Genomic DNA, 121,007 nt, shown 5'->3' on the forward strand with positions numbered 1-121,007 from the left:
CAGGAGTGCAGCACATAGTGATTGGACATTTGTGCCCTAGGGTAAGTGAGTAGAACCATGTGCCCTTTAAAGCCGTTGTTCACCTTTAAATTACCGTATATACTCGAGTATAAGCCGTCCCGAGTATAAGCCGAGGTACCTAATTTTACCTCCAAAAACTGGAAAAGCTTATTGACTCGAGTATAAGACGAGGGTGAGAAATGCAGCAGCTTCTGGTAAGTTTCAATCAAAAAATTGAGGCTTTCTGCTCCTATCAAAGGTGCCAGCGTCTCGTTTTTGGATGCCGGCGACCATTCTTGGACGCCGGCGAATATTCTTGGAGACTATTCTTGGACGCCGGCGACTATTCTTGGACGCTGGCGACTATTCTTAGGCGCCGGCGACTATTCTTAGACGCCGGTGACCGTTTTTGCGCTTGACCCAAGTATAAGCCGAGGTAGAATTTTTCAGCATATTTTGGGGGTGAAAAACTCGGCTTATACTCGAGTATATACGGTAACTTTTAATATGAGATAGATATTCTGAGACAATTGGTTTTTATTTTTTTTTTTTAATACAACCTCTCTACCTACTACAGGTATGGGACCTGTTATCCAGAATGCTCAGGACCTGGGGTTTTCCGGCTAACGGATCTTTCCGTAATTTGGATCTTCATACCTTAAGTCTACTAGAAAATCATGTAAACATTAAATAAACCCAATAGGCTGGTTTTGCTGCCAATAAGGATTAATTATATGTTATTTGGGATTTAAGTACAAGGTAGAGGTATGGGACTTGTTATCCAGAATGCTCAGGACTTTGGATTTTCCGGCTAACGGATCTTTCCGTAATTTGGATCTTCATAACTTAAGTCTACTAGTAAATCATGTAAACATTAAATAAACCCAATAGGCTGGTTTTGCAGCCAATAAGGATTAATTATATCTTAGTTGGGAATTAAATACAAGGTAGAGGTATGGGACCTGTTATCCAGAATGCTCAGGACTTGGGCCTTTCTGTATAATGGATCTTTCTGTAATTTGGATGTTTATACCTTGTCTACTAGAAAATCATGTAAACATTAAATAAACCCAATAGGCTGGTTTTGCTTCCAATAAGGATTAATTATATCTTAGTTGGGATCAAGTACAAGCGACTGTTTAATTATTACACAGAAAAAGGAAATCATTTTTAAATTTGGGTTATTTGGATATAATGGAGTGGATGGGAGATGGCCTTTCCGTAATTTGGAACCTTCTGGATAATGGGTTTCCAGAAACCGAGATCAGCTCACTCCTAGGGTTGACATCTTACCCCGTTAAAACTAAACATATATAGAATCCACAGCCTGCATGGCTAATTAGCAATTCATTTAGATGCATGGCTGCACATAAGGGCCCTTACTCACGGGCGTTTGAAGCTGCGCTCCCCTGCATTCTGGTTTTATGTGTTCAGCCGCAGGGGAGCGCAGGAGTAGACGCAATGAATTCTTTTCAATGGAGCTGTACTCACACAGACGCATGTAAGTGACGAACGCAGAAAAAATGCAACATGCTGTGTCCCAACCTGCGTTCGGCGCTTACATGCGTCTGTGTGAGTACAGCCCCATTGAAAAGAATTCAGTGCATCTACTCCTGCGCTACTGCTTTAAATGCATCAAAGTTGTACCATAATGAGATATTTCATTTAAAGGGGTGGTTCACCTTTAAGTTAGCTTTAATTATTTTATAGAACATCTCTAAGCAACTTTTCAGTTGGCCTAGTGTTTTCTTTTTTATAGTTTTTGAATTATTTGTCTCTTCAGTTTTCAAATGGGGGGTCACTGACCCCTCTAAAAAAAAACAATTGTTCTGTAAAGTTATTGTTACTTTTTATTACTCATCTTTCTATTCAGGCCTCTCCTATTCATAGTCCAATCTCTTATTCAAATCAATGCATGGTTACTAGGGGAATTTGGACCCTAGCAACCAGATGGCTAAAATTGAAAACTGGAGAGCTGCTGAATAAAAAGCTCAATAACTCAAAAAACACAAATGCATGAATGGGACCTGTTTGGGACCTCAGGAGCTGGGGTTTTCCTGGGGTTTTTCCATTATTTGGATCTTTATACCTTAAGTCTACTAGAAAATCATATAAACATTGAATAAACCCAATAGGCTGTTGTTGCCTCCAATAAGGATTAATTATATCTTAGTTGGGATCAAGTACAAGGTAGAGGTATACTACCCGTTATACAGAATGCTCGGGACTTGGGCATCTCTGGATAATGGATCTTTCTGTAATTGGGATCTTTATACCTTAAGCCTACTAGAAAATCATGTAAACATTAAATAAACCCAATAGGCTGGTTTTGCTTCCAATAAGGATTAATTATATCTTAGTTGGGATCAAGTACAAGCGACTGTTTTATTATTACACAGAAAAAGGGAATCATTTTTAAAAAATTGGATTAGTTGGAGAAAATGGAGTCTATGGAAGACGGCCTTTCCGTAATTTGGATCTTTCTGCATAACGGGTACCAAGCCTGTAATAAGAAATGAAAACCAGTTGCCAATTGTCTCGGAATATCCCTCTCTACATCATAGTAAAAGTTCATTTAAAGGGGAACGTCCCCTTTTAAACATTAAAAGCATTAAAGCTTGTAAAATGACGTAAGTAATCTTGGGTAAATTAAAAATGTTTGCTTCCTATAAACCGGGACGGTTTGGGTTTTCCGGGGGGGGGGGGAAGTTCCCCTTTAATCTCTACATTTTTCTGAATTGATTCATTCCGAGAGAACCAGAGAAATGTTCTGTCCATGTGTATTCCCCCGATCCTGGGGAATATTGCAGAGTGCACGTGTAGCCGCCCCAGTTCCCTTGAAAGGTTATGATATATTGTGCAACATTACAGAGCTGGCCAATGAGCCGCATGGGCCCCTCGGTGGCACTGGGCCACGGCTGATGTTTGTGTTACCTTTTGCACTCCAACTACGTTAATGCAATTCCCTCCTGTGGGTCTGTAGGATTCTGGGGTGTTTGGCTATTTTATGGCAGTTGTGTGCCGGGCTAAGTGCCAGTTTGGAAAGTGCTATATACCCAGGGGGCACTGAGTTTCCTGCTCTCGCAGGTGCGGAGGTGGTGTAAATACACAGGCTGAAGCCACAGGCGTCTCTGAGTGGAACCGCAAGCAGCCGGAGTTGATCCTTAGCAAATCAGGGCTGGAAATAAAAAAAAAAGCGAATTGGACCTGTAACGCCAGGCAGAAATGGATACTTGTGTCAGAAACATAATGCAGACCCCCTATTAGCACGGACCACGGCATCTGGATTATGTATGTTCAGCCCTTAATCATACAGTACTAATGAAATCCATGTAAGTGGAAAAATATGCTAGTTCATTAGCACAGTATCGAATTTATCCCCTTAATGAAAAGGAAACGTTTGAAGGCAAAAAACGCAGAACATGCATCCTTTTTTCATTCATATATACAATTAGGGGCAGCGTATTGTGTGCCCAGAACATTCCTTCTCTTTATATTTCTATTTATTCATTTGGGAGGAGGGAGGTGTCATGTTGATTCCCTTAGACAGTACAGTATGAGGGTATAGCTTATTGTGTGCCCAGAACATTCCTTCTCTGTATATTTGTATTTATACATATGGGAGGAGGAGGTGCCATATTGATTCTCTTAGACAGTACAGTATGAGGGTAAAGCTTATTGTGTGCCCAGAACATTCCTTCTCTGTATATTTGTATTTATACATATGGGAGGAGGTGCCATATTGATTCCCTTAGACAGTATAGTATGAGGGTATAGCTTATTGTGTGCCCAGAACATTCCTTCTCTGTATATTTGTATTTATACATATGGGAGGAGGTGCCATATTGATTCCCTTAGACAGTACAGTATGAGGGTAAAGCTTATTGTGTGCCCAGAACATTCCTTCTGTGTATATTTGTATTTATACATATGGGAGGAGGTGCCATATTGATTCCCTTAGACAGTACAGTATGAGGGTATAGCTTATTGTGTGCCCAGAACATTCCTTCTCTGTATATTTGTATTTATACATATGGGAGGAGGGAGATGCCATATTGATTCCCTTAGACAGTACAGTATGAGGGTATAGCTTATTGTGTGCCCAGAACATTCCTTCTCTGTATATTTGTATTTATACATATGGGAGGAGGAGGTGCCATATTGATTCCCTTAGACAGTACAGTATGAGGGTATAGCTTATTGTGTGCCCAGAACATTCCTTCTCTGTATATTTGTATTTATACATATGTGAGGAAGGAGGTGCCATATTGATTCCCTTAGACAGTACAGTATGAGGGTATAGCTTATTGTGTGCCCAGAACATTCCTTCTCTGTATATTGTATATCAGATGTTTGTGGGCTGATGAATGGCTGCCATGGGTTACTATACCCCTGTTCCGACTTGTGACTTTTATTACAAAACCCCCAAGCCTGTCTTTTGGGGGTGAGGGAGGTGTCCCTGTTCAACACTGCAGAAATGCTATTGGAGGTAAAAAAAAGGCAAATGTGCCTTGTGTTTAGCCTGAGAACAAAGAAGACATCGGAAAGACTGAAACTGCAATTTGAGCCAGTAACATGTTCATTAAAGGGAGGGGAAAGGCAGTAATTACATATATATTGTATGTTCAGGTCATGGTATTTCACATTAGAAAAACGAATTGTTATATGAGGGTACATCAATGTCGCTTTATTAACTGTCAGCAGAGCTACAATGAACTAGTAGTAAGGCAGTAAATACTCTAAAGCTGAGCTGTCTGATAATTCTGTAAACCTCCTACTGTAGCAAGTAAAATCACAGCTATAAATGCAATGTACATGCATATCATTCAATGGACTACGATGATACAAAAGATGGAAAAGATAGAAAGTTTAATAAAAATTAAATATAGTGAAATAAAACTGCGCTGTTGCTGGACTGTACAGCTCCAGCCATCTTCATGGGCATTAACATGCCGGTTGCGGTCCAACCAAATTAAGGTTTGTCCTATAGAGGCGTTGAGTGTCTCCCCAAATATTCCGTCCATTCCAGATCAATGAGGAAGAGACTGGGTCATTGGTTATGTGAAAGTGAGGGTGGCCTATGGCCCATCAGTATTCATCCTTGAAGGGGTACTCCGGGTGGTCACTCCACCTGTAACAAAAAAGTCAAACTCAAAAACTTGCCCAAAGGAAGTCATACCCTGCTACAGGGGTCCCCAACATTTTTTACCCATGAGTCACATTCAGATTTAAAAAGAATTGGGGAGCAACGCAAGCATGAAACATGTTCCTGGGTGATGCAAAATACGAGCTATGATTGGCCATTTTGTAGACCATATGTGGACCTGCAGCCTACAGGAGCCTCTATTTGGCACTACACTTGGTTTTTAGGCAACCAAAAATTGCTTTTAAACCAGGAATTAAAAAATAAGCACTTGTTTTGAGGCCACTGGAAGCAACATCCAAGGGGTTGGGTGAGAAACATGTTTCTCATGAGGCACTGCTTGGGGATCACTCTACTAGTATGTTAATATTTGTCCTATAGCACTGACCACACATAAGGGTTCAGGAGCACTTGCAGCAACGGAGTTGCACTGCAAGGACGGTGGCTGCCATCTTCAGCAGTCGGTGTCTGGGCTTCAGGAATTGATCGCCATCCAGGAGCATTCATAGTGGAAGCCGGGAACAGATCAACTTGGTGAGGGACATCAGGCATGACCCAGCAGAAGATATTGGGCAACAACACTGCACAACTCTACAATTAAAGAGCTGGTAAGAGGGGGTCCCCATGCAGTTGGGAAGGTATCCCTATGCAGTCAGTCTGCATTTAGTCCAATGTAGCCTCCCATTTTATTTGACCTTGCATGCAACACAAGTCCATAATATGGCACACCTTGCTGTAGATACTTGGTGGCCGGCCTATAGGGTTATGGGGTTTGAGCTGACCAAAGGAACAGCAAAGATGGACTCTCACAACTGAGCAAAGGTGAGACTATGGAAAAATCCATGGGACCTAAAAGATAAAGGAACCATTGGTTCCTTAAAGATGACAGTGGGGCCCAGAACTACAATGGTCCCACCTTATAAGCAAAACGAACCCCCTTGACCCATATTTACGATTTATGAAGCCCTAAAACAGATTTTACAATTTAGCCAAGTAGACTTTCAAGTCCACTGCTCAGGCTGAGGGTAGTAAGGCTGATAATTGTGTTATTTGATGGACAAGGAACAAGTGGGATGATCCAATGATCAAATATCCATTAGGTCCCACTAGAAGTCATTTCTCCATATATTTTTGGGAGCATGTCATAATAACATCCTTGGCTTGGATTGAACAAGGGTTATGGTGAGGCTGGTTTGGTGGTAACAGGTACTAGTTGGTAACAGGTACTAGTTTAGGCATGATGTGGACCTGGCCAAAAACCTTTTGAATTTCAGTAGGATTGACATCATCTTCACTTACATCAACAACTCCACATAGCGAACATTCTTGTTCAGAGCCTCGATGTCCTTCATCTCCTTGTCCGTCAGACTGAAGTCAAAAATCTATTTACACAAAAAAAAAGGGGGATGATTGAAGAAGTATTTTCTGTATAAATATGATGGTGACTTGGGATGGTCCAGATATGGGTTAGTATTAAAGCCACGAAGAATGAAAAGACTCGCTTCAGAACTGTTATTTTTTTGACTTTGAACCATGACCTTGCACCCACCCAGGGCATTTATCCTAGTAAATAATTAAATCAATTTATGGCATGGAAAAAAGAAAATTGGCACAACGCATGGGTATTTGGCAGGAATGGAACAATATCATAGATGAATAACTCGAAAGAATTGTTTTGATAGTGAATCCAACTCAATGAAGAGTGGCGCGAGTGATAAAAGCAAAATAGGACCTGAGCAACATAATGGCACATGCCTTGCCGCACTCAGATGGGGAACAGGAACATTTTTATGGTGGCATCTCCTCAATTCTGAAGGGTCATAGAAAACAGAAAATAACAGATTCTAAGGTAATTGGGAAATTCTAACAACGCCACCATTGCTGCCTGAAAATCCAATGTTCTAGGAGGTCATACTGTGGGTACTGACTTATGTCATAAAACATTCCCAAATCTCTGTACTCTCACCTGAAAGTTTTCTTTGATTCGTTCTGGGTTAAAACTCTTTGGAATGACCACAACTCCCCTCTGTGCATTGAAACGCAGAGCTACCTGGGCTGCTGTCTTACTGTATTTATTGCCAATGGCTTTCAGGAGAGGATCTTCCAAGAGTGGAGGGGAAGACACATTGACCCTGGAGAAAGCAGACGTAACATAAAATCCAAACCTGTTGGACTGTACAAGGTGAGAGATATATGGAAATGTTGGGGTAACAGTCACCCTGCTATAGTTCCAGGGGAACCCAGGGTACAAATAAGCACTCACCCCAAATCTCCCCCTAACTGGCCTTCAGACTGGGCCCCCTTATCTCATAACAAGGTAACAGATACAGTATATAGAAACATTGGGGTAACAGTCACCCTGCTATAGTTCCAGGGGTACCCAGGGCACAAATAAACACTCACCCCAAATCTCCCCCTAACTGACCTTCAGGCTGGGCCCCCTTATCTCATAACAAGGTTACAGTATATAGAAACATTGGGGTAACAGTCACCATGCTATAGTTTCAGGGGTACCCAGGGCACAAATAAGCACTCACCCCAAATCTCCCCCTAACTGGCCTTCAGACTGGGCCCCTAAGCTCATAACAAGGTTACAGATATATAGAAACATTGGGGTAACAGTCACTCTGCTATAGTTCCAGGGGTACCTAGGGCACAAATAAGCACTCACCCCAAATCTCCCCCTAACTGACCTTCAGACTGGGCCCCTTAGCTCATAACAAGGTTACAGATATATAGAAATATTGGGGTAACAGTCACTCTGCTATAGTTCCAGGGGTACCCAGGACACAAATAAGCACTCACCCCAAATCTCCCCCTAACTGACCTTCAGACTGGGCCCCCTTAGCTCATAACAAGGTTACAGATATATAGCAATATTGGGGTAACAGTCACTCTGCTATAGTTCTAGGGGTACCCAGGGCACAAATAAGCACTTACCCCAAACCTAATGCTAAACAGCCTTTATACAGAATATAACTTACCATGTTTCATCACGGCAGGTTCCAATAGGACTGTAGCCCACAGTCACAATGTCATGTTGTTTGGAAAACTCCAGTAACTTGGGTTGGGTGAAATATGGGTGGCATTCAACCTACACCAAACAGAGATGATCAGACACTTGTTTCATATACTTACATGAGTATTTTGTTTCCCTGCAATTTGTCTGTTAATTCTGAAATAGCTTATCCTTATGGATGTCCAAACCAACAGGTCAGACTAACAGGTCCCGTATCACCACCTTAAGACTCTATTGACTACAACAGGGTAACATTGCAATTGATTTAAGAATCAGGCTGAGTAACAAGTTACCTGGTTGGTGGCAGGTTTGTATTTTAGTCCTGGCTTTTTGAGGATCAGCTCCAGCTGCCGGCGGTTAAAGTTGGAGACCCCAATGGATTTTACCAACCCTGCGTCTTTGCACTCCTCCAGCGCCTGGAATATCAGTAAAGAAACATGATCAGATAAGCCATACGCTAAGGGCAGAGACGCACACTGCTATTTCGGGAGATTAGATGTCCATCGACAAATCAATTCTTCTTCGGGCGACTAATCTCCCCAGACTGCCTTCCCGCCAGCTAGAATGTAAATCGCCGGTGGGATGGCACTAGGAAAGCTTAGTTTTCCAAAGTGGCCCAAAGTTGCCTCACGAGAAAACTTCAGGCAACTTCGGAAAGCCGAAGTGATCCGAGTGCCACCCCGCCGGCGATTTACATTCTAGCCGACGGGAAGGCAGTTTGGGGAGATTAGTTGCTCAAAGAAGAAGCAATTTGTCGCTGGCGACTAATCTCCCGAAATAGCAGCGTGTGTCTCTGCCCTAAAACCAGGACTGGTAAAGAGATTCCAGTAATCACCAGAGGTTTAGGACAAGAGATTGAAATAAGGATATTAAGGATAATAAAATAATTAAGTCTGATCTACTGATATCACTTGCCTCCCATGTTGCACACAGATCTGTCTTGTGATACAGATATTTTCCATTTGCGTCCCGTGGGTAGATTTCATCCCCAGGCTGTAAAGAGAGAGGGAAAAAAAAACAACTGGTAAAATAAGCTGAACCATATAACCACCTGACCTTCATTTTTTTAAGGGCAACTAACATCTAGGTATTGGCAATAATATGCCTTAAAGATCAAGTTGCCTAAAGTCAGGGCCAGCACTAGGGGTAGACAGAAGAGACGTGTCTAGGGGCCTACTTACCCCTAGTCCGGGCCCTCTTCCCCACATTCAAAATAGAATTTGCGCTCTTTGCCGCCCCCTTGTGACGTCACTACATAACTGAGTGGGCTTCTGTGTGATGTCACCATGTGAATGAGCGAGAGCATGCGTGAGAAGGGGCAAGGTGGCTGGCCTGGTTCTCTAGGGAGCCTGGCCGGCTTGGCCCACCTCTGCCTAAACTTCAAAGCAACTGAATGCACAGAATTTATTAGATGGCCCTTTTTAATGGAGATTGTGCTAACCTTTCATATGCAGGCACAGATTTGTGGGGAAGGCGCAGGGTAGCAGAATTTAAAGGGGCTGCATTTGCTTTCTAAGGAACACTGGGGACGCGCAGCTCCCCAGCGCTCTGGCACATGTATGCACTCATGGGGGGGCATGCAAAGGCAGGAGCTAGGACCATGCGGCCTAAGGGTGCCGTAGAGGAAAATCCAGGCCTGTAATTATGTTGCACAGGATGAACCATTATCTTCTTGTGACTGCTGAATGTGACACTATATACAACCACCCTATTTCCCAAAGGAAAGCCTTCCCAGAACCCACACACCCTAGCTTGCCTAAGCTACACCACAGCCACTTTGTTTGTGCACGACCTACACCGGAACCCCGGCAACATTTGGTTACGTTACTGGGTTCAGCGCCCCTTTAACATTAATAATCCAGGCATTCACAGTTGCCCTAAGCAGCTCCCCTTGTTAGGCATCTTTTGTGTGTCAGTGGCACTGCACATGCTCAGTGGGCTCTGGGCTGCTGCTGAGAAGCTGAGCTTCAGGGTTGTGTATATGTATATATATATATATATATATATATATATATATATATATATATATATATATATATATATATATATATATATATATATATATATATTCGCACTCTGAGACAGTCTTTGGGGTGCTGGGCTAAATACAGCATATAAATTCTTTCAAAGGACCCCACTCCAAAATCAGTGAAGCTTCTTTATTCTTTATTCATACTTGTGTATCCAATGTTTCGGCCCTAGTAAGGCCCTTAGTTATCCTTTATCCTTGATAAAGGCCCTAACTAGGGCCGAAACGTTGGATATACAAGTATGAATAAAGAACAATGCTTCACTGATCTTGGAGTGGGGTCCTTTGAAACAATATATATGTATATATAAATATGTTACATTGGCAGAAGGCTCCCAAGCTCAGGCAAATGACAGCAGCCCAGAGTGTTCTCTTTGATTACAGCTTAACCAAAGAAGTAGGTAGAAATATTGTACATTATGTTTTGTGCTTCTGTATCAGCCCAAGGCAACCACAGCCCTTTAGCAGTAAAGATCTGTGTCTCCAAAGATGCCCCAGTAGCTCCCCATCTTCTTTTCTGCTGATTCACTGCACATGCTCTGTGCTGCTGTCACTTACTGAGCTTAGGGACCCACTCACAATATACAGTACACATAGAATAGAAATGTCACAATATAAGGCTGATTAGTAATTAATACACATAATTACTACATGGCAGCACAGAAACGAATGCAATTAGCATCAGAATTGAATAATCAGCAAACCTGTAGCATCAGCTTATATTACAGCCAGGGAAGCTCATTTTCTGCTGGATAATTAGTGACGACCCCTAAGCTTAGCTTCTCAACAGCCAATCAGAGCCCACTGAGCATGTGAGTGTCACAGACACTTTCCAAGATGGTGACCCCCTGTGACAAGTTTGAAGTCCTGGATCATTGCTGCTATTGACAAGCTGAAACTTTAGCCTCGTGCAATAAGTTCACTATATAAAATATACCATTTTTAGCCACATCAATTTTTAGGGTTTAGTTCTCCTTTAATCAAAAGGAAAGAACTACTGCGGGCATCTTCAGACCTTCATTTACTTTGTTGAGCTTTAGTTCTCCTTTAGAGAGGAAAGTGAAAGGAAGTCATAGTGATGAATGTGAGAAACAAGAGGAGTTTTTCAATGGACTGTATTATGATTTGTCACCTTGAAAGCCATGGGCAGCTCGATGATATACAGGTCCACGTAATCCAGCTGAAGGGTTTTTAGCGTCTTCTCCAATGTCGGCCGCACAAGCTCAGGTGGATGGCACGTGCTCCAAAGCTGAAACAGTTTCAAACGTTGAAATGAAATGAAGATTTATCAACGGTTAAAGCATTGAAACCAATGAGTGGAAGTGGGAAGGATAATGGGGTAATGGAGCAGGAAATTGGGCACATTCATTTATTTCAAAGGGTCTGTTCTCCTTCCAACACTTTAGACAGTTCACTTGTTTTCATAGAGTTCATCAGAAATAAAGACTTTTAGTCCCTTTTTACTTTCTATTTATATTTGACTGTTTTTGTAATATTGAAGCTTGGAGTTTAATTTTTCACCTTCTTATTAGGGATGCACCGAATCCACTATTTTGGATTCGGCCGAACCAAGGATTTGTCCGCATACCGAACCCTAATTTGCATATGTAAATTAGGGGTGGGAAAGGGAAAACATTTTTTACTTCCTTGTTTTGTGACAAAGTCACGTGATTTCCCTCTCCACCCCTAATTTGAATATGTAAATTAGGGTTCGGATTCGGTTCGGCCGGGCAGAAGGATTCGGCCGAATCCGAATCCTGCTGAAAAAGGCCGAATCCTGGATTCGGTGCATCCCTACTTCTTATGTCTTTCTAAGGGCAGAGACACAGATTCGGGGAGATTTAGTCGCCTGGTGATAAATCGCCTCTTCTTCGGGGTGACTAATCTCCCCGAACTGCCTCCCGCCGGCGATTTTCATTCTAGTCGATGGGAGGGCGTCTTGAGTATAAGCCATACTCTAAGGGCAGAGACACACGCTGCTATATTGGGAGATTAGTCACCCATCGACAAATCGCTTCTTCTTCAGTTGACAAATCTCCCCAAATTGCCTTTCCGCCGGCTACAATGTAAATTACCGGCGGGATGGCACTCTGGTGACTTCGTTTTCCGAGGTCGCCCCGAAGTTTCCTTGTGAGGAAGCTTTGGGCAACTTCAGAAAATGAAGCACACCGATTGCCATCCCGCCGGTAATTTACATTGTAGCCGGCGGAAAGGCAATTTGGGGAGATTAGTCACTTGAAGAAGAAGCGATTTGTCGATGGGTGACTAATCTCCCAATATAGCAGCGTGTGTCTCTGCCCTTAGAGTATGGCTTATACTCAAGACGCCCTCCCATCGACTAGAATGAAAATCGCCGGCGGGAGGCAGTTCGGGGAGATTAGTCACCCCGAAGAAGAGGGCGACTAATCTCCCCAAATTTAAGTGTGTGTCTCTGGAAAACTCCCGGTGGGCCAAGATGTCAGTGGGCCCTCCTGCTTCTAAACATTTGGCCTATTTCATGGTCATTCCCTATTTCAATGAGAATAAAGAGGCTAAATAGATGGAATAATAGGTTATAGTATGTAAGGAAAAGAGAATAGGAGAACAGAGGTTGAGTAAGGAAAGGAAGAAAATAATACTTTGAGTGGGCCCCTGGTCTCAAGGTTTTTGGGTGGGCCCCTGGTCTAAGTGTTTTTGGGTGGGCCCCTGGTGTCCCAGTCCGACACTGGTCTCTGCCCTCGTCTTTCTATTCAGACCCTCCTATTTTTATTCCAGTCTGTTATTCAAATCAATGCATGGTTGCTAGGGTAATTTGGACCCAGGGGCGTAACTATAGAGAAAGCAGACCCTGCAGTTACAGGAGAACCCGGGGAACTGGGGGACCCAGACTGTGGGGTCTGCTTCATTTATAGCTAAAAAAAAACTCCTCCTCCCAACTGCTCTCTCCTACTGGCAAGGAAGAGGAAAGCAAGTTGGGTGGGAGTGGGCGGAGTAGGGTGGGGTGTGGGCGGGGTGGAGGTGGGACATGGGCGAGGCTGAGGCAGGACAGGAAGTGGCGGGAGGATGGGAATCAGAGTGCGCCGGGCCCTCTGAAGATTTTTTTGCAGGAGGCTCGCACACTCTAGTTATATTACCGTTTGGACCCTAGCAACCAGATTGCTAAAATTGCAGACTGGAGAGCTGCTGAATAAAAAGCTAATTAACTCAAACATCACAAATAATAAGAAATGAAAACCAATTACAAATTGTCTCAGAATATCCCTCTCTACATCAACTCAAAGATGAACAACCCCTTTAAAGAAAAATATAGAGTGGAAAGCACTAATCTCCTGGAACTACCTCCCGCTAGGATGTAAATCGCCGGCAAGATGGCACTCGGAGCACTTTGTTTTCCAAAGTTGCCTCACCAGGAAACTTCGGGCGACTTCGGAAAACGAAGCGCTCCGAGAGCCATCCCGCGCGATTTACATTCTAGCCATCGGGAGGCAGTTTTGGGAGATAAGTCACCCCAAAGAAAAGTTGATTTATTGCAGGTGACTAAATCTCCCCGAATCTGAGCGGGTGTCTCTTAGAGAGACAGTAGATATTCTAGGGCATGAAGCTGAAGCACAGCTGGAAGGCCGCAGATATTTCACCCCTCTAAGGGTCACTAGTGCTGCTGCTAAACAGAGACCAATAAATGAATTATAAAGGAAAACCTATTAAATATCTTTCAAAAAAGAAACTTTATACGACAGGAGCTTGGAAACCCCTCGCTCTACTAACTGCGTCCAGATACAAAATCGTGAGTTAGCTGCCTCTAAATGATGATGATGTCGGTAATGCAGATCAGATGTTGCCTGGAACACAGCGCAGATTTTACTTTTTTTTTTTTTAATAATATTAATTCTGCTGCTGTGAAATAAGCACATTTCCCCCCAGGTTTCATTTATATCTCATCAGCGCTAAGGAAACAAATCCTGTAGCCGAGGCACAAAGTATAGAAACCACTTTCTCCGTTTGTGTCCTTGGCTGACATCCAAGGGAACGAGCCAACAAGTTTGAGGGGCCCCATTAGCAGAGACGGCGCTTGGAACACGAGAACTTGACTGGGACCAGGAGTCCTTCCAACAAGGAATGTACAAGGGTGTTTCTTAAAGGAGAAATAAAACTTAGTAAAAAAAAAAAAAAAAAGTAGGCTAGAAATACTACACGGTATATTCTGGGCTTCTGTACCAGCCCAAGGCAACCACAGCCCTTTAGCAGTAAAGATCTGTATCACCAAAGATGCCCCAGTAGCTCCTCATCTTTTCTGCTGATTCACTGCACATGCTCTTGGTTGTACAAGGTAGATTGTGAGCTTCTAGGACAGATGAACCTCACTTTCTGCTTTAGGATTTCCCATAATCCTTAATAGGGATGCACCAAATCCATTATTTTGGATTCGGCCGAACCCCCGAATCCTTAGTGAAAGATTCGGCCGAATACCAAACCCGAACCCTAATTTTCATATGCAAATTAGGGGTGGGAAGGGGAAAAATGTTTTACTTCCTTGTTTTCTGACAAAAAGTCACGTGATTTCCCTCCCCGCCCCTAATTTGCATATGCAAATTAGGGTTTGGATTCGGTTCGGCCTGGCAGAAGGATTCGGCCGAATCCGAAACCTGCTGAAAAAGGCCAAATCCTGCCCGAACCGAATCCTGGATTCGGTGCATCTCTAATCGTTAAGTTTAGCTTTTCAGCAACATCCATGAGCACACTGAGCATGTGCAGTGCCACTGACACTCAAAAGATGCCTAATAAGATCAAAGATGGGGAGCTGCTGGGGAAATTTGATGGCCCAGGTCATTACTGCTATTGGGCTGCTACCTTTTTATCTTCCAAGATCCAGAGGACCCCCATCCAGGGTCAGACTGGGCCAGCGGGACACCAGGAAAAAACCTGGTGGGCCCGGGCATCATGGGCCACCACCGGCCCAGACCCGCTCCCCTGATCGCCTGGCCCAAAAAAAAAACTGGTGATGTTGGGGTGGCTATGATTCGCCAAATACCATGTCAATCAAGCAAAGCCAGGCCCGGCCAGGTGCCCTAGGCAAGCTGGCCGGTCATGGTGGCCACTAGGAGCGCTCATGAGTGAATTGATGTTAGTGCGCACGGAAGCGCGATTCGGCAAGGAGAGGGGGGACCGGACTAGGGGTAGAAGGCAGGTAAGGTACGTGCCTGGCGCCCCCACAGCTTTGCACCCTAGGCACGTGCCTACTCTGCCTACCCCTAGTTCCGACCCTGCAATCAAGGAAAAGTCCTGTCTGGGTTTCAGAGTTCTCATATCTAGGCAGGTGGTTTTCAATCAGAAAGCCCATGTAGAAACCAGATTGTCTAGTTAAAAACCAGACAAGGGCAACCCTAATCAGGGGAAGAAGCAGACCCTGTGGGGACCCAGGAGTTTTAGGGGCCCCGTGAGGCCCAAATAAAGAGTAATTTCAACATATGTTAGTAAAACAGGACAACCACTGGATATGTTGGGGCCCTAAAAAATAATTTGATGTGGGGCCAAGTAACATCTCGTTACGCCACTGACCCCAATAATGAATCTCAGGGCTGATACCCATGCCAGGTCAAGAAGTCCTTGTACCCAAGGCAATTAACTCTTGTCCCAGCTCCAACTCATCCCCTTCCACGTAACAACCTCAATGGCAAGGACAGCTCCTACTTGCCCATTCCAAAACCAGGGAGGTTTGGAACAAAGTAACTATATAGTTGTTTTTTATTGGCCTATTCTGTCTATATCTAGTTGTGGCCCTGGCTGGTACCGGAATTTCAGCCTATAAAATACAGCATATTATTTATTATAAGAGACTGGAATATGAATAGGAGAGGTCTGAATTCGGACCCAGTGACTATAGATGAAGTAGACCCCTCAGTTGCAGGAGGACCCGGGGGACTAAACTGTGGGGTCTGCTTCCCCTATAGCTAAATAAAACTCCTCCCCCCCAACCGCTCTCTTACTGGCTAGGAAGGAGGAAGCAAGTTGGGAGGGAGTGGGTGGAGTAGGGGTGGGGTGTGGGCAGGGAGGAGGTGGGACATGGGTGGGGCTGAGGCAGGATGGGAAATGGGTGGGAGGATGGGGATCGGAGTGCGCTGGGCCTCTCTGAAGATTTTTTTGCATTGCACTCTAGTTACACCACTGTTTGGACTCTAGCAACCAGACAGCTGAAATTGCAAACTGGAGAGCTGCTGAATAAAAAGCTAAATAACTCAAAAACCACAAATAATAAAAAATTAAAACCCAATTACAAATTGTCTCAGAATATCCCTCTCTACATCATACTAACAGTTAAAGGGGTTGTTCACCTTTGAGTTAAGTTTTGCTATGATGCAGAGATCAATATTCTCAGACAATTTGCAATTGGTTGTTATTTTTTAGTATTTGTAGTTTGAGTTATTTAGCTTTTTACTCTACAGCTCTACAGTCTGCAATCTCAGCCATCTGGTTGCTAGGATCCAAATTACCATAGCAACCATGCATTCATCTGAATAAGAGACTGGAATATAATTAGGGGATGCTCTGAATAGTAATATGATTATTTAAAAAAATCACATGCGTAGTCTTACAGAGCCTTTTTTTCTAGGTGGGGTCAGTGACCCCCATTTTAAAGCTGGAAAGAGTCAGAACCAGAAATAAAATAATTTTGATTGGGAAAAACATTTTTTTTCAAAATGAATCAGTTAATAGTGCTGCTCTAGCAGAATTCTGCACTGGAATCCATTTCTCAAAAGAGCAAACAGATTTTTTTATATTCAATTTTGAAATCTGACATGGGGCTAGACATATTGTCAATTTCCCAGCTGCCCCAAGTCATGTGACTTGTGCTCTGATAAACCTCAATCACTTTTTACTGCTGTACTGCAAGTTGGAGTAATATCACCCCCCTCCCTTTTCCCCCCCAGCAGCCAAACAAAAGAACAATGGGAAGGTAACTAGATAACAACTCCCTAACACAAGATAACAGCTGCCTGGTAGATCTAAGAACAGCACTCAATAATAAAATTCAGGTCCCACCGAGACACATTCAGTTACATTGAGAAGGAAAAACAGCAGCCTGCCAGAAAGCATTTCTCTCCTAAAGTGCAGGCACAAGTCACATGACCAGGGGCAGCTGGGAAATTGACAAAATGTCTAGCCCCATGTCAGATTTCAAAATTGAATATAAAAAAATCTGTTTGCTCTTTTGAGAAATGGATTTCAGTGCAGAATTCTGCTGGAGCAGCACTATTAACTGATGGGTTTTGAAAAAAACATTTTTTCCCATGACAGTATCCCTTTAAAGGTGAACAATCCCTTTAAATAAAAATATAAAGTGAAATGCAATTAAAAAAAAATCAAGAGTGATTTAAAGTCACAGTGATCCCTTCCTAAACCCCCCCCTGGAGCTGCACCTGGTTAAGTGTAAGGGCAGAGACACACGATAGAATGTAAATCACCGGCGGGATGGCAATAGGTTTGATTTGTTTTCCGAAGTTGCCTCATGAGGAAACTTCGGGGCGACTTCGGAAAACGAACAGCTCCGAGTGCCATCCCACCGGCGATTTAGATTCTAGCCAGCAGCAGACAGTTCAGGGAGATCTGCTAAACAGAGACCAATAAATGAATTAATTTATTCTTTAGTTTAGGGAATAAATAAAATAGAACAGATCATATCTGTAATCAGGGGTTACTCATTTATTTCTGATTATTCAATTCTCAGTATGAAACCCCCTAGAAATAACGGTGAGCGTAAACAAGTATATTTAACCTTCCAGGCCAGAGCGAGGGGTGTTTGTGTCGGGGAAACTGAGCATCTCTGTTCTCTGCTGGGAAATACTATAATGTGTTCTACAGATGCAACATAATAATAACAGATCGCATTACCGTTCTATATCAAGGGAATAATCCCATTCCCAGGCATTCCTAAAGTAAAGGATTTATTTAACCAGCTGCGAGAATTCGACTTAGCAATAGACTAGTTATGGACCCCCTGGGCCTGATTTTACACATTTATTTTTTCTCTCCATTTGGCTTCTACCTGTCGACTTTGCCCTGCTTCCAACTTACACTAATCCTCGTTGCCTGACTTCAGCTGCAACTGCCTTTTACAGAGCAAATGGGGTGTTCAAGTGCCCCCCAAAACTGAAGGAAACTCCAGCATAAAGGGCTTAAGCACTAAACTTGTTATAAGCTAAGGAGCCCAGCCTGAAGGTCAGTTAGGGGGAGATTTGGGGTGAGTGTTTGTGTCCTGGTTACCCCTGGAACTATAGCAGGGTGACTGTTACCCCAATGTTTCTATATATCTGTAACCTTGTTATGAGCTAAGGGGGCCTAGTCTGAAGGCCAGTTAGGGGGAGATTTGGGGTGAGTGCTTATTTGTACCCTGGGTACCCCTAGAACTATAGCAGGGTGACACCCCAATGTTTCTATATATCTGTAACCTTGTTATGAGCTAAGGGGGCCCAGTCTGAAGGTCAGTTAGGGGGAGATTTGGGGTGAGTGCTTATTTGTACCCTGGATACCCCTGGAACTATAGCAGGGTGACACCCCAATGTTTCTATATATCTGTAACCTTGTTATGAGCTAAGGGGGCCCAGTCTGAAGGTCAGTTAGGGGGAGATTTGGGGTGAGTGCTTATTTGTACCCTGGGTACCCCTGGAACTATAGCAGGGTGACTGTTACCCCAATGTTTCTATATATCTGTAACTTTGTTATGAGCTAAGGGGGCCCAGCCTGAAGGTCAGTTAGGGGAAGATTTGGGGTGAGTGCTTATTTGTACCCTGGGTACCCCTGGAACTATAGCAGGGTGACACCCCAATGTTTCTATATATCTGTAACCTTGTTATGAGCTAAGGGGGCCCAGCCTGAAGGTCAGTTAGGGGGAGATTTGGGGTAAGTGTTTATTTGGGCCCTGGGTACCCCTGGAACTATAGCAGGGTGACTGTTACCCCAATGTTTCTATATATCTGTAACCTTGTTATGAGCTAAGGGGGCCCAGTCTGAAGGCCAGTTAGAAGATTTGGGGTAAGTGTTTTTGTGCCCTGGGTACCCCTGGAACTATAGCAGGGTGACTGTTACCCCAATGTTTCTATATATCTGTAACCTTATGAGCTAAGGGGGCTCAGTCTGAAGGTCAGATAGGGGGAGATTTGGGGTGAGTGCTTATTTGTACCCTGGGTAACCCTGGAACTATAGCAGGGTGACTGTTACCCCAATGTTTCTATATATCTGTAACCTTGTCATGAGCTTAGGGGGCCGAGTTAGTTAGGAAAACCAGTTAGAGTAAGAATTGGGGGTGAGTGCTTATTTGCTAACTACCTAAAGAAAAAAAGTCATAGTTTCCCTTTCATCCCATATCGTAGAGTTGCAACGTGATAAGACATCACTTACTTTGCCGCAGTAAAAAATGTCTTCTCGTTTGACCTTTCCCTCAGCGATCTTCTCCCGTATGGCCTGACCCACCTCATGTTCATTATAATACACATAAGCACCATCGATGTGTCGGTAGCCAAGATCTATGGCCAGTTTTACTGCCTCCAGGCAGGTTCCCTTGGGTGTCTGTAACAGAAGAGGCAATTGTTACCCAAAGCTACATGTTGGGATAATACAAAGGTAAGGTCTTTGGCATACAATGCCCATTGAAAGTGCCCAATTATTTAGTACAATACAATCCACCCATCTAGTCGCGACAGGAGGATTTCTGTAAGAAAGAACTTTGAGTGCAATATATAGCAACAAACTATGAGTGCCATAGTTTTATGGGATCTCTCTGTATAGACTATGAGCAAACTTAGGGGACTGTTCCTGCTGAATTGTGCTTAGTACAGGGAATACCTATGCTGCCATAGTTTTATGTGATCTCTCTGTACAGACTATGAGCAAACTTAGGGGGGGTGTTCCTGCTGAATTGTGCTTAGTACAGGGGGATACCTATGCTGTCATAGTTTTATGGGATCTCTCTATACACAGACTGTGAGGGAACATGGGGACTGTTCCTGCTTAATTGTGCTTAGTGTAGGGGGGTACCTATGCTGTCCTAGTTTTATGGGATCTCTCTGTACAGATTATGAGCAAATTTAGGGGACTGTTCCTGCTGAATTGTGCTTAGTACAGGGAATACCTATGCTGCCATAGTTTTATGGGATCTCTCTCAACACAGACTTTGAGGGAACATGGGGACTGTTCCTGCTTAATTGTGCTTAGTACAGGGGGATACCTATGCTGTCCTAGTTTTATGGGATCTCTCTATACAGACTATGAGTAAACTTAGGGGCTGTTCCTGCTGAATTGTGCTTAGTACAAGGGAATTCCTATGCTGCCATAGTTTTATGGGATCTCTCTGTACAGACTATGAGCAAACTTAGGGGGATGTTCCTGCTGAATTGTGCTTAGTATAGGGGAATACCTATGCTGCCATAGTTTTATGGGATCTCTCTCAACACAGACTTTGAGGGAACATGGGGACTGTTCCTGCTGAATTGTGCTTAGTACAGAGGAATACCTATGCTGTCATAGTTTTATGGGATCTCTCTGTACAGACTATGAGCAAACTTAGGGACTGTTCCTGCTGAATTGTGCTTAGTACAGGGAATACCTATGCTGCCATCGTTTTATGGGATCTCTCTGTAGACTATGAGAAAACTTAGGGGACTGTTCCTGCTGAATTGTGCTTAGTATAGGGGAATACCTATGTTGCCATTATTTATGCAATATAGTGAATACCCATCTACTGCTACATTGCGTTGTGTAGCTAATTCAGGTGATAAGCAATTAACTGTAAGTAGATTGTTTTAGTGCATTGGACTCTTCCATGTTATCTAAATGCATAACTATTGGCTCCTCTCAAATAGACAGAATACCCCTCCCACAGCCAGTATTGTATATTCTATATAGGCGCCTATGGGCTGCTGTTTTCTTCTCTGCCCCAGACAATTGCAGGCAAACTTGGCAACGGAGGAGAAGTACCCCCAATGCTACACTGGTATCTAATTAACAAACTCCCACTGTTTAAAAAAATAAAATCACATTAATGGGGGAGGAACGGATGAGTATAATAAAAATTCCTGCCCTCTTCTTGCCATCCAAAACAAACAGGGAGGAAACAGGGAGGATAAAACTGTTTAGAGGGGTTGTTCACCTTTGAAATAACTTTTAGTATGATGTAGAGAGTGATATTTGGAGACAATTTGCAATTGGTTTTAGTTTTTTATTATTTGAGGTTTTTGTGTTATTTAGCAGCTCTTCAGTTTGCAATTTCAGCAAACTGGTTGCTAGGGTCCTAATTACCCTAGCAACCATGAACAGACTGGAATATGATTAGGAGGCATGAATAGCAATAATAATACATTTGTAGCCTTACAGAGCATTTGTTTTTTACATGGGGTCAGTGACCCCCCCATTTGAAAGTTGGAAAGAGTCAGAAGAAAAAGGCAAATTAAAAAATTATAAAAAAACAATGAAAACCAATTTAAAAGTTGCTTAGAATTAGTCATTCTATAACATACTAAAAGGTGTAATGTTTGTGTGATGCTATATATATATATATATATATATATATATATTTATATATATATATATAAATACACATTTGGGTGAGCTGGTCCTTGTTCGGCTTGCCAGTCTTGTTTGGCGAGGGCTGGTAGAATAACTCTGGCTCTGCAGATTGGCGAGACTTCATTTGCTCAAACTGGGCAGAGATGATGGTACATCGCCTGAACTGGAACTCTCTGTTCGCACAGACAGTGACAATGACTTAGTAAAAGAAGCTTTCCAGCTCAGCAGTTCTCACCCAGAGAGGCAGATGCCAACGGGAACTCGCCAGTCGAGATCTGCCCACAGAAATTCCTTAAGGGCAGACGTACACCACCCCTTTCTCAGAACAGAGTGTCACCAACTAGTCACTGACGGAGCAAAAGAGGTGCCTTGCCCAAACAGGAACATCACAGAAAGACAACACGAGACTCATTAAAGAGAGAAAAATAGGAACATATGCATGAGTCGGAAATAGCATGAAACAGCCAGAGAGACATTCACTCATTTGCTAATACTTGGGCAGGGCAAAAACGACCATATTTCTGAAATTTATTCAAAGAAAGACCTCTGCCCTCTTCCATTGACTCCGGCACTGTATTAATGAGGGGCAGATTAGGTAGGGGTATATGGACAACCCTTTGGACGAACCCCATGACTGAAACTTAATGTAAGCAACAGTCCTGTCCTGCTTTATGGCAGCTGAGATTCTAGCTATCTGTACAACATATCATTCTGTCCCAGTGGCTGCTCAGATCCTATCTGATCCCCATTGTAAGCAGCAGTCCTGTCCTGCTTTATGGCAGCTGAGATTCTAGCTATCTATATAACAGAACATTCTGTCCCAGTGGCTGCACAGATCCTATCTGATCCCCATTGTAAGCAGCAGTCCTGTCCTGCTTTATGGCTGAGATTCTAGCTATCTGTATAACAGAACATTCTGTCCCAGTGGCTGCACAGATCCTATCTGATCCCCATTGTAAGCAGCAGTCCTGTCCTGCTTTATGGCAGCTGAGATTCTAGCTATCTGTATAACAGAACATTCTGTCCCAGTGGCTGCACAGATCCTATCTGATCCCCATTGTAAGCAACAGTCCTGCCCTGCTTTATGGCAGCTGAGATTCTAGCTATCTGTATAACAGAGCATTCTGTCCCAGTGGCTGCACAGATCCTATCTGATCCCCATTGTAAGCAGCAGTCCTGCCCTGCTTTATGGCAGCTGAGATTCTAGCTATCTGTATAACAGAGCATTCTGTCCCAGTGGCTGCACAGATCACAGCTGCTCGATGTACAGCTCCCCCTAGTAGAATAAATAAATACAGTGACGACCTTAATAAGGGAAAGTAACAACTCCGCTACTACTGAACTGAAGTCGCTGTTGAAACGTTTTCAAGATTAATTAGCAAGACCAGTGACTTATTAAAGCTAAAAAATCCCTTCGAAGTTCCAAAAGATGTTTTTTTGTGTAAACTGATATATCTACGAGCCAAAACATTCCAGAACTAATGAGAAGTGCAAGAAAACATAATACAAATATTTAAACAATGGAAATGTCAACATGATAACACAGTGTCCCTTAAACTGCCTCACACCCTCACAGATCCACGTTTCTGAACATCATGAATGGAGAACAGCAGCACATGCCAACACCCAGATTATATGTTTGAAGCGAGACCTGCGAAATAATCACAGTGGCAGTCGTTCTTTTATAGCTGCAAGTGTTCAGGAACAAACTGCCCTGTGCCAAAGTTGTGTTTCAAAGGAGGGGCATTTATACAGGAGCTCGTGCCTTAGGTCATTCATAAAGATGGAGATTACGCATCACAAATTTACCTTTTGAGTGCACAAGCAGCACATAAATTAATAATAGTCTGGGAAGGGAGTGTGACTGTGGGATAGCAGGTATAGTAGGGAGAGATGGTGCCTATAGTAACAGTGGGATAATAGTCTCTGGGAAGGGAGTGTGACTGTGGGATAGCAGGTATAGTAGGGAGAGATGGTGCCTGTAGTAACAGTGGATAATAGTCTCTGGGAAGGGAGTGTGACTGTGGGATAGCAGGTATAGTAGGGAGAGATGGTGTCTATAGTAACAGTGGATAATAGTCTCTGGTAAGGGAGTGTGACTGTGGGATAGCAGGTATAGTAGGGAGAGATGGTGTCTATAGTAACAGTGGATAATAGTCTCTGGGAAGGGAGTGTGACTGTGGGATAGCAGGTATAGTAGGGAGAGATGGTGTCTATAGTAACAGTGGATAATAGTCTCTGGGAAGGGAATGTGACTGTGGGATAGCAGGTATAGTAGGGAGAGATGGTGCCTATAGTAACAGTGGATAATAGTCTCTGGGAAGGTAGTGTGACTGTGGGATAGCAGGTATAGTAGGGAGAGATGGTGCCTATAGTAACAGTGGATAATAGTCTCTGGGAAGGGAGTGTGACTGTGGGATAGCAGGTATAGTAGGGAGAGATGGTGCCTATAGTAACAGTGGGATAATAGTCTCTGGGAAGGGAGTGTGACTGTGGGATAGCAGGTATAGTAGGGAGAGATGGTGCCTATAGTAACAGTGGGATAATAGTCTCTGGGAAGGGAGTGTGACTGTGGGATAGCAGGTATAGTAGGGAGAGATGGTGCCTATAGTAACAGTGGATAATAGTCTCTGGGAAGGGAGTGTGACGGTGGGATAGCAGGTATAGTAGGGAGAGATGGTGTCTATAGTAACAGTGGATAATAGTCTCTGGGAAGGGAGTGTGACTGTGGGATAGCAGGTATAGTAGGGAGAGATGGTGCCTATAGTAACAGAAGATAATAGTCTCTGGGAAGGGAGTGTGACTGTGGGATATCAGGTATAGTAGGGAGAGATGGTGCCTATAGTAACAGTGGATAATAGTCTCTGGGAAGGGAGTGTGACTGTGGGATAGCAGGTATAGTAGGGAGAGATGGTGCCTATAGTAACAGTGTCATAATAGTCTCTGGAAAGGGAGTGTGACTGTGGGATATCAGGTATAGTAGGGAGAGATGGTGTCTATAGTAACAGTGGATTATAGTCTCTGGGAAGGGAGTGTGACTGTGGGATAGCAGGTATAGTAGGGAGAGATGGTGCCTATAGTAACAGTGGGATAATAGTCTCTGGGAAGGAAGTGTGACTGTGGGATAGCAGGTATAGTAGGGAGAGATGGTGCCTATAGTAACAGTGGATAATAGTCTCTGGGAAGGGAGTGTGACTGTGGGATAGCAGGTATAGTAGGGAGAGATGGTGCCTATAGTAACAGTGGATAATAGTCTCTGGGAAGGAAGTGTGACTGTGGGATAGCAGGTATAGTAGGGAGAGATGGTGTCTATAGTAACAGTGGATTATAGTCTCTGGGAAGGGACAGTAGCTGAGCACTTTGAGGTATAGTGGGGAGAGATTGTGCTTATACAACAATTTGCTCTAGCGTTACAGAGAATAAGGGGAAAGCTAAAAAGGAATAAAACTGTAGCATAGGGTAAGAGGATAAGTTGGGTGAAGGATTTCTGTCTGATTTAACTCTTTTTCATATACAAAAATAAGTAACAGTGTGCAAAATTATTTAGGGGGGGTTCATGCATTTACTATATACAACACTCTACACAGCTGTCAATTCTGTAACAGTACATTATTCTATTCAATATCTCTGCTCAATGGAAGGGCATTCATTTAAACTTAATTCCAATGAAAGATATGACTACAAGAGGTTTGGCAAATAGTTGTATCAAAACAAGAGGTAATCGCTGTATAGACACTCATGTGTAATGTACATGGGAGTCTAGAAACTGATAAGATCTTATCCTGAAAGATACTATTAGTCTCAGTCTGCATAGAAGAGGTCTGCCATAAATGTCCTACTGTGCAATACACAAAATCCAAGAACAGAAGATTCAAATAAATTCAATTGTTTGTGATGTCCCACTTGACTTCGCTGGCACGGACTATAGAACCCTACAAGAGTCTAGAGATGGATATGGATATGCTCTTTCCTTAACTGCTCATGTTATAATCCCCACCAAAGCCCTAATGGCCTTAACTTCAGCTCAGATCTTATAGATTGTAGACAGTATGGATGTCCCTGTAGGTTCCATTTAGACAAGGGACCTGCTTTTACATTGAAATGAACCGGAGAACTATGTTGTCTCTATCAGATTTGTAGAAATGATGAGGACATTAGAGGAACTTGCCATGTTTGAAGGCATACGTGCTCTGCTGGATCTATTATAGCACCATACAACAGGGTATACCCCATTTTATTTATGTTCAGAAGAAATGGCTGGACCTCAGTAGACATGCTAGTAGACAGACCAGAATCATAATGTTGTTTTGTCCCTACTACATGGGTGCAACTCCTCAAACAGGGATCATGTCAGATAGAGGTTCAACCATTACAAAAACAGGATTGGCTGAGCATCAAAACAGGGAAAAGAACCTGCATGTTATAAAGATGTAAGAATTGCCACCTTCAAGACTCAGCCTGAGGTCCAATGAGAACGTCCAATCACAATCAGTTGAGACTATGTTAAAAAGTTCATATGCCAGAACCAACTTCAACTTCAGACGTCACACAAGGACTTCATTGATGAGACTGTTATGGAATTCAAATCGCTGCCCTATCAGGAACAGACACCTACTACAGATAAGCCTTGGGACAGGTGCAGAAGGAACGGAATCCAGGTAATGAGGTCAACATCTGATCTACTGTAGCTAAACAGGGAGTTGGGATAAGAAACATGGACTAGTTCAATGAGGATCTTCTCCAGAACTCTTTCAGTTGGAATGACTAAAGCTGAGGAAACCAGCTATGAGCAACTGAAACCAGCTAGTAACATTATCCCACTGCTCCAGTACCCACTTCCAGCTTCTCTTCATTGGTAGGGTTGGCCTGACCGGTAAAAAAAACAATATATATAGGAAGGCTGGTATTTTTTCCAGAAAAAGTGGCAACCCTATTCATTGGGCATGAACCCAACTATGAAGAGCTGGTCAAGACAGCAACAGCAACTATATTTTATTTATCTTTTCTCAAATGGCTCATGGCTTGTTGTAGTGTCTATGTGCGATAAACAGCAATGATGGAAAGGGTTGTCTAGTCCAAGCCAGTTTCCCCAGGATGGCCAATGTGTGACTGGCTTTAAGGGTCACCAATTGATCTATTGAGCTAGTTTCTACTGCAAGAGTTGGCTTCTGTTCCTTTCCAGCTTCATCTCACTTTCCCCAGGGACCTGAATGTAGATTTCTGATGTTTATGGCTCAGCACAGGCTTAAGGTCAGTGCACGGTGGCACAATAATGAGCAGAACCGAATCAGACTGAACCTGACAGGTTGGTTTTTTTCAAGCGTAAAGGCAAAGTACAAAACTGAAAGCTGAGCCTGTACTGCAGAATAATGCAAAGACCCAGCCCCAATACATCACCAATTTGTCCCTAATGGGATTGGCTGCACCCTTGTCTTGTTTTTGCAAAGACTAAATGTGCCGTCCTATGGAGACCCCGGGGTGGCACCTAGAAGTCCACATCAGGCAACAAAGGGCTACAGAAATGCCCCTGGGCTGGTATAGTATGACTAGGAACTGGACCAATCCTGTGGGATTTGAACACTTAGACAAAGTAAAAAGTCATATCTGAATTATCTCCCTTTCCAAAGGTCATTGACTGATCCCCCACGACGTCTGATCATTTTGGGGATCTCCTCACAGACAAGTGGGAATATTGGTTACTCCTTCCGAGCAGCTGTACCAACACAAAATAATTTCCAGTGGGAGGAAAGTTCTAAACTCTTAGCACCAGTTTATATGAATGTCCTTTGTAACCTGTAATTCCAATGTCATTTTGTATACAATTAAATTACATGTTGCAAAAGGACATTAAAATGATGTTGTGCAAGTTGTCATTGCAATGCAAATCGTGAGTCCATTATGAGAAATGTTCCCTTTGTTAGAAACCGGGGGGGTGGGGGTGCTCTTTGCATTAGCAGTTTATTGATAGCCTGGGGGCCTCTAGTGGAGATTGTGCATTGTGCGTGTGTGTGTGTGGGGGGGGGGTGATGCACTCTAGGGGACACTGTACACTATTGGGGTGATGATACATTCTAGGGGAGACTGTACACATGATACATTCACTCTATTGGGTGATGATACATTCTAGGGGAGACTGTACACTATTGGGTGATGATACATTCTAGGGGAGACTGTACACTATTGGGGTGATGATACATTCTAGGGAGACTGTACACTGATACATTCTAGGGGAGACTGTACACTATTGGGGTGATGATACATTCTAGGGAGACTGTACGCTATTGGGTGATGTTTACATTCTAGGGGAGACTGTACACTATTGGGTGATGATACATTCTAGGGAGACTGTACACTATTGGGGTGATGATACATTCTAGGGGAGACTGTACACTATTGGGGTGATGATACATTCTAGGGGAGACTGTACACTATTGGGGTGATGATACATTCTAGGGGAGACTGTACGCTATTGGGGTGATGTTACATTCTAGGGGAGACTGTACACTATTGGGGTGATGATACATTCTAGGGGAGACTGTACACTATTGGGGTGATGATACATTCTAGGGGAGACTGTACACTATTGGGGTGATGATACATTCTAGGGGAGACTGTACACTTGGGGTGATGATACATTCTAGGGAGACTTACACTATTGGGGTGATGATACATTCTAGGGAGACTGTACACTATTGGGTGATGATACATTCTAGGGGAGACTGTACACTATTGGGTGATGATACATTCTAGGGAGACTGTACACTATTGGGGTGATGATACATTCTAGGGGAGACTGTACACTATTGGGTGATGATACATTCTAGGGGAGACTGTACACTATTGGGGTGATGATACATTCTAGGGGAGACTGTACACTATTGGGGTGATGATACATTCTAGGGGAGACTGTACACTATTGGGGTGATGATACATTCTAGGGGAGACTGTACACTATTGGGGTGATGTTAACATTCTAGGGAGATGTACACTATTGGGTAGATACATTAGGGGAGACTGTACGTATTGGGTGATGATACATTCTAGGGGGAGACTGCTACACTATTGGGGTGATGATACATTCTAGGGGAGACTGTACACTATTGGGGTGATGATACATTCTAGGGGAGACTGTACACTATTGGGGTGATGATGATACATTCTAGGGGACACTGTACACTATTGGGGTGATGATGATACATTCTAGGGGAGACTGGACACTATTGGGGTGATGCATTCTAGGGAAGACTGTACATTATTGGGGTGATACATTCTAGGTAAGACTGTACACTATTGGGGTGATACATTCTAGGGGAGACTGTACATTGTGCATTGTGGGGAGATGATGCACTCTAGGGGAGACTGGACACTATTGGGGTGATGCATTCTAGGGAAGACTGTACAGTATTGGGGGGTGATACATTCTAGGGGAGACTGTACACTATTGGGGTGATGATACATTCTAGAGGAGTGCATTGTGGGGAGATGATGCACTCTGTGGAGACTGAAGATAATACAATCTAGGAGAGCCTGTCCATTGTGTTTGTAATGAGACACTATAGGAGATACTTTGCAATGTGTGGGGGAGAATTTGTACTCAAGGAGAGACTATTAACAGTGGGGGAGAGCACTCTAAGGGAGACTAGATTGTAGGTAAGATTTTGCTCTCTAGGACTGTGCACTATGGGAGAGAACATGCACTCTAGGAATGGCTGTATACTATATACTATATACTATGGCAAAGACTGCACACTATGAGGGTGGCTGAGCCCATTGGCACAGAATCTGCACTCTAGGAAAGACTCTGCCCTGTGGAGGTGGCAGTGCACTAAGGGAGAGGCTCTGCACCCGTGAGAGAGAGAGAGATTTATGGATTTATGGAGATTTATGGAGAGATTATGCTGATGAATTATCATTACAAGGTGCACAGGAATGACAACATAGATCCCAGGCACACGGAGGCAGCGCAGGGCTGGGGATTTCTTTAGCCTCTATTCACAAAAATCATGATAATACCTAACCTATAATAATAATACAACTCACAAAATATACTTTAAAGCACAAAAAAATGGTGCCATTTGTATGCTAGTGTACCTAATACTGACACTGAATGTGAGGCAAATGTTCCATTAGTGCTATGAATGCCCCTCGCTGGTATTGGCTCTGCTTAAATACCCCCCTCTTACTGATTCTGATATAAATGCCCCACTGGTTACAGTATTAAGTTTGGGACAACTGCCCCCCTCTAGTACCCATGTTGCCGGCTGGTACTCACAGTTCGGGGAGAGGAGTAGGTGCCCAGTCCCAGCACAGGGATGGAGTTGCCATCATTGAGGGGGATGCGGTGCTGCTCGGCAGTTAGTTCCATGTTGCTGCTGCCGGAGGGAGCCAGGAACACTCAGCACTGGGAGCACCTGGAGGTTCATAACTAACCGGCACAGGGGGCGGGATACAGGGAGGAAACTATGGGAGGGACAGTGCTCGGGTGGAGTGGGGACGGGAACCACTTTCAGGTGGTGGGGGGAAAGCCTGCTCTGTACTGTGTGTCCCTATGGACATAGAAGTCCTGTAAATACTCTGTATATTCCCCCAGTACTGCTGTCATTGTCTGATGGTACCCAAAGAGCTCCCTTAGTAAAGAACAGGTATGTCCTGCTTTGTGATTGGACATCCAACACTTTAAAATGATCTTTAAGGTCCTAAAACATGGTCCCCCCGACATCTCCTATAAACTGGGGTCCATTGGGGGTTTACCCTGGCTAAATTGGGACCATTGTAAAACAACTGTTAGATATTTTAAAGGGTTAACTGAATTAAGCAAATACAAGAGTCCTCTGCACTCAACCCATTATCAATATATTTAAGACGGATACATTTTGTGCTACTGCTACTGAAAAATGCCTTACCCTTTAAACAAAACAGGGATTGTTTGTCCATATATTGCAATATATTTAAGCTGGGCCAACTACGTCAAAGTCATCCCATATCTGGCCAGTCCTATGCTCAATTTTATCTGATTCATTAAGAATTCTATTGCTTCATTATACATTTTACAAAAGGGACTAAGTTTTACCTGCAACTTACTTGCTGCTTTCAAAGTAAAACTCCCAAACTTGGCTGCCCTTTTATTAGACACCAGTGGGATCACCTGACTATAGCTGGGAGGGGTGGGAGCTACAACATGGAGCTGGTCACTGCTCCTGTATAAACTATAACAAACAAGGGAAAGTTGTGCTCACCAGTTGAGTGCAGAGGACCTCTTGTATTTGTCTATATGTATTTTGTGGTCACAGCCTCATGGTTTTAAAAATTAGTGGTGAGCACAACTTTCCCTTGTTTGTTATAGTTAACCGAATTAACTTTTAGCATGGCATGGAGAGTAATATTCTGAGAAAATTTGCAATGGGTTTTCATTTTTGATTATTAGTAGTTTTGGAGTTATTTAGCTCAGCAATTTGGCAGAAATTTGCAATCTGGTTGCTAGGTTCCAAAGTACTCTAGCAACCATGCAATGATTTGAACTAGAGACTGGAATAGGAATAGGAGAGGCCTGAATAGAAAGATAACGGAAAAAACAGTAACAAAAAGTAGCAATAACAATAAATGTGTCGCCTTAGAGATCGTGTGTTTAAGAAGGGGTCAGTGGCCCCTGTTTGAAAAGTCCAAACAAAAAGTTGCTAAGAATTAGCCATTTTATAACATACTAAAAGTTAACTTGAAGGTAAACCACCCCTTTAAGTACAAACAAGAGACCTTCATCTTCCAACCCTCAGGCTGGTGTTGGACTGCATCTCCCCACAGATCTAGCTTGGCAGCTTGTACATCCATAATTTGAAATCTTTTTTTATGGTGGCGCCCTACCTCAGACCTAGGTATTTAGCTGGAAAGGGTTGCAGAGAAAAGTCTGAGCTTCAAACAAGGAAGAGAATCCAGAAGAAACAAGAAACATATGGAAGATGGAAGACGCAAGTTGTGTCAAAGCCTGATGGAAAAGCTGAAGATGAACAGGTATCAGAACGAAGCCAAGATGTTGCTTATACTTTCTAGAATGAACAAGAACCAAACAAGAACATGCTGAAACTGAGAGTAGGAAATGGTCCAAGAGTTTCTGTCTCCCTGTCCAGGGCAAGGTGTAGAACATTGGACTCAGGCCAGAACACATGGTCTTCCAACTTGACTTTAACAATATCCAAGACTAGAAAGCATCCAAATGCAAAGTTTACTTTGCCTGAGTTTCAAACAATGAAGAGAATCAAGAAGATTCAAAAACATACAGAAGATAGAAGAAGAAGCAAGCCGAGTCTGAAGGACAAGCTGAAGATGAACAGCTATCAGCATCAGGCCAAGGTGTAGCTTGATACTTTCTAGAATGTACAAGAACCAAGTTCTACATGATGAAACCGTGAGTAGGAAATGGGCCAACAGTGTATGACCTCCTGTCCACGGCACGGTGTGGAACATTGAAACCAGACCAGAATCAACACACGGTCTTCCTACTTGAATTTAACAATATACAAGGCTTGAAAGCATCCAAATACAAAGCTTACTTTGCCTGAGCTTCAAACAATGAGGAGAATCAAGAAGATTCAAAAACATACAAAAGGTAGAAGAAGAAGAAGCAAACAAGTCTGAAGGACAAGCTGAAGATGAACAGGTATCAGCACCAGGCCAAGGTGTAGCTTGATACTTTCTAGAATGTACAAGAACTGAGTTATACATGCTGAAACCGTGAGTAGGAAATGGGCCAACACTGTATGACCTCCTGTCCAGGGCAAGGTGTGGAACATTGGAGCCAGACCAGAATCAACTTATGGTCTTCCTACTTGACTTTAACAATATCCATGAGTATAACGTATCCAGCTGCAAAGCTTACTTTGCCTGAGCTTCATACAAGGAAGAGGATACAGAAGATACAAAAAACAGAAGGAAGACAGAAGAAGAAAGCAGAGTTTGAGCCCGAAGGACAATCTGAAGATGAAATGGTATAAGCACCAGGCCAAGGTGTAGCTTGATATTCTAGAATGCTCAAGAAACGAGTGCTGAAAGCGTGAGTAGGAAATGGTCCAAGAGTGTCTGACCTCCTGTCCAGGACACGGTGTAGAACATTGGAGCAAGACGAGAATAAACACATGGTCTTCCTACTTGACTTTAACAATATCCATGAGTATAACGTATCCAGCTGAAAAGCTTACTTTGCCTGAGCTTCATACAAGGAAGAGGATACAGAAGATACAAAAAACATAAGGAAGACAGAAGAAGAAAGCCGAGTGAGAGCCTGACTACAAAGCCTATCCAAGACTACAAAGCATCCAAACACAAAGCTTACTTTGTCTGAACTTCATACAATGAAGAGAATCGAGAAGATTGAAAAACATACAGAAGATAGAAGAAGCAAGCCGAGTTTGAGCCCGAAGAACAAAGATGAACAGGTATAAGTAACAGGCCAAGGTGTAGCTTGATATTCTAGAATGCTCAAGAAACGAGTGCTGAAAGCGTGAGTAGGAAATGGTCCAAGAGTGTCTGACCTGCTGTCCAGGACAAGGTGTAGAACATTGGAGCCAGACCAGAATCAACACTGTCACTTTGTCTTCCTACTTGACTTTAACAATATGTCTCTTGGCCTGGGCACCACATCCAGTGTTCTGAGAACATGATCAGTCTTTAGGTACAACCTAAACTGTCATTTATAACTAATCCGGGCAATTTAATTGGATGAAAAGATAGCAACTACCATGTGATTTGCATTATCTCTCTCTCTCTCTCTCTGAGTGCAAGCCAGGCCAACCTATTAGCGTTCATCGAGAACCCAGAATGTGACTGTCCGTGGCTCTATTTCAACTCTATTACGCCCAGCTCTGATTAAAGAGCTCATTTTAGCTTTCAGGATCCCTGCCACATGAAAAAGTGGAACGGATCCATTTATAAAAAGACTGGCTCTGTACATGGCCTAGGAGACAGAAAATTTGATCTCACGATCTTCTCTCGGCCAAAAAAAAAAAAAAAAACCAGGGAGGGTAAAGTTCAGCGAGGTCTCTTATCAAAGGCAGCCTCAGTCTTTAGTTACCCTTGCTGGAAAGTAGATGCACTCGAGGACAAAACGCCAGTTATTGTATCAGGGCCATAGCAGGTCATAGAGGTTTATTGAGCGATACCTTCCAACATTCAGGGCTCTTTTAATGAGTAACCGAATGTGTTTTAGCATTAGGAGAATAAGTGCAACGCTTCTCTTTATGATTTTGGTAGTTGTTGCATTAAAGGAGACACAAACCTTCCCAATTACTCCCCAAGGCTTAAAAGGGGTTGCTCGCCTTTAAATTAACTTTTAGTATGATGTAGAGAGCGATATTCTGAGACAATCTGTAATTGGTTTTAGTATTGGCCAGTAGGCTGGCTTCTGAAACATTGTTCCATGAGTCAGAACCAGCAGTGCAGAGTATATAAAAAAAAGAAGAGAGATGCTGCTTTCAATGGCAATTGCATTTATAAATGTTTATTGGAATTAGAAACATGTTCTTTTTTTATACAAAGTTGTATCGATTGGTTAATATCCCCTTTAAACAGCAGCTGATGTTTCCCTGTGCAGGCACCACTGCTCCACTAAATATAACACATGGCACGGCATGTTCTTCAGGGCACAAATCCATGGTTTTTGGCAACCCTGTCTCTTTAAACAGGTTCAGCCTCGTTAATGAAAGCCGACATCCTGCACGGCTAATTAGCAGGGATTTTACGTCCATTCTGCATGGCTGCTTAGAAAGCAGTGCAGCCTCCAAACATGAAATCTAATTGGTGATTAGCTAAGCAGCATGCGGGGTTAATGTGTTCCAGTTTTGAAAGGCGTAACGAACAAAATGCCTGATTGGAGATATAACTGATATAGAATTAATTAATGGTAAATAATATCTATATATAGATCCTGGTGGATGAATGCCAAGCCAACTGCCAGCTGCAAACTGCCCTCTGTCATTCCTGTTCTGCTGCTGAAAGTTTCCACTGTGCATTAATGATCCCAGAAAACAGCTGCCAGACACTGGGGTTTTACTCGAACGCTGTTTAAAGGGGAAATTCCCCTCTTGAAGGAAGTTTGATTGGCAATTTGACCGTGGGTGTCTAACTGGCTGCACCATTATGCAAATAAGCAGCCCCAGTAGGGTTGCCACCTGTCTGGTTTCTACCCTGACAGTTTGGTTTTTGGAAGAGCTGTCCGGGTGAAAACGGCCTGTCCGGATTTTCAAATTAGGAAATCCGGACAGGACACTGAAGTCAAAGGGGTTGTTCATCTTTGAGTTAACTGTCAGTATGATGTAGATAGTGATATTCTAAGACAATTTGCAATTGGTTTTCATTTTTTAGTATTTAAGGTTTTTGAGTTATTTAACTTTGCATTCAGCAGCTCTTCAATTTGCATAATAAACAATCTGGTAGCTAGGGTCCAAATTCCCCTAGCAACCATGCATTGCATTGGAATAAGAGACTGGAATATGAATAGGAGAGGACCTTACTAGAAAGATGAGCAATAAAAATGCAGCAGTAAGAATAAGTGTGTAGCCTTACAGAACATTTGCTTTTTAGATGGGGTCAGCGACGCCCACCTGAAAGCTGGAAAGAGTCGGAAGGAAAGGCAAATAATTGTAAAACTTGAAAAAATAAATAATGAAAACCAATGGAAAAGTTGCTTAGAATTGGCCATTCTATTACATACTAAAGGTGAACCGGCCCTTTAATGACATGCCAACTGCTGATCGGTATGTCATCAGTCCCGACCCCGACGTCATCAGCCCCGCCCCAACATCGCAATCCCGTCCCTTACATCGCCAGCCCACCCACAACATCATCCTCCCCGCCCACAATGTCATCCGCCCCGCCCCCTTTCCGAAATTCATCCAATTGAAAAGGTGACAACCCTACTGTCCAGTTAAAGGAGAACTAAACCTCAAAAACTAGATATGCTACACGTTATGTTTTGGGATTCTGTACCAGCCCAAGGTCCCTACAGCCTTTTAGCAGGGAAGATGTGTGCCACTTAAGATGCCCCAGTAGCTCCCCATCTTCTTTTCTGCTGATTCACTGCACCTACTCTGTGCTGCTGTCACTTACTGAGCTTAGGGACCCACTCACAATAGACAGTATATATATATATATATATATATATATATATATATATATATATATATATATATATATATATATATATATATATATATATATATATATATAAAACATAACCATCACAATACAAGACTTATTAGTAAGTAATCCAGGTTCACATTACAGGGCAGTATAGACCTCATGTTCTGCTAATGTTTTGGAGATTTCCCATGATCCCTAAGCAGCCAAGAGCCCACTGAGCATGTGCAGTGCCGCTGACACACAAAAGAGGACTAACAAGATCGAAGATGAGGAGCTGCTGGGGGCAATTGGATCATTACATTTTATAGGGCTGGTACAGTAAGTACAGTATATAAAATACAGCATTTCTACCTATATTCTTTTTTAGGCTTTGGTTCTCCTTTAAATGTCTGTCCAAATACATCAGGGGTCTGGCTGAGCATTGGACATTGAAAAGTGAAAAAGATGAGAGCAATACTTGGATTATACCAATATGCCTTCTTGTGGGCTCAGCCCTGCCCCTTGTTAGGATGATCACTGAGACAAAGGCTAAGGAAAGGACTTACATTTTTACTACTATCATCATCAATAGTTGCGGCTATGAAAGGCTGAGAAAGCTTGAATTTATTCACCGATCCCAGATATTAATTGCAAAATAAGTCACCATTGTTTAAAAATACCCACGCTCCTCTGCTGACCTTGCGGGGAAGATAAATCTGTATTTTCCAGTAATGGAAGGGAAGAGTCAGCACTTGGGAGTCACCATTTGTTACTGCGACTAGCAATGAGCAATGATTAGGTGTAGATTTAGGGTACCGGACACGGGATGGTTTGGAGTAATTAGTGGCCCTGGTATTCTGTAGTTCTGTGTGCCGGCACTAAATGCTCCAAACGGGTTGGGTGCCCATGGGTAACTCACAGCGTCAGACCAGGGGTCCAGGGGAAGGGACCTATCCATACCTCCCAACATTTGGAAAATAGAAAGAGGGACAAAGACATATTATAGCCACACCCCCTAAATACCACATTCTTTTTACAAAATTTGCCAGTTATAAAAGTTTGAACACATTTCTGGTGAATTGCCCTTTAAGCTGCAAGTCAGAGTTTCCCCAAGACACCTGCTTATCTTAAATTGTTATAGTTGTTTCTTTGCTTATCTTAAATTGTTCCAAATGTATCCAAGTGCGCCTGCCATTATGGCAGTCTGCCAAAATCCTCAGTTTGAGAAACGTTGTATCTTTTTCTGGCTGTTCAGTGCAGAAGATCAAAATGAAAGTCAAGCCATTTCAGTAACAATCCGGGACTGGGTTGAGTTGTCAAAATCAGGACTGTCCTGCGAAAAACGGGACAGTTGGGAGGTATGGCTTAACTATAGAGGATGCAGACCCTGCGGCTGCAGGGGTTCCCAGGAGGTATAGGGGCTCCTAATTCATATCCAATTTCAATAAAACTTGGTAAAACCTCTAGACATTTTCAGGGCCTGAAAAATAATGGGGCCCAGTAATATCCAGTTACGCTATTGGTCCGGGACCCACCAGGACTGCTGTTTTCTTGTAAAGTGACAGCTGATAACAAACTGCATTATTTCCATTAAATGTTATTCATCCAGTATCCCCACTCCCACCATTGTCTGGAATTCTTCCCATAGGCTCTAATAACTTTCCACAGCACGTAGTAGGGAGCAGATAGTTCAGTAACTCCACTGAGATTCAGTTGAAGGATAGTGAGTCTTGGTGCCTCCCACATGAACTGTGTTTTGGGCTGTTGGACGAAACCCTCCTCATTTACCTCCAAAACGTGTAATTTATTAATAGCCGCAAGGAAAAGTACATTTTAATTTGAAATGATTCATGTTCAAACTATCAACCAATTGCAACAGCAGAATAATGGGGTTGTTCCCCTTTAAATCAACTTAGTATGACGTAGAGAGGGATATTCTAAGACAATTTGCCATTTTTTATTATTAATGGTTTTTGAGTTATTTCGGGTTTTTTTCAGCAGCTCTCTGGTTTGCAGTTTCAGCCATCTGGTTGCTAGGGGAATTGGACCCTAGCAACCATGCATTGATTTGAACAAGAGACTGGAATATGAATAGGAGAGGCCTGAATAGAAAGATGAGGAATAAAAAGTAACAATAACAATAAATGTCAGATTCGGGGAGATCAGTCGCCCGGAGACAAATCTCTTCTTCGGGACGACATAACTGCCTTCCTGCCAGCTAGAATGAAAATCGCCGGTGGGATGGCACTTGGACCGATTCGTTTTCGGAAGTCGCCCGAACTTCGGGCGACTTTGCAAAACAAAGCACTTTGCCATACCACTGGCGATTTTCATTCTAGGTGGCGGGAGGCAGTTCGGGGAGATTAGTCGTCCCGAAGAAGAGGAGATTTGTCGCCGGGCGACTAATCTCCTCGAATCTGACCGTGTGTCTCTGCCCTAACAGAGCATCTGGTTTTTAGGTGGGGTCAGTGACCCCCATTTGAAAGTTTACTATTCAGTGGGTGAAGCAGGGATGTCGGGGGATTGTGCCATGGCTGTTAATATAACTTGGCCTGGCAATTTGGGACATTCCTGAAGTCGGACTGACCAATGAAAATTCAGCAGATATTTATCAGGCAGTTGTACGGCGCCATTATAATCGGAGTGTCAGCCCAGTGCTTTGGTGGCCAGTCTACAGACACTAGGAGCGGAATCATAATAATATTTACATTCGACAAATACAACTTCAAAATAAAAGATCAAAGTACAGGACCCTTTAATGTTGCGGAAAACATTCATTAAGGAGAGTTATAGTTCACTGAAAGGATTTAGAACTTCCTCTCTGTCTCCATCAGCAGCAGTTCTAATGCCTTGGATTGTTCCTGAGCGGGTGCGGGAAGTAACATGGATTCAGGGAGGGGGATAATCCAGACTTCAAATGCCTGTAGAGCTCCGCCATCTAAAAACCATATTTTGAGGCTTAAATGTTTCTCGTCTGAATCCCACACATTGTATTGCTTAGAGATGTGTCATTAGATTTGCAGCAGCCTCCTGTCTGGCTCGTTAGCTTTGTACATTAACGACCAGGGGGATTTGATTGCTTAAGGGGTTGTTCCCCTTTAATATGTAGAATTTTTTATTTGCGTTGTTCCCCTTTAAATTAACTGTTCATATGCTGTAGAGAGGGATAGTCTAAGACAATTTGCCATTGGTATTTTTTTTTTTATTATTGATGGTTTTTGACTTTTTAGCTTTTTATTCAGAATCAGAAACTCTCCAGTTTGCAGTTTCAGCCGTCTGGTTGCTAAGGTCCCAATTCCCCTAGCAACTATGCATTGACTTGAATAAGAGACTGGAATATGAATAGGAGAGGCCTGAATAGAAAGAGGAGTAATAAAAAGAAGCAATAACAATACATTGGTAGCTTTACAGAGCTTTTGTTTTTAGATGGGGTCAGTGACCCCCCATTTGAAAGCTGGAAAGAGACAAAAGAATGCATATAATTCATAAACTGTAAAAAATAATAAAGACCAACTGAAATGTTGCTTAGAATTCTATAACATACTAGAAGTTAATTGAAAGGTGACCCTGCCCCTTTAAACAAACACCCCAAGCTTCGTATATCTATTCAATGTGGGTTTCCAACTTTCAAACTGATTAGGGGCTCTGTTTCTTAACCTTGGATTTCCGGACATTGCAGAACTACAACTTGACCTTTGATTCTGCGTTGGTTATGGGAATTGTAATCCTGCAACGTCTGGGGGGGCCCCATCATTAAAGGGGTTGTTCCCCTTTAAATTAACTGTAACTATGCTGTAGAGAGTGATATTCTGAGACAATTTGCTATTGGTTTTCATTTTTTATTATTTGTGGTTTTTGAGTTATTCAGCAGCTTTTTATTCAGCAGCTCTCCAGTTTGCAGTTTCAGCCATCTGGTTGCTAGGATCCAAATTACCCTAGCAACCATACATCTGGGGGACCCAACCTTAAAGGGGTTGTTCACCTTTATATCTACTGTTAGTATGATGTAGGGAGACATATCCTGAGACAATTCGCATTTGGTTTTCATTTTCTATTATTATCGGTGGTTTGGGAGTTATTTCGCTTTTTATTCAGCAGCTCTGCAGTTTCAGCAGTCTGGTTGTTAGGGTCCAAATTACCATAGCAACCATGCACTGATTTGAATAAGAGGCTGGGGTCAATGTAATCAATTTTAGCACAGATTCCAACCTTTCCCCTTCTTTTTCCCCTTTATTATGTGGAATTTACTCCTCTCGGGCGGCACAGTGCCAGTTTCTCATGCCAATACCAATCGGAGGCACAAGTGTTACCCAGTGTGTTTGTCTTCAGCAATAGGGAGAAGTGATAAACAGAATAATGTGCTAAATAGGGTACACGCTGCTCAATACTGAGCAATACTGAGCATCTATCAGAGGAAGGTCACCCCTGGGTCCAAACTAAATTCCAATTACCCTCCACACTCAGAGTGGGATGTAATGTAACAATGTGCCATCGTCATGGTGATACAGGTATGGCGTCTATTCTCTGCATTGCCCGAGACCTTGGCATTTCCAAATAAGGGGTCCTCATATAATGTACCCCAAGTACAAAGGCTCATGGGGCAATTTCCGCCCAGTAGGAAGGAAGTGGCTCAGGTTTTCCAGCACAAGTCATGGAGTTTCCCATGAAAGTCAATGGAGGGGGCAATACTGAGCATTATCCGCCCTGGAAAGTGCAAGATCAGCAAAATACTGGGAATTTCTCCTGCGTGTCGTTGCCCTTTTGCCTTTTACCCCGTCGTTATCAGCTCAGCGCAGCTCTCACACCCCTTACTACCCAGTGCCACCCCAATCCCCCCCACACTCAGGTCACACAGCCCACTCACTGGCTACTTGCCCCCTCTACTTGTCCCCCCCCTATCAACTGGACCCAAGGAACACAACTCTCCTGCCGACCCCTTATTTCCACACCAACTATGGGCGGCTCAGATCAAGCAGCTCAGTCCCTTATAGTAACCTGGAGTGGGAGTGTTCTGAGCAGTAACTATCAGGAGTAGGGCCCAGGTGTAGTGTGTGCGGCCAGAACCCCCCCCCCAGAAAGGATTGTTGTGCCAGATTTGTGCATTCACTCAGCCCCCTGAGCATGCGCATAGCCCCCACTAAGGGATTTCACCCCCATTAAGCATTCACTCAGCTATTACTCAGCCCCACTATACATACACTTAGCCACTACTAAGGGAACTCAGTCCCAATAAGTATTGCACTCAGCCCACTAATACAGTGTCGGACTGGGACAGCAGGGACCCACCAGAAAACCATTGACCAGGGGCCCACCAATTAATCTTAGACCAGGGGCCCACTCTCAGTACTATTATTCCTCCTCTCCTCACTCAACCTCTATTCTCCTAGTCTCTTTTCTTTACATACTATAATCTATTATTCCATCTATTAAGCCTCTTTGTTCTCATAGAAATAGGGAATGACCATGAAATAGGCCAAAAGTTTAGCAGCATGAGGGGCCACTGACAGCTGGGCCCACCGGGAGTTTTTCTGGTATACATTCAGCCCCACTAAGCATGCACTCAGCCCCACTAAGTTTTTAATTAGACTGCTAAGCATGCACTCCGACCCATTAAGCATGCACTCAGCCCACCAAAGCATGGACTCTGTCCCACTAAGCATGTACTCAGCCCACTAAGTATGCACTCAGCCCCTCTTAGCATGCACTCAGTCTGAATAAGCATGCACTCAGCCCCACTAAGCTTTTAATTAGACTGCTAAGCATGCACTCCGACCCAATAAGCATGTACTCAGCCCACCAAAGTATGCACTCAGTCCCAATAAGCATGCACTCAGCCCACTAAGTATGCACTCAGCCCCAGTAAGCATTTAATTAGACTGCTAAGCATGCACTCTCTCCTACTAAGCATGCACTCAGACCCAATAAGCATGCACTCAGCCCACCAAATTATGCACTCAGTCTCCACTAAGCATGCACTCAGTCCCAATAAGCATGCACTCAGCCCACTAAGCATGCACTCTGTCCCACTAAGCATTACTCAGCCCAACTAAGCATGCACTCAGCCCAATAAGTATGCACTCAGCCCCACTAAGCATTTAATTAGAAACATGCATTCTTCCCCATAAGCATGCACTCTGACCCAATAAGCATGCACTCAGCCCTCCAAAGTATGCACTCAGCCCCTCTAAGCATGCACTCAGTCCCAATAAGCATGTATTCAGCCCCACTAAGCATGTACTCTGCCTCATTTAGGGGGCACTCCATCTCATTAAGGGTGCACTCAGCCCCACTATGCATGCACTCAGCCTCAAAAAGGATGCACTCAGCCCCACTAAGTGTGCACTCAGCCCCATTTAAAGCATGCCTACAGCTGTACTCAGATATATGATGATCTGAAAGATAAATGGAAAAAAAAGATATTATTGTTCATTTGAGCCAAACCGGGCAAATAAGAGTCTGTTTCTTGGTCATCATACAAACCTAGTGGCCAGTGACAAGCCGTATACGTGCCAGCTGTAGCCAATCACAAGCCTGTATTCCTGCCTAATGTAAGTCTATAGTACCGGTTGGTATCCGCATTGTGTGGCCCCCACATTTTAATGATATTAACCTCTGTTTTTCAGTGACTCGTTAGCAATAAAACAGAAGACTAAAAAAAGAGTCGGTTTATTTGTTTGGAGCTACTGCCCTGACCTCTGCCCGAATGAGTGACTGTCAGCCTGCTCGGTGCTGTGCAAAGTCCAACATTGTTTACACCACTATAAAAACACGTTTCTTCTGTAGCTTCTCACAAAGGTATTATTCTATCCATCACCCCTCCTACACACGGAGGATAACACATTTCTTTCTCCCTTTTTAATACGTTGTATTAAAATCTAAGTACATTCACTTAAAGGGGTTGTTCACCTTCAAACAAATAATTTTTTTACAGATAGATCACCAGAAATAACAACTTTTCCCAATCACTTTCTGTGTGTGACCCTTTTTCTAATATTGAAGTGTAAAATGTAATTTTTCCCCTTCTAAAGCAGCTCTGGGAAGGGGGGGGGTCGCCGACCCTGTAAACTGATCTAAACTGATACATTTAGTTGATACATTTCTTATCTTTGTCCCTGCTGAGCAGAATCTCTGGGTTTCATTACAGGCAGCTGTTAGAATTGATACAATAGTTGCTGATACTCCAGAGATGCTGCTGAGAAATGTATCAACTAAATGTTGTAAAATTGTAACAGTTCAGCACCTGAATTACTGAACTGCCAGACTCAACCCCCAGAGACACGAACATTCAACTTTATACTTAGATTTTGGAAAAATAGTAGGGATGCACCAAATCCACTGTTTTGGATTTGGCTGAACCCCCGAATCCTTCACGAAAGATTCGGCCGAATACCGAAACCGAATCCTAATTTGCATACACAAATTAAGGGTGGGAAGGTGAAAACATTTTTTACTTCCTTGTTTTCTGACAAAACGTCACGCAATTTCCCTCCCCGCTCCTAATTTGCATATGCAAATTCGGAATCGCTTCTGCCGGCCAGAAGGATTCGGCCGAATCCGAATCCTGCTGAAAAAGCCCGAATCCTGGCCGAATCCCGAACCGAATCTTGGATTCAGTGCATCCCTAAAAAATAGTAAAAAATAAATAATGGAAAGTAATTTAAAAAAGTCTTTATTTCTGGGGAACAATCTGAAAACAACTGAACTGAAAAAAGTATTTGGAAGGTGAACAACCCCTTTAAATAAAAAAGCCTTAAAATAAAAAGCGTAAAGTTTATACAGGTATGGCATCCGGAAACCCCTTATCCAGAAAGTTCCCAATTACGGAAAGGCCGCCTCTCATAGACTCCATTTTATCCAGATAATTAAAATTTTTAAAAGTGATATCTAGTGATGGGCGAATAAATCCGCCTGGCGTGAATTTTAGCCGAATTTCTCTCGTTTCACCACCGGCGAATAAATTTGTGAAACTCCTGCGAAAATTCGCCAGCGTCAAAAAATTTTGGAGGTACATCGCTTGTGTCAAATTCGTTTCCATCAACACTATTCGTGCGCCCATTGACTTTAATGCCAGTGTCAAATTTCACATGAGCGACTTTTCGAAGGCGCGTCCAAAATTGACGCGGGTGTCAATTGTCGAGTTTCACAAATTTTTCTTGAATTTTTCGCCATTTTGCAAATTGATTTCCTTTACTAACAAATAATAAAACAGTCGCTTGTACTTGATCCCAACTAAGATATAATTAATCCTTATTGGAAGCAAAACCATCAATTATTTAATGTTTATATGATTTTCTAGTAGACTTAAGGTATGAAGATCCAAATTATGGAAAAATCCATTATTTGGAAAATGCCAGGTCCCGAGCATTCTGTATAGCAGGTCCCATACCTGTTCCTGTTCTTACTGTACCATTCCAGAGGTTCAGCGCCCTATATCCTTAAAGGTCCAGTTGTCCCCCAGCAGCTCCCCATCTTGGATCTTGTTAGGCATCTTTTGTGAGTCAGCGGCACTGCACATGCTCAGTGGGCTCTGGGCTGCTGCTGAGAAGCTGAGTTTATCCAACAGAAATCATCCAACAGAAAGGAAAGTTCATCTGTCATGGAATTCAATGTTGTAGGGCTGATTATTAATCAATTCTGCTGCAGACTGCACTGATTTCTATACAAACAAAAAAAAATAACTTGACGTGGGTGAAGGGATCCAAGTCACCCCTAACAACTCTCCCCTCCACTCGTCCACTCATTGGCACCCCCCATGGAATTAGAGGAACCACTTATGTGTAGCGATGGGCGAATTTATTCGGCAGGCGCAAATTCCCACGGTTCATCGCTGGCGAATAAATTCGTGAAACTTTTCGCCTGCAAATGTCAAACCGGTGTCATAAAAACGGACGCCAGCACCCAAAAATTGGACACTGGTTTCAAAAACAAGGCGCTGGCGCAGTTTCAGGAATTTTTTGCTGTTTCGCGAATTTCTCTGGGAATTTGCAAATTTATCGGCGAAGCGAGATGTCCCAAATTCGCCCATCACTACTTATGTGCCTAAGGTCCTAGCACCCCTCCATTGTTGCTCCCTAACCCTAATTCCTTCTGCCTACTGCCTGCCCCTAGTTCCAGTCCTGTGGCTAAACCCATACCTATGGAGACAAAAGCATTAAAGGAGAACTAAACCCTAAAAATGAATGGGTCTTAAAAGGCCATATTTTATATATTTTAGGCTTTAGTTCTCCTTTTAGCTCTAGGGGGCTGCAGGGACTGGGTGTTTTGATTATACAGAAGGGGGGAACAGAGAGGGGTTATTGTAGGAGAACCTGTTTCAATCTGGTACCAAAAAAGTGAAGCTTGGGCAACAGGTCACTGAACCGAAACAAAAGAGCAAAGTAACAATGGAGCGGCGACAAACGCAAAGGTGAATGTCCTGCAATAGCCCAGGCGTTGGCAGCTTCAGGGCTGAGACAATTTGCAATTGGTTTTCATTTGATATTATTTGTGTTTTTTTTAGTTATTTATCTTTTTATTCAGCAGCTCTCCAGTTTGCAATTTCTTTAATGTGGTTGCTAGGGTCCAGATTAGCCTAGCAACCATGCATTGCTATATATAAGAGACTGGAATATGAATAGGAGAGGCCTGAATAGAAAGATGAGTAATGAAAAGTAGCAATAACAATAAATGTGTAGCCTTACAGAGCATTTGTTTTTTTAGATGGGGTCAGTGACCCCCATTTGAAAGCTGGAAAGAGTCAGAAGAAGGCAAATAATTCAAAAACAATATAAAAGAAAATAATGAAGACCAATTGAAAAGTTGCTTAGAATTGGTCACACTAAAAGTTAACTTAAAGGTGAACCATCAGCCTCTTATGACAGTTATAACCTCAATCAGTGCTAATGTTCTTGCAAAGGCCGGGACCAAGAAATTATTTTAATATCTCTGTCGCCATCTAGTGTCTCTTTAACAGAATGCAAGCAAAGCAGCCTTGCTATAATCACATTTCCCATTCATTTATTAAACTTTTATTTCGAATCTGAATTATTTTAATGGGCGGGGGGGTGTCAGAAACAAAGCAATTGCATAGAATTATATGGAAATAAAATAAGAATAATGGATTTTTCTTTTTAGCGATTTGCAGTTGCATTGCTAATTTAACGCTGTTAAAGGGGAACTATTGCGAAATTGCTTCATCGTACTGAGAAAATAAATTTTCTTAATACAATCAATTAAATATTCTGTACCGTTTTTGAAATAGTCAAGTTTATCATCACTATTCCTCTCTCAGCATCTGTTTCTCCTCATTCCGTCTTCGTGCAGCAGTTGGGTGTCAGATATTCATTGACAGTTAGATCCAATATATCTTATAGGGGGGCTTCCTTTCCTAGCAGATGTATTAGAGCTCACTCTATTAAACTCACCAGACATCATGTCTCTCTACATGCAGGACATGTGCAAAAGTCAGTTATTTTGTTAGATTATAACAAAAGAACTGCCTTTTGCACAAATTCTGCATGTAGAGAGACATGATGTCTGGCTATTTTAATAGAGTGAGCTCTAATACATCTTCTAGGCAAAATGAGCCCCCCTGTAAGATATATTGGATCTAACTGTCAATGAATATCTGACACCCAACTGCTGCACGAAGACAGAATGAGGAGAAACAGATGAGAGAGGAATAGTGAAGATAGATTTGATTATTTCAGAAACAATGCAGAATATTTAATTTATATTATTTGGAAAGTTTTTTATTTCAGTATGATGAAGCTTATATTACATTTTCATTTTGGCAATAGTTCCCCTGTAAGTAGGGGCATATCTGGGGGACACCCAACTGCTGTTCCTGTGGTATGGAAATGCAGGAAGAGGTGCACCCATGGGTGCCTGGTGGAAGTCACAGTGAGACAAGGTTCTCTGACCGGTGGTACATTTGGCACTAGCCATTTGGGAGCCTTTCCTACATAAAGAACAGGCAGAATATACAGTAGTGGTAAGATTAATAAGACTAATGCCCCAAGAACACATGCTGGGATAAATCAATGCATTTTCTCTTTTATTCATAATACCCCAGGATAAATTCAGAGCCAATTTACATAGAACACGGTGCAAGAAATAATATCATGTATTATACCTATGGAACACATGGCAGGATTAATACAGCGCTAATAGAATGGAGAATAGTCTATAAACAATAACGGATTTTAGTGCCAGTTCCATATATTATACCCCTAGAATACATCATCTTAAATGCAGTATGCAATATGAAACGTCATATATTATAATTAAAGAACATATGGTAGGATTAAAGGGTAGAAAACAACCAAATGTTACTCAGTTGTTGCTGGACTACAAATCCCAGAATAATGTAACATATAATGAAGGTTGAAGCATGCTGGGAGCTGTAGTCCATCAAACAGCTGAGTTGTATTTTTAAAGCAATATTTCACCAAAAAAAACCATAAAAAGTAAAATATAACAATAATGAATAATAATTTTCGACTCAAACTGTATTTGAGCAAAATAATGATGGATTGGACCATGAGCCAGAGCAGGTGGCACAGGGTCAGTCCAATATGCAGCAGGGGGGTAACAGCTTTGCTCAGAAACGTAGCAATGGCGGCCAGAGAAAACAAAACACTGGAGGCTGCACTGCCGCCCAACATAACCACCTCCGACACCAACAGGAGAACTTGGGTTAAACACTGAGCCAGATCCTCCCCAATGGAAGCGAAAGAATCGTGAGCGGTGAAGTAGTTGCTTCTCACTCTGAAACTGTATCTGTCGGGGAATAAGTCTCCCGGCACCACCGATTTCTTCCTCTTGCCCATTTCGTAGGTTCCTCCAAATATCTCTGGTGCCACCGACGTCTGAAATACAGGCAAAAGAATAAACAATGGAGACTTGTCCTTTGAGAAGGAGAAACCAGAGACATCAGAGATTTCATGGTGGAACATTGGCCATGATCAGGAGAAGGTGGGTTGGGTGCAGGACAACCACTTGTATTTTTTCTCGTTCGTATGGAGCTCTAGACAATCACGTGTCCATATATCCAACTTGAACCTTATACAAATTCACTAATACCGACTTCTTGGACACGTTTGTTTCGGGATTAAAAAATTCTTCTTTTATTTGTAAAATACAATAAAGGCATGTCAGCAATGGCACTAGTGCATGTGACTACTACGACTGACGCGTTTCGTGCCCCATCGCCCTTCCACAGAGTATGACATATTATTCACCATATACAACTTTATAGGCATCCTCAATTGCTGACAATTATCCATAAAGTTATCCTTAAAGGCATATATCCTAAAATTCCATATACTTTATTATATAAAACTTTTCCCTCCTATTATATACAGTATTTTATTTATTTTATGAAGATCTAAAGGTTTCTGTGTCTCTAACGTAAACATCCACCATGTTTTTATTCATACGTTTGTAGTTTGACAATTTATATATGATCTACGTTCACTCTTTACCTGTAACAGTACTTTTAAACCTTTTGATACATTAAAGGGGAAGTAAAGTCTAAAATAGAATAAGACTAGAAATGCTGTATTTTGTTTACTAAACATAAACATGAACTTATGAAACCACAAACCTAATCAAACAAATGATTTATGCTTTCAAAGTTGGCCACAGGGGGTCACCATCTTGTAACTTTGTTATACATCTTTGCAAGACCAAGACTGTGCACATGCTCAGTGTGGTCTGGGCTGCTTAGGGATCGTCATAAATGATCAAAACAGCACAAGTCAAATAATATCTGCCAGAAGCCGATACAGCAAGACTGATTAATAATCAGAATATACAGACTGCACTGGGTCCTGTGTTGTCATGTAATCTAATGTGGATTTTATAGTTTTTGTATTGTTTAATACAAACTTTCTCCAACTCTGCAGAACCAGTGGCTGCAGCAAAATAATCCTCCAAATAGAATCCCAGTTTATCTGTTTAAATCTGGCTCCATGATCTTTGTCCCTGCAGCTGGAGTTGGAAACAGTAAAGGGGATGTAAAGGCAAAATAAAATCTAATACAAATCTCTATACAGTCGCCGACTGCTCTACAGGGAAACAAACAAAGCTGCTTGAGTTCTGCATGGCTGGGAAGTAAGGCGGGGGCTCCCCCTGCTGTTCATAAGTATGATTGTTTCCCTGCAGAGCAGTTAGGGACCGTCTGACAATTCCGATCCACAGCAGTAAATGAAGGGAGAATTTCACTGTATACAGTCAGGTTTCTTATAAAACGGGACACATGTTTTAATTAAAGTATATCGGAGATAGGTTTCTTTTTCATTAAAGAAAGTAAAAATGGGATTTTATTTGTTTGCCTTTACATCTCCTTACATAGCCACATGCCTTGCAGATTTTTGCTCCACGTGTGTAAGTCCCAACATGGTTTAACCAATTTGATGTTCTCCGTTCTCGTTTATCTGGGAGCCTACTAGGGGATACATAGCTAGCAATTGATCTATTCCTTCTATATGTAAACCATGGTGACTCAACTTCTATTGACGGATCTGAACTTATCAAATTCCAATGTTTCATAACTATCTTTTTCTTTTAAAACTTTTTTTATTAGATCACATTACAGCATTGACTTTCGTCATAGCTGATTTTTGTAACTTGTAAAAGTTCATTTTGAGCCTGAACATAATTATAGGAATTGAATCCAGGACGTAGCAATAGTCTGTTTCGCTGCCGTAAAGATAAATTGTATGAGTTTGCGATGATATTTATTCGGGACTGGAATAGTCGTATTAAGTAGTACCATCATAGGATATTTTCGAAGTTTGATCCCCATAATGGAATCAATTAATGTAAATATTCGGGACCAAAATCTGAACGCCTGTCTACATTGCCACCAAATATGGAGCATAGAACCGTCCATGCCGCAATTACGAAAGCAGAGCGGGCTGGAATTAGGATAAAATTTATGCAATTTCGTGGGGACCATATACCATCCAGATATTACCTTATATAATGTGTCTTGAGCCAAAATATTCGTTGAGATCTTAGCCGTATTTGTTGCCATGTAGATTCATCTACTATAGTACCCAATTCTCTTTCCCATTGCTTAGGGGCCGATTCACTAACTTCGAATGAAGGATTCGAAGTAAAAAAAACTTCGAATTTCGAAGGGGCCGATTCACTAAATTCGAGAGAAGGATTCGAAGTAAAAAAACTTCGAATTTTTGTGCTCCTCGACTATCGAATTGGCGTAAATTTGCCTGAGTAGAATGATTCGAATAGATCGAGCACAAAAACGCTGCAACTATTCGCCATTCGATAGTCGAAGTAATGGATCGAGCGCAAAAACGCTGCGACTATTCGCCCATTCGATAGTTGAAGTACTGTCTCTTTTAAAAATACTTCGACTGCCTACTTCGCCACCTAAAACCTACCGAATTGGTTTAAAAGCCTATGGGAAAGTCCAAGTTTTCCAAGTTTTTGATCGAATAAAAAGGCATTCGATTGAAAATCCTTCGAGCGAATATTCGATCGAGCGCCTATTCGCCTGGCGAATATTCCCCAATTCGACTATTCGCCAGCGCGTAAATTCGCCCGAATTGTCTATTCGATTCTATTCGATTCTATTCGATTCTATTCCCCAGTCGAATTTCGAGGGATTTAACCCCTCGAAATTCGACCCTTGATGCATTTGCCCCAAAGTGTTTTTTGGGCTACTTCGACCATCGAATGGGCTACTTCGACCTTCGACTACGACTTCGACTTCGAATCGAAGGATTCGAACTAAAAATCATTCGACTAATCGACCATTCGATAATTGAAGTACTGTCTCTTTAAGAAAAAACTTCGACCCCCTAGTTCGCCATCTAAAAGCTACCAAACTCAATGTTAGCCTATGGGGAAGGTCCCCATAGGCTTTCCTACGTTTTTTTGATCGAAGGATATTCCTTCGATCGTTGGATTAAAATCCTTCGAATCGTTCGATTCGAAGGACTTAATCGTTTGATCGAAGGAATAATCCTAAATGTAAAGGAATTTGGTGGGAAAATCCTAAAATTCCAATATTCCACACACTTCCCAAGGTTCATAAGGGACTGAATAACCCTAAAGGTATAGGGTTTCTCAATGAGAAACTAGGGGAATAGTTGTGAATTTATGTATATGAGAAAGATTGTGGAGATGTTTTTAAAAAATTGGGAAGATGACCTATTGTGGGTAATACTAGGGAGGTTATTTAAGTAGGTTCCGAATTTATCTCAGTATTTCTAATATCAAACTTCGAGCAACTCCAAATTCCTGAATGGACCATATTTATGAAGATAGAATCCCGAAAAAAAAGGGTCGGACAAACTTTGTTCAGAGTTTTCTGCAAAAACGATGCTTTTTTTAGAGTTTTTTGCACCAAAACAACAAAATCATCAGATATCGGTACGGACATCAGCGCAGACACTGGAACCTTCCCCATTGACTTCTACAGGACCTCAAGAGCTTTTAGATGCCGGGGTTTCGGATTCTTAGTTTTTAGACCATCAGACTTTAAAAAATCTCGAAAAACTCATCGTTTTTTTTTTTTTTGCTCCGAAAACTACGAATTCGAGGTTCGGCTATTCGGAGCTTGATAAATAACCCCCTAGATGACACAGCTTTATACTCTTCTATAGAGCATCATTTGGGGTTACAAGCCTTATACTTCTGGTTGAAATATGCTAATCTATATTCCCAAGAACAAAATGAATTTATCTTGGAGTCAGTTCAATATCTTTTGAACCATAACTACTTTATGTATATAGGCTCTCTCATATGCTAACTTATGCATGAGATGGGTTGAAAAGGGCCAAATCTTTGGAGAGTGAAATATTATAGTTTCATCGATGACCTGATTGTAATCTGGAAGTGGAGTAAAGAATAAGTACAAGAATTTGGGATCTATTGCAATAGTAATGTATGTGGTATTGAGTTTACGTATAAGATCAAAAGTGTAGAAGTCCCATGACTGGAGGCAGCTGGGAAACTGATAATATGTCTAGCCCCATGTCAGATTTCAAAACTGAATATGAAAAAATCTGATTGCTCTTTTGAGAATTGGATTTCAGTGCAGAAGTCTGCTGGAGCAGCACTATTAACTGATGTGTTTAACTGATGTCCCTTTAAAGGGATACTGTCATGGGAAAAAAAAAACATTTCCAAAATGAATCAGTTAATAGTGCTGCTCCAGCAGAATTCTGCACTGAAATCCATTTCTCAAAAGAGCAAACTGATTTTTTTATATTCAATTTTGTAATCTGATATGGGGCTAGACATATTGTCAATTTCCCAGCTGCCCCAAGTCATGTGACTTGTGCTCTAAGAAACTTCAATCACTCTTTACTGCTGTACTGCAAGTTGGAATGATATCACCCCCTCCCGTCTCCCCCCAGCAGCCAAACAGAAGAACAATAGGAAGATGACCAGATAGCAGCTCCCTAACACAAGATAAGAGCTGCCTGGTAGATCTAAGAACAGCATTCAATAGTAAAAACCCATGTCCCACTGAGACACATTCAGTTACATTGAGAAGGAAAAACAGCAGCCTGTCAGAAAGCATTTCTCTCCTAAAGTGCAGGCACAAGTCACATGACCAGGGGCAGCTGGGAAATTGACAAAATGTCATGTCAGATTTCAAAATATAAAAAAATCAGTTTGCTCTTTTGAGAAATGGATTTCAGTGCAGAATTCTGCTGGAGTAGCACTATTAACTGAAGCGTTTTGAAAAAAACATGTTTTCCGATGACAGGATCCCTTTAAGGATAATTGTCTGGAATTGAGGATGCCTAGAAAGCTGTATATGGTGAATAATATGTCATACTCTGAGGAAGTGCCATGGGGTATGAAACGCGTCAGTCGTGGTAACTACATGCACTAGTGCCATTGCTCACATGCCTTTATTGTATTTTACAAATAAAAGAAGAATTTTTTAATCCAGAAAAACGTGTCCAAGAAGTCCGTATCAGTAAATTGACTAATAACCTGCTCAATGAGTGGCAACTTGAAAGCTGATGGAATGGGGGGCTGTAGAAAAATAAGGGAGGCCTTCTTGTCCAAATAGTCTTCATAGATCTCCAGATTATACATCTACTCTAGGGGGCCGATTCATCAAGGGTCGAATATCGAGGGTTAATTAACCCTCGATATTCGACTAGGAATTGAAATCCTTCGACTTCGAATATCGAAGTCGAAGGATTTAGCGCAGAAAATTCGATCGTACGATCGAAGGATTATTCCTTCGATCGAACGATTAAATCCTTCGAATCGAACGATTCGAAGGATTTTAATCCAACGATCGAAGGAATATCCTTCGATCAAAAAAACTTAGGCAAGCCTATGGGGACCTTCCGCATAGGCTAACATTGACTTCGGTAGCTTTTAGCTGCCGAACTAGGGGGTCGAAGTTTTTTTTAAAGAGACAGTACTTCGACTATCGAATGGTCGAATAGTCGAACGATTTTTAGTTCGAATCCTTCGATTCGAAGTCGTAGTCGAAGGTTGAAGTAGCCCATTCGATGGTCGAAGTAGCCCAAAAAATACTTCGAAATTCGAAGTTTTTTTACTTCGAATCCTTCACTCGAGCTTGATGAATCGGCCCCCATGTGTATTGCATATAATAATATACCTTCTGCTATACATAGTAAATCATTTTTTAAAATGTTAACAAATTAGGGAAGGATCCATTATCCAGAAAACCCCAGGTCCCATGCATTCTGGATAACAGGTCCCATACCTGTACAGAAATGTTAGCCTGAAATGACAGATTCAAATTTATTATGTGCTTAAATGAGAAAATGCTTCTTACCTTTGGATTGTTCAGGAGCAGAAAGGAGGAACAAAGCTGAAACGAAACTGAAACAAACTGTGTGTATTTATAGAGTCACTCCCTCCGTCTGCAGCTTTATTTAAACTACTATTTAGTCCTTGCCCTCTGTTTACTCCTTGTATACTCAGCCATTGATATATCCTCAATCTACACAGGGAGAGAATTCCACAACTTTACAGCTTTCACTTTTAAAAACCCCTTTCCAAATATTTAGATGGAACCTCCTTTCTTCTGGAAGGACCTACTGGTAAATACAGAATTACAAAAATTATTTTATGATCCCTTTATATATTTATACATAGTTATTATATCTCCTTATTTGTGCCCTGGGTACCCCTGGATCTATAGCACAGTGTTACCCCAATGTTTCTATATATCTGTAACCTTGTTATGAGCTAAGGGGGTCCAGTCTGAAGGCCAGTTAGGGGGAGATTTGGGGTGAGTGCTTATTTGTGCCCTGGGTACCCCTGGAACTATAGCAGGATGACACCCCAATGTTTCTATATATCTGTAACCTTGTTATGAGCTAAGGGGGTCCAGTCTGAAGGCCAGTTAGGGGGAGATTTGGGGTGAGTGCTTATTTGTACCCTGGGTACCCCTGGATCTATAGCAGAGTGTTACCCCAATGTTTCTATATATCTGTAACCTTGTTTTGAGCTAAGGGGGCCCAGCCTGAAGGCCAGTTAGGGGGAGATTTGGGGTGAGTGCTTATTTGTGCCCTGGGTACCCCTGGATCTATAGCAGAGTGTTACCCCAATGTTTCTATATATCTGTAATCTTGTTATGAGCTAAGGGGGCCCAGTCTGAAGGCCAGTTAGGGGGAGATTTGGGGTGAGTGCTTATTTGTACCCTGGGTACCCCTGGATCTATAGCAGAGTGTTACCCCAATGTTTCTATATATCTGTAACCTTGTTTTGAGCTAAGGGGGCCCAGCCTGAAGGCCAGTTAGGGGGAGATTTGGGGTGAGTGATTATTTGTGTCCTGGGTACCCCTGGAACTATAGCAGGGTGACTGTTACCCCAATGTTTCTATATATCTGTAACCTTGTTATGAGCTAAGGGGGCCCAGTCTGAAGGTCAGTTAGGGGGAGATTTGGGGTGAGTGCTTATTTGTACCCTGTGTACCCCTGGAACTATAGCAGGGTGACTGTTACCCCAATGTTTCTATATATCTGTAACCTTGTTATGAGCTAAGGGGGCCCAGCCTGAAGGCCAGTTAGGGGGAGATTTGGGGTGAGTGCTTATTTGTACCCTGGGTACCCCTGGAACTATAGCAGGATGACTGTTACCCCAATGTTTCTATATATCTGTAACCTTGTTATGAGCTAAGGGGGCCCAGTCTGAAGGTCAGTTAGGGGGAGATTTGGGGTGAGTGCTTATTTGTACCCTGTGTACCCCTGGAACTATAGCAGGGTGACTGTTACCCCAATGTTTCTATATATCTGTAACCTTGTTATGAGCTAAGGGGGCCCAGCCTGAAGGCCAGTTAGGGGGAGATTTGGGGTGAGTGCTTATTTGTACCCTGGGTACCCCTGGAACTATAGCAGGATGACTGTTACCCCAATGTTTCTATATATCTGTAACCTTGTTATGAGCTAAGGGGGCCCAGTCTGAAGGCCAGTTAGGGGGAGATTTGGGGTGAGTGTTTATTTGTGTCCTGAGTACCCCTGGAACTATAGCAGGATGACTGTTACCCCAATGTTTCTATATATCTGTAACCTTGTTATGAGCTAAGGGGGCTCAGTCTGAAGGCCAGTTAGGGGGAGATTTGGGGTGAGTGTTTATTTGTGTCCTGAGTACCCCTGGAACTATAGCAGGATGACTGTTACCCCAATGTTTCTATATATCTGTAACCTTGTTATGAGCTAAGGGGGCCCAGTCTGAAGGCCAGTTAGGGGGAGATTTGGGGTAAGTGCTTATTTGTACCCTGGGTACCCCTGGAACTATAGCAGGGTGACTGTTACCCCAATGTTTCTATATATCTGTAACCTTGTTATGAGCTAAGGGGGCCCAGCCTGAAGGCCAGTTAGGGGGGGAGTTGGTGTTATTGTGTATTCACTTAATGCCAATATATGCCAGAAAGCTTAGTTTGATGACCAGTTTGGGAGGGATCAGTGGCATAACAAAAGGTGCTAGCCTTCACTTCAAGAAAATATTTGGAGGGGCATGCCGCAAAAATACACCCCTTCCACCCCCACACGCCCCCTCCCCCTCGTGCCCAGATAGAACAGCAGGCTGGAGAAGGGGATTATAGAGGAAACATAACCCTGTCCCCCACCAACCTCTGGGTCTACTTCCCCTATAGTTTTGCCACTGTGTGGGATTTGGGGACAAAATGTATTTGTTGTCCTGAATATTCCTTTATATTCCTATATTTCTATATACCTGTACCCATGTAATATGCTAAGAGGAGGGCCTGTCCAATTATTGGACCTCCAAGTGGGGCATTACTATAACATTCATAAAGCAAGGCTGATTAGTGATTAAATCACATTACATGGCAGCACAGAAACCATCATCATCTGCATCATCAGCATTAATAAATAAATAGTCCTGCAACATCAGCTTTGTTGACAGTTATAACCTCCATTGTGCCGGTGCTATATAAAGAAAGAATAAAATATAATGCAGTGATTAGAAAAGCGATGCATCAAGGCAGACAAATAAATCATTCCAATAGCTCTATCGCCATCTAGTGTCTCTTTAACAGAATGCAAGGAATGCTGTCTGTTACTATCACATTTCTTATGTTTTGGGAATGGGTGCGGCAACGGGTGCACCCATAGGTGCCTGGTGAAAGTCACAGGTAGGCAAGGTTCTCTGACTAGTGGAACTAGCCGTTTTGGGAGTATTACCTACATAAAGAACAGGCAGAAAACATTATAACTTTATTTTTATTAACTTTATAAATAATGCCCCAGAACACATGCTAGAATCAATGCATTTTCTCTTTTATTTACAATACCCCAGGATAAATACAGTGCCAACTTGCCAGAACATATAGTAGGGTGCATGAAATAATATCATATATTATACCTATGGGTCACATGGCAGGATTAATGCAGGGCTAATTTAATGAATGATTAAATGCTGATTAAAGGGGTTGTTCACCTTTAAATAAACGTTAAGTATTACGTTGAGAGTGATATTCTGAGACAATTTGAAATTGGTTTTGATTTTTTATTATTTTCGAGTTATTTAGCTTTTTATTCAGCAGCTCTCCGGTTGGTAATTTCAGAAATCTGGTTGCTAGGGTGCGAATTACCCAGAAACCATGCATTGATATGAATAACAGGCTGAAATGCGAATAGGTGAGGCCGAATACAAAGGTGATTAATAAAAACATTTTTAGCCTTACAGAGCATTTGTTTTTAGATGGGTCAGTGAACCCCTTTGAAAGCTGGAAAGAGTCAGAAGAAGAAGGCAAATCATTCAAAAACTATAAAAAAAAAGAAAAAATGAAGACCGATTGAAAAGTTGCTTAGACTGAGCCAACATGCTAAATGCCAATTTAAAGGTAAACTACACCTTTAAGTGAAAAAATAGCTTTTATCCTTTCCTATGTATTGTTGGCCATTGAGGAATCCATTTGTTGGGGCAGCAGACCAATCAGTGAGATACCGTCTAGGGTCGGTCAATGTGTGCCCATCTTTAGTGAGGAAGATTTGCTTTTCATCTTTATTATTTTGGGGTGATGTCTGTGTGTTCCATGCCAAGCTGGGGGCTTCTAACATGCCCAGAGAGTATTTGAGCAAAATAATGATGGATAGGACCATGAGCCAGAGCAGGTGGCACAGGGTCAGTCCAATATGCAGCAGGGGGGTAACAGCTTTGCTCAGAATCTTAACAATATCGGCCAGAAAAAACAAAACACTGGAGGCTGCACTGCCGGCCAACATAACCACCTCCGACACCAACAGGAGAACTTGAGTTAAACTCTGAGCCAGATCCTCCCCAATGGAAGCGAAAGAATCGTGAACGGTGAAGTAGTTGCTTCTCACTGTGAAACTGTATCTGCCAGGGATTAAGGCTCCCGGCACCACCGATTTCTTCCTCTCTGCCATTTCGTGGATTTCCCCAAATATCTCTGGTGCCTCGACGTCTGAAATACAGGCAAAAGAATAAATAGAGCACCCCCAGCCTAACTATATTGTTACAGAATCCGTGAGAGGTACATTATCCCTTATAATACATGAGTGATAATCAGAGTTCCCTGTATAACTCAGCCTGCAGCCCTGTGTCTTTATATGGTCACAGAACAACCCCTCAGTGACTTCTAATATCCTTATCATTTACAGTAGGGGGTACATTATCCCTTATAATACATGAGTGATACTCAGAGTTCCCTGTATAACTCAGCCTGCAGCCTTGTGCCTTTATATGGTCACAGAACAACCCCTCAGTGACTTCTAATATCCTTATCATTTACAGTAGGGGGTACATTATCCCTTATAATACATGAGTGATAATCAGAGTTCCCTGTATAACTCAGCCTGCAGCCTTGTGCCTTTATATGGTCACAGAACAACCCCTCAGTGACTTCTAATATCCTTATCATTTACATTAGGGGGTACATTATCCCTTATAATACATGAGTGATACTCAGAGTTCCCTGTATAACTCAGCCTGCAGCCTTGTGCCTTTATATGGTCACAGAACAACCCCTCAGTGACTTCTAATATCCTTATCATTTACAGTAGGGGTGCATTATACCTTATAATACATGAGTGATACTCAGAGTTCCCGGTATAACTCAGCCTGCAGCCTTGTGCCTTTATATGGTCACAGGACAACCCCTCAGTGACTTCTAATATCCTTATCATTTACAGTAGGGGGTACATTATCCCTTATAATACATGAGTGATACTCAGAGTTCCCTGTATAACTCGGCCTGCAGCCTTGTGCCTTTATATGGTCACAGAACAACCCCTCAGTGACTTCTAATATCCTTATCATTTACAGTAGGGGGTACATTATCCCTTATAATACATGAGTGATACTCAGAGTTCCCTGTATAACTCAGCCTGCAGCCTTGTGCCTTTATATGGTCACAGAACAACCCCTCAGTGACTTCTAATATCCTTATCATTTACAGTAGGGGGTACATTACCTCGTACCAATGTACACAGCACTAGAAATGTCAGACACTTCACATACTGTACATACAACATAGAATATCTGTAAAACTATGGAGTTAGTTCTGTACTTACATTTGGAGAGAAGAGCAGGTAACACAACAGGAGGGCGAGTGTCAATGAGTGATGCAGAACTCAGTGTGTATTTAACTTGCTGTTGATACAGATATAACAGGTAGCAGTCATTAAGAGAACAGGACTAGATGTTAGTAATGACATATGAGGATATATAATGCGCTTAAAAAAGAAAAATGTTTCCTCCCTCTGGATTAAGTTGCCAACGAAAAAATTTAAGAGGCAAGAAGGAGAAACGAAACTGCAATTGTTTCTATGGCTCCCCTGGGTCTATAAAAGCAGGTGTGTGTTTATATAGTGGCTGCCCATGGTCAGTATAGTGAGTCATACACATATAAAACATTTACACTTATACAGTATTGATTATATCACTCAAAAACACATTTAATTAGATTCAATTTAGGCTAAATTACCTATAATTCTGATACATTGCTTCCATGTTCCAGCACTCCGGGAAGGGAATGTAGTAACTGGTGAAAAGTTTGCTCCGGATCTAACAACTCACACACAGCGACCCGCCAACCTTTGATCTCCTGATAATCTTAATATCATGTTGTTCTGGGTCATTAGACTTGGGACAAAGTTGGCCCTGCTGTTAGATGTTCCCCACAGAATCCTGTTGAGGCGGAGTGTGGCCTTTAAAACGAGTTCTTGAAAAAAGTGGGTGTGGCCATGAAGTATAACAGGGCAGCATTATAGGAGGCAATTCAGCATTCTTCATTAAAATTGCTGAAAAGGGATTTATTCTGATTATTATAACAGGTGGTTTAGGGAAGTGATGCCACAGGGGGTGTAACAAGAGTATCCTCTGAACAAAATGATGGGTGACTCCAACAGGAGCGTAATCACAAGTCAGCTCTGACCCCCCTCAGCACAAATTTGTGGGTGACTTCCGCAGAAGTAGACGCGGGAATTGCTTCCTCTGTAGTTACACCAATACATGTACTATATATAGTCAATAAATGCCATACCCAGAAACACACAATTCCTTTCAGTAGGGAGTGGGGGGCCCTGGAACTGCACCCTCTGGATTGGTAACTGGCATTTATCCAACTTGGAATAGTCATGATTTGGGAGATGCCGGGAGAACTGTACCTGCCAGAATGTAAAATATTGATAGTAAAGTTCAATGATGGTCTGGGGCTGTTACCATGATTAACTAGGTTAACTGGTTGGGTAAGGCAGGACTGGAGACCATATGCTGGGTAACACTGGTTAATGGGGCCATAAGGACAGGACAGGCAAAGGCAGAGTCCAATATACAGGGCAGGTAGCAGGCAGATGCAGAGTTCCCTGTATAACTCAGCCTGCAGCCTTGTGCCTTTATATGGTCACAGAACAATCCCTCAGTGACTTCTAATATCCTTATCATTTACAGTAGGGGGTACATTATCCCTTATAATACATGAGTGATACTCAGAGTTCCCTGTATAACTCAGCCTGCAGCCTTGTGCCTTTATATGGTCACAGAACAACCCCTCAGTGACTTCTAATATCCTTATCATTCACAGTAGGGGGTACATTATCCCTTATAATACATGAGTGATACTCAGAGTTCCCTGTATAACTCAGCCTGCAGCCTTGTGCCTTTATATGGTCACAGAACAACCCCTCAGTGACTTCTAATATCCTTATCATTTACAGTAGGGGGTACATTATCCCTTAAATTATATGAGTGATACTCAGAGTTCCCTGTATAACTCAGCCTGCAGCCTTGTGTCTTTATATTGTCACAGAACAGCCCCTCAGTGACTTCTAATATCCTTATCATTTACAGTAGGGGGTACATTATCCCTTATAATACACGAGTGATACTCAGAGTTCCCTGTATAACTCAGCCTGCAGCCTTGTACCTTTATATGGTCACAGAACCCCTCAGTGACTTCTAATATCCTAATCATTTACAGTCTGGGGTACATTATTCCTTATAATACATGAGTGATACTCAGAGTTCCCTGTATAACTCAGCCTGCAGCCTTGTGCCTTTATATGGTCGTGGAACCCCTCGTTGACTTCTAATATCCTTATCATTTACAGTAGGGGGTACATTATCCCTTATAATACATGAGTGATACTCAGAGTTCCCTGTATAACTCAGCCTGCAGCCTTGTGCCTTTATATGGTCGTGGAACCCCTCGTTGACTTCTAATATCCTTATCATTTACAGTAGGGGGTACATTATCCCTTATAATAGATAAGATATACTCAGAGTTCCCTGTATAACTCAGCCTGCAGCCTTGTGCCTTTATATGGTCGTGGAACCCCTCGTTGACTTCTAATATCCTTATCATTTACAGTAGGGGGTACATTATCCCTTATAATAGATAAGATATACTCAGAGTTTCCTGTATAACTCAGCCTTGTGCCTTGTGCCTTATATGGTCACAGAACAACCCCTCGGTGACTTCTAATATCCTTATCATTTACAGTAGGGGGTACATTATTCCTTATAATACATGAGTGATACTCAGAGTTCCCTGTATAACTCAGCCTGCAGCCTTGTGCCTTTATATGGTCACAAAACAACCCCTCAGTGACTTCTAATACCCTTATCATTTACAGTAGGGGGTACATTATACCTTATAACACATGAGTGATACTCAGAGTTCCCTGTATAACTCAGCCTGCAGCCTTGTGCCTTTATATGGGCAAAGAACTCCTCAGTGACTTCTAAAATCCTTATCATTTACAGTAGGGGGTACATTATCCCTTTTAATACACAAATTATACTCAGCATTCCAATGTACACAGCCCTAGAAATGTCAGACACTTCACTTACACACAACACAGACTATCTGTAAAACTATGGAGTCAGTTCTGTACTTACATTTGGAGAGAAGAGCAGGTAACACAACAGGAGGGCAGGTGTAAGAGAACAGAACTAGATGTTAGTAATGACATATGAGGATATATAATGCGCTTAAATAAGAAATATGTTTCCTCCCTCTGGATTATGTTGCCACGGAAAGAATATAAGAAGCAAGAAGGAGAAACGAAACTGCAATTGTTTCTATGGCTCCCCTGGGTCTATAAAAGCAGGCGTGTGTTTATATAGTGGCTGCCCAGGGTCAGTATAGTGAGTCATACACATGTAAAATATTTACACTTATACAGTATTGATTATATCACTCAAAAACACATTTAATTAGATTCAATTTAGGCTAAATTACCTATAATTCTGATACATTGCTTCCATGTTCCAGCACTCCGGGAAGGGAATGTAGTAACTGGTGCTCCGGATTATATTCATTACACATTTTCAGCGGTATTGAAGTCCTTCATAATCGCAACTACGGTTGCCACCTTTTCTAGAAAAAATAAACAGCCTTCCTATACTTAACGCAATGAAGATATTTGAGATTCTTCATATGCACCAAAGTATAAAAAAGAAATTGGACCAACTACCCCTTTGGTGGAATCGCTGGGAAGAGGAGTGTTTTTCTCTTTTCTTACCTGTTGCTGTTATCATTTTTTCCCCTTTAAATTAATTATGAGTAAATCTGGAATTCCCTTAAATTTTTAAATTTCGCCCCTACTTGCTCTGTTCAAGGCCATCACTACTCCCACCACAGCCTCCCCCAGATCCGCCAGCTTACTGCTGTGACTAGGGTTGCCACGTGGCCTAGCCGGTAAAAATGATGGTTGATCCCAATGTTATTAATAGGGAAAAAAGATAAATATATAGGAAGTCCGGTCTTTTTTTTTCAGACAACCCTACCTGTGACATCAACTCGCCTCCCCTCATTTAGTGGATGGTATGACCCCACCAAATTGGTACACAATTGCAGTATGTTGGAACTGCATGATTGGGTGGGGGAGTACAGCCAGGGGTGCATCAGGCAGGGCACAGGGTGTAGTCAATACAAAATATAAAACATCTAAGTTGCCTCCTCCTTTTTTTAAAATTCTTTATTTAATTTAAAATTTTCTTAGAGAAGAACGGTACAGAAGAAAAGGGGGAGATAAAAAGGGAATAGGGGGATATGCAATCAGTATCAAATATTAACAATAAAAATGGAAAAAATAAATATATATAAATTTATCTAAATGGCTAAACAACGGGATAATACTGCTTGTCTCAACTTAAATTCTACCCTTGTGAACTTCACAATTAGGGTTGCCACCTGGCCGGTAGGGATGTAGCCAACAGCGGAAAAAATGTTCGCGAACATATTCGCGAACTTGCGTCCAAAAATGCGAACGGTTTGCGAACGTCGCGAACCCCATAGACTTCAATGGGAAGGCGAATTTTAAAAGCTAGAAAAGACATTTCTGGCCAGAAAAATGATTTTAAAGTTGTTTAAAGGGTGCAACGACCTGGACAGTGGCATGCCAGAGGGGGATCAAGGGTAAAAATGTATCTGAAAAATACATTGTTGAAACAGCGCTGCGTTTTGTGCTGTAAAGGGCAGAAATCACACTACGTCACTCAGGTGATGTTTCTGGACACGGAATGTGAAAAAGCTCACACAGCTAGGTGGCAGTTGTTTGAAGAACACACTGGGCAAACAATGCCTGCAAGGTCAACGTATACACTACAGCAGTGGATACGGAATATATTATTGCTGCTTGAAAAACGTCACTCAGGTGGTGTTTCTGGAGACGGTATTATTATTGATATTTAGACAGAATGTGAAAAAGCTCACACAGCTAGGTGGCAGTTGTTTGAAGAACACACTGGGCAAACAATGCCTGCAAGGTCAACGTATACACTACAGCAGTGGATACGGAATATATTATTGCTGCTTGAAAAACGTCACTCAGGTGGTGTTTCTGGAGACGGTATTATTATTGATATTTAGACAGAATGTGAAAAAGCTCACACAGCTAGGCGGCAGTTGTTTGAAGAACACACTGGGCAAACAATGCCTGCAAGTGCACTACTATTGGTGCACTACTATGAAGAACAGCAAACAGCACTGGACACGTTAAAGAACAGTAAGATAAGTAAAATAAAAAAATATATATATATATTAAAAAAAAAAAATTACTCTGGTTGGTGCTGAACTACTAGGAGCAGCACACCAGTCCCACTCCCCAACACAGCTAGACTAATAGCACTGGGCTCTTATAGTAGCAAAGTAAAAAAACAAAAAAGAAAATAAAAGCAGTCCTTACAAGGACTATTGGGTTATTACAGCAGTCAGCAGATGAGATCAGAAGCAGTGCCCACAGCAGCTACATACAGAGCACTGCAGTAGAAGGTAGATTACTAGCCAGCAAAGCTAACTAACCTAAACTCACTGTCCCTCAAATCCCTGCAGAGTTCTGTCCCTACAATACAGAGCAGTATCAAGTAGATTACTACCCAGCAAAGCTACTATCAACTGTCCCTCAAATCACTAACAGCTCTCTCCCTACACTAGCTCTTCCAAGCACACACAGGCAGAATGAAAAAACGCTGCAGGGCTTCAGTTTATATATGGAAGGGGAGTGGTCCAGGGGGTGTGGGGGTGGTCCAGGAGGGAGAGCTTCCTGATTGGCTGCCATGTATCTGCTGGTCTGTGGTGAGAGGTCAAAAATAAGCGCCAGCTAAGGCGAACCCAAATTGGCAAACGTCGCGGGACGTTCACCAACATTCGGCGGACGCGAACAGCCAATGTTCGCGCAAATTAGTTCGCGGGCGAACAGTCCGCGACATCCCTACTGGCCGGTATTTTACCAGCCGGCCCGGTAAATATGATGGTCGATCCCAATGTTATTAATAGGGAAAAAAGGTAAATATATAGGAAGGCTGGTATTTTTTTCCAGAAAAGGTGGCAACCCTATTCACAATAGTATTGATAGTTAAAACAGATTTTAACATAAGCAACCCTTTTTTTTACTTTAACCATTAGGGGGCCGATTCACTAAGGGTCGAATATAGAGGGTTAATTAACCCTCGATATTCAACTAGGAATTAAAATCCTTCGACTTCGAATATCGAAGTCTAAGGATTTAGCGCAGATAGTTCGATCGAACGATAATTCCTTCGATCGAACGATAAAATCCGTCGAATCGAACGATTCGAAGGATTTTAATCCAACGATCGAAGGAATATCCTTCGATCAAAAAAAGTTAGCCAAGCCTATGGGGACCTTCCCCATAGGCTAACATTGACTTCGGTAGCTTTTAGATGGCGAACTAGGGGGTCGAAGTTTTTTTTAAAGAGACAGTACTTTGACTATCGAATGGTCGAATAGTTGAACGATTTTTAGTTTGAATGGTTCGATTCGAAGTCGTAGTCGAAGGTCGAAGTAGCCCATTCGATGGTCGAAGTAGCCCAAAAAAAACTTCGAAATTCGAAGTTTTTTACCTTGGAATCCTTCACTCGAAGTTAGTGAATCGGCCCCTATTAGTGTCTCGGTATAGTTAATCCTTGGACACCAAATTTCCCAATATTGGCTGTTTTATTGTGTATCTAGTGGGTAATTTCTTCCATTTATTTGATATCTTCTACAGCTGAGAACGTTGGAGCCTCAGGTGATTTCCATTTTTTTGGTGTAAGTGATTTAGCCGCTTGTAGTAAGTGGGAGGTAAAAGGATTAGAAATTACCCTGTCATTTACAGTTAAATAATTCAATAAAATTTGTGTTTGGTTGCAGCACCGATTCAGTGGAAAACGCCGCCTGAGGCGGCTCCTGCAATGCTGCCCCCCCTCCTCGGTTTACCCGTCGGGAGGGGAGGCAGAAACTCTTAGTAAAGCTGAATTTCCTGTTTAAAACCGGAAATTCAGCTTTTTGCCGCCCCTGGAAAACCCTCCGGCGTGCCGCCTGAGGCGAATTTCTCAACTCGCCTTGTTGGTGGCGCGCCACTGTTTGGTTGTTAATATCCAGATTTCATTTAGTAACTTTGTTTATTATAAAAATGACAGTCTTCCAAAATTGTTCCAAGACTGGACATGTAAGCCAAATGTGGGAATGAGTACCCTCTTTGTCGTTGCACCTCCAACACAAACATTTTATTTAATCTAACCGGGGTGTAGCGCCATCTTGTAATTCATTTATCGGCAGCTTCTCTTGTCCTTGCTGCCCTAGATGATTTGGAAGTATTTATAAAAAAAAAAATTCCCACATAGATGTTGTGAATTTGACTTTTAATTCAGCTGCCCACTTACTGCAAAAAGGCTTTTCTATTTTGGATAAGTAGTTTGTAAATCTTTGATAAAGGTTTGATGACTCTTATCGGAGATATTACCATCTGCTCCCGGGGTGTCATGGGCCTACTCCAATTGTTCATCTTATATGAGTGTATGTAGAAATGTAAGTGTCTATAGCCCCAAATATCCCTAGGATAGCGCCTCCTCCGCCATCAGCCTTCTTCCCTCCATCCTCAGTCCTCTTCCTTTTAGTCCTCTTCCTTCCACCCTCCCAGCTCAGCCCTCCACCCTCTTTCCTCAGCATTCCTCCCTCAGATCTCCCTTTTCAGTCTTAAGGTGGCCATACACGGGGCGATAAAAGCTGCCGACAGACCGTGTCGGCAGCTTATTGGCCGTGTATGGGGCCCCCCGACGGGCTTCACCAATCGAGATCTGGCCGAAAGTCGGCCAGATCTCGATCGGATGGGACAGAAAATCCCGTCGGATCGCGGCCGCATCTATTCGTTGATGCGGTCCCGCGATCCGTTTGGTAATCGTTAGGATCCGATCGTTGGGCCCTAGGGCCCACGATCGGATCAGCCGATATTGCCCACCTCAAGGTGGGCATATCGGAGGGAGATCCGCTCGTTTGGCGACATCGCCAAACGAGCGGATCTCTCCATGTATGGGCACCTTTATCCATACGTTTCTGAAGTGGTGAGCGAGGGCGGAAGAGGACTGAGCAAGGAGGATGGAGGGCTGAGGGCGGAGGATGGAGGGCTGAGGGCGGAGGATGGAGGGCTGAAGGCGGAGTTCGTATGACTGACAGCTGAGAAGGGAGGGGAGAGGACGGAGGTGTGACTGCAGATTTGGATGATGAGTGACAGTAAAAGCAACCAATGCGCCATTCTGAAGGCATAGGACATCGCATGCAGGACATGAATTTCGCTGCAGGATGTCCTAAAATGTGTTCTGTACTCCTCTGCTTCTACTCCCCACACCCAATCAGACTGGCCCTCAATGTACCACACAAATCAAATCTAGGCGGCTCTTTAGTGGGAGTGTTTTGTTTGCAGGTCTGTATCTTCTCCCTCACTGTCAGCTCCGCCCATTCTCTGAGGTAATTTCAGTTGAGTTTTAGGACATTGGATTTGAGTGCACATTAGTGACCCTATGAGACTGGGTTGTGACCACAGGTGCCCAAGTGAGGGAGGAGCAAACGGTGGCGCCAAGAACCCCGTCATAGAAACCATTTCTGAGTGTCACCCACGTCAACCAATCAGCAGGCAGCCAGCCTTAATAACCTTAGTAGCTGATTGGTTGTCACGCCAGGTTACTCTTCCTAGGCAAACTTTATGCATTCCGCTCATACCCACACACGGACAGTAAATAATGTGTATAAATAGACTGTATTGTGCTTTATCCCCGCCCTAATTTTCCTCCTATCGGCAGAAACCTTCTCTGGACGGGAGTAGGCGTGACAAGCTTAAACTCCAGACAGAGCTCTGAGGTTGCGAATGGGCGGAGTGTCAGAATCGGGCGTGTATGTTTATAGGTCGTGATTGCGCATGCCCGGTACCGCTGGCTTTGAGAGGGGGAGCTGTGACTGAGAAAGGGAGGAGTGTCAGGAGTGGGTGTGTATGTTTTCAAGTCGTGATTGCGCATGTCTGGCTTTCAGAGGGGGAGCTGCGAGTGAGAGAGGGAGGAGTGTTAGGAGTGGGTGTGTCTATTGGTAGCGCTGAGAGTGGGCGTGGCAGTTTTTGGCGCTAGGAGCGCGCATGCTCCGCACCATTAGCTGAGAGTGGAGAGTTGAGGCTGCGAGGCGGCCGGGAGGAGTATCGGGAGTTCTCGCTGATGGAGGGCCCTGTGGACAAAGAGGCTCCGGCCTTCACGCAACCGCCGCCTCCTCCGCCTCTCCCTCAGCCGCCCCCGCTCTCCTCTTCTAGTGCCGAAAATGAGGCGGAGAGCCGGCAGGGCCCGGAGGAGAGCAGCGGAGAGAGGGCCGCGCTCAATTCGCTGGAGACGTGCGGTTTCTGCAGACAGCATATCCAGAGCCGCAGCCCCCGACTGCTCCCGTGTCTCCACTCCCTGTGTCAGCGCTGCCTCCCCCCGCCCGAGCGGTACTTGAGTATGTCTGCCCCGGGGCCCCCGCAGCCCCCCAACCCTGGCACCCCCGCGGCCACCGTACAAGGTGAGTCCTGCTGTTTCTATGGGCATCGCTGTGTCTCCAGTTTGTTATCATAGCCCCGCCCCCTGCCCTGATAAACTCTGCTATAGGCTCCTTATATTATATATAACCCTAATATCTCTATATACCCTCTGTCTGGTGTAATATCCCCCCTATATACCCTCTGTCTGGTGTAATATCTCCCCTATATACCCTCTGTCTGGTGTAATGTCTCCCCCTATATACTCTCTGTCTGGTGTAATATCTCCCCTATATACACTCTGTCTGGTGTAATATCTCCCCTATATACCCTCTGTCTGGTGTAATATCTCCCCCCCTATATACCCTCTGTCTGGTGTAATATCTCCCCCTATATACCCTCTGTCTGGTGTAATATCTCCCCCTATATACCCTCTGTCTGGTGTAATATCTCCCCCCCCTATATACCCTCTGTCTGGTGTAATATCTCCCCCTATATACCCTCTGTCTGGTGTAATATCTCCCCTATATACCCTCTGTCTGGTGTAATATCTCCCCCTATATACCCTCTGTCTGGTGTAATATCTCCCCCTATATACCCTCTGTCTGGTGTAATATCTCCCCCTATATACCCTCTGTCTGGTGTAATATCTCCCCCTATATACCCTCTGTCTGGTGTAATATCTCCCCCCTATATACCCTCTGTCTGGTGTAATATCTCCCCCTATATACCCTCTGTCTGGTGCAATATCTCCCCCTATATACCCTCTGTCTGGTGTAATATCTCCCCCCTATATACCCTCTGTCTGGTGTAATATCTCCCCCCCTATATACCCTCTGTCTGGTGTAATGTCTCCCCCTAAATACCCTCTGTCTGGTGTAATATCTCCCCCTATATACCCTCTGTCTGGTGTAATATCTCCCCCCCTATATACCCTCTGTCTGGTGCAATATCTCCCCCCTATATACCCTCTGTCTGGTGCAATATCTCCCCCTATATACCCTCTGTCTGGTGCAATATCTCCCCCTATATACCCGCTGTCTGGTGCAATATCTCCCCCTATATACCCTCTGTCTGGTGTAATATCTCCCCCCCTATATACCCTCTGTCTGGTGTAATATCTCCCCCTATATACCCTCTGTCTGGTGCAATATCTCCCCCTATATACCCTCTGTCTGGTGTAATATCTCCCCCCTATATACCCTCTGTCTGGTGTAATATCTCCCCCCCTATATACCCTCTGTCTGGTGTAATGTCTCCCCCTAAATACCCTCTGTCTGGTGTAATATCTCCCCCTATATACCCTCTGTCTGGTGTAATATCTCCCCCCCTATATACCCTCTGTCTGGTGCAATATCTCCCCCCCTATATACCCTCTGTCTGGTGCAATATCTCCCCCCCTATATACCCTCTGTCTGGTGCAATATCTCCCCCTATATACCCTCTGTCTGGTGCAATATCTCCCCCTATATACCCGCTGTCTGGTGCAATATCTCCCCCTATATACCCGCTGTCTGGTGCAATATCTCCCCCTATATACCCGCTGTCTGGTGTAATATCTCCCCCTATATACCCTCTGTCTGGTGTAATATCTCCCCCCTATATACCCTCTGTCTGGTGTAATATCTCCCCCCTATATACCCTCTGTCTGGTGTAATATCTCCCCTATATACCCTCTGTCTGGTGTAATATCTCCCCTATATACCCTCTGTCTGGTGTAATATCTCCCCCTATATACCCTCTGTCTGCTGTAATATCTCCCCTATATACTCTCTGTCTGGTGTAATATCTCCCCTATATACCCTCTGCTGTAATATCTCCCCCTATATACACTCTGTCTGGTGTAATATCTCCCCCTATATACACTCTGTCTGGTGTAATATCTCCCCCTATATACACTCTGTCTGGTGTAATATCTCCCCTATATACCCTCTGTCTGGTGTAATATTTCCCCTATATACCCTCTGTCTGGTGTAATATTTCCCCTATATACCCTCTGTCTGGTGTAATATCTCCCCTATATACCCTCTGTCTGGTGTAATATTTTCCCATATATACCCTCTGTCTGGTGTAATATCTCCCCCTGTCTGTGGGAATATCTGCATATGGTACCCCCTTGTATGTACCCAACTAACTGGCGGATATCTGCGCATGAAACCTTATGCAACTTGCTTATAGAGCATTATCCATATATATGTTATTTTCTGCCTGTATAAACACTGTTGTTCCCATATGTGAGTTCTAAAGTTTTGTAAAGCACCCCTTTTCCATGTAATCTTCTCTCAAGTCTCCAGGCTAGATGCATTTAGCACAGGAACCTTGTGGTCCTATTGATGTGTCATTCCTTCATGTGATACCTCGTGCACCTGTTGACATTCCGTGTCTGTTTAATCTCTCCACGTGACACTTTATTACCTGATGTTCAGTCTCTTCATAAAGTGCTGACTCGCTTGTGTGTATATAGCACAAGTCACTTTTCCCTTTCATTCCCTATCCACATGGGCAATACTTCTCTTTTCTGGGCACTTACAGCTACTTGTTGAACTTATTATCCTTCTATTTGTGTCTGTAAGTTACACTCCCACTTAGATTGTAAGCTCTACTGGACAGCTATCTCTTCCTCTTTAGGGATGTCTCGGACTGTTCGCCCGCGAACTAATTCACGCGAACATCGGCTGTTCGCGTCCGCCGAATGTTCGCGAACGTCGCGCGACGTTCGCCAATTTGGGTTCACCTTAGCTGGCGCTTATTTTTGACCTCTCACCCCAGACCAGCAGATACATGGCAGCCAATCAGGAAGCTCTCCCTCCTGGACCACCCCCACACCCCCTGGACCACTCCCCTTCCATATATAAACTGAAGCCCTGCAGCGTTTTTTCATTCTGCCTGTGTGTGCTTGGAAGAGCTAGTGTAGGGAGAGAGCTGTTAGTGTTTTGAGGGACAGTTGATAGTAACTTTGCTGGCTAGTAATCTACTTGATACTGCTCTGTATTGTAGGGACAGAACTCTGCAGGGATTTGAGGGACAGTGAGTTTAGGTTAGTTAGCTTTGCTGGCTAGTAATCTACCTTCTACTGCAGTGCTCTGTATGTAGCTGCTGTGGGCACTGCTTCTGATCTCATCTGCTGACTGCTGCCTGTAACCCAATAGTCCTTGTAAGGACTGCTTTTATTTTCTTTTTTGTTTTTTTACTTTGCTACTATAAGAGCCCAGTGCTATTAGTCTAGCTGTGTTGGGGAGTGGGACTGGTGTGCTGCTCCTCCTAGTAGTTCAGCACCAACCAGAGTAATTTTTTTTTAATATATATATATATTTTTTTATTTTACTTATCTTACTGTTCTTTAACGTGTCCAGTGCTGTTTGCTGTTCTTCATAGTAGTGCACCAATAGTAGTGCACTTGCAGGCATTGTTTGCCCAGTGTGTTCTTCAAACAACTGCCACCTAGCTGTGTGAGCTTTTTCACATTCTGTCTAAATATCAATAATAATACCGTCTCCAGAAACACCACCTGAGTGATGTTTTTCAAGCAGCAATAATATATTCCGTATCCACTGCTGTAGTGTATACGTTGACCTTGCAGGCATTGTTTGCCCAGTGTGTTCTTCATACAACTGCCACCTAGCTGTGTGAGCTTTTTCACATTCTGTCTATCAATAATAATACAGTCTCCAGAAACACCACCTGAGTGACGTTTTTCAAGCAGCAATAATATATTCCGTATCCACTGCTGTATACGTTGACCTTGCAGGCATTGTTTGCCCAGTCTTTAACCAAGTGCCACCTAGCTGTGTGAGCTTTTTCACATTCCGTGTCCAGAAACATCACCTGAGTAACGTAGTGTGATTTCTGCCCTTTACAGCACAAAACGCAGCGCTGTGTCAACAATGTATTTTTCAGATACATTTTTGCCCTTGATCCCCCTCTGGCATGCCACTGTCCAGGTCGTTGCACCCTTTAAACAACCTTAAAATCATTTTTCTGGCCAGAAATGTCTTTTCTAGCTTTTAAAATTCGCCTTCCCATTGAAGTCTATGACGTTCGCGAACCGTTCGCATTTTTGGACGCAAGTTCGCGAATATGTTCGCGAATATTTTTTTCCGCCGTTCGCTACATCCCTATTCCTCTTGTCTCCTAAACACACTTTTTACATTTCTTCAGTAGTTTGTATTTTACTGTTGCACTGATCCTGTTTTAGTGTGTTCTGAATTGTTCTACTGTATAGTACTGCACGAGCATGCATATATATATATATATATATATATATATATATATATATATATATATATATATATATATATATATATATATATATATATATATATATATATATATACTTGAACTGCATTACTGACTAGAACATTCTAATTCAATGGTGTTTTCAAAAAGTTATCATTTAAGCAATTTTTTTTCCATGCTAGATTCACTTCTTTGATTTGTGTTCCCAGTGCTGTTATTTAAGAAAGTGTTACTGGTAAAGTCACAATGCTGCAGGCTGTTATACAGGGAACTCTGAGTATCACTCATGTATTATAAGGGATAATGTACCCCCTACTGTAAATGATAAGGATATTAGAAGCCACTGAGGGGTTGTTCTGTGACCATATAAAGGCACAAGGCTGCAGGCTGAGTTATACAGGGAACTCTGAGTATCACTCATGTATTATAAGGGATAATGTTCCCCTACTGTAAATGATAAGGATATTAGAAGCCACTGAGGGGTTGTTCTGTGACCATATAAAGGCACAAGGCTGCAGGCTGAGTTATACAGGGAACTCTGAGTATCACTCATGTATTATAAGGGATAATGTTCCCCTACTGTAAATGATAAGGATATTAGAAGACACTGAGGGGTTGTTCTGTGACCATATAAAGGCACAAGGCTGCAGGCTGAGTTATACAGGGAACTATTGAGTATCACTCATGTATTATAAGGGATAATGTACCCCCTACTGTAAATAAGTATATTAGAAGTCACTGAGGGGTTGTTCTGTGACCATTTAAATGCACAAGGCTGTAGGCTGAGTTATACAGGGACATTTTAGTATAATTTGTGTATTATAAGGGATAATGTACCCCCTACTGTAAATAAGGATATTAGAAGTCACTGAGGGGTTGTTCTGTGACCATATAAAGACACAAGGCTGCAGGCTGAGTTATACAGGGAACTCTGAGTATCACTCATGTATTATAAGGGATAATGTACCCCCTACTGTAAATAAGGATATTAGAAGTCACTGAGGGGTTCTCTGTAATTGTGGCAAGTAGATTGCAACAAGTGCCTTCCTATTCATGTGGCCGCAGTGTATTTATGAGCAGCATGTGTATGGGTACATGTGCATTTGTTTGTATACTTTCCTACTGCAAGCGTAATCTTGCACATGTACAGGCGGGGGGGGAGAGGAATAACCCCATAAAACAAAACCACCCCACAGCGAGATTCTGACATTGCACAAACCCTTCTGTTGGCCGCAGGTCTGCGAAGTGTTAAAGCACAGTGTCAAGTGCATTTTATTGTACGTCTGTAATTGTAACTTTTAAATAAATGTTTGTCTGACAGGATATAATGAGTTTTGCACGGCTCATTGATACACTTGCTATACTAGTTTCCTGTATGTAGCTACATTGTTCTTTTTTATATGGTGCAACTTGTTGATACAGTGCTTTTACTGAAATTGCTCATCGTTCTCATCAATCCCTAAAGCCACTGTAGCTTACATTATAGATATGCCTAGAAATGCAGTTTTTTTTTATATACTGTATGGTTATGGGATCCGTTATCTGGAGACCCGTTATCCAGAAAGCTCAGAATTCCGGAAAGTCTCCCATAGACTTCATTTTATCCAAATAATCCATATATCTAAAACTGATTTCCCTTTTCTCTTTAATAAAAAAACAGTTGCTTGTACTTGATCCCAACTAAGATATAATTAATCCTTATTGGAAGCAAAACCAGCCTATTGGGTTTATTTAGTTGATTTTCTAGTAGATTTAAGGTATAAAGATCCAAATTACAGAAAGATCCGTTATCCAGAAAGGCCCAAATCCCGAGCATTCTGGATAACAGGTCCTATACTTTTACCTTGTACTTAATTCCCAACTAAGATATAATTAATCCTTATTGGAAGCAAAACCAGCCTATTGGGTTTATTTAATGTTTACATGATTTTCAAGTTGACTTAAAGGGGTGGTTCACCTTTGAGTTAACGTTTACTATGTTAAAGAATTGCCAATGCAAAGTACCTTTTCAATCGATCTTCATTATTTATTTTTTATAGTTTTCAAATGGGGGTCACTGACCCCATGCAAAAAACAAATGCTCTGTAAGGCTACAAATGTATTGTTATTGTTGCTTTTTATTATTCCTCTTATCAGGCCTCTCCTATTTATATTGCAGTCTCATATTTAAATCAGTTTATGGTTGCTAGGGTAATTTGGACCCTAACAGCCAGAGTGCCAAAAATGCAAACTGGAAAGTTGCTGAATAAAAAAACTAAGTCAAAAACCACAAATAATAAAATATGAAAACCAATTGTAAATTGTTTCAGAATATCCCTCTCTACAGCATACTAAAAGTTAATTTAAAGGTGAACAACCCCTTTAAGGTATGAAGATCCAAATTACAGAAAGATCCATTATTCGGTAAACCCCAGGTCCCGAGCATTCTGCATAACAGGTCCTATACTTGTACTTGATCCCAACTAAGATATAATTAATCCTTATTGGAAGCAAAACCAGCCTATTGGGTTTATTTAATGTATATGATTTTCTAGCAGACTTAAGGTATGAAGATCCAAATTACGGACATAGATCCATTATCTGGAAAACCCCAGGACCCAAGCATTCTCAATAACAGGTCCCATACCTGTACTTACTGTCCCAGCCCAGAGGTTCAGCTCCCTATATCAGTAATGATCCAGGCCTTCCCTGTTGCCCCCAGAAGCTCCCCGTCTTGGATATTGTTAGGCATCTCTTGTGAGTCAGTGGCACTGCACATGCTCAGTGGGTCCTGGGCTGCTGCTGAGAAGCTGAGCTTAAGGGTCGTCCAAAATGATCAAGCATCTGTTGCAGTTGCTGATACTTCAGGTCTGATTTTTAAATGGGGTATTAGCGTGCCTGTGCCAAATACGTTTACACTCTTTCTTGTTTTAATTTTTAAAACTAAACCATGAAATATATGTTTGGTTCTTTCAAGGTAGGTTATTCGATTCCCAGCCTACATTTTAACCTCCTGCCTAATGGGGCCTTGCTAACAAAACAATCACAACAAAGGTTGAATGGAGGGCAGGTTCTCTTACTTGTAATGCAATTATCTACCTTGCATGGATTAGCTTCAATTTCCCATTTAAAGTAGCCATATTGTCTAAAAAAACAAGAATGATGTCTTTATATAGATGTAATGTGCTTAAAGGGATACTATCATGGGGGAAAAATGTATTTTTTCCCCCCAAAACGCATCATTTAATAGTGCCGCTTCTGCAGAATTATGCACGGAAATCCGTTTCTCAAAAGAGCAAACAGATTTTTTAATATTTAATTTTGAAATCTGACATGGGGCTAGACATATTGTCAGTTTCCCAGCTGCCTCCAGTCATGTGACTTGTGCTCTGATAAACTTCAGTCACTCTTTACTACTGTACTGCAAGTTGGAGCGATATCACCCCCTCCCTTTCCCTCCCAGCAGCCTAACAACAGACCAATGGGAAGGTAACCAGATAGCATCTCCCTAACACAAGATAAAACCGCTCCCTGGTAGATCTAAGAACAACACTCTAGTAAAATCCAGGTCCCACTGAGACACATTCAGTTACATTGAGGAGGAGAAACAACAGCCTGCCAGAAAGCAGTTCCATCCTAAAGTGCTGGCTCTTTCTGAAAGCACATGACCAGGCAAATTGACCTGAGATGCACCTACACACCAATATTATAATTAAATACACTTGCTGGTTCAGGAATTAGATTTTATATTGTAGAGTGAATAATTTGAAGTGTAAACAGTGTCATTTAGAAATAAAAACTACATCATAAAGTCATGACAGAAGGTTTGGGTTGACTTATTAAAAATTTCTCCAAAAATCCACCTGGTCCCGCTCACATCTGTATGTTATATTAGTAAATCCGTGTATCGCATGAGTCAATAGGCTCTGCACAGAAATATCAATGGCAGCATAGCTTGCAGGTGTAATGAATTCTTTAAGAGCACACTCAATGAGTTTTTATGGTTACTTTGGAGCAGGAGGCAAAGAGGACAAATATGTTTGGAATGGGCGAGGTATACGCTGAGTGTTTTGCCGTATGGGAGCTATAGAAGGCTTTCTCCCTGTGTTTGGATTACGCAAGGGCAACGTTTCTACAGGTTAAAGGGAAAGTTCATTGTAGCGGTTTAAAGTTCGCCTTATCGATTGTTCATTGAATTGCTTTTTATAATGAATTGGAGTAATTGTCCATTGCAGGAGACCATAACATAATCTCTTATGATCAATAACTGGGTTCTACACATGGAGCAAGATTAAAATCTCCTTGGCTGAGAAAGCAATCGGATGCATTCCACCATGGAAACTTGTGCTAGTGATATTGTGCCTGCTAGTGACGTGTGGGCCAGCCCCATACCCGCTGGTTGGGCAGGTTCAGGCCGAACTTGCTGCTCCTCCTGCTCCTGCCGACTTCCTGTTTCCTGTTTTATAGGCTCGTGCCTGCACCTCCTCTTTTGTGACATCATCAGCGGGGTTGGGCAGTTCTATAAATAGACAGGGAAGCCGAGTGAGGGTATGTCAGGTGCGGGTTGAGTTTATCTCTGCCCACACAATAACTATTGCCAGCCCTCTAGAGAAACGTATATCTCACCCATCACTAGGGTGTCCTAACTGACCAATTATTGGTTTATTTTGCTATGTAGTTTATGACCTACTCAATTTCAATTGGCTGCCCTATTAGTTATTGATCTTAAAGGAGAAGGAAAGCCCCAGGGCGCAAAACCCCTCCCCCCTCCCCTGTGTTGCCCCCCCTCCCTCCTCCCCCCTGGCCTACCTGTCCCCCTGGGCAAATGCCCCTAACTTGTTACTCACCCCTCTGCGCAGGTCCTGTCCACGGAGTTCACAGTCGCCATCTTCTCCCACGCGCGTCTTCTTCCTGCTCTGACCGGCGTCTTCTGGCGCATGCGCAGTAGGAACAGGTACCGGTACAGCTCTACTGCGCATGCGCCGAATGTCACGAAGTGAAATCGGAAAACTTCGTGACATTCGGCGCATGCGCAGTAGAGCTGTACCGGTACCTGTTCCTACTGCGCATGCGCCAGAAGACGCCGGTCAGAGCAGGAAGAAGACGCGCGTGGGAGAAGATGGCGACTGTGAACTCCGTGGACAGGACCTGCGCAGAGGGGTGAGTAACAAGTTAGGGGCATTTGCCCAGGGGGACAGGTAGGCCAGGGGGGAGGAGGGAGGGGGGGCAACACAGGGGAGGGGGGGAGGGGTTTTGCGCCCTGGGGCTTTCCTTCTCCTTTAAAAGGGCAGAGACATATGATCAGATTCAGGGAGATTAGTCGCCCGACGACAAATCTCCTCTTCTTCGGAGCGACTTATCTCCCCCAACTGCCTTTCCCTCGGCTAGAATGTAAATCGCTGGCTGGATGGCACTTGGAGCGCTTAGTTTTCCAAAGTTGCCTCACAAAGTATACTTCGGGCAACTTCGGAAAACAAATCGTTCCGAATGCCGTCCTGCCAGGGATTTCTAGCTGGCGGGAGGCAGTTCAGGGGAGATTAGTTGCCCCGAAGAAGAGAAAATTTGTTGCCGGACGACTAATCTCCCCGAATATGACCGTGTGTCCTGACCCTAACACCTATCCAGGATCTGCCAGTCAGGATGCTGTGTGCATTGTCTTTCACATAAAACTGTCAGGCTACCAGAATATTCTGGCTTCCCTTTCAGTGGTGACTTTACTCTCAAAATAATACAGGTATGGGACCAGTTATCCAGAATGCTCAGGACCTGGGGTTTCGCGGATAATGGATCTTCACACCTTAAAGGGGTGGTTCACCTTTAAGTTAACTTTAAGTATGTTATAAAATGACCAATTCTAAGCAATTGGTCTTCATTATTTATCTTGTATAATTTTTTTATTATTTCTTTGTCTTCTGACTCTTTCCAGCTTTCAAAGGGGGGGTCACTGAATTTTTGACTTATTTTGATAAAATGAAATCTGTCGAGACCGGTTTCCGGATAACGGATCCCATACCTGCACAATGCCGACTGTGATGCGCTGTTACCCTACTCTTGTATAAATGTTGTGCTTGCTTCAAAGATAGCAATTCAATAAGCTCCTTTGCAGCAGGGCTCAAGTTCCATATTGGGTAACAGATGTTTTTTTATTTAAGAATACAATGGTTTTTAATATTTAATTATCATTAAGCAGGAGGCAATGTCTGAAAACAGTAGGGATGCACTGAATCCACGATTTGGCCAGATCCCTGAATCCTTCATGAAAGATTTGGCCGAATACCGAACCAAATCTGAATCCTAAATAACATATGCAAATAATAGAGAGAGGGAAAAAAAACAAATTAACTTTTTTTTTTTTTTACTTCCTTGTTTTGTGACAAAAAGTTACGATCTCCCTTCCTACCACAAATTTGCATATGCAAATTTGTATATGCTTATTTAGTTGCTTTTATAACAATCTCTTTTATGAATAACTGGGTTCTACACATGGAAAAGGTGAAAATCTCCTTGGTCGAGAAATTAATTGGAGGTAATTAGATTTCCAACCTACAGATTAACCTCCTGCATTATGGGGTCTTGCTAACAAAAGAATCACAACAAAGGGTAAATGGAGGGGGTTCTCTACTGGTAATGTAGTTATCTACCTTACATGGAGTAGCTTAAATTTCCCATTTAAGGGCAGAGACACACGTGGAAATTCAGGGAGATCAGTCACCCGGCGACAAATCACCTCTTCTTTGGACGATCTCCCCAAACTGCCTTCCCACCAGCTCGAATCGAAATCGTCGGCGGGATGACTCTCCAAACGCTTCGTTTTCAGAAGTTGCCTCACGAAGAAACTTTGGTGGACTTTGGAAAACAAAGCGCTCCGAGTGCCGTCCCGCCAGCAATTTTGTTTATAGCCGGCAGTTCGGGGAGACTAGTCACCCGAAGAAGAGGCGATTTGTCGCCAGGCGACTAATCTCCCTGAATCTCCATGTGTGTTCTCTGCCCTAAAGTAGCCATATTGTTTAAAAAGATAGAATGATGATCATATGCAGATTAGATTCGACCAGGAACAAGGATTCAGCCGAATCCTGCTAAAAAATCCTGGATTCGGTGCATCCCTAGAAAAAATAGGACCTAACTGGTCCCAACATTTGAAGTTTGCAGACATGCCTTCCCTCTGATACCTTCCGATCTTGGATCATCTTGGCCACACCCCATTTTTAGACGGGCCACACATCATGCTCTTACTTTGAGGATTTGGGTGACGCTTCCATGCATTTCATCGGCAGGGGGGGGGGGGGTAAATTGAGATTCGGGTGAAAATTTGTTGCACGGAACCAATTTGTTAAACCCGAGCCGCATACTTATGCACTTGCACCCACTACCCGACCCACAATTACCTTCTCCGCAACCCGATCCACGACCCGCTGACCTTCAAGAAACCGAAAGTGATCATTAGAAGTTGACGTGATCAGAAAAAAGGAGTAAAATTTGCTATTGAGAAGACCCGGAGAACCACCAACCCGTGTATATACCCGCTTCCGAAACTTCTACCTGCAACTCGCAGGGTACCACAGGTTTTTGCGGGTAGCTGACCCGCTGCAGGACTCTACTTTACAGTGGATGAAAGGGGAATGACTCCCAAAAAAATTTGAGTTTTTGTTATCTATGAAATTCTCTGCAGTTCTTCCACTTTATAAATGTAGTAGTAATAATAATAATAATAATATAGAAGAGACAAAGAGCCGTACAGCAGAGATGCAGTTTTGTTGCATGGTTCTGCAGTCTGGCTCATCTCTCCTGATTTATCTCACACCACCTTGTGCTGCCCCTTAATGGTACAAAGCCAATCCAATCTAGCAGGGAAGCGCAGTAATCAAAGCCAAGGTAATTTGATTTTCGCTACAGAGATGTTTTGTCTCCAGGATATAGTGTGTGTTCAAGTTCAGAATCTCGCACAGTTTTTGCACCAAATCTGCTTTCAGGTGCCCCCAGAATAATGTGAAAATATAAAAACAGATATTGCCCGGACACCAATTATCCAGGAGCTCCCAATTCCAAAGATTTTCTATAGTATCCTCTTTAGGCAATTTTTTTTTTTTCATAGCACGTTTCCTTGCCAATATTAAGGCAGTACCTTGTGCTTGATAATCATGCACATCACAAAGACACAATCCTGTTGTGTGTGTTAAGAATGGGAATTTTATTTTTAGATGTGATGATTCGTTGTGGAAAATCTTAGGTTCTAAGAGTTGGGAAATTCTAAGACTATTTACAATGGGTCTTCATGTTTTTTTTCCAGTGGTCGACCATTTAAAGGACATTTATTTTTCACAAGCTTAATTAAAATATAGTACAACTTAAAGGGCTGTTTCTCCTTTAGGTTAACATTTAGTATGTGATAGAATAGCTGATTCTAAGCAACTTTTCAATTGCCTTTGATTTTTTCTTATAGTTTTTGAATTATTTGCCTTCTTTCGGACTTTCAGATGGTCTGTAAGGCTACAAAGTTATCATTATATCTAATTTTTAACAATCCTTTTTCTATTCAGTGCCTCTCATATTCATATTACAGTCTCTTGTTCAAATCCGTGTATGGTTGCTAGGGTAATTTGGGCTCCAGCAACCAATGGCTGAAATTGTAAACTGGAGAGTTGCTTGATAAAAAGCTAAATACCTCAAAAACCACAAATAATAAAAATGAAAAACCAATCGATATTTGTCTCGGAATATCAGTCTATTTAGCATTCTAAAAGTTCTAAGCTGACAGTAGCATATTACTGTGAAGTGTTCTTTCTCTGTTCTTTCAAGGGATATCTCCTTTAGAAGCCATTCTTTATTGTAAAGGCCACCTTTCTCTAAATGTCTTCAAGGGTTCTCTCCTTTGTACTCTAATAATAAATCAAACTCTTCTTTGGACTTGTTAGGTTCTAATCTAGAGATGAAAAACATACTAGATATTCCATGATTAGCCTTCCCATTGTGTTAAAATCCTATAGCAAGGTGTGTTCCAAGAGTCCAGGTATTGTATGAAATCTTTAGGGGATATCGGCCATGTAGTTGTTTCAAAAAACCTTGCATTGGCCAGGTAGTTTATATGTTGTGTTTTTGTACGGTTTCCCCCTAATTGGTCGTTCTCATCAATAGGAAGCTTGATTTCCTGTTGCCGCAGCTGCACCCTGTTCAGAAAGTGCACTTTTATGCACACCGCTTGAACGAGCAGTTTATTTTGCCTAGCAACATCAAATTTCGAGATTCTTATCTTTCCTTTTCTTTGTAATTGCCTTTTTTTTCCGCATAATTTGTAACCGTTTTATCTAGTTTGCCATAATTGTTGTAGAAAACCGGGGGGGGTGAGCCTAGAACTGAATCTGGGTCATAATTTCCGTATTTACATTTGAGGGAAAGAGTAGAAATTCTGTTTTACAAGTGAGCCAACCCCAAACTCGAAGGATTTAGCCTAATCTAAATCTTTTGAAAAGTTTTTAAGATTTGCCCAAATCCCATCTGAATCCTGGATTTGTTGTGTCCTCTGTATTAGAGATACATCATGTATTTATGGTAGAGGGTGGATACCATTTATAAAAAGACCTCAAATAAGACCTGGGTGCCACAAGTTTGGTTTTCTTCTTTTGCATCACATTGTTTTTCTCATTCCGGAAGCCTGTTTTCATACTTGAGAACCATTAATGTGGAGCCCCTCTTAAGTTGGCCATAGACGCAACGATCCGATCGTACGAATCGTGGATTCGTATGATTTTCGGACCCTGTGTGGAGAGTCCTGAGATTTTTCGTCCGGCGGAGATCGGTCGTTTGGTCGATCGGACAGGTTAGAAAATTTCTGTCGGCTGCGGGTAATATCTCTGCGTGTATTGCCGATCGTACGATTTTCAGTGGGAGACTGTCACTAGCTTTCTCTATCGTACGATTGCTGTCAGGGGCAGAACATCGGCTGATCTGTTCTTTAACTACTTTATTTAGTCGGAATGGTAAGACTTTTATCTGAATGGTTAGTGACAGGTTGGGAGATGGGAAAGTCCAATCGTACAATGATTCGTACGATCGGATCTTTGCGTCTATGGCCAGCTTTAAGAGAATATGTAAATCACACAATGATTGTTTCTTGTGTCTTAAGGTGGCCATAGACGTAAAAATTATGATCTTTCTTGGAAAAGATCTTTCCAAGAAAGATTGTTTATTTCAATACACACGTGTAGAGCTGAATCGATAGATATACAGATAGAAACAATAGAATTCTACCTGTATCTGACGATTCAGCAATGGCCGATGTTTGGGTGCCTTCAAAGGCACCCGATCAAAATTTTCCGTCCAGCCCGATAGAGGAGCCAACCGATATACAAGTTTTCTGCCGATATTGGTTGGCTCTTTTGCCACCATACATGCACAGAATATCGTACGAAAATTTTTTTGTACGATATTATCTGTGCATCTATGGCCACCTTTATGGTTAGTGTAAAGCTAAGTAAGGTAAGACAAAGCTGGACAATTTGGCCAGTATTTTGGCAAACCGGCTGACACCTCTACAATCTGGACTTGTTGATAAATCCTTTTCGGTAGAGGATTGACATGTGTAAAAGAAAGGACAGTCCTTGTAAAGGAATTTTACAGAAGATCACCAAACAATTGGACCTCAATGATTAAACTGTTTGGAAGATCAACTACATGTGAAGACGATTTTAACCATCTTGCCCTGGCCATCCCAGCAAGTTAAGCCTGAGAGCAGAAGACAAGATGCTGAAAATAATCTCAAAGAACTCATCATGGAGTTGACATGAAGATGACATGAGTGTGCCATTAGAAAGAGGCTGTGCAATTAAGATCTACATGTGTCAAGAGGAAACCTTTGCAGTCTAGAAAGAACATCAGGCCAAGACTATGGATTTTTTAAAAAGTGTTCTGGGGACAAACGAGGCAAAAAAGAGTACTAGGCTAAAGAACCAGAAGACGTGCTTGGTGAAAACCCAAAAAAGCGATTTACCAGAAGAACCTGATACCAACTGTAAGGCATGGTGGTGGAAATTATGGTTTTAGACTCCTGACATTCTTCATTTTATTCCAAGAGGGTGTTGAAGGGTAAGATGAAACCATCTTACTTTCAGAAGATCAAAGCTCAACTGAAAGTGGACCTTGCAATTTGACAAAGAAAGGTTCCAGTAAATCTGGCAAGGAATTGGAGGGGAAAATGAAGAGTTCTAGATCCCATTGAGATGCTGTAAGGAGATGGTGTTTGTGTCAAAGTAAGGCTTTCTCCCCCCCCCCCCATGTTTTTGGTTAAATTACACCACCTTTATCTTGATATATGGTTGTGCTTTCATTTGAAGGAAGTTAATACTGCCCCCACAACTTAATTTAGTCCTTAAGCGAAGTCTAGATATTTTTCTGTGTTGAGTAGGTAGTTTTACTTTGTAACCTAAATAGTCTGTGATTTGTTATAGTCACTGGGACAAATGGACAGATTGTTATGGAGAATTATGTAAATTTCCTTATAAAAGTATAAACTAGTTGTTGGTAAGTAGGATGCTGACACCACAGTTCTCAAGGACTCTTCTTAAAATCTAGGAATCTGCACCTTATCAGGTCCAAGCTCCCTCACCATCTTATCAGTGATGGACTCTTCACATCAGCCTTCTGCACACATATAGTCCTACACTCTTCTGAGACTTTACTCTCTTATCTTTAGTTGTTCAGTGACAGGCCTCTTGACCCCCCCACAGTGGGCCAGTAATGCAAACATTGGAAAGGCTCCAAATGCATTCATAAAAGTTCACTAGTCTGCTCTTTAGAATGTCCTGGAGCTTCTCTAGAAAAAACCCATACAGTATATGAGTATTCATTACTTAAACCTTCGTTGCAATTAATGTTTTGCCCTTGTCAAATACAAGGCAACAATAAACCACTTGATGGTGTTTTGACATGACTGCCATGTAGATGCCAAGTGAAGAGGTTTTAGGCATTTTGATGCTTCGTAATCTGGTTTTGAAGAGGTTTTAGCTATTTTCATGCTGCGTTTTTTTTTTTTTTTTTTTGTGCACAAACTACTTTGTGCCATCTGCTTCATAAACACCAGGATTTTTAGCAGTTAGTCAAGTTAGAAATAGATTTAAAAGGTTGAACTTGATGGACGTGTATTTTTTTTAAACCTACCTTATATCACTTATTTGATTCATCAGCCTTCTTTGTTTACATTTAAACCTTCAAAAAGTTGTCATCAATACATTTTTCTTCGTATCTTGTATTTTATGAAGTGTTGTACATGTTCTCTAAATTAAGGGAAAATTAATATTTATAAAATGTTTGAAGTTTATTGTAGAAATCGTGAAGCTAAGCCTTCCTGGTAGTGGGTGCCCTCAAGCTTCACCTGATGAGTTTTTGTTGCGTTTTTATACATGCTTGGCTTTTTACAGATGGAAGGCTACAGTTTATTACAGTAGACGGCACTTCTGGACAAAGTTTAATATAGCAGGTTGCTGGACAAAAACCTAACGCATTTCGGGACCAAATCCCTTAAACAGATGTTCTTATTTATATCATAGGTTTTTTATATGTTTATTCCAGAGATGTGGAGTCGGTAACAATTTTGAGTATGTAGAGTTGGCGTCGCCAAAAATGTACAGGCTCTGACTGCCCCCATGGCTACACAGCAGCTTTTTTATATAAACTATAGTAGTACTTATCTGTTATCTACTGTGTATCCTGTGCTTGAATGGCTGCCCCCATGGCTACACAGCAGCTTGTTTATATAAACTATAGTAGTACTTATCTGTCCTACTGTGTATCCTGTGCTTGAATGGCTGCCCCCATGGCTACACAGCAGCTTGTTTATATAAACTACTATAGTTTATATAAACTATATATAAACTAAGTACTACTATAGTTTATATATAGTTTATATAAACTATAGTAGTACTTATCTGTTATCTACTGTGTATCTTGTGCTTGATTGGCTGCCCCCATGGCTACACAGCAGTTTGTTTATATAAACAATAGTAGTCTTTCTGAAATAAACACACAGCTTTTACTAGTGCAGAGCAACAGTACATTATATTTTAATTCCTTTGATACACTTTCAGTTTTTGGTGTTCGTGTTCCTTTCAAAACAGAGGAGTAAGGGTTAGAGCTACCATAAACTGAGCAGTCGGTGTCGATGGATTTATGTACCGACTCCCTAGCCCTAGTTTATTTACTACATTGTGTTATAAGCCTGTCTGGTAAATTGTTTCCAGGTTTATTTTTACAGTTTTTGAGTAATTTCCCATTGACGTTTTCTAAAAAGCCTACCAGTGAGCCGCATTCAATTGAGTTGGGGCGCTACACAAGTATGAAAAAATGTTCTTGGGGCTACCAGATAAGGGCTCCGATTGGCTATTTGCTAGTGTTTGTGATCTGGTAGCCTACAGGAGCCTCTGTTTGGCAGTAAATGTGGTTTTTAGGCAACCAAAACTTGCCTCCAAGGTAAGCACCTGCTCTGAGACCACTGGGAGCAACAGCCAAGGGGTTGGTGATCAACATGTTGCTCATGAGCCACTGATTGGGGACCACTAACGTAGGGTGTTCTGTAGATCGAGTTTTGGCTTATCTTCCTTTTACCCTAGGAGTGGATGTACCATTGTGCTGCCTGGAAGAAAATGGAAATAGTCCATCAATAATGGACTGTTTCCATCATTGTAAAGCTACAATCTTGACCGTCTGTGCTAAAGGAAAACATGTTGACTTTTTTCAGTTGAAACATTTACAATCTCCAATGCTCTTGCCTTTAGAAAGTCTATCAAAGCTCAACTGCAAAGCTCCTTTGTTCTCCTACGGTCAACTTTCTGTGCCTTGTTGGAGTGGAAAATAATTCGTATAGCTGTTGCCTTTGATTCCAAAACTAAAAATATTTATCAATTTGCTTTATGGAAAAAAAAAAAATTAGAATTTGATTATTTTGCAGATGTAAAATTTCACAGACAATGCCTGGCACATCAGCTAGTTAATTATTGTTGTTATTCCGTATATGTTAATGACATTAGCACACGAGGCAATTCCAGGCCTTTTGTCACCCAGGTAATTGATAGCTAAGACGACTGCCGCATTTCCAATCAACAATTGTCTGCTTTACAAATATATCCACAAGTCCAAACAAGTGCTATTAAAATCAGTGGGGGAAGCGATGCACAGAATTTTTTCTTTTTTTTTTTTTTTTTTATTGTGAGCTCCCTCAATAACCATTTCAGTTGGTGCTTCCGGGATTTTTTTTATTCTGGACCATATGTTACGTTATTATATTGTCCAACATTGTGTGTGAATATTTTATATATATATATATGTATAATATTATATATTTGGCTTATTTAGATAATGAATTTTAATAAATCTCGTATGACAAATTTTATAAATTAAATAAAAACTTGAAGCTTATATTGCACTTTCCCTTTATTTTACACTATTTGTTCTAATGGTGGGCTTATATTTAATGCTATATTTGTTCCTCGCCTTAACATGCTACGAGTCATTGGCATATCACGTTCTCTCACTCGCTGATTTCAGTGCTGTCCGTAACACTCGCTGATTTCAGTGCTGTCCGTAACACACAAGTATTGTAATTTAAATAAAAACTTGAAGCTTTTATTGCATTTTCCTGTATTTTACACCATTTCATTTCTAATGGGCGGCTCTACTGTATATTCAATGCTGTATTTGTCACCCTAACATGCTGTGAGTCATTGACATATTTCCTGCTCTCATTGGCTGATTCAAGAACGGGTTGTCATTTTTTCTATGCAGAACTGCCAAACAACATAGTTAAATTGTTTGGATTAGGGGAAAAGTTGGGTTAGGCAAGCACAATAGTAATTTCTTTATATTTCACAAATTATCAAAACAAATGAACTGTTGGTGAGAAATGATTAACGGGAAGCTTTGTTTCAAATATTTGACCCTTTTTCTTTTTATTATTTTTTAACATTTTTAAGAATTAAATTTTTTTGTTCTTCCACAGCCTAACATTTTTCCTATCTTTGGTGCTTTGTAATAAAATTGTGTACAAAGATGTTCTATTTGGTATTGCATATGGCATCTTGGTCAGTTGGTCTAAAATGATTTATTGATGACATGAGTGGAGAGGCATAAGGCATCTAAATACACAGCCCAATATTTAAATCTATACATAAACAGCAGGTCTGACATTTTTGAACCCAAACCCAATGCTTACCTGCTACTTGTCTAATTTGAACTCAATCTAGCACCTCAGGCCTCATCTGACCCAGCTCTGCTCTAATGACTCCATATGGATGGGATCAGCCTCAGTAGGGGGTCAGCACTATTACATCAGCAATGGGGAAGGGCCTGTTTGAGATTCAACCATTTACCTACCTAAATTACACCTGAGTTTGTACTTATTTGTACTTACAGGTTTCTGGTTAACCAGCTCATCCCTCCTCTGATCCACTGCTATTGCTATCTCTTATTCGTACGACTTTTGTTCCAAACACAAATGCCCCATAACATAGTCTCCTAAAACGTATTCTGTTTTGACTGAGTGTATAGCCAGATTTGTCACGTATCTCATTGTGTGGTGTATAAATCGTTGTGGCTGAACCGCAGATCTCTGTGATGAGGAAGTTGTTGTCCGTCACAGCAACACTCTGTAAAAATGTTAAAATTGGTAGAATTGGGGCAGTTTCGAACAAAACATGTTGCTCTAGGATTTTCTTTGTGTTTTAGGGTACCAGACTTTTGAAACCAAAAACAGTTCTTCTGAATTAATTAATTAAACGTTTCTCAAACTTGGGACCTAAAGAAAAGAGGCAGAGGAAATTTTCATTAATTATATGCCTATTTTCTTATTAAAATAAAATCGTATACAAAGATGTTCTATTTTATTTGGCATTGCATATGGCATCTTTTTTTTTTTTTTTTTTTTTCCTTTTTTTAACAATTTTTACAAAAATAATACAAAAATAATACAATACCACAAAAATAAACAGATAACACATAAAAAAGAAAAAGTAGGATAGAGTAGAATAAAAATATGTAGGACCCTGGCTATCTCGCAACTGGGTACATCTGGCGTCCGCTGCATCACCCGCAGGCCATCTCTCAAGCCTTCGGGGTTGCTTGGACCGGTTACTACCTTTATTATTTCGGCTGCCTCCCTTACCCCCTCCCCGATGCGTTCCTGTCTATACTGCTAAGGAACCTCCCTTTATTTGTATTCTGATTGACATCCCTTTTAACTCGATTTATTTATATACATAACCCATGGTCCCCAGATATCCCAATATGTAGTGCTCTTATTATGGACAATATATGTTATTTCTTCCATTTTTCTAGTGTGCTCTACCACCTGCTGCCATTCCATGTATGCATATGGCATCTTGGTCAGTTGGTCTAAAAGGAGTGGAGAGGCATAAGGCATCTGAATACACAACCCAATAATAAATGTATCCATAAACCTTATTAAAGGATGCTGTTGGAACCCATTGCCGTGCCCACATGGTAATTAGTAGAAATCAATTCCGAGGGTGGTGGCAGAATTAATCAATATTTTTGAGGCATATTTATCAAATTATCTCACAAGTGTTCAGTTGGGTTGAGCTTAGAGCTCTGTGCAGGCCATTCAAGTTCTTCCAGTCCCATCTAAGCAAGTCCATTCTCTACAGACCTCGCTTTGTTTCACAAAGTAGGAGCATTTTCAGGAATGCCCATGTACCCTGTAGCCTTAAGGTTTCTCAGGAACCAGCAACCTGAGCCCTAATCATTGTCAAGGAACTTAGACACTCACTCGTCTTCCACCAAAACTTACTGTTCCAAAATGTCTCCAGAAGCAATTTAAGCATCGGGACTATTACTGGGGACAGTTCTTCTGGCATCTGCCAAATCCAGAGTTTTCCATCAGACTGCCAGATGGCGAAATGCCATTCAGAGGACACATCTCCATTGCTCCAGACTTTAATGGTGTTGACCTTTACACCATCCCAGTCATTCATTAGCATTGCTCTTGGTGATTACCACCACTTTGGTTGACAGTTTGGAACTCCACGTTGAGTGTTTCGGACATTTTTTTGGGATACTTTTGGCTAAAAATGTCTGTATTGTGTATGGGGGTTAATTTGTTTCCTTTGACCGTTTCATTATGGCATAGCTTTCTTTTCCATTGACTTGTTTTTTTTTGCGTGGAAACCTCCCAAATTGCTTTCGATTGCCTGTTTCTATTTGCGGTTGACGGTTAAAACAGTTCTAAATTAAATTTTTTGATCTGCAACCCTGAATGAAAATAGACGAGCTGCCAAAACCTTTACATCTGAGCTAATTCTTTGGGGGAGATGTTGGTTTCCCCCCCCCCCCAATTCTCTCCTGCTTTGCAGAGCCTTCAAACAAGATTAATGTAATGCAGGGCTTTTTTTTATTGTGGCCTTTAGCACTTTACTCTTTCATTTCCCCCACTTTTTTTCTAAATCGCAAAATTGAATTCTATGTATTTTTTAATTTTTTTTTTTGAGATAATTGTGTGCATGTTCCACTTAACTCAGTGGGGGATGGTTGAGCTTTAGGTGGTTCTTCCCCTTTCAGAATGGTTTAACCTAAGCTGAAAGACGTTCAGGCTGGATTTTTTCAGCTCAATCCAGTGGAAACCAGTTTGAGGCAGTTCCCAGAGGCTACAGTCCTGTGTGCTAATAAAAATTGGATTTTGTTCTAGATTGCTCTCGCAAGCCATGTTTGTTGTGTTTAATCATTGTGATAGCAGAGAAAATTAAGTTTCCCTTAAATTTATATCCAGCAGTGGTAAAAAAAAAAACATAGCTTCGTTACTGGCAAGCAGAGACTTCATTATTTTTTATTTTATTTAGTTTTTTATGTATATAAATTGTGATATTTAAATAAAATTATATAGGGTCAATTGAATCTATTTTGTATCTCTAAAGGTTCTGAAAATGTGAAATAAAAAAAGAAAAATACCTTAGGTCTTTTAATATACCAATGAAAAAAGAAAAGAGTGATTTTGTGTTAAAGGATTTTTCTTTAAGGCACTCTGATGTTTGGGTGTAAGGCCAATCATTGTCTTACAATTAAATCATTTAATTTGAATATGTAGTTATGAATACATTTGAAGGGCCTTAACGCCTACCCATGAGAAGCACGATATGGAATCTACTTGCACAGGCCACACCCATGAGGAGCAGCACATATACACTACTTAAAAACCACACCCATGTGCTCACCCACGAGGAACAGCACATAGAAATGACTTACTCAGGCCACACCCATGAAGAGTAGGATGTAGAAACTGCTTGCACAGGCCACACCCATGTACCTGCATATGAGGAGCAGCATATAGGAACTACTTGACACAGGCCTCACTCATTTACCCATCATTTCAGCTGAATGTGCCACTTCGTATTAATGAATCTTTTTCAGTTTTTAAAAAAAAAAAAACATGTAGGAGGGCATGTAAAGGCAAAAAAAAATAAAATCCCATTTTTACTTTCTTTAATGAAAAAGAAACCTATCTCCAGTATACTTTGATTAAAAATGTGTACCGTTTTTTAAGAAACCTGACTGTATGAAATTCTCCATTTACTGCTGTGGATAGGAATTGTCAGACGGTCCCTAACTGCTCTGCAGGGAAACAATCATACTTATGAACAGCAGGGGGAGCCCCCACCTTACTTCCCAGCCATGCAGAACTCAAGCAGCTTTGTTTGTTTCCCTGTAGAGCAGGCGGCGACTGTGTAGGGATTTGTATTGGATTTTACATCCCCTTTACTGTTTCCAACTCCAATTGCAGGGACAAAGATCATGGAGCCAGATTTAAACAGATAAACTGGGATTCTATTTGGAGGATTATTTTGCTGCAGCCACTGGTTCTGCAGAGTTGGAGAAAGTTTGTATTAAACAATACAACAACTATAAAATCCTTATTAGATTACATGACAACACAGGACCCAGTGCAGTCTGTATATTCTGATTATTAATCAGTCTTGCTGTATCGGCTTCTGGCAGATATTTGACTTGTGCTGTTTTGATAATTTATGATGATCCCTAAGCAGCCCAGACCACACTGAGCATGTGCAAAGTCTTGGTCTTGCAAAGATGTTTAACAAAGTTACAAGATGGTGACCCCCTGTGGCCAAGTTTGAAAGCATAAATCATTTGTTTGATTAGGTTTGTGGTGCAGTTAGTTCGTGTTTATGTTTAGTATACAAAATACAGCATTTCTAGCCTTATTCTATTTTACACTTTACTTCCCCTTTAAGTAATGTCATACTGTTCATAATGAAACACTTGTTACAGCTCCAAACTGTGACCATTTTGTAAATTCAAATGTGTTTGAATACTTCAACATTGTGATTGACAGGTTTTTAAATGATGTATGCTCCTACACCCCGCAGTAATCAATGCAGTCATTGTGGGCGGGTTGGAGAATGCTTGCCTCCGTGGCATAATAAAAAAGAGATTATTGTGTAAAATGAACTGGGAGGGAGAGAGTAATTGTAGGATATAAAAAAAAAAAAGAGAAATTACTGCTGTCGTATTTTGAGACTATTATGAACAGTTCTGTATTCCCCCTTTATTGTGTGGATTAGAGTGCATAAAGGAAACAGGAAAATGTATCAGTAAAGTGGTAATGTGGCAATGATTAAACACCAAGTTTCTAAACTGTTCTAATAAAAAATTACATAGCTGCAGTAGTTTCAGGAATAGTTTTTCTTTTTAAGGTTACGGTTGTTTATAGAATTGTCAATTTTTTTTTCGAGCTGCTCAACCAAACTTTTTCTTCCTTTGCTGCAACCAACACACTCATGCTGTGAGTCACTGGCAGATTTTACCTTCTCTCATTGGCTGATTTCCAGCACGAGTCAGGAGTTTGTAATTCACTGTAGAGCAGTGTATCAGCCAATGTGTCTTAACTATAGAAAGTCAGCAGTCTGCCTGTGTCGCTGCAGGAAAAACAAATTCATTTTTAAAACATAAAGGACATGTAAGCTGGGGTTGCCACCTTTCTGGTTTTAAACTGGGCTTTGTAGAGGTTATCCGGTTCAAATTCCCCTGTGATTTAATAAACTGTGTGATCATGTCACAGACCCATTCCCTTTGTCCAGATTTTTATTTGGACAAAAAATTGGCAACCTACTCTAAAGGTGGTCATACATGGGCAGATAAAGCTACAGATAGGCAGATTTGGCAATTTATCTGCCCGTGTATGGAGGCTTCCAAAGGGTCTTCCCGATCGATATCTGGCCACGATATCAATCGGGAATTGATTTTTTCCACCGACTGACCCATGGCTCCGCGTTGTAATCCGATCGTTCAGCCTTAGGGCCAAATGTTCGGATTTCACTGTACAGAGAGGTCACGTGCACACTCAGGCAGTGGCGTAACTAGATATTACTGGGCCCCACAGCAAATTATTTTTCAGGTCCCCAAAATGTTTAGAGGTTGACTTGTTTCTCCAATATTTTATTGAAATTGTATATGAATTAGGGCCTCATGGGGCCCCTATACCTCCTGGGCCCCCCTGCAGCCGCAGGGTCTGCTTCCTCTATAGTTTCGCCCCTGCACTCAGGCCCTTCACCGCTGGTTCCGCTTGGTGCTAAACGCCTAAAGGAGACGGCACCCCCAAATTCCAAGTAGTAAAGCAATACAGGCTAGCACACACAGCGAGTTAAACCGGGGTCATACCCCTGGTGCGTTTATTGCGTCACAACGTTTCGGGGGCGTTCCCCCTTCGTCAGGTGATACAGAAATCTACGTGAAAACAAAATATATAAGCAAATTACCCACCCCACTAAAGAAGGACGTGTTCAATGTCCAATGTATCCAAAATAGTGTCCATAAATGTTGCAAACAGGATTCTCCAGGTGAAAAAGTCCCAATGGAACAAAAGTATCTATAACAAAGTAATAAGAGGAGCACATGTGTCGATTCACAATCTTAAATATAAAAAAATAAATAAATCACTCTCCCTAATAATGGGAAAAAAAAGGTTTATGGATGCATATTCGATTTTTTTTCGAATTCATATCTGCAAAATAATTGAAAATGGTTTAATAATAAACTATAAAAGAACATGATAGATTGAATTCTTCATTTAAGCCTCTAGGAGTTTGTGTTTGCAGAGTCCAAATCCAACAACTTTCGCGTTGCCGTAGTTTTTATTTAAAGTCTTGTCCCTGTATCTCATTCACTTTTTCTACAATTTGCCACCGAATCTGTGAAATCCTATGTTTGTTCTCATAGAAATGTTTTGCTAATGTTGTTTCCTGTATTTTCCTAATTTCTTTATTCGGAGTACCCCGATATAGCACTGCCGTTGGTGGGCATATCGCTGAAAGATCTGCTTGTTTGGTGGTTCTCTTCAAGTACGGCCAGCTATAGCCCACCCAAAAATTTGACTCAAAAGAATGTTTTTGTGGTTTTAAGAGTTTTTTTGTAAATATATAATTGCTTCTGAAAGCAGAAGTCAACTGTCCTCCAGCCAAGACTTTTCTATATTGTTTTAGTAGTCGGAACCGGTAGTGAAGAGAAGAGCAAGCAACCAGGTACTGAAATCTATTGTTACATTTGTCCCCTTTTTTTTATTTTTACAGTTGGGGTGATTCGCTGTCCCGTATGCAGTCAGGAGTGCGCAGAAAGAGACATCATTGAGAACTTTTTCGTCCGTGACACCACCGAGGTTCCCAGCAGTACCGTTGAGAAGCCAAGTCAGGTGAGTCTTGTCTGCTATTGGATATTAGAAGGGAACTGCGTTTAAAACCGGCTATGCTGAGTGGGCAGAGCAAGCATGGGTCTTTTTGAGTAGACTAAAAAAATATTTTATCGATTCCAAAATCGATAAATAAGGGGGTTGTTCACCTTTAAATTAAAATTTGGTATGATATAGGGAGGGATATTTTGAGACAATTTGCAATTGTTTTTCATTTATTATTATTTGCGGTTTTCGAGTTATTTAGCCTTTAATTCAGCATCACTCCAGTCTGCAAAATCAGCAATTGCTAGGCAAATTCCCCTAGCAACCATGCATTGATTTGAATAAGAGACTGGAATATGAATAGGAGAGGCCTGAACAATACCTTAAGGTGGCCATAGACACACCAATATCGCACGTAACGAATTTTCGTACGATATTCGGTGTGTATGGTGTGAGTGGACCGACCAACATCAGCAGAAGACTCGGTTATCGGTCGATTGGGCTGGCTGGAAAATTTTGATCGGGCACCTATGAAGGCATCCGAACATCGGCCATTGTTAGTGCAAAATCATTAGCTACAGGTAGCATTCTATTGTTTCTGTCTGTATATCTGACAATTTAGCTCTACACGTGTGTATTGAAACAAAAGATCTTTACTGGAAAGATCGTAATTGTATGGCCACCTTAACAGAGCATTTGCATTTTATATGGGGTCGATGACCCCCATATGAAAACTTCAAAGAGTCAGAAGAAGAAGGCAAAAAACGAAAAATAAATTAATAATGAAGACCAATGGAAAAGTTGCTTATAATTGGCATTTCCGTAACATACTTAGTGGAACTTTTATCAAAGGTTTTTTTTTTTTTAAACTCTCTTAAAGGGATACTGTCATGGGGAAAAAAACATTTTCAAAATGAATCAATTAATAGTGCTGCTCCAGCAGAATTCTTCACTGAAATCCATTTCTCAAAAGAGCAAACAGATTTTTTTAGATTCAATTTTAAAATCTAACATGGGGCTAGACATATTGTCAATTTCCCAGCTGACCCATCATGTGTCATGTGACTTGTGCCTGCACTTTAGGAGAGAAATGCTTTCTGGCAGGCTACTGTTTTTCCTTCTCAATGTAACTGAATGTGTCTCAGTGAGAAATGGGTTTTTACTATTGAGTGTTGTTCTTAGATCTACCAGGCAGCTGTTATCTTGTGTTAGGGAGCTGCTATCTGGTTACCTTCCCATTGTTCTTTTGTTTGGCTGCTGGGGGGAAAAAGGGAGGGGGTGATATCACTCTAACTTGCAGTACAGCAGTAAAGAGTGATTGAAGTTTATGAGAGCACAAGTCACATGACTTGGGGCCGCTGGGAAACTGACAATATGTCTAGCCCCATGTCAGATTTCAAAATTGAATATAAAAAAACTCTGTTTGCTCTTTTGAGAAATGGATTTCAGTGCAGAATTCTGCTGGAGCAGCACTAGTAACTGATTCATTTTGAAAATATATATATTTTTTTCCCCATGACATTATACCTTTAAAATCGAATATACTCGAAATTCTACTGGAGGGTTATTTAAGTAAAAAATCGAATCTCTAAAACTCGGATGAATTTTACAGACCCGAAAACTCGAATCGAATTCGACCAAATTCTATTCGAGTTTTTTTTTCTGAAAAAAACGCGAATGTCAGAAAGACTCAAAATTGGTCTCTGGATCTCTCCTATTGCCTTATACATGAATTCGGCAGCTTTTAGGTGCCGAATAGTAGAATTTGAATTTTTAAAGAGCCTAAAAAATTCCCTAGTCGAATTTGACAGGGGATAAAGCATAATTTTTTTTTCGAGAATTAGAATTTTCAATTCAACCCTTAATAAATCTGCCCCTAAAAGTTAAAGGGGAACCCCTAATATATCCATCACAGTTATCTGTTTCTTCAAAAAGTTATGGATAAATGTCATTTTCTATGCTGAAATCCAGCTGTTTAACAGTTCTTCTCTTTCTGCATCATTTGAAATCCTGGCAGGGAAGGAGGGACTAAACACTAATGTTACAAATTGTAAGAACTTCTCCACAGCTTACAGACATGCAGGAACTACATAACCCACAATGCATTGCACTGTGATGTTCCATTCCTTATTGAAATCACGTGTGCAGGGAATTGTGGATTCTGGAGGATGCAGGCTGAGGACAAATGGCTGTTGATACAAAGTAACAGTAGTCAGACGGCTCAGCAAAGTAGTCAGATAGATCAGGAGGAGTGCAGGGGGCTAGGCTTAGAGAACTGTCGGAAACCATTAAAAAACATGAAAAGTCTGCATATTTTTTAAATGATATATATTGCAAAGTTCGTGAAATGGTTTACTTTTCAAAAAGTGCAAGTTATCTTTTTGTGGAGTTCCCCTTTAACTTTAAGGTGAACCACCCCTTTAAAGGACAAGAAAAGTATAACTTAAGAAGTAGGTAGAAATGTTGTACATTGTTTTGTGCTTCTGTACCGGCCAAGGCAACCACAGCCCTTTAACAGTGAAGATCTGTGTCTCAAAAGATGCCCCAGTAGCTCCCCATCTTCTTTTCTGCTGATTCACTGCACATGCTCTGTGCTGCTGTCACTTACTGAGCTTAGGGACCCACTCACAATATACATTACACATAGCATAGAAATGTCACAATATAAGGCTGATTAGTAATTAATACACATAATTACTACATGGCTGCACAGAAACCAGTGCAATTAGCATCAGAATTGAATAATCAGCCCTGTAGCATCAGCTTATATTACAGGGGAACCTCATTTTCTGATGGATAATTAGTGACGAGCCCTAAGCTTAGCTTCTTAACAGCCAATCAGAGCCCACTGAGCATGTGAGTGTCACAGACACTTTCCAAGATGGTGACCCCCTGTGACAAGTTTGAAGTCCTGGATCATTGCTGCTATTGACAAGCTCAAACTTTAGCCTCGTGCAATAAGTTCACTATATAAAATATGCAATTTTTAGCCATATTCATTTTTAGGGTTTAGTCCTCCTTTAACGGGGTTGTTCGCCTTCCAAGCAATTTTTTTCAGTTCAGTTGTTCTCCAGTAATGGACTTTTTTTCAATTACTTTCCATTATTTATTTTGTACTGTTTTTAAGTTTTTTTAGCATCCCTGTCTCTGGTGTTTGAGTCTGGCAGCTCAGTAATTCAGGCGCAGATTCTGAACTGTTAAAATTTTACAACATTTAGTTGATCCATTTCTCAGCAGCATCTCTGGAGTATCCGCAACTATTGTATCAATTCTAACAGCTGCCTGTAATGAAACTCGGGGATTCTGCTCAGCAGGGACAAAGATAAGAAATGTGTCAACTAAATGTATCAATTTAGAACAGTTTAGAGGGTCGGCGACCCCCCCTCCCAGAGCTGCTTTAGAAGGTGAAAACTGACACTTTACACTTCAATATTAGAAAAACGGTGACACATAGAAAATAGAAAGTTATTGGGAAAAGTTTTTATTTCTGGAGATCTATCTGAAAACAACCCCTTTAAAGTGATCACTCTTTGATTTTTTTTTTTTTCCTGGGCCTTTAGCAAGTCTGTACGAGCTGCGAGGACAACGCAGAGGCGCGAGGCTTTTGTGTGGAGTGCGTGGAGTGGCTGTGCAAGAACTGCGTGCAGGCCCATCAGAGAGTGAAGTTCACCAAGGACCACACTGTGCGACAGAAGGAAGAAGTCCCGCCTGGTGAGTAAAAGCTTTGCGGTTTCAGTGGGACATGGAGTGAAGCACAAGTGCTTTTCCAAACCATTAGACAACAGAAATCCTAAAATAAAGTAAAAAAATCTAAAAGTAACGTGCGTTGGTCATTTCCCATTTTGTGACTTGAGATGGTTTCTCCTCTGAAGCGGTTGGTGCAAATAGCCAGCGTCCTGTCTTCTGCCCTTTCCACAAGAAGGAGCAACTGAAACTGTACTGTGAGACCTGCGACAAACTGACATGCAGGGACTGTCAGCTTCAGGAGCACAAAGAACACAGGTACCATTTTGCTAGATCTGGATTTAGAGTGAGGCCATCTTGTAAGATGTCAATTGAACGGGGCTTCTGTCGGCAGAATAGATGGTGCCGACCTCAAAAGGGGGACGTATACCTCTAGTTCGACATGAGTTCAATCATTAGGGCTTGTGCTGAACATACTTTTTACCTGTTACTTTAAAGGGCTTGTTCACCTTTCACTAAATTAGCTTTTTATTCAGCAGCTCTCCAGTCTACAATTTCAGCAGTCGGGTTGCTAGGGTCCAAATTCCCTGGCAACCATACATTGACTTGAATAAGAGATAAGGTCCCCCCATTTGAAAGCTGTAAAGTGTCAGAAGAAAAAGGGAAATTACTTAACAACTATAAAATATAAATAATGAGGACCAATTGCAAAGTTTCTAGAAATTGACATTCTAGAGAAGGGGTCTGCTCATACAAAGGGCTTCTCAGCCAACTGGGGATTTGTTTTGATTGTGCCTTGAATTTACTTTGTTTCAGATGTTTGCCCTGTTTTAGTTCAAGTTCATATTAACATATTTATAAAAACAATAGTAAGGTTCCTGAAGCAAACATAGCAGTTTTACTGGTGCATTATGTTTGTATTACTTTAAAACACTTATTTTTTGATGTTACTCTTCTTTTAACAAAAAAACTTTTACCTATTTTAAAGATGCAGTTTGATTTTAAGTTAAATTAATTTTTAGAATATTATAGAATGGCTTACTCTAAGCAGTATTTCAATTGGCCGTCACTTTTTCTTTTTTTGTAGTTTTAGAATTAATTGCTGCAGTCTTCTTTTCCAGCTTCCAAATGGGGGTCACTGACCCCATCTAAACACAAATGCTCTGTAAGGCTATAAATTTGTTGTTGTTGCTACTTTTTATTATTCGTCTTTCTATTCAGGTCTCTCCTATTCATATTCCACTCTCTTATTCAAATCAATGCATGGTTGCTAGCCTGATTGTTGAAATTGCAAACTGGAGAGCTGCTGAATAAAAAGCTTAAAGGAAACTATACCCCCAACATGAATACTTGAGCAACAAATATCAATATCTAAAGAATCTTATCAAACTGGTATATATATTTAAGTAAATATTGCCCTTTTATATCTCGTGCCTTGAACCACCATTTTGTGGTGATCTGTGTGCTGCCTCAGAGATCACCTGACCAGAAATACTGCAGCTCTAACTGTAACAGGAAGAGATCACCTGACCAGAAAAACTGCAGCTCTAACTAACAGGAAGAGATCACCTGACCAGAAATACTGCAGCTCTAACTGTAACAGGAAGAAGTGTGGAAGCAAAAGACAGAACTCTGTTAATTGGCTCATGTGACCTAACGTATAGTTTTTGTGTGCACCGTGAATCGTACGATCCCAGGGGGGCGGCCCTTGTTTTTTAAAATGGCAGTTTTCTATTTATGATTACCCAATGGCACATACTACATACTAAAAATGTATATTAATATGAAAATGGTTTATTTACATGAAGAAGGGTTTTACACATGAGCTGTTTTATGCAATATCTTTTTATAGAGACCTACACTGTTTGAGGGGGTATAGTTTTCCTTTAATAACACAAATAGCAAGAAATGAAAACCAATCGCAAACTGGCTCAGAATATCACCCTCTACATCATACTAAAAGTTTATTTTAAAGGTGTACAACCCCTTTAATGATGTTTCACACAAGGCCTCTTCATTGTGCTAAAGGGAGTATATTTGCCCCTTTTAAATGGTAAATCCCATTGCAGAATCTTATCGGCCCCACCACTATTCTTGCACATCCATTAAGTCATTAGCACAGACTGCCCATTGTTCCCCTTACAATTGGTCGCTTTTAGCCAATTCCCTTTGGTAGTTGCTCCGTTGCTCGCTCTGCAGTTTGCGCACTTTTATTTATAACGTTTTGTTTTGTTTTTTTCTTTTTTCCAGGTATCAGTTTATAGAAGAAGCATTTCAGAGCCAGAAAGTCATAATCGACACATTGATTGCAAAATTGATGGAGAAGAACAAGTACATTAAATTTACAGGAGACCAAATCCAAAACCGGTAAGTTATACGAACGCACAGAAAGCCGCTTTAAACTGCAAAAAGAAGCCCGTTCTTATGGCGTCGTTTTTCCCCCCCCCCCATTCTGTTGGTACCAGCTCACTTTGTATGCAGATTGTGTCTTCTGGCAATTACATTACCCTCTGCTGCATTGCAGTCTTTCGCTTCCTGAGCTGATGGATACGTTCACTTAACACCAACGTTTTCCATTGCTTATCTTCAAGCCCTTGAACCACTGACGCAGCACTCTGGGGTCTACACCCGCAATGATGGACTGTGTGCCAGTTAAAAAAAAAAAAAAAAGAACCTGTCATTGTTTATTTTTATTTTTATCTCCTTTAGAATCCTCGAAGTTAATCAGAACCAGAAGCAGGTGGAGCAGGATATTAAAGTTGCTGTTTTTACGCTAATGGTAGAGATCAACAAAAAAGGCAAAGCCTTACTGCATCAACTGGAGGTAATGCAAATCTTGGCCCTTGTTTTCATCTCTGTTATCTCTGGACAGGGATTGGAAGGGTTAATAATGCACTTTCCTTTAGACTTGGCACTAATCCTTTTCACCTTTGTTAAGGTAGGGGAGCTCAGCTCCCTTAAGTTTTTTTTTTTTTAAGTTTTTTTAAAGATTTTCTTTATTATCTTTTTCCTTTTATGCTGGATTGAAAGAAGTATAAGCAAGAAGAGAAGAAAGATGGGTATTCCCGTTACACATTCTCATATGACGCACTAAAACAATGAATCTTATTCTCGGTTTACTGTACCGGTTTGTGCATCGGCCAAATTTTTTTGGACGTCCCCGTGCTCGATATGTTAATTTCTGTTAGGAAGAGTGTCTATTAATTTTATCCAGAAGCTCAGAGTCGGTGCTTCCGTGGCTTTCCAAGTTAGGAGTATTGCCTTCTTAGCATAATGGAGAAGCTGATGTAGGCATAGGGGTAAATTTACTTAACTCCGAAAATCCGCCAGCGCTGGCTTCGCGCACATCGCAACACTTCACAAGGTGTAAATTGGCCTAGACAAAGCTAATTCACGAAGATCCGAAGTTGCGCACAGGGTACCGAACGCTTGCGAAGTTGCGCTAGCGATAATACAATCAGCAGTTTGAAGTTGCGCTAGCGTTGGCTAATTTGCATACATCGTGCAGTTAAAGTACAATGGACGTATATGTTGCAGCAAATACATTACACTACATAAGGCCAGGGAACCTTAATAAAATAAAATATGTTGTTATATTGCCCTACACATGAGCCCACAGTATAGTTTATGTGCCATATGTAAGGAAATGTAGGGGGGAAGCCGGGTACCCTAAAGAAAAATTACGCACTTTTGCAGGCTATTACCCTGAAAAAAGGAACAGACGCCAGCGTTTTTTTGGGACTTGGAAAATTTTTCAACTAACTTTCAAGTAAGTTCTATCTACTCCATTGCACTTTGCCTGGTCTGAGGTGGCGAAGGCAAGCCTGGTGATAGAGGTAACGTTCAGTAAAATCAAAAACTTAATGAATTTGCGTAGTACCGCTCTTTCGCCAGAGCCATAGAGTGCGAAGTTGCGCCAGAGTCTATCTACTTCACTAGCGAAATTATGCCAGCGACTGTTAGTAAATCGGAGAAGTGCCGAAATGATTTCGCGCTGTAGATTTTTCGCAGGCGTTAGCCGCTTCGTCATTTAGTAAATTTCCCCCATAATCTCCCGCCGGTAGACTCAAATCTCCAATGTGCAGCTCCCTAAAGTTAATCAAGTGGGTTCAAGGTACAGTGCACATGAGACATGCCTGTTATTAGATTTTACTATCTATTATTTATTTTATTAGCCAATTTATGCTGCCAAATCTGCGGCCTCCTTCGTGATCCAGTTGTTAATTGCCAAACAATCGAATCTGCCCAATTTGGCACAACAAATAGATGGACAAATCAGGCAAAGATCCATTTGTTTTGTGACCTCACCAGACAAGCGGCTGCGTGTGGCCAGCTTGAATATTGGCGAGAATTCGACTCCATAGGCGGTCCTCTTCCAGTTTATTCCTCTCGGTTTGACCCATGGTCAGCGATAAAGGAGCGTTCAAATGGAAGGAATAAGAACTGTTCTATTCTTACATCCAGTTAAAGCTTTACCCATCAGGATCCATCTTGATCACCCATGGAAGCAATTATGGGATGTTCATCAAGGCAGCTATTATTGGAGTGGAGGCTAAACATTTTTCGTGCGACTTTCATCACAATAATAGATTTCTCAATATTAATGGAGCTCTTGCTCTGTAAGACTGTAATTCTGATTATGTTGGAATGGCAGGAATTATGAATTGTCTTCATAAGTGACCCACTTGCTTTAAGTGCCATTAACTTGCTCATGGAATTCATATGAAGCTCTTGTGTTAATGCTGTAATGTATAATTTGTCCTCTGGATGAAGCAGGGGGTGCCGGCATGTTAAAGTGTAGATATAGTAACATGCTTGTGCTCTTTGGCCATAATTATGTTAATTACTCCGCTTGAGGGAACTGTTGCAGTTCCATTCAATCACAGTTGGTTCCTCTATAGAAAAGCCTCCTGGTGCCTATCGGCAACAGCAATATCTATACAACATATGCCATCCATCTGCAAACCACACAATGCACATGAGTGAATTGGCAGCTTGACTTGCATTTTGTGTAATTTTATGAAGAACAAGCCTCCATCAATATTGGAATGTGATATCTATGTCTGGGAACAGCGAGCCTCCATCTACATGGGCACCCTGACTTCTATGTGTAAGGAGAACAAGACTCTATCTACATGGGCAGCCTGACTTCTATGTGTAGGAGGAGAGTCTCCATCAACAAGGACATCGTGACTTTTATGTGTAAGGAGAACAAGTATCTGTCTACATGGGCACCCTCAATTATATGCGTAGGTAGAGCAAGTCTCCATCTACATGGGCACCTTGACTTCTATGAGTAGGAAGAACACGACTCCATCTACATGGGCACCCTGAATTATATGCATAAGGAGAACAAGTCTCCATCTACATGGGCACCCTGAATTATATGCGTAGGAAGAGCAAGTCTCCATCTACATGGGCACCCTGAATTATATGCGTAGAAAGAGCAAGTCTCCATCTACATGGGCACCCTGACTTCTATGAGTAGGAAGAGCAAGTCTCCATCTACATGGGCACCCTGACTTCTATGAGTAGGAAGAACACCACTCCATCTACATGGGCACCCTGACTTATATGCATAAAGAGAACAAGTCTCCATCTACAAGGGCACCCTGACTTCTATACGTAAGAAGAGCCGGACTCCATATACAAGGGCATCTAGACTTCTATACGTAGGAAGAACAAGACTCCATCTACATGAGCACCCTGAATGCTATACGTCGGAAGAGCAAGATTTAATCTACATGGGAACCCTGGCTTTTATGCATAAGGAGAACAAGTCTCCATCTACATGGGCAGCCTGACTAGTAACTGCATCTTTTTACCACAAATACATAAAATGTATTAGTCTCTCCTGTTTCAGTATGTGTGCTTTCATACGCATACAGCTGGAATTATTGATGAATTCTAATTTATGCCACTGAAAAAAAAAATCCAATCACTGTATATAAGTTTTAAATAAATCACTCTCTGTATGTGTAACATCAATGGAGACTTGCTCTTCCTACGTAGAGAAGTCAGGGTGCCCATGTAGATGGAGACTGCCATAGTTTTATGGGATCTCTCTGTACAGACTATGAGCAAACTTAGGGACTGTTCCTGCTGAATTGTGCTTAGTACAGGGGAATACCTATGCTGTCATAGTTTTATGGGATCTCTCTGTACAGACTATGAGCAAACTTAGGGGGCTGTTCCTGCTGAATTGTGCTTAGTACAGGGGAATACCTATTCTGCCATAGTTTTATGGGATCTCTCTGTACAGACTATGAGCAAACTTAGGGGGCTGTTCCTGCTGAATTGTGCTTAGTACAGGGGAATACCTATTCTGCCATAGTTTTATGGGATCTCTCTGTACAGACTATGAGCAAACTTAGGGACTGTTCCTGCTGAATTGTGCTTAGTACAGGGGAATACCTATGCTGTCATAGTTTTATGGGATCTCTCTGTACAGACTATGAGCAAACTTAGGGGGCTGTTCCTGCTGAATTGTGCTTAGTACAGGGGAATACCTATTCTGCCATAGTTTTATGGGATCTCTCTGTACAGACTATGAGCAAACTTAGGGGGCTGTTCCTGCTGAATTGTGCTTAGTACAGGGGAATACCTATTCTGCCATAGTTTTATGGGATCTCTCTGTACAGACTATGAGCAAACTTAGGGGGCTGTTCCTGCTGAATTGTGCTTGGTACAGAGGAATACCTATGCTGCCATAGTTTTATGGGCTCTCTCTGTACAGACTATGAGCAAACTTAGGGGGCTGTTCCTGCTGAATTCTGCATAGTACAGAGGAATACCTATGCTGCCATTGTTTTAAAGGATCTCTCTGTACAGACTATGAGCAAACTTAGGGACTGTTCCTGCTGAATTGTGCTTAGTACAGAGGAATACCTATGCTGCCATAGTTTTATGGGATCTCTCTGTACAGACTATGAGCAAACTTAGGGGGCTGTTCCTGCTGAATTGTGCTTAGTACAGAGGAATACCTATGCTGCCATTGTTTTATAGGATCTCTCTGTACAGACTATGAACAAACTAAGCTGTTCCTGCTGAATTGTGCTTATACCTATGCTGCCATAGTTTTATGGGATCTCTCTGTACAGATGATGAGCAAACTTAGGGGCTGTTCCTGCTGAATTGTGCTTAGTACAGGGAATACCTATGCTGCCATAGTTTTATGGGATCTCTCTGTACAGACTATGAGCAAACTTATGGAAATTTAACAATGCGATGCAAACTATTCTGATTGTCTTGACATTTTCCCTTTTAATTTATTTTGCTTAAAATTGTGCAAAATCCTTCCATTGTGGCTGGCAGTTGTACGAGTATATAAGTGTAATGTATTACTGGACAGAATCAAATTCTTCCCGATGGACGGGCAAGATTAAATGCCTCTTGTTATGGATTTACTGGATAAATTGTCTCCAGTGCGGTGTTACGGTTAATGAGCGGCCTCCCGATGCTGCATTACTGGACACGCTAAAATATTTATGGCTAATAATAATAACTCTCTGCTGAACATTTTGAAACTACATTGTTCAAATAAACGATTAAACCTGGCTTTTGTTATCCTTGCAGAGGCCTCTGTAGAACCCATCGGCCCATTAGATTGTCATTTGTTATGAACCAATATAAAGTATTAATATTGTGTCTCTTAAAGCCTTGCACTTTAAAGGGATACTGTCATGGGGAAAAAAAATTCAAAATGAATCAGTTAATAGTGCTGCTGAAATTCTCAAAAGAGCAGACAGATTTTTTTTATATTCAATTTTGAAGTCTGACATGGGGCTAGACATTTTGTCAATTTCCCAGCTGCCCCATGTCATGTGACTTGTGCCTGCACTTTAGGAGAGAAATGCTTTCTGGCAGGCTGTTGTTTTTCCTTCTCAATGTAACTGAATGTGTCTCAGTGAGACATGGGTTTTTACTATTGAGTGTTGTTCTTAGATCTACCAGGCAGCTGTTATCTTGTGTTAGGGAGCTGTTATTTGGTTACCTTCCCATTGTTCTTTTGTTTGGCTGCTGGGAGGGGAAAGGGGGGTGATATCACTCCAACTTGCAGTACAGCAGTGATTTGAAGTTTATCAGAGCACAAGTCACATGACTTGGGGCAGCAGGGAAATTGACAATATGTCTAGCCCCATGTCAGATTTCAAAATTGAATATAAAAAAATCTGTTTGCTCTTTTGAGAAACGGATTTCAGTGCAGAATTCTGCTGGAGCAGCACGATTAACTGATTTATTTTGAAAAAAATGTTTTTTTCCCATGCCAGAAAGCTTCGAATTACAGTCGCCCTTATACTCCATTTTATCCAAATGTTTAAAAACTATTTCCTTTTTCTCTGTAATAATAAAACCGTAGCTTGTACTTGATCCCAACTAAGATATACGGTAATTAATCCTAACTGGACGCAAAACCAGCCTATTTGGTTTATTTAATGTTTACATGATTTTCTAGTAGATTTAAGGTATGAAGATCCAAATTATGGAAAGATCCGTTATCCAGAAAGCCCCAGGTCCAATACCTGTACTTATTTTTACCAGCCCAGAGGTGCAGCAGCCATATAACATAATGATCTGGGCCTTCACAGTTCCCCCCAACAAATCTCCATTTTGGATCTTATGGTTACAATAATTTTTATTGGAAAAAAGAAATCTTTTTCATTTGTATATATAACAGTCAAATATATATATGACATATCAAATTGTATTAATCTTAAAACATTCGAGTAGACATAAATCACAACATTTAGCTGACCATACATTATATGTAATTTAGCTTGGTTAGAATCTTTATTATTATTTTTATGATTTATATTGTCAAATATAACACATCTTTAACTCGATTTTTCAATTTTTATTACTTCCAAACACAGATCATAGGATTATTTAAAATTGTATGGTACTATAGTTCAAACTTCAACTGTTGAGTGGAGAAAAAGATACATATTAACATACCATTTTGGATCTTATGAGGCCATCTTTTGTGTGTCAGTGGTACTGCACATGCTGCACAGTGTGCTCTGGTCTGCTGCTGCTCAGAAGCTAAGCTTACAATAAAAAAAACGTATTTAATTCTCGTAATGCACATCATGTACTGTATTTGGGTTGGTTACTTCTTTGCCCCTTGCTCACAGTCCGTTTCCTCTTTCTCCCACAGGCTTTGGCTAAGGATCGGCGCATGAAGCTTCTGAAACAGCAACACGAAGTCGACGGTTTCTCCAAGCAGCTGGAGCACGTGGTTTATTTCTCCAAATGGGCAGTTAACAGCGGCAACAGCACAGCTTTACTTTACAGCAAGCGCTTAGTAAGTTACAGCCTGCGGTGCATTCGGCTTCTCTTTAAGGCCCCGTCTAATGGGGAGGAGAAAAAAGGCACCAGCTGTGCTCAGGACAGGCTTGTTTATTCTGAAAAGCCTTCTGCGTCTTGTGTTTGCTTCACGCGCTGCCAGATAATAAACCTGTGCTGAATATTCAGGCAGCTTTGAAGTAACGTGTGAAGATAATCGCTCATTAATGGAAATGACGTTTGTGATAAGTAAATAGCAGAGGTGCAAAGTAAATAAACTCTGTGTATGTGATGTCAGCTACATGTTACGTCTCCAAGCAGACGTACGTTTATTCATGCAAATTTTCATCATCGGGACCAGAGCAATGGGGATTGGAGCACAGGAATTTTTTTTTTAAAAATTATTGTATCTCCTGCGCATCCCCAATGTGGATGTGGTTGGGCAGCATGCCTCCTCCCAGAAATCCTGCCGCCCTTTGTGGCCTTTCCACAAATCCAGGCCGGACTCTACACCAGGGGTGTCCAAAAGGTAGATCAGGATCTACCAGTAGACCTAGGGTAGGGCAGAGACACACTCTGTGATTCGGGGAGATTAGTCGTCATGGGATAAATCCCCTCTTCTTTGTTGTGAATAATCTCCCAGAACTGCCTCCCGCTGGCTAGAATGTAAATCGCCGGCGGGATGCCACTCAGATCGCTTCATTTTCTGAAGTCGCCTGAAGTTTCCTCGTGGGGTGACTTTGGAAAATGAAGCTCCCCAAGCGCCATCCCCATTTACATTCTAGCCGGCGGAAAGGCAGTTCGGGGAGATTAGTCGCCCGAAGAAGAGGAGGGTTTGTGGCTTGGGAAGGTTTGTTTTCCAAATGTTCTCTGTTTTCGGTGAGACAGGCAGTAGGGCCTACTCCTGGTTAGTTAGGAAAACTGACCTGTTAGCATACCTCCCAACTGTCCCGTTTTTTAGGGACAGTCCCTCTTTTGACAGCTCAACCCGCAGTCCCTCGTTTGTACTGGAAAGTCCTTTTTTTCTCTGCACTGAACAGCCAGCCAGAAAAAGAAACAAAGTTTCTAACTTAATTGGCTTTTGTCAGAGAGCCCAGAACAGCCACCAGGAAACTTGGAAACTTTTGTAACAATTTCAGATAAGCAAATAAGTAATTGTAACAATGTTCACTTGGGAAAAATTAGACTCACAGCTTAAAGGGCAATTCACCTTCATTAGCAAAACTGTAATAACGGGAAAAAAAAACAGAGAAATGTGTTCAAACTTTCATAACCTGAAAATTTTTGTAAAAGAACATGGTAATTAGGGGGTGTGCCACAAAAATGGGCGTGGTCAAAAAAGATCCCTATTTTTATTTCCAAAATGTTGGGAGGTATGTGTTAGTTAGAAGTCCATTAATTGGCAAGGATTTTATTTTTATTTTTTAACTGTTCGCATTGTTTATTTGCTGCAAGTGAAAAATATAGTTGTTTGTTAAATATAACAAATCAATATTTAATTTTCCATGGAACAGAATGCTAACAATGTTTTATGAAAGTAGATCCTAATGGGACATCATTAAAAGTAGACCTTGCATTAGTAAAGTAAGGACACTGCTGCTCTACACAAGTCAGCATTTTCTCTCACCTTTAAAGGGATGCTGTCATGTGAAAAAAAAAATTTTTCAAAATGAATCAGTTAATAGTGCTGCCCCAGCAGAATATTGCACTGAAATCCATTTCTCAAAAGAGCAAACAGATTTTTTTATATTCAGTTTTGAAATCTGACATGGGGCTAGACATATTGTCAATTTCCCAGCTGCCCCTGGTCATGTGACTTGTGCTTTGCTAAGCTTCAATCACTCTTTACTGCTGTACTGCAAGTTGGAGTGATATCACCCCCTCCCTTTTCCCCCCCAGCAGCCAAACAAAAGAACAGTGGGAAGGTAACCAGATAGCAGCTCCCTAAAACAAGATAACAGCTGCCTGGTAGATCTAAGAACAGCACTCAATAGTAAAAACCCATGTCCCACTGAGACACATTCAGTTACATTGAGAAGGAAAAACAGCAGCCTGCCAGAAAGCATTTCTCTCCTAAAGTGCAGGCACAAGTCACATGATCAGGGGCAGCTGGGAAATTGACAAAATGTCTAGCCCCATGTCAGATTTCAAAATTGAATATAAAAAAGTCTGTTTGCTCTTTTGAGAAATGGATGTTTTGCCATGTTTTCCCTTTAAACGTGAACAAGTGTAAAGGAGGCCATAGACTTTTACAATTAGGTTCTTTCCAGGAAAAGATGTTTCCAAGAAAGATGGTTCTTGAGTTGTATAAAACCTATTGAATGTTATTTGGTCTGTATTGTGCCAATTAAGGTTTAATTGCAAAGGAGGGGCCCCTTCTATTACCCACTAGTGATTTTTAGGGGCGGAAAGTCATTTATTAGCAAGCTATAAGGTCACAGTGTGAAAAATGTTTTTAATTGCTGTAACTTTTCAGGGCACCGCATAGAAACCGATCATGCTTGTTGCTAGAATGCCTAAATATTTAATGAGAAGCGGAAACGGCCTTGTTCTGAATTAAGGACGATGTTTAATAATTTATTCCTTTTTAATCCGTTACAGATCACTTATCGCTTAAGGCACTTGCTGCGGGCCAGGTGTGATGTCACTCCAGTAACCAACACTGTTCAGTTTCACTGTGATGCCAATTCGTGGGCTCAGAATATATTTAACCTAGGTAAAAGTCTTCTTCATCCTTTATATCTTTTTATTTATTTTTTTGTTTTTTAATACCTGCTAAAACATACCGTTTATAAGGCGCACGTTTCTATGTTCTTTCCGTCAACATGCGGAAACATTGGGCTAACAGTCACCCTGCTATAGTTCCAGTGGTACCCAGGACACAAGCACACACCCCAAATCTCCCCCTAACTGGCCTTCAGGCTGGGCCCCCTTAGCTCATAACAAGGTTACAGATATATAGAAACATTGGGGTAACAGTCACCCTGCTATAGTTTATGGGGTACCCAGGGTACAAATAAGCACTCACCCCAAATCTCCCCCTAATTGGCCTTCAGGCTGGACCCCCTTAGCTCAGAACAAGGTTACAGATACAGTATATAGAAACATTGGGGTGTCACCCTGCTATAGTTCCAGGGGTACCCAGGGTACAAATAAGCACTCACCCCAAATCTCCCCCTAACTGACCTTCAGGCTGGGCCCCCTTAGCTCATAACAAGGTTACAGATATATAGAAACATTGGGGTAACAGTCACCCTGCTATAGTTCCAGGGGTACCCAGGGTACAAATAAGCACTCACCCCAAATCTCCCCCTAACTGACCTTCAGGCTGGGCCCCCTTAGCTCATAACAAGGTTACAGATATATAGAAACATTGGGGTAACAGTCACCCTGCTATAGTTCCAGGGGTACCCAGGGTACAAATAAGCACTCACCCCAAATCTCCCCCTAACTGACCTTCAGACTGGGCCCCCTTAGCTCATAACAAGGTTACAGATATATAGAAACATTGGGTAACATTCACTCTGCTATAGTTCCAGGGGTACCCAGGACACAAATAAACACTCACCCCAAATCTCCCCCTAACTGGCCTTCAGACTGGGCCCCCTTAGCTCATAACAAGGTTACAGATATATAGAAACATTGGGGTAACAGTCACCCTGCTATAGTTCCAGGGGTACCCAGGGCACAAATAAGCACTCACCCCAAATCTCCCCCTAACTGACCTTCAGACTGGGCCCCCTTAGTTCATAACAAGGTTACATATATATATATATATATATATAGAAACATTGGGTAACATTCACTCTGCTATAGTTCCAGGGGTACCCAGGACACTAATAAACACTCACCCCAAATCTCCCCCTAATTGGCCTTCAGGCTGGGCCCCCTTAGCTCATAACAAGGTTACAGCATTTGGTCACCCAATCCATATGGCAAGGCCAAGATAAAATAGATGGCAGCTTATATAGTAGTACTGTGAACATCCCACTCTCTTTAAGTCCTTAACTCTGCCATGCTCCTGTCTCAATCAGGTTCTCTGGTCATTGAAGAGGGTGACCCCTCTCAGCAAACGACTCCTATGGAAGTTCAGAATACTCAGGGAACCAAACCAGGCAACCAGCTGTCCAAATTCCCCACCCAAATCAGCTTGGCACAGCTCCGAATCCAGCACATGCACCAGCAGATTATGGCCCAGCGGCAGCAAGCACAGCGACGGCCAGGTCCAGTGGGGCTGCCTAATCCCTCCGTACCTCCACAGCCAATGGTCCTTAATAATCCCAGAGTCCCCATGCAGCACCAACAGCCTCCTAACCAGGTATTTCTCCCCCCCCCCTTCTTTTCTCTTTATTGGAACTGGCTTGTCTTTTAATGACAGCAAATATCCGTTACATGTGATGTTTTTGCAGAAGTCTCACAGGGGCAGTTGTAGGGTCAATCCAACACTTTATTTTTATTATGAACGATCATAGCCGGCTAATTTAAAGGGGACCTGTCACTTTAATAAATCATTCCACATCCTATTTTATCATATCATACAAGCAAAATAAACTTTACTTAGGCTATTTAAATTATATATATCTTTTTCCGTTCAGTCTGGGAATTTACAGCTACATTGCGCAGGCAGTAGCCATATTATAAACACGGTTATTAAGGCAAGCTTTGTAGAATCCCAAAATCTTGTTTATGCACCAGAATGGGGGACCTGGTCCCAAAGCCCACGCGCTAGTTACACAATAAGATGCTGATGGAGGGAGGGGGGAATGCGAGGAGGGCAGAGACATCAAGTAAGTGCAGAACGGAAAGTAGGGATGCACCAAATCCAGGATTTGGTTCAGGATTTGGCCTTTTTCAGCAGGATTTGGATTCGGTCGAATCCTTGTGCAAGGCCAAACCGAATCCTAATTTGCATATGCAAATTAGGGGCGGTGAGGGAAATTCCATGACTTTTTGGCCGAATCCAAAATAGTGGATTTGGTGCATCCCCAGCTGAGATTTTTCCATGCATTTATGAAATTTCTGGATGTTGGTATTAAAAAAAAAAAAGAATTTAGATTTCATGATTAATTTGAAAAGGACTTTTATTATACAGTTTTTTTATGCCTGGGTGATGGGTCCCCTTAAAGTGCATTGGTTTCCTCTCGCTAGATGCAACGTTTTGTGAATGTTCAGAATATGAACCCGAGGCCGAATGGTATGGTGATGCCCAATCAGCCCATGCGCTACCCTCACAACGTTCCGAATGCAGTGGATCTTCAGAACATGCAGCACAGTCAGAACATGCAGCACAGTCAGAACATGCAGCACAGTCAGAACATGCAGCACAGTCAGAACATGCAGCACAGTCAGAACATGCAGCACAGTCAGAACATGCAGCACAGTCAGAACATGCCGAGGAGACCAGGGCCCGTTGGGCATCCTCCAATCAGAGTCACTTTTATGCCCCATCATGGCATGAAACAGGTAAGCCGTTAAGTTAGGATTGTGTTCATTTATAACAACATAGAATGTCGATTGCTCCATTTTGTTTATCGTTATACCCAACAGTGGCAGGTTTCTGGAAGCCCAACGGCGGCCCATTCTGCGACCAGTAGCAACACCGCCACTCCATCTAGTCCTACGATCACCAGTGTCGCAGGGAGCGATGGCAAGGGAATGTCTTCTCCAGTGATCGACTTGGTTACCTCCGCTGCCAACTCGTTCAACCTCCCGCCTATTCCTGACGTAAGTACAGCTTTCACTGGGCAGGGCATAAAAATGTATTTGTTTATTGCAATATTTAACTGAAAATGAAATCCTTTTGGGAGTTTTTATAGTCCATCTGATCATACATGCCCATAACCAACGCCCCGTCTTCCATTCTCTTCCAGATTGACAGCACCGCTAATGTTTTACTGGACACTTTGATTAGGAAGGATGCAAATCTGGATAATGCCAACCACTACAGGATGTTGTCTCATCGAACTGTTCAGTCACCTAATTCCTCTGTACCCTCACCATTAGGTACTTATTTTGCTATATGACAGTTTGCCAGCTGGTTCACACAGGCCACTGAAAGCCCAGATCTGTCCTGTTTATACAAACGTTTTCTATCGTAGGATCCATGGCTGGAGTTCACCCACCAATACGCACATCAAGCGCCTCTAGTATCGGAAGCAGAGAAAGGTAACATTTCATAGCAGTAAAGGTGACTTTTCTTTAAGGGTCAGGGCACACAGGCATATTCGGGGAGATTAGTCGCCCGGCAACAAATGTCCTCTTCATTGGGGCGACTTATTTCCCAGAACTGCCTTCCCGCTGGCTAAAATGTAAATCGACGGTGACGGAGGCAGTTTCGGGAGATTAGTCGCTGCAAAGAAAAGGCTACAAATCTCCCCAAATCTGCCTATGTGCTCTGACCCTATAGGAAAACAATTACTTTTAAATCTTTAATGGTCCTCTTACTATATAGTTTTATTCAGTCTTCTGCTGAGTGTTTCTACTAAACCCTTTGGGAAACGACATTGCTTCATACAGCCATGAAATCAGCCGTTTGTATTCTTAAAGCTCCCTTTAAGACAGGCATCATTACCTTTAAGCATTTTGCCCGCAAAGACTCCTTCGACTAATAGACTCTGACAGGCAGGGGCATGGCCTAGAAGTGACGTTTATAAATTAGGAAGCCAACAGAAGCTGTAGATAATGTTTTATTCTTTATATATTTGTTTTAGAAAAGTGTCCTTAAAGGAACAGTTCAGTGTAAAAATATAAACTGGGTTGCTGTGCAAAATAAAAAATGTTTCTAAAATAGTTAGCCAAAAATGTAATGTATAAAGGCTGGACTGACTGGATGTGTAACATAATAGCCAGAACACTACTACCTGCTTTTCCGCTCTCTAACTCTGAGTTAGTCAGTGACTATAAGGGGAGCCACATGGGACATAACTGTTCAGTGAGTTTGTAATTGATCCTCATGATTCAGCTCAGATTCAAAAGCAACAGTTATGACCCATGTCCCCCCTCAAGTCACTGATTGGTTACTGCCTTGCAACCAATCAGTGGAAACCAAGGGAGCTGCAAAGCAGGAAGTAATGTTCTGGCTATTATGTCAGACATCCAGTCACTCCAGCCTTTATACATTACATTTTTGGCTAACTAACTATATTAGAAACATTTTTTATTTTGCATATACTATTCTATTTACCCAGTTTTTTTATTTTATACAAAACAGTTCCTTTAAGTAAATATGTGTTGTGAAAAAAAAAAGAAGGCAGCGCTTTCTTAAAGTGCAATTTTTTTCCCTCTCCAGCTCTGGCTCCTCCAGCAAACCAACAGGCGGTGCTGACTCAACACATAAAATGCCTGTGGTTAGACTTGAGCCTATCAGAATCAAGTCAGACAACACTCCAGAGAACTTTGAGTACCCTGTGGTTGTGGTCAAGCAGGAGAACCGACATCGATCTCAACCTCGAAATGTAAGGGTCCCTGCTAAATGTTTAACCACAGTTGCCATGTATATATTATTCTCATGGTGGCCACAGCTTGGCCTGTATGATATCAAGACATAAATGCTGTCCGTTCTGCTTTATTTTATGTTCTGTCTACATTGCCCACACCGTGGTGGTTATTGTTGTTTCAGGCAGAGTATCCTGGAAGCATCCTCACATCCATGTTACTCGACAGCAATGGTAATCGCAGATCCAAATCCGACGCGGGCTCCCGACGAGATGCTCCTGATAGCACAGGAGACAGGCACCTCACACGAGACGGAAGCAATGAATGGATGCCCCAGAGCCGAGCGTCTGAGGGTGGGAAGGAGGACGATCCCAATGAAGACTGGTGTGCCGTGTGTCAGAATGGAGGGGAGCTGCTTTGTTGTGAGAAATGTCCCAAAGTTTTCCACCTCTCGTGCCATGTGCCTACACTGATAAACTTTCCCAGGTACTGAATGGAGTGGAAACTGTCTCTGATGGCTTCCATATTGGCTTAGCATTGTACAGCAGCAGTACTTCCAGAGTAGGACAGTAATATATTTATCTGTTAAAAGAACAAAATGGCCTCAGAGCAGATTACACAGTCTTGCATGGTTAGAAGAGGAAAAGGAAACCGCTGCACGAGGCACAATAACTGGGTTTGTAGTAGCTACATTCTGTCCTAAATAGTATCAGCAATGCAGAGAAGCAGGCAGCAACAAGGCATACACCATATATATAATTAATTTCCTCAAATAATATCCAGCAGGAAAATAATTACAAAACTGAATATGGCACATGCTTGGGAACCCCCTCCAGTTACTTTATTACCACTTAAGCCTTTAATTCGTGTGAAGACAGATCCCCGAAACCTTCTGACTCGCTCCATTTGTGTGCTTGCTCTATTTCTCATCAGCAGCCTTGCACTCACGCAAGCAGCTCTCTCCGAGGTGGAATTAGTTGATTGTTACCAAGCTAAGGAAAGCTGTACAATAAAATAAAAAATAGCAGCTCCAACTGTCTGAAGCATTTGCAAAATGGGGTAGAAGATGGAAGATGAACTACCTACAATACTTGTGTGAAGAGTTGTAACAAAAAGGGGCAGTAAAATCCAAAAACAGACCCTTGGTTAGTTTGAAATCTCTTTCTGCCAAAGGAGTTGTTCATACGTATTTACAGGGTGGCTGCAACTTTGCACATGCCATATTGACTTTATTTTCAGTAATCTGCAAATGTCACTTTAGTCATTATATCCATTAACGTTATACTATGCAGAGGTTGTCACGTAGATTCATGGCAATATACTTCACTATAGTGTTGAATCGGCCGCAAAGAGAGAGGAGGATAGAGCGAGAGAGGAAGACCCTAACGAAGGGCTGGGTATCGCACATGCAAAGTGTATAGAAGAGGTGTGCTCTAAAAAGTCTTAATGTTTTCGCCTTCCTTCCTTAGTGGTGAGTGGATTTGCACCTTTTGCCGAGACCTATCCAGACCAGAAGTGGAGTATGACTGTGATGACCCATCCCTGGCAGAGCAAAGGAAATTAGGAGGAGCCCAGAGCATGACACCGATTGATCAGAGAGTTCGTATAATGTTTATATTCTAGTTATATGTAATTGTTGACCTTCTCATGGCTCCTTTCTGTTCAGTCTTTCTCTACTCTTGGAGCGATTACTCTGTGGGGGCTACAGATTTCCCTGCGTTCCAAACCCCAGAATCTTTGGGGACACCTGCAAAGAGTTGGGTTATTGATGTTTTATCAGCCCGTTACCCCATTGTTGACCCATCACCTCTTACTCTTACCTCTGCAGAAGTGTGAGCGGATTCTTTTGTATCTCTTCTGCCACGAGATGAGCTTGGCCTTCCAGGAGCCTGTTCCTTTGACTGTAAGTATATAAAACTCCCCCTCTATTTCTTCCCTTTGGACAGTGAAGTTTGGTGACATTCTGGTTTATAAACCTTCACACAGTACAGTTATTGTAGAGCACAACTGTAGCATGTGACGTGATTTAAATGGTGGGGCACCAAGACCGACTACTATGGTTTCCTCCAGTCTGAGGGATCATTTATATCCCTTTTAAAAAAAAATAAATAATAATATATATAGTGAATAAAGTACCCCCTTTTGTAAAATATAGGGATATTATAAGTTACCGAGGAGTTTCATGACCATATAAAAACACGAGGCCGAAAGGCCGAGTGTTTTTATACAGGTCATGGAACTTCGAGGTAACTTCTAATATCCTCATATTTTACAACTGGGGGTACTTTATTTATTATAATACACAAATTTCAATGAGTCATGTGACAGAAATGACATCAGAACTCACCGTTTATAACTGATGACATCAGAACTCACCGTTTATAAGGATATAATTTACAGGATATTCATGGCTTTTGTGTATTATATATATATATATATATATATATATATATTATTATTATTTTTTTTTTTAAAAGGGATATAAACACCTGAATCAGACGCTTGCACTCTGAACCAGTCTTCCATAAACGTGGGTGCAGGGTCAAAGTATTTATATAAAGTTCAAGCGGACCCACTTGATAAAGGCCCTAATGTGGGTCCAAACGTTGGATGCACAAGCTTGAAAAATAAAGAAATTTTTGGTTCACTAACCAAGGAGTGCGGGTCCTCTTGAACTATATATATATATATATATATATAAATATATATATATATATATATATATATATATATATATATATATATATATATATATATATATATATATATATATATATATATATATATATATATATATATATATATATATATATATATATATATATATATATACACATATACATATACATATACACATATATACATATACATATACACATATATACATATACATACATATACATATACATACATATACATATACATACATATACATACATATACATATACATACATATACATATACATACATATACATATACATACATATACATACATATACATACATATACATACATATACATACATATATATACATATATACATATACATACACATATATATATATATACACATATATATATACACATATATATATATACACATATATATATATACACATATATATATATATATATATATATATATATATATATATATATATATATATATATATACATATATACATATATATATATATATATATATATATATATATATACATATATATATATATATATATACATATACATATATATATATATATATATATATATACATATATATATATATATACATATTTATTTATTTTATTTTTTTGGGGATTTTTAAAGGCACGGGTTTTCAAGTCTAATGGGCGCTTTAACATATTATCACTTACGTGGTGTTTTTTGTTTGCTTCAGGTGCCTGACTACTACAGAATCATTAAAAAGCCTATGGATTTGTCAGCCATTAAAAGGAAACTCCAGTTTAACGGCGCTCCCCACTACACACGCCCAGAGGAGTTTGTCGGCGACGTCCGTCTGATTTTTAAAAATTGCTTAGAGTTTAATGAGGTGAGAACGAAGATTTCCAAACATTATAAATTATCCAGTGCCTACTAATTCAGTTTTGTTCACATGAGCTTTCATAAATGTCCAGTACTTGTGTACACCCTAACAGCCAAGAATACCTTCTTATTTTTAATACAAAAACAGTCATCAAGCTGACCATTTTCCTTTATTTAAATATTGCCAACATATTCTGCAGCACTCCACGGAAATTATAAACCATTTATGCCAGTCCCTGCCCCAGAGGAGCTTGCAATCTATGGTCCCTGTTGCATTAGGGTTTATTAGGAGTCTGTTAACCTGGCCGTATGTTATGAGAGTGTGGGAGGAAACCTATTTTGAATCAGGCCTTCCTTTGTGGCAAAAAAAGCGAATTACTTCCCATTACAAAACTGAAATAGTCACTGGTAATTGCCACCTCTAGGGTGAAACCCCCATATCCGTTCTATTTTTGACTTTTAACTGTATAGGGGTTTCTGTATAAGGTTAGTATAAACATGCACTTATTCAGGACTCCACACTGTTAACCGATCCTGTTTTTCCCTTCCCCAGCCTGATTCGGAAGTGGCTAGCGCCGGTATCAAACTGGAGGCCTATTTCGAGGAGTTGCTCCTGAACATTTACCGGGATCAGAAATTTGCTAAAACGAACTACAGAGAGGAGACGGCAGCCAGCGGGGACTCGGACGATGAATTTGTGGCGCCTCGGAAGAAACGCTTCAAAGGCGAGGAGCGCCTCTTTTTCAAATAAGTCTACTGCCGCCGCAGCGTTTGGCGCCCATGGTCTAATGTACATAATTTAAAAAAAAAAAGACTAAAGTCTAGTTGTTGGCAATGTATTTTTTTTTTTTAATTTTTTTTTTTTTTTTTTGGAACGGCCGTGAGTCTGTTGTTTAGTAGCACTCGTTAGGGATACAGAGTAAATATGGTGAATAAAAAAAACCCGGTAGCACACTGCATTCTTAAGAGCTCCTGATGCTGTTGGAAATCTTCACAAACCTCATATGAACTGGCACAGCCTTGACTTGAAGGTGAAATTCCAGAACAGGCATCCAGAATATAACTTTACCTTTACTGCTCATCGACATGCTTCCCACAGAAACCTTATTTCTAGCAACACCCTCTCTATTCCAATTCTTCCTACGTTTTTTCCACTGATGTCTTAGTACTGGAATGGCAGAGCTTGATTGGCTGAAAAGAAAGACGCGAGGGTGCGTGTCGGACATTGTATGTCCGTGTTCTGTTCAGGAACGTTTGATGCCGTATGAAATTGAGGCAATGACGCCGTCAGATTTAAGTATTGTAACAGAACCTTCCATTAATTTTCATTCCCACCGCTGAAAGTTATCAAACGTCGCTCAAATTACGGGGATTAAACTCTCCGGTCGGATGAAATTTCTTCCAAAACCATAAGAACACACCAAGAAAGAGCTTCAGAAGTGATGAAGTTTTTGGTTTCTTGTTTTTGTTTTTGTTTTTTAAAACCAGTAGCCGAGGGATCTATTTTGCACAAGATTGAGAGGAAAAAGAAAAAATTAGCCGTTTTAATTTATCAGAACTGACCTTTTTGGCACCGTTTCTATGTAATACTAAAAAAAAAAAACAAAAAAAAAAACATGTATGTGGCGTCAACCATTTGTACCAAGAACTGTATTCAGGCATTGATGAATTACAAATATACAGTTTATTTTTGTTTTATACCTGTCTGTCCTTTCAACGCACCTCCACAAAGAAGCTATTTTGTTATGAATTAACAAAATGAAAGAAGTTTTTGGATAGTCGCTGTAGAATTTGACTGATAAAATAATAATAATCTCCTTTAAAATGCAAGGCAGAGCCATTGCACTTCATGTCGCTCGGTACCTCCAATGCCTATGGTTTCAGAATGGTTTCAGCCAGCAGGTAAAGTGAAATGATATCAGAGCTTTTTACTACCACTGACATATAAATCCATTTTTTTTTTTTACGAAATGTCTTACTAGTTCTGCCTATGAAAGCAAACGGATGGGGGCTCATATTTAAAATAAAATAAAAACGACAAATAGAAGACAAAGGAGTACAATAAGCAACATTAGCAATTTTATTTTCCTTTTTTTTGGCAAATTATTATTATTTATATTAATGGTCTGTTATTCCTCTTATGAAATCTACATAACATAAGGCCCCAACGCATTAATAACTCTTTGCAGAATGTTAATGCAATGTTTTATATACTATACCAACCCATAGGCTCAGCAGCCCTATAACAGTAATGATCCTGGCCTTCCCAGTTGCCCCCAGCAACCTCCATCTTGGATCTTGTTGGCGTCTTTTGTGTGTGTGTGTGCCTGTGACACTGCACGTGCTCAGTGGCTGCTGCTGAGAAGCTGACGCAAGGGGTCGTCATCATCATTCACACAGAAGAGAAGACGGAGAGCTCCTGAAGGCATTTTTGGAGAGAGATCTTTCTCCGCTTTGGTAACCATGACCTGGTACAGAGGCCCAAAAACATAACGTTCAGCATTTCTAACTTGTGGAGGTTTCATACTGTAATTCTATGAAAACCCAGCAAATTGCCATGAGTGTTTTATCTGTTCTTCTCATAGTTTACTAGGAGTTGAGGCTGCCATGTTGGATGTTCAGAAGAGTGCATTTGCAGTTTTATCCGCTCATCTACAACGGAGAGCCATACTAAGCAGGTGTTCTTCACATTGGAAGGGAAGCTGGCCGCACAAATGGTGGGTGTCTCGGAAGATAGAGGCCCAAGTTCAAATCTAGTTTTCCAACTGGTAATTTGGTTGAGGGGCTTACACCCTAGCTTTCCAAGGAGTTCAGTGAATGCTCTGTCCTGGTGCTATGATAGTCTGAGCTTGCTTACAGCTCCGTGTCCTTGAGGATTGGTTCCCCGAGGAGGTTGCCTATTGCGGTATCTGGCTAATGGAAAGGTTTGCTCCCAGAGGCGCATGTGCAATTACTCATTCCCAGAAGACGATAGACTCCCTATTTAGCTCTCCTGCTCACCGAGAAACTAAACGCTTCCCAGCAAACATCTGAAATACGAACTGATTTTAGAGTGTTTTTTATCCCTTTTTAAAAGTCTGACCAATGATATGTATTCCCTCTCCGATTCCCTTG

At 41.6% G+C, this 121,007-nt stretch overlaps 4 protein-coding genes across 8 annotated transcripts; 2 read left to right on the forward strand and 2 right to left on the reverse strand.

Annotated features, from left to right (window-relative positions):
* Positions 1-4,672: 4,672 nt before the first annotated feature.
* Positions 4,673-30,112, reverse strand: akr1d1.L (aldo-keto reductase family 1, member D1 L homeolog). The gene is given in 9 exon segments (NM_001096170.1): positions 4,673-5,131; positions 6,443-6,525; positions 7,110-7,275; positions 8,128-8,237; positions 8,456-8,578; positions 9,078-9,155; positions 11,324-11,440; positions 19,564-19,731; positions 29,999-30,112. Coding segments are annotated over 7 exon segments (615 nt in total). The 5' UTR covers positions 11,336-11,440; positions 19,564-19,731; positions 29,999-30,112; the 3' UTR covers positions 4,673-5,088.
* Positions 30,113-56,567: 26,455 nt separating this feature from the next.
* Positions 56,568-61,867, reverse strand: LOC121401373. 2 transcript variants are annotated; one of them, XM_041585906.1, is made up of 4 exons: positions 61,675-61,867; positions 59,819-59,942; positions 58,848-58,926; positions 56,568-57,739 (listed from the first exon to the last, which is right to left on the reverse strand). In XM_041585906.1, the coding sequence occupies exons 1-4, from the start codon at positions 61,746-61,748 to the stop codon at positions 57,168-57,170; spliced, it is 849 nt and encodes a 282-aa protein (XP_041441840.1). In that variant the 5' UTR covers positions 61,749-61,867; the 3' UTR covers positions 56,568-57,167. The 2 variants fall into 2 exon arrangements, 1 of the variants encoding a protein (XP_041441840.1); XR_005966185.1 differs by lacking the exons at positions 59,819-59,942; positions 61,675-61,867 and adding an exon at positions 59,261-59,406.
* A 5,709-nt stretch (positions 61,868-67,576) lies between these two features.
* Positions 67,577-119,591, forward strand: trim24.L (tripartite motif containing 24 L homeolog). 4 transcript variants are annotated; one of them, XM_041585902.1, is made up of 20 exons: positions 67,577-68,095; positions 93,842-93,960; positions 97,503-97,653; positions 97,797-97,944; positions 99,877-99,993; positions 100,336-100,450; positions 106,784-106,930; positions 109,513-109,627; positions 110,946-111,229; positions 112,060-112,173; positions 112,210-112,374; positions 112,459-112,635; positions 112,782-112,914; positions 113,010-113,076; positions 114,200-114,365; positions 114,530-114,831; positions 115,815-115,944; positions 116,174-116,248; positions 117,748-117,900; positions 118,447-119,591. In XM_041585902.1, exons 1-20 carry the CDS (start codon positions 67,759-67,761, stop codon positions 118,642-118,644), a joined length of 3,213 nt encoding a protein of 1,070 aa, XP_041441836.1. In that variant the 5' UTR covers positions 67,577-67,758; the 3' UTR covers positions 118,645-119,591. The 4 variants fall into 4 exon arrangements, with proteins under 4 accessions (XP_041441836.1, XP_041441837.1, XP_018096363.1 ...); XM_041585903.1 differs by having other exon boundaries at positions 112,228-112,374; XM_018240874.2 differs by having other exon boundaries at positions 67,578-68,095; positions 112,060-112,374.
* Positions 68,169-72,943, forward strand: klhl24.S (kelch like family member 24 S homeolog; the record flags this gene model as incomplete). The annotated part of the gene is given in 6 exon segments (NM_001096745.1): positions 68,169-68,171; positions 68,173-68,273; positions 68,507-68,678; positions 69,689-70,034; positions 70,099-72,297; positions 72,470-72,943. Coding segments are annotated over 2 exon segments (67 nt in total), but the record flags the coding sequence as incomplete, so codon positions are not given.
* Positions 119,592-121,007: the final 1,416 nt, after the last annotated feature.

This window comes from Xenopus laevis, chromosome 3L (assembly GCF_017654675.1).
Source record: "Xenopus laevis strain J_2021 chromosome 3L, Xenopus_laevis_v10.1, whole genome shotgun sequence".
NCBI lineage: Eukaryota > Metazoa > Chordata > Amphibia > Anura > Pipidae > Xenopus > Xenopus laevis.

Excerpts from the sequence above, each read along its gene's own strand:
- LOC121401373 (XM_041585906.1), bottom strand. The coding sequence starts at position 61,748 with ATGTCATTACTAACATCTAGTTCTGTTCTCTTACACCTGCCCTCCTGT. Across the intron at positions 59,943-61,674 it reads ACCTGCTCTTCTCTCCAAAT|GTACAGTTCTCCCGGCATCT; the intron begins GTAAGTACAGAA and ends ACATTCTGGCAG. Across the intron at positions 58,927-59,818 it reads AAGGAATTGTGTGTTTCTGG|CAAGTTAAATACACACTGAG; the intron begins GTATGGCATTTA and ends CTGTATCAACAG.
- trim24.L (XM_018240874.2), top strand. The coding sequence starts at position 67,759 with ATGGAGGGCCCTGTGGACAAAGAGGCTCCGGCCTTCACGCAACCGCCG. Across the intron at positions 106,931-109,512 it reads TACTTTACAGCAAGCGCTTA|ATCACTTATCGCTTAAGGCA; the intron begins GTAAGTTACAGC and ends AATCCGTTACAG. Across the intron at positions 114,366-114,529 it reads ATCGATCTCAACCTCGAAAT|GCAGAGTATCCTGGAAGCAT; the intron begins GTAAGGGTCCCT and ends TTGTTGTTTCAG.